This window comes from Lissotriton vulgaris, chromosome 4_1, assembly GCF_964263255.1.
Source record: "Lissotriton vulgaris chromosome 4_1, aLisVul1.2, whole genome shotgun sequence".
Classification (NCBI taxonomy): domain Eukaryota; kingdom Metazoa; phylum Chordata; class Amphibia; order Caudata; family Salamandridae; genus Lissotriton; species Lissotriton vulgaris.
In genome coordinates, this window is record NC_141691.1 from 1,562,680,425 (window position 1) to 1,562,824,603 (window position 144,179).

Below are 144,179 nucleotides of genomic sequence, written 5' to 3' on the forward strand. Positions count from 1 at the left end.
ATGTCGTTCACAGGTTGCCGCAGCCTTCTCTGACAACACTGATGTAAAGCCGCATGATGTCCGTCCAGGCGACCTGATTCTAATAAGAAATTTTGACAGGAAAAGTCCGCTGGAGCCCCGCTGGAAATCGCCGAAGACCGTTCTACTTACTACGAGGACAGCGGTGAAAGTAGAGGGCAGGAAGGGGTGGATCCACATGAGCCATGTTAAACTGTGCAATGAACTGAAATCCGACCCAGGCTCATCCACCCCTTCCAAAGACTGTATCGAGCCCAGTGACTTTAAAGTTTCCGAACGAGAGAAAACTCCCCAAGAGGAGTACCGACTCAAGCTTCGATCTAGCAAGTCAGACAGTTTAATTGTTTAAGTCCTCCCCTAGGTGAATCGGTTAAATAGTTTCTGACATGTATCCCCAAGATCGAGATAGAGAGAGAGAGAGACAATTCAAGAAACGTACATACTGCAAATCACTGCGTAGTCACTGTATAGTGACATTGTTAATAATGTTTTTTCTAAGTCTTCTAATTATCGTTGCAAGTATTCTTCTTCCTATCTATTGTCCTATTTTCAAGCGTGAACAATCTGCTTACAATGTCTCTGCTGAACACACTTTTAGCGAGTTACCTCCACATGAACTCTCCTACAGACTTGCGCTGCGCAACAACACATTCATTAGTATGCTACATCATTCCCATCAGATTAACAATGCTACAAACTGCTGGATATGTGGCCGACTCCCTCCCTACCAGAATTACAAGGGAGCTCTGCCCCTCTTTCCGTACCCGTTCACTCACAATGGCTCCTGTGGTGCATGGTTTAAAATAATTAATTCCTTAGATCCTGATATTGCTGTTTTCGACGGGGGCTGGGTTTGGGGAAACTTGAACTTGGTCCTGCTCGACGTCTGTTACCCTGATAAAGAGGGACTCCCCACTCGAATAGGAACTGATCTAGAAAATGAAGTGTATGGATTAGGTAATTACACAATTAACCTTATGATTCTTACTGTTGAGTCCGAAGCTGCACCAGTTCTGCCCGTTATGTCAGTACTACCAGTCACTGGTGAATTATGTGTCAGGAAGAAAGGTTCAGTACACTTAGGTCATAGTAAATGTACTACTGTGGTCGAATTCAGTGATCATGGTAAATCGTCCTTTAAAGCTATCCGTCATTCCTATTTTGTTTGTGGTCATACCGCATACATACGCCTACCTCCAGACTGGGATGGTACCTGTTATATTGCATTCCTTCTGCCACCTGTTTTTCTAGCTCCTCCTGATTACCACAGAAATACAAATCTAGTAAAGAATAGACTCAGAAGAGATATCCCACTTGTCGACTACACAGAAACGGCATGGGAACAGTACACCGATTTTAATAAAGGATTCTTTTTCTTTTTAGGACCTGTTCAAAATAGTAAACTAATACGCAGATTAACTAGAACACTTGAAGCAGTAGTGAATGAAACTGCCTCCGCCCTAGGTAACTTAACCGAAGAGCAGTCCGCCATGCGGGTTGTTGTCCTTCAGAATCGTCTTGTTATTGACGTCATCTTGGCAGATAGAGGTGGAGCCTGTAAGGTCATCGGGTCAAGTTGCTGTGTTTTCATTCCAGAAAACGCGCCATCTGTATACAAAGCTATTACACGTCTTCATAAAATTGCTAATCTGATACATCAGAATCCAGGCACCTGGACTTGGTCCGGTTGGTTCTGGACAACGTTAACCGCTTGGGGATGGAAGATCCTATCCTTCCTAGGCATTGGCCTAGTCCTAGTATTCAGTTGCTGCCTGTGCCTGCAGTGTGGGCCAGCGATTTGTGGACTGTGTGCCACGTCATGCATTGAACATTCCAGTTTCCTTTCAAAACGCAAAAGAAAGAAAGAGGAGCAAATGATGTTACAAGAACAAACTGATCGGTTCATGAGGATCGATATATCATGAAGGGTCCGTAGGGAACAAGGAGGGAATGAGGAAATATAAATTTTATGGTCAAGTTGTGTTCCCTAGCGCGTACCCCACCGTCTCCATGTACCAGCTTAAAGTGCATGTAACTTCCCTCCTGTGCCAGCTATGAAGACGCAAATACATTTGCGTCCAACGTCAACATGTCCTCTTTCAGACCCACATTGAATGGGTTAATTAGTCCGTTCCTAAGTATGCTATGCCAACGTCTTTTTGTAGTGTACCTTACACGTTTTTCTGCTCTGGCAAAGTAGGCCCTGAATTTCTGCCATCGAGCCTTTTTTCTGGCTTCTGACTCTGAAAGCCTCAGCCCAGGCTGCCTCTGTACCCGTGAACTCTGACTTACTTCCAGCGCGGCCCACCGCGCTCAGCTCAGCCTGCTGCCTGCCAAGACTGACTATAACCTTCGAGTTATCTGTTCCGCTCCTCGAAAATACATTCCTGCCTACTAGCTTCAGTAAACATCCCCCTCAGCTACAGAGCCAAAGGGCCGACCTGTCTCAGTGCAAGTAATTCATAGCCTCTGTCACCATGCTCCCATGGAAGGCCCCATGCCCCACGCTTCTCATGCAGACATTCAGGCGCTCATACACGCATCCATAGTCAGTATAGAATAGCTTCTGCCCCAGAGACCTTTCCGTCCAGATAATATGGTTCCCAAACATCAGATATCAGATATGATAGAAGTACGAGTTGATCTGACATGCCAGACTTCTGTCTCTTTCCGTCAGTGTAAATGTCAAGTCCCCTGCACCCTCCAGTTTCACGTCAATCACACGTCATGCAGCTGCGCGCGCATCCAAGCTTCTGATTTCTGCTGACATTGCAACTTTCTGCTTAGTGCCAACCCCTTTGTGACACCTACCTGTGACGTTTCTAGCACACACCTCCAGTTCACGCCTAGTCCACGCCTTCTGATTACGTACTAGTAACACGTGGATATTGTTATCTTGTCTTCTCTCAGCTGTTACTCCTACTGTATTGCTTTCTATGACATGAATTAAGTATATAAGCTATGTACTGTCAATAAAATGTAGCGCTCTATCCCTTCTTCCACCCCTGTGGTGGGAAGAACATGATATCCTGGTCTTGACCATTCCTTTTTGAGGAATAAAACCCCTAAGAACTCTAACACCACGGACTCTGGTTTTTTTCTTTCCGATTTGAGTTATTATTGATTAAGTACTTACCTGCATAGAAATTAAGACGGTAAATTATATATTTACATCAACAGTATGTTTTTGTTTCTTCATGTAGATGCTCTTTCCAAACTGACTCGGAAGGAGCTGGCTAGACGGGCCCGGCAAAGGAGCTGGAGGCGATTGTCGCCGAATATCGGCGGCTGGTGGCCCAGGAGGAGGAGGACACACAGTTGCAGTCCACAACAACATCCACCGCGACAGCTGCATCCTCCTCCGCGCTCCCTGTGTCAGTCAGTCAGCGCAAGCCTCCAGTGGTACGGACACGTGGTACTGCAGCCACCCGCCAAGCAGCCAAAAAATCAGCTGCCACCCACAGCAGGTGCAAGGCCCGCATCCACCGCCTAACCCTCAGGGTGTCGAACTTCGAGCAGGAGATGGAGAGAATGAAGAGCCTGCTCAAGAACCTCCGCAGGGAGCAACAGGCCAACCTGGCCAAAGGACACCGCCGGCGGCAGTAGAGGAGGAGAGACTGTCCCTTGCCCCTTTTTCAAAGACTTTTGGGGGGGTGAGAATTGGGAGTTGGGTTTTTTCTTGGACTATGGGGACTTTTTCATGGACATTCTTTGGGGTTAGGGAGGGGGGTGGGTCGGGTCATGCGGGATAGTTTATTTTTGTTATGGATTTAAATAATTATTTACTTGCATACACATTTTTACTGTTTTGCCGGGGAGGCGGGGGGTTAACTGTTCGTTTGTTTACCTGAAACCTAACTGGCTGCTTGATTTAAATTGTCTAATTAATCGCCCAAATGTTTACAAAAGTAAGTGCCACTCACATAGTTAGTCCATTCAATTGTCCTACTACTTTAGTAGTACTACCGTCAGTCTCTCCTCTCTCCTCCTACTCCATTATTCTTCCTCCCCCAAACGCTTATCTTACTTTTATTCGTGTTTGAGAATAGGGCTAGGCACAGGGCTGGCTGCATGGCAACTGGCGATGAAGGTTGGCAATCCTGGGCGGATGAAATGGTATTGTTGTGGTGGTAGTAGTGGTGGTACACAGTGGCAGTAGCAGCATATGAAAAAAAAGAAAATGAAACCTTGAGTGGCCTGAGCGGATCATTACAACAGTACGATAGATAGCATAGTACACAAGAACAGTGCCATAATTTAGCCTAACAAATGCTAACGTTTCCAAAGTATACTAGTTGTGTGGAGTTTGGCTTTGGCTCCTACAAGAAATAGTACTGAAGGTGAAGGACACAGCAGCGTAATCATTCACCACGTGTAGGAGGAGGATGTTCTTGATGATCGATACAGTTGATGGCGCCCATGAAAATCAGATTTGAGTTTCAAATAGTCCTGGGTCTGTGTAAAGCTGAGTATGAATATCTCCTCGGATTCCTTCACCAGCCTTGAAATTGATTTTCTGTTGCTTTGACCTTATCCTCCCCAGTAAGTGTGTGGAATTATTGTTGTAATTTACTCACACCTCAATGAAAACTACACAGCCTGGGGGAAGAGGGTTAGGGTTTGAAACTTGGATGGGAATGGGGTTTGTGGGGAAAGCTTTGTGGAGAGAGGAAAAAAAACACAGCATGGACAAACAACAAATGAATTTAAACAAACCTTTGAATAAGAAGCTATTCATAAATCTTTTAAGGGACATAAAGGAAGTGCATGCACTACTGCATGCATGAAGTTGTTTGCTAAATGGATAGGTTACTGTAAAGTAAGTAATACTTTCTACAATGTACTAACTATGAAGAAACAATGTGACAACTCAGGGCTGCAGAAATTACGCAATTTCACTTGCCTATCTGCCCTCAGAAAGAAGAACCACTTAGTACATTAAATTAGTTTAAAAAATAGCAAAGAAAAAAGTATGCAATGGCTAGAGGGATGAATTGAAGCAGAGAGCAAACAAATGCACTGTGTCTCACTCACAGCAATAACATTACTTAAAAAATAAGTCGAAATGAAGATGGATACTGTAACTGTATGTTGTTGTAGTTGTCCTGTTGAATTTGGGAAGTTGCATGCATCCAGCCATTCCTCTTTCGCTGCACTCCTCCATTCCATCTGACGCTCCGTCGATCAATGTTGGGGACCAGAAGTCCACTGCCTGCCTGGCAGATGCTGAATTACGGGTCGCTAAGCCTGAGTTCATTCTTTTTGCCATTGCACAGGGTAAAAGCCGACCTGTAATTGTTGATGGAAAAACAGGAAGTGATATTAAAACACCAAAGAGAAAAGAAATATAAGGTAGTGCAAAAATAACACTTTCACTTTCAGAGTCAACAGTATTACAAAACATACAAGCATCATTTCGAAAGTGCGTACTCTGATTCTCCTTTTCAAGGATAAATAAGTGTGGGCAAAATTTGCGGATCTTTCCCCTCAAGCTGGGTGTAAAGTGTAAACTGAGATTTTAGAACCCTAACCCTACCCCTAGGCCCTAACCCCCCTTTTTCACCATGGATTTTCTACAAACCACTTGCGCACCATATTGGACCTTCCCAGCAATGCCCCCAGACCTGTAAACCCACCAGTAAAAAAGTAGAACAATCCCAAACAGGCAGAAAGCAAAAATGACAAATCCCACACTAAGAAAATGTAGGGCCTTCCTTCGATTCAGTCTAAACGCGCTCTGCAGCTAGGCCCTAACTCCCCTTTTCCACCATGTATTTTCTTAAAAACAAATGCAATCAAAATTAGACTGTGCCAGCAATGCTCCCAGACCCTAAAACCAACCCCCAAAACCCTAGAACCCCCCCAAAACAGCCCCCAAAAACAGGCAAGAGAGCAAAAACGGAAAAACATTTTGACCATGGATTTTCTCCAAACCACTTGCGCCCGATATTAGACCTTCCCAGCAATGCCCTCAGACCCCCCAACCCACCCGCAAAAAAGTAGAACACCCCCAAATAGGCAAAAAGCAAAAATGCAAAATCTCACACTTAGAAAATTTAGAGCGTTCCTTCAATTCAGTCCAAACGCGCTCTGCAGCTAGGCCTTAACTCCCCTTTTCCACCATGGATTTTCTTAAAAACAAATGCAATCAAAATTAGACTTGCCAGCAGTACCCTCAGTCCCCAAAGCCGACCCCAAAAACCTAGAACCCGTCCAAACAGCCCCCCAAAAACAGGCAAGTGAACAAAAACGGAAAAAACTTTTGCACCATGGATTTTCTCCAAACCACTTGCGCCCGATATTAGACCTTCCCAGCAATGCCCCCAGACCCGCCAACCCACCCGCAAAATAAAGTAGAACACCCCCAAACAGGCAAAAAGCAAAAATTCAAAATCTCACACTTGTGTAGGGCCTTCCATGTAGTCAGTCCAAACGCACTCTGCAGCTAGGCCCTAACTCCCCTTTCCCACCATGGATTTCCTTCAAACCACTTGCAATCAAAATTAGACCTTCCCAGCAGTGCTCCAAGACCCACCGACTCACCCCCACAAATCTAGAACACCCCCAAAGAGCCCCCCAAAAATATGCAATACTGGTATTTTCAAAACATGGCAAAGTGCGCTGTTCACAAAAAATTGCTTTTTTCAGCACTTCCACTACTTCGATACTCATGAAACTTACCCGGACACTTGTTCCAGCGATTCCCAAGAATCTCAGCAAGGCAGAACAAAATCGAACCACTGCGCTCTTTGGAGACGACGAAGAAGAAGAAGAAGAAGAAGGTCTACGACTAGTTTTCACTTAGTTTTCACCCAAACACACACGCACGCAAAACACCAGAAAAAAACAAAATTCTGCCAATTCTGGACCAAAGAACGCCAAACCCCCCTAAAACCTTGCCAACATCATTATGAATGAGCCTGCATTGGGCCCTGTGCCCTAGACTCTGCGGGAACCCTACCAACTTAAACCCAAAAACCCTAGTAAATCGCACTGAACCCTAAACCCTAGATATGCTTTGTCTGTCTGTGTCAAAGAGCCTAGGTATGCTACATCAGGATGCTTCACTCAGTGTCGCCTGCCTTCACCGTCTGCATGGCCCCGCCGCAAGCCGGGGCGAAAAATACACAGTTGTATCATGCACCCATGACTAACTCTGGGCCTACTGGATACTGTGGCTAGCTACCCACCACAATATATATTTTGTTAAAGTTGTGAAGAAAGTTTTAGAACTGGAGTTGCCTCAACTGTAATGCCCCAAACAAACAACACCAACTTACTTGTAAAATCTCAAGTCCAAAAGTGATCCGAACTCCAAAGTCCAAAAAGTCCTCAAATACAAAAATCCACCAGCAGCAAGAAAAAATAATCGTTCCAGCTCAACACCCAAATGAAAAGTGGCCAGTACATGGACAAAGCACTGGGAGGAGCCTGCTGGACAGGAACAGGAAGTTGGAGACTCTGAGGCACTTCCTTCCTCCCACCCCACCCCAAAAAATGGACTCCTGCACCACAAAAGTGCAGCCAAATGTCAATCTGAGGAGTTATTCTGATCAAAATCATCATTTTCACAAGGTTTATGCTTCCTGCGGTGGATTTCTTGTGCAGAATTGCAATTTTTCCAATTTCGGGAACTCGAGCTGTTCAAACCTCCTACCAGAGGTCAGCTGCACACCGTCGCGGGCATTCATGATGTACTCGCGTTGTCAAACTCTCGCCGTGCAAGATGGCAAGCCTCAATGACGTAATTGCATTCGAAAAACTCTCGCGCGATCACGCAGCAAGATCGAAAATGGCGCAGCACGTGCAAAACCGGGAGAAAAACAACTCGGCAGGCTCAGAATCAACGCCACGCACGCAATATTGTATTTTTCAAGCGCGACCAAGCAAAATAATTCGTAGCTTGCGAATTTGCGAATTATTGGGTAATTTTGCGTGATTCGCGAATCGCGAAAATCGTCAATAATTCGCAAATTCGCCCGCGAAACGGATTTTACGCCCACGCTTAGTTCAGATGCTCCACCCATCACCACCCCCTTTTGTACTGCTTTGTTCACCATAAGTTTGGCAGGGTATGCTCAGACGTGAGTCCCTTGCTCACTTTGCCACTGGATTCAAGCAAGCCTGGCTGAAGACGGCTGGAATGCCAGAAACCGGTCCTAGGAAGCTTGTTTCCCGTCCAGAGAAGGCATGGCTTGGCAGTTTGGGCTGGACTGTTCCCATGAGGCACAGGGTCAGACTGATTTGCATATGGCCATGTCTGAACTGGGGTGGCAGAGTAGGCTAAAGAACGTGATGGTTAAACCCAGATCTTTTGACTGGGTGTGAGTGTTTGATTGGTTCAGATGCTCCGTCCATCACCACCCCCTTTTGTACCTCTTTGTACGCCATAAGTTTGGCAGGGTATTCTCAGACGTGACTCCCTTGCTCACTTTGCCACTGGATTCAAGCAAGCCTGGCTGAAGACGGCTGGAATGCCAGAAACCGGTCCTAGGAAGCTTGTCTCCAGTCCAGAGAAGGCATGGCTTGGCAGTTTGGGCTGGACTGTTCCCATGAGGCACAGGGTCAGACTGATTTGCATATGGCCGTCACCACCCCCTTTTGTACCGCTAATATTAAACACAGCACAATCTACATTTTTTAAAAGACTGTTTTTACATACCGTTACACATCTCACAGGAACAGATTCGATTAGAATTTGGACTCAAGAATCAGATCTTGGCCAGACAAGGTGCCTTAGTAAATTATTATTGGAGGATGAGGGAGTCAGAAGACAATACCCTAGCCCACCACTGTTGGGTTGAGATAGAAAACCAAGCAAGACTAGCAAATTTAACCATGACAATCCTGAAGCAATCTCTGTCTGCATTACAACTAGAGGAGGCCTGGTTAACCCCAGCACACATCCCGGATTCAGAAGCGTGGTGAACAATGCTATTAAGCGGATCTCTACTAACAGACAAAATGATTTTCGCAAAAAAACATCATGCCTGGGCCGTCATACAGGGCTACCAGAGGCTGAAGCCGCAATAGTATCTGTTTGATCACTTTTCCCACCATAAAAAGCATCACCTGATGATGCTATGTATGGGATCATTCCCCTCAAAGGATTTGACCCCAAAATGGAAATGCACATGGCCATCTAAGGAATGCCACCTCTGCGGTCTAGGGGAGGAGTCATTACAACATCTACTATGTACTTGCCCTTTCCTGCTGGAAACTCGAAAATCCATCCTTCGGGAAATTCTCAAGAAGGAACAGATAAGAACATGCAGAGCCGCAGTCATCAGGTGTCTCGACGGGCTTGCAATCCCCCTGTCCAGTTGCGCCATAAAATTCTGGAAAATAGCAGCAAAGTAACTGGACACAATTAATTCAAGCCAAATAGCTACTAAATAATCTGCTGGCCCATATCATCATTATTTTTAATGTATTGTTATACCCTCCAGCCTTTTAACTGTGGTCACGATTTTTAGACATTTTTTGTCTCCTTATGTTTTTAAAATGTTCATTGAAAGCACTGTTTAATGATGGTTGTATCTCACCTTACAGATTGGTATGTGGGAAACAACGAGGGAGGGATTTCCACAAGGAATCTAAGTTATTTCTACCCCGAAACTTTGATTAACACTAACAGTCAACCTCCTGGTAGAGCTAACAAAAACACCAAAAGCCTCCTTAAATGGTCCAACTTCACACCAAGTTTCCATGTTCCCCACTTTAACCCTGAGGCGCTATATCGCTCTTATATCCAATCCACTTACAACTGCCCAGTACAAACGCCGGGACGGGCAAAGCCATATATCCAGCCCTCTGGTCCCCCATCACTTCTGGGACCGCCATTTGCAAATAATCCCCCGTTTCCCTTGGCTCCCCCAACGCCTGCCTTTACACAGTTACAGCAGCCTCCCAGTTTATTCTCAGTGAATCCTTACACTATTAGGCCCTCCCACCCCAAAGACCTTTGGAACATCCCACTGAGAAACTTGTATGATCCTCTCTCTGGGCTGTCGTCTATTGATTGACAAACAAGAGAGAGTAGTAACGAAGATCTGTATAATTCGTATGTGGGAGGTGTTCCGGGTTTCCTCCCACGTATTGTTGCAAGCTCTAAAGGCTCACTGCGCTGTTGTGAGGAGGGAAACTTAGTTCAACTAAGTGAGCTGGTCTCACCAACACAGTCTCTTGCCACACTGCAACCCCAGGTTGCTTCTTCCCTAGGCTCTTCTGCAGTGTTAGCAACACAGGATGGGTTAATAAGCACGAAAAGGAAAGGGGTGTTCAATGAGGTATCCCCATTCGTTGAATCTTCCCTGCAACCCTGTGAACCCCACCCTACTGATACAATAGTCCCGTGTGTTCAAGCTTGTGTTAAGGGTACTACTTTGGGATGTTGGAATGTGGCGGGTATAGAATCTTGCATAGGTATACCTGACTGGGCTGACTTCATCAGTCATGGTGATATTTGGTCTTTTCAGGAGACCTGGTCAACCCATCCAGTTTTTCTTCCAGGTTTTCTGAGCTTCAACAAACCCGCAGTTAGAGGCCAAAGAGGCAGGGCTATGGGGGGCCTCACTGTTTGGGTTCGTCAAACTGTAGGGGTCTCTGTGAAGGAAATTTATATTGACTGTCCTGATATCCTTATAGTAAACATGAAATTTAATAGTGGGCTGGATATTTTGTTGTTTAATGTATATGCCAGAGGAACCCCGGGTGGTCGTGTATCATCCACCCTAACATGTCTAGATGAATTCCTTGGCTCTACCAATTCAGTCGGTCAGGTGGTTGTAATGGGTGATTTTAATACTTGCTTCGAACCTCTAAGCAGGGAGGATGGGATGCTAACTGATGCAGAGGACATGATGTGGGGTATTCCTCAACTCGAGCTTCCTCCCATTACTAAGTGGTCCCAATGTGCTACTTTTATCAAAGGCCTATGTCTGAACTGGGGGTTGCGTGCCCTAAACGGTCGTACAAGATCGGATAGATTGGGCAGCCCAATATTCTTCAATGGCAGGCATAGTAGTCGCATCGATTATATCCTAGTCGATACATCCCTGTGGCCCTTGGTGACGGACATGGCAATCAGACCACGTCCTGAAAGTGATCACGAACCACTCATCGCAGAACTAAAGGACTTTAGTTTTGCCAGGCCGATTGTGCGACATTCTAATCTCGTTCAAGAGGCCGTGGCACTAACTAATGATATGAGGAGGGTTCGATGGCCAAAGGTTGCTGTAGACGGGAGTGCACGTAGTAAAATAAGAACCCTGGTTTCCAGTTCCCTACCGGAACTAGAGAATTGTGACGACCCGAACCGGACAAATCCCAAAATCTTAGACATTCATGCCAGCCTGTTTGCATCCCTTAAGACACTATTTGTTAAAATTGTAGCCAAAAAGGGCTTAGGAAAGACGAGGAAATCTGCGAACTGGTTTGATGAAGATTGTGTCAATTCCCATTCAAACTTGTTTAAAGCCCTAAAAGCTAGGAACCCAGCCCTTATCAAAACCTGCAGGAAGGCTTACAATGAAGCTAAACGGAGGGCCAAAGCCGCATGGGATGATGAGCGCTGGGCTCTCCTTGTTGAAGCCTGCGGCTCTGGGAACCTCACGCAATTTTGGCATCTCCTCAAATGGGGACAGTCCCAGGACGATCGACCTAGCCCTGCTTCTGTTGATCAACTTACTTGGGTATCCCACTTTGAGGAACAGTTTAGGTGTGTTAGGGAGGGGGATGCTCCCATTAGCTGGCCATTGACCTGTGATACCCTTGTGTTCTCTGCCAAAGAGGTTGAAAACGTTCTGAATGCCATCCCTAGGGGCAAAGCGCCCGGTCCGGACTGCATCCCAGCAGATATCTTCCAGCAGGACCAAGATTTATGGGTACCTTATCTACTGTATTTGGCAAACTCGTTGGCTAGGGGTGCAAAGGTACCTGATTCATGGGCTGGTGCCGAGATTTTGCCCATCTTCAAGAAGGGTGATCGGTCGGTTCCCTCCAACTACCGGCCGATCAGCCTTATTGACGCGGTACAAAAGATAGTTTCTCGTCTTGTCCTTTCCAGGGTCCAGGCATGGATTGAGGAATTTAATGTACTCACTCCTCTCCAAGCAGGGTTTAGACCCCACGTAAGTACCCTGGATCAGGCTTTCCGCTTTATGCTTCTACACTGGAAGACGGTCACCCTTGGTAAAGGAAACTTATTTGCGGCATTCGTAGACCTTCGGTCTGCGTTTGACCTTGTCCCGAGGGCTGGGCTCTGGAATAGCCTTCTAGAAATGGGTATGCCTCCCACTTTGGTCCGCATTATAGCTAATCTCCATGCAGAGACCTATGCCTTTGTAAGATGGGGCAAACCTGGTGAGGTGACTAAGAAATTCCCTGTGTCGAAAGGTGTCAGACAGGGATGCGTTTTGGCACCAACCTTGTTTTCTCTATATATTAATAGAGTTACCAAGTACTTCGACGGATTTCCCACCGATGCTCCGAGTTTGGCTGGCATGAAAATCCCCCTGCTCATGTTCGCAGACGACACTCTCCTGATTTCACGAACCAGACAGGGCCTCCAGCTTGCACTGTCGAGGTTTGAGAGTTTCTGCAGCGAACATGAGCTGGAGGTGAACGTAGCCAAAACCAAATTTATGGTGATGAGGGGGCACAAACAGGTCAAGGCTAGGGTTACAATGGGGGACACCCCCCTGGAGCAGACCAAGCACTTCACCTATCTGGGCGTTACCTTCAGTGACACCCTTAGCTGGACCCATCAGATTGAGCTCATGACCCTGAAACATCAACAGTTGGGCGGAGCCTTGATTAAGGAACATATAGGGTCATTCACGAAGCCCATGTCACCGCTGATGAAGATCTATGGAGGGAAGGTATTGTCAGCGGTGTTATATGGAGCAGAGCTATGGGGTGGAAGTAATCTGGAATCCCTGAAACATGCCCAAAACAAGTTTCTAAGGATGGCAACAGGTTTGCCCCAGTCAACTCCTCTAATCCCTCTATTATTTGATCTGGGCTGCCACTCGGTGGTCAACTATGCTAAATTTCGACCCTTATCATTCTGGCGACGCCTGTGGACAACGCCAGAACTACACCACTACGCGGAAGCTTGTCTGGAGGTAAAAAATAGTCCTGGAGCCACTAAAATTGGATGGCTAAAAGATCTTAGGGCCACTCTACTATCTTTGGGCCTCATTGAGTTGTGGTCTTCGCCCGAGACAGCCAAATTCCCATCAAAAAATGAGCTTAAAAAATGCTACTGGGATTGGGTGACGCACAACATTTTCTCAAATACGAGCTCGAGCAGTCTCTCTGGACTATTTATGGTTCACAAAGATTCACCCAGGTTAGAAAGGTACTGGGAAACCATTACCAAACCTTTGGACCGTAAACTTTTTTTTCAATTTAGATGTGGTTCTCTTCCCCTGGGGGACTTCACCAAAAAGTGGGGAAAGGGCAGTATGGGGCTTTGTGCTAACTGTCAGGGCACTGGGGAAAGTCTTTCTCACTTTTTGTACGTGTGCCCACTATATTCAGCCCCCAGAACCAAGTGGCTTAAACCAATATGTAGACTACTAGGTACCAGATCGGCTGTTGAAGCCTTGAGACTGTTAAAAACTAATCTGGATCCACTTATTGTTGTGGGGGTTGCTAAGTTCCTTGGGTGGGCATGGGTGATCAGATGTAGGTTTATCAAACACATAACAGCGGAGATTGCCTAAACTTTTTGTAGGTACTGTGATAATATGGTCATGCACGATACTTTTTAAAATTTTTGTATAGTTCTGTATGAAGTCAACTCGATGCCGAATATTTAATACTGGTTTTATATGTTCTTGTGTATTTGTATTTATGTCTTTTATGATGAATTAATCGAATAAAGACTTCTTGAACTGATGGTTTGACTTCCTTTTATGATTTTTAAATGAATCAATAAAAGTATATTTTACTGACTGAGTGGGGCAAGAGAGCAGACAATAAGTGTCCTAGGTGTGGGGAAGGCCCAGCCACACTGATCCATATGTTTTATAACTGCTTCAGGCTACTCCTTCTAAAGTATGGTCTGGAGCTCTTTTGGCAAGGATTGTTAGGGCGCAGAATCAACCTTAGCCCAACCTCGAAGATTTTGGGTCATGATAGCAACAGCGGCTTGGAACATACCCAGATGTATTTTGTATTTATATCAGTAGCTGTTGCCAGGCTATTTATTGCCGCCAGGTGTAAGGACCCGGATCACCCCTCCTTCCAGATCTGGCTAGCTTGGTTGTTGGGTATTTACATTTGAGAGATATCCCTCTATGAATTCAGGGGCAGACAAGGCAGGAAGCTGGGGAAAAAATCTGGGGTCCAATTACTGACTGGAAGAATAATACTGATCGTGCATCAATGTAACATGCTGGCTGTCTATAACTGCTGTAGTGGTGATCCATTAACCTAGAATATCCTATAATCAGGACAGCTAGCAGGTGCAGGAAGGGTTGTTTTGGTTAGTTAAGTTTAATTTCCTCGTAGGTTTATCCTTAGGGGGGCCCAGCCCAGCTCTTTGTAAGAAGTCACCATTATTTAACATATTGTAAATAAGAATGACATTTATTAATTTTGTTGTTCTTATCACCTTTATTTTCTGGTTTGGTTTTATATATATTGGCACATCACTATATATGTGATGCATGAATTTTGTATATGACCTTTTTCCATTTTGTACAATCTATAATATTTAATTCTCTGGATAATCATTAAAAAAAGAATTTAGCTAAATTGATACAGTCGTGAGAATTAGGCTGTCTCTGCAATAACATTTCTTGTATTTTGGACTTGTTGGTGCACCTTACAAGCTGAGCTCTTATGAGCCCCAGATTCACATAGTTCACTTAACACCCTTAAAACAGCCACGTGACCGGATATACTTTCTTGTTTTCCCTGGATCTTACTGGAAAATTGTGGCGTTCCAGGACTATATTAACCATGTTTCCAAAGTGCCCGTAAGGCAGGTTATCCCTCAGGCTTCTGGGGTGTGCATATGGACAGCCCATGGCCATGGGCTGTCCATATGCGCCGGAGATGGCCATACTCTACATGGCGGAGTATGAGAACAGATTCATCTACTCCAACAATCCCTTCAACAAACACATTAAACAATGGTTGAGATACATCGACGACGTGTGGCTCCTGTGGCAGGGGAGCCACACGGAGTTGGTGGACTTCCATTTGTGGATCAATAGTAGACACCGTGACATCAAGTTCTCATTGGAGTCCAGTAATGAGAAGATGACATTTCTAGACCTTGAAATAAAGTGCATGGATGGGGAGTTGAAGTCTTCCCTTTTTCGAAAAAAGACGGATAAAAATACGATCCTTCACCATCGAAGTGCACACCCCAGAAGCCTGAGGGATAACCTGCCTTACGGGCAATTGCTTCGGATTCGAAGGAATTGTTCGGAGGTAACGGAATACGAGAAACACGCAACCAGGTTTTGCGAAGAGATGAAGAATCGAGGGTACCCCAAAAAACTGCTAAGTAATTCTAAGAAGAGGGCACACCACACCCCTCGGGAGTGCTTACTTGAGAGAAAGGTGAAACAAGATATGGACAGGTTAGTATGTGTGACAACGTCTGGACCAGACACACACAGAGTAAGACAAATGGTCTTGAAAAACTGGCACCTGTTAGAGGAACTTGAATGCTCATTTCCGCGACCGTTGTTCGCCTATAAGAAAAATAAGAGCATTGGCCAAAGTGTAATCAGAGCGGATGTACTAACTCCCAAGCCAAAAAGTGATCTACTCTCAATATGAGGCATGAAGCCAATTGAAGGGCACCGCAAGTGTGGAAATTGCATATTGTGTGATTCCACAATTGAAGCGTCTGAGTTTGAACACAGGGGAGTAAAATGCAAAAACACCAGTTTCTCGAATTGCAAGACACGAAACGTGGTCTATGCCATCATTTGTGCCTGCCAGAAGATGTACATAGGTAAAACGACACAACAGGTCAACAGCCGGATCACCCAGCATAGGTCAAGAATTAAAAAGAGGGTTGTGAGCGCTCCAATGGTCCAACATTTCTTGGACTCCAACCACAGTGAAATGGACTTTAAATGGACTGTACTGTGCACAATCGTACCAACAGGTAACAAAGGTCCGATTGACATTGAAGACACACTACTTAGAAAAGAGGCATACCTGATTCTGAAATTTAAAAGCACGCAAAACGGATTAAACACTCTCTCTGAGGTGTCTAGACTGTAGTGGAAGAATTGTGTGGGGCTCCACGGGGGTGTGATAGTCCCCCCTGACTGAAGGGTACAGCATTGGGGAGGCCAAGTAGAACAGCGATGTAACCGAAACGTGTAGGGCTAATCCACAGGTACCCGTGTAATCCCTTAACCAATGAACTAAAAATCCCAGAAATCCCACGGTCATGAGACCGTCATAAGTAACTAGGCAACCTGGCAGCCGCCCTCCACAGTGAACGAAGCATTAGTGAAAGCAAGCTGTACAGAGCAAGGTGGGCCGTAAGAGGGTTTGAGTTATGCACGTAGGACCAGTCCATGTAATGGGAAACTAACTCGCACTCCGGTCTATCTTTTAAACAGTGTATGATACCGGAGAACAATAAGATAGAATCACGCGGTACACTCAACCAGAGCCCGGAGGACCGTGTGCAAAAAGTTGATCATGGAGTGAGTCGCTCCCGAAGCCCGCGGTGCACCAAACAAGGTAGGAATGTTACAACCTTCTACCTAACATGACTGAGATATGACATGAGCCCAATAGTAGTAACCCCCTCCTTGCCCTCCCCCAGGTCCAAAAAAGCATCACCGTGCCATAGGGAGACGCCCATACACGGACCTAAAAGACAGTTTAAGGTACGTCCTGCAGTGTTTTTGCAAGAAGTGACCGTAGGGCGAGTATTGAGTTTGGCTCTAAATGGGATTTTTTAATGTCCTTTAGACTGCAGCTCAAAAGACCCAGAACCAGACATAGGATAACCACGGCTACAATTAAGGTAACATGAACTTGAAATGTAGGAGATTATAAGCGGAATAATAAAATGAGGCTCTAGGAATCGACACTGAAACAGTGTTCTTTCTTTCCCTTACACACATGCAGATAAAAGTGACAAGGCCCTGAGGAGAACCCATAACTGTTGTATGGAGTTTGAAACGCGTCGGCAAGAAAGGAGATAAAAACGTAATAATACCAATAATCACTGACTCGTAGAATTAATGTGTCGTGATATCTCCTGTTTAACTGTGACTTTGTCTACTACTGTTCCTGAGATTCCAAATCACTGATGGTTAAAGAGGCTAGAAAATTGTAACTCGCCTTTTGGAACAGTCTGAAATAGATATAGATGCTTTGTTGTGTATAGTGAATGTAATTTGATGTAATGATGTTTTCTTTTCTTGGTAAATGTTGTGTTTAAGTTGATGTACATATATGTTATATTTGTTGTGTTCTCTCTCTGACATGTAATCTAAGATTTTTTCTAAAGAAGATTTGAAAGAAAAGGTAAAAATAAATATACCTAACATATCTAACTAAGGTTGATGTGTTGCTTATAACTAAGAGCTAACAAAAAAGTGGGGTGGCATTTTGTGTGAAAAAGGCATTACACTTTGGGCAGGATGTATAAGGGATTTCGTGAATTGCTAAGTTAAAGGGTTTACAACTTCTAAAGCACTTTTTCTTATGTTAAAAACCCATTTTACAATTCAGAGACGTTTTTCCAAACAGCAAAATGGGCATAGACATCCTTACTGAAACACAGTTTAGAAGGAGCGTTGAAAAGGCGCTCCCATCCATATTGTAATTTGATGGTTTGCCACTGCATTTCTGGCTGCAAACCATTGATCAGTAGCCGACTTCCTAGTTGTGGTGGTAACTGGTTCAGAAACAGAAAGCATTCCAATGCTGACAATGCCTAAACAGCCCTCCTAGAACACAAACATGTGATATTCATTTGTCATAATCATCACTCAATAAACACTGGAGTAGTGCCATGTAGTGGCTCAAATGCCCCCGTGTACCATGGAGGCTCAGCAAAATGCAGTGCACACATCGGCATAGATGAGCAAAACCGAGCGAGGCGGCTGCCCTTACCGCCGTATGGAACTTTGGCTGCAATTGTGGGCAAGGAAGCATTGTCCTGGCGGTACCAAATCTGCAGTGAATGCACATCATGAAAATTGACAACGTGAAAATTGCTCCGACAACAAATAAAATATACCCATTCGACCATAACTACCACAAAGTCATATACATTCGCTTGAGTTGCCGCCAAGCATCGCTGCCGATTCCTCCTAATTTCACCCCGCTTGTGAGGCGGCCACCATAACTGCAAACAAGCACATCACGTTGAATTGCACACACAAGAAGTTAAAACATTAAGATTTAAAACTCAGACAATAAAATAAATGCTTACAATAATAAACCGCCCAAAGCAATAATGACCATTTGCTTGTGTTCAACCATTACCACCACGCGCTGCAATTGACCACTCGTACACTGTCCTGAACAGGCTCGGAGCCCGTGCATGAAACCAGGCCAATGCTAACCAGATGGCGGTGTGTTCCGTGCTCTCAACATGCGATTTTTTATAATTTTAGAACATCAGATTAAAACCTAGCGCTGCGGGTAGCTGCATGGAAACGCTGCCCTTAACTGATTCAGGACTCGTGCATGAAACCAGAACAATATTTGCCAACTTGTGGTGTGTTTGTGCTTCCGCTATGCAACATTTAAACATAGTTAAACCTTTAAGACCTCTTTGAAACCTGGAAATGCAGCCAGAGCCCTGCAAGTAAACTCGCAAACATTGCCTTGCCTTACTCGTGGCAGAAGTAACACAAGCATTAGCCGTGAGGCAGTAAAGCCACGCGCATCTCGCAATCTGAATGGGAAGAATCTACGACGGGTGCCAAGAGGGCTAGCAGGGGCGGCTGGTGACATTTGACAGTGGTGGTGCGTAAACTAATTTGCATATTGTGAGCCCGAAACTCCTTAAGAGGGGTTTGGGGGGGTTCTCCCCCCGAGAAAATGTTGAAAAAAGAGAAGAAAAATCGTGCATTTCCAAGCAAATTTGAGAAAGAAGGAAGGTTAATAAAGCAATTGTGAAAGTGCAGTTATTACATTAATAGTTGTCCTACCATAGGTACCTGCTTATTCAGTATAACCACCTAGCTTCTTACATTCTGTCCTATTACGCTGTTGAATTCAGACTATAAGACTTTAATGGAAATCTCAGCTCTAAGAGTAGAAGAAGTTGCACAGCAGTTGGGAAACAGCCTTTACAAAGCATTGGGAACCATGCATTATGTTACCACGTTTCCATTAGAACGCATGTGACTTTATCACGCATGTCTTTCCACACAGTTTATAGTGTTTAGGTGCTACAGAATGTACTTAATATGCCATTTGATCAGTAAAATCTGTTTAGTCCCCTAGTAAAACAAATACTAGAAAACTTTTAAAAACAGAGATAACAATGCATTTCTAAGTACCTCACTCACAGTATTTTTTTTCTTTAACAAACAAGTAGCAGCATTCACTTTTTGTAAAGTAAATCAGCACGTCTCTCATTCAGTGTAGCAAACTTGTCAATCACTTTATTGTTGAAGTTCGGTATTTTTTGGACTAGCTTGCTCTCTACAGAGAGCATTGCCAAAGCTTTGAGTCTTTCCTCTTGCATGGTGTTCCTGAGGAATGTCTTAATGCACTTTAAGGCTGAAAAACATCGTTCAGCTTCGGCTGTTGTCATTGGAGTGGTAATGACAATTTTTAGTAAAGTCACTGTCTCTGTAAGTGACTTTTCCATATGCAGTTTGTGTATTAAAGCCAGCAAAGTCAAGGCACTTGTGGCCTTCCGGTACACAGGCATTCCGTACAGTACAGTCAATTCAGTTCTCAGCTGCTCTTTTTTGAGCATAGGATATGCTTCCACAGCCTCATTCAGACCACGCCCTGGGAAGGATTCATCATATTTTGCAAACTCTTTACTTTACAATAATGTGGCACTCTCCAAATGTTTAGTGAATGAAAAAAGTTCATGTGCCTGCACAATTACAATTTCACATATCTCCTTTGCAATTCGAACCAGAGTGGTGATGTTTTGCCTGCAGTTTGCAAATGCAGAATGCTCCGGCAGTTTGCTCTCTAAATTGTCAACCCTATCTCTCACTTTCCTTATGCTTTGTACAAATGTAGTGGTAGATTGTTTCACAAAGACAGTATCTACGTCTTTTCCTTGTAACTAATTGTATAACACGTCGACAGCTTGCATTATTTTATGAAATAAAAACAGAAAAACTGAAACTCTCTGTCTTGTAATGTTCTAATAAAGCCTCGAGCTTCATTTTGACTTGTGTAATCAAACTCTTCATTGGCTTCTATAGCGACAAAACCTTTCTCAATGCCCTCCCTATTTTCAAAGATTATGTTGACTGTACTAATGTTAAAGTTCCTACGAGTTGAAGATCCCCTTGGAACGCTTTTGTCCACAATCTTAAGAAGGGCTTCTGTTCTTTTGGGGGAACGTGAGAAGAATGCTGCTATGCCTCCTATATCCTGAAAGAAAATTTGTGTCTCTCTGATCTTTGATACTGCCTGTTGCATAATAAGATTGAGTTGGTGGGCGTAACAGTGCACATAATGAGCATTAGGGTACACATCTGAAATTCGTTTCTGTACTCCACAAAGGCTTCCACTCATTACAGACGAACCATCATAGCTTTGTGCGATAATTTTTTGTTTTTGAGGCAGGTCCATAAAAATGGTGTAGAGCGGGAATATCGACGGGAAAATATCGACTTACCTTAATATCGCTGCAGAAATATCTACAAGAAGAAATATCGATGTCAAAAATATAGTTTGACACGAATTTCGACAGACAGGTAAGAAATATCGATAACAATAATATAGTTGTCATAAATATCGTTTACAAAAACATAGTTTACAAAAATATTGTTATTTAAATAATTATAAGTAATTTAGTTGTTTTAATGAGTATTGTTAGTTAAAATAGTATATTTTTTAGCATTTTATTAGTGAATAATGTATTTTATGTTGAATTTAGTGTTAAAAGTTCAGTAGCGGGATGTGGGTTTATAGGGGAATAGGGTGGGAAGTAATTTAAATATAATTAATTAATTAAAGTGTTAAATTATTATAAATATTTTAATAATTATTAGTTAATTAATTTCAATTAGTTAATAGATAATTAATTATGGTAAATAATTATGTTAATTTTTTAATTAATTTTAGGTGTGTGTACCAGAATTTTAAATAGAAAATGTAGTGAAGTAATTACATTTTATTTGAATAATCAATTAATTAATGATTAATTAATTATAATTAAATACATTTTCATTTTTAAACGAGTAAATAAATTTTAGTTTGTGTTGTGGTGTTTATAAGTGTATATGGTGTGAAAGCTGTCAAATAATTATTTATGTAAATATTTTGAAAATACAATACTAATCTATAATTAATTAGTAAATATTTAATGTAATTGAGTAATTAATTTTAGGTGTGTAGGTGTTTGTTAATAATAATATATTTTAATGTATGTATATATTAAATAAGTTTATAATCTACATTAAATGTAATACTAAATTTTTTTTTTTATTATTATTTTTTTTTGAAAACCTTTATTTTCGTGAACACAGTACACAGCGTCAGCCTACAACCACTGCGGGCCGGCCGCTATGACAACATACAACCATTCCGGGGAACCTTGCGCTGCAACAAATAAAAGGTAAGAACACTACGATGGATTTGCAAGGAGTCACAGGAAAAGGATAAAGAGGGTTTCATTTTATGTTTTTGACGAATCATCCTAAAGTCAGACAGGGTAGCTGAGTGGGCAAGCCACATGAAGGAGATCTACAAGTTATACATCGCTAACAAAAGATTGGCGTGAATCTTTTACAGTAAGGACACACAAGCACAGGAGTAGATGTTGCCCCAATTGGCGCCCGCCCAATCAATATATCACATCAGGAGTTACAATCTAGGTTGTCTGCAGTATGATAGGATATGGAAGGGTTCATTATATAGCAACAAGAAAGGATCCAACGACACATAAGAAGGACACTTGTTACATGGGAAAAGTCATGACAGGATATGCGCCCTCAAACGATAATGGAAAAAGGAAGGAAAAGCAAGTTCTGTAAGCATTCAATGAATATGTAGTAAAATCAAAATCTTAATAATGGAATCAATAAACCATGTGATACAGACTTAGACGCAAACCACAAAGAAACGTCCCGTGAAGAACCAAACCCAACCTCCCGTCTGACCCGAGATATATAGGAAGAGAGAGAAAATAAGAATGAAGATAAGAAGAAGGCCATGGAAACAAAAAGAGAGAGTAAAGACCCAAACCCCCCACCCTGCACGTCGAAGAGGCTACGGCCCACCCCCCCCTACTAACGTGCCTGTCGCCCCAAGAGTACCCACATAAGGAAATAGAGAGTAAGAAAAGACTAATCTAATCTAAGACTCTCATAGAGAAAGAAAAAGGGAAGGGAAAGTGGGGAGGAGCCCACCAAATACCAAGTCTCCCGAACTCCGCCAGCCGAAGAACATCTCCCTCCCCATACACAGTAGCAAGGATAGATGTATGATTACCGGAGGAGGGCCAAATCCAATGTCCCCAAAACTCCCCAACCAACATTGCACTCTTCCACCCCATACATGAATAATCACAGTAAGCTTGAATCACAAATCGAGATGGGAAGGGATATTACTGTAGCACGTGCAGAGGAAGCGCCAAAGTCCGAGACTCCACCAGACAGTCCAACACAGTGCAGAATATAGAGACTCCTAGCCCTGGCCCGATCGTAAATGCCCGCCCAGCCATGGTTCCCGGCCAGAGCCCACCGCAGATAAAACAAAGGAGCAAGATGGCCGCCCTCGGCAGAATCGAGTTATCAAAGGGCAAAATGGATTCCGCCAAGCACATTCAGTCTCACTGTCCCAAGAGAGTAGCAAATTCAGGGCAGACAGGCATTCCAGAGTGAGATACAAAAGTAACGGAGCCTGCGGGTAACAAATCTGCAGGAAAGACAGTCGCTGCACTGACGGCTCTGTAAACAATGGTTGCACTGCCCCGGTTGAAATCTTGATATCCAGCAAGGAGGGAAACAGTGTAGCGTCGCCAAAAGAAACATCTCCCATGTGTTTGGGCGGTAACATCGTAGCACAGTTGGAGCCCAATGAAAGCAGATCAGTACTGCGTGGGGAAGAAGTCGGTGGTATAAGCGCCATTGATAGTAACACATCGTCAAGCCTCCTGCCCAGCAAATAGGAGCTTTCACACCACGCAGCCCTCAGGTCGGCAAGCGCTAACATAACAGAGCCGCGGGTCGGCTCAGGCGAAGGTTCCACTTCATCCACAGCGTAATGTGCGGCTCGCGCCCCGGCACACCGATCAAAAGCCCCCCCGACGGCACATTTGTGGGTCATAGCAGAGCCTTCCCGCGCTACAACAGCGCCATCCATTTCCATCCCTCTGCTGGGAAAGCACGGGGTTAAGTCGGCAAGGTCCGCAAAACGAAACAGGGTCTCAGGTCACCGATACAGTGCAGGGCAGCCGGTAACGGAGGCACAGCAGGATGAGACACCCTCGATCGACCCAGAGCGAGGACGGGTCAGAGGCAGGCACCGTCAGCTGGCCACAGCCCAATGCGGGGAGTGCGCGGCGTATCTCACCTGAGCATCCTCCACAGCAGATCGGCGGGGTAAATTCCAGGCAGCCAAAGGAAAGCCCTGTGAGAGGGGCCGATGATTAAAGGCATTTGTGTGTTGCAAGGCAGGTCGTCAGCATTGCCCCGTCTCGATCGGGTCCCGGAGCTCCAGCAGGCGCCATCTTAGCGGGTCAGCCCGGGTCTCAGCTCAATGTCCAGGAGCGGCCGCCGAAGCAGCTCGGCGATATCTCCAGTTGGGGGGCTGGCAGGGACCTCGGAGAAACGGCAACAGCCTCCGTTTACTTTCGCCGTTCCCCCGCAGCAACTCAGTGACAGGATGGATGGCAAAATTTACCTGCGGGAGACAAAGGCTCGCGGAGCCGGGAGACTACACGTCTGTCTCCTCCGCCATCTTGGCTCCTCCCCCTGTAATACTAAATTTGACAGATGGTTTAATTTTCTTTTTTGAGTTCCTGCACTTTCCCTACTGTTGTACTCACTGGAGTGGGAATAGTAATTTTTACCCCTACGCTATCCAATGCTTTCCCTACTGTAGGCCCCTTTGGAGTGGGAATAGTATTTTTTACCCCTACGCTATCCAACGTTTTCCCCACTGTTGCACCCGATGGAGTGGGAATAGTAAATGTTACCCCTACGCTATCCAAGGCTTTCCCTACTGTTGCACCCTTTGGAGTGGGAATACTAATTTGTACCCCTACGCTATCAAACGTTTTCCCTACTGTTGCACCCTCTGGAGTGGGAATAGTAATGTTTACCCCTACGCTATCCAGCGCTTTCCCTACTGTTGCACCCTCTGGAGTGGGAATAGTAATTTTTACCCCTACGCTATCCAGCGCTTTCCCTACTGTTGCACCCTTTGGAGTGGGAATAGTAATTTTTACCACTATGCTATCCAATGCTTTCCCTACTGTTGCACCCTCTGGAGTGGGAATAGTAATTTTTACCCCTACGCTATCCAATCCTTTCCCTACTGTTGCACCCTTTGGAGTGGGAATCGTAATGTTTACCACTACGCTATCCAACGCTTTCCCTACTGTTGCACCCTCTGGAGTGGGAATAGTAATTTTTACCCCTACGCTATCCAGCGCTTTCCCTACTGTTGCACCCTTTGGAGTGCGAATAGTAATTTTTACCCCTACGCTATCCAACGCTTACCCTACTGTTGCACCCTCTGGAGTGGGAATAGTAATTTTTACCCCTACGCTATCCAGCGCTTTCCCTACTGTTGCACCCTCTGGAGGGGGAATAGTAATTTTTACCCCTACGCTATCCAGCCCTTTCCCTACTGTTGCACCCTTTGGAGTGGGAATAGTAATTTTTACCCCTACGCTATCCAACGCTTTCCCTACTGTTGCACCCTTTGGAGTGGGAATAGTAATTTTTACCCCTAGGCTATACAGCTATTTTGTTAATAGTACTTATATTTATTAATTATTTAATGTAATTTTAATTAATTTTAAAAGTCTATGGGGCAGATTTATGAGGCCGTTGCGCCTCTTTGCGCCGCAATTGCGTCACTTTATTTGACGCAACTGCGGCGCAAAAAATTCACCCTATTTACAACGTGACGCATCTAGGAGATTTGTCACGTTGTAAAGCACTGCGCCATAAGGAGGCATTCCTGCGCAGGGGGGGCGTTCCTGCGCAGGAACGCCTCCTGAAAGTGGCTGAGTGAAATCTATGAGATTTCACTCAGTCACTTTCAGGGCAATGCTGCGTCAAAACCCTGCGCCTGCTTGAAGCAGCATTGTGCACATGGTGTACCCCCGAGCCTTGCTGGAGCTGCGTCGCGCTTGCGACGCAACTCGAGCAATGCGCCACATTTCCAGCACAGATGCGTCACGCATCTGTGCCGTTTTTGCACCATGGTGCGCCGCATTATAAATGCGGTGCACCATGGGTGGCGGAGCTGTGGCGCACTGTGGCGCATGTTAACTGGCGCATCCCTGGGGATGCGCCAGTTAACATAAATCTGCCCCTATATTTTTAACATCTATATTTATTACATCGATATTTTTGAGTCGATATTTATGTACTTACCTGTTTAGGTATAGGGTGTCGATATTTATGTAAACAATATTTATACAACTATATTTTTGTCAACGATATTTGTGTTATCTATATTTAAACACCCTACCCATAAAAATTAAGATCAGTTGACACAGTATAGATTCAGTAATGGTTGCTGTACTAGAGTCTCTTAAATGTGTGAAACCATAGAACCTCTCCACAACGTTTCTGTCACTATCAAGGTACCGAAACACTGATACGGACTGTGCCTTAGTGGCCACATCAGTGGTGTCATCAGCCTGAATAGCCACAAAGTCTGTGTTTTGCAACTCTTGCACAATATGGCTTCTTATAATTTCGAGCATACACTCAAGGAGTTCATTTTGTATTGTTTTAGAGGTGCCCTTAAAGACTGTAGCACTCGCTAAATATGTTTCCAAATCCTTGTCTATGCTTGCTATTAAATCCACTAGGCCTCTGAAGATCCCATGTTTTGAGGAACTTTCGGATTCATCATGGCCTCGCAATGCCAGTTCAAAAGCACCACAGAAACGAATGCAATCAATTATCTTGGATAGAATTTGTCTGTTCCTATCAACGGCTTCATTGTGTTTCTGTATGGTTTTTCGGTATGCCTCATTTAGTTGCTGCTCAGTTGGTGCGTCTTCCCTCAACATTCCCAGCCTCGTCAGGTTTTCCATATGCTTTTTTGTGTATGCATGCTTCTTTATTTTTTCCGACAAATGCTTCAAGTCTGTGATTCATTGACATGTCCAAGAAAAGTCACCACCAATTAGCAAGCAGGGGAAGCAGAACAGAGAATTTCTTATAGGACACCCTGTTAGACAATCAGCTTTTGTGTACCAGGCATTTGAGAATGTACGTTTTGACATTTTTCCTCTGTCCTGGGAAGTTTTCGCTAGGTTTATGTCAGGCTGAAGAGGTCCTAATTGCTTCAAATGTAGTTTTTCTTCAAGTGGCCGTGCCTGGAATGACCTTGTAATCAGCTCCTGTCCTGTATTCATGATCGTGCTGCCAGCCTTACCAATATAAATTTCAAAGGAACCTGCCAATAATCAAAGTACAACGTATAAGGTGCAGTGCAAAAATATCAAATTTCAGTATAAATACATATATCTTGTGCAGTACCGTAAATACATCTCCAACACCTCCCCTTTCCACAAAATGACTGCTAATAATACAGCCTTACTGCCTCTCTGTGCCATAGTGAAAAGATAACAATTTATTTTTGAAACACTAGGGTAATCAAACAAAGACTGTGGGGAAAAAAACATAACGCTCCAATTTTTTCCTTGCACTTTGCATGCAGCTCTTAGATGACAGTTATTAGCTCGCTGTTGTATGTTACGATTTTAACTTAGAAACTGCAAGAAACAAAAGGATCTCTCTGACAAAAGCTGTGACTCACTGACCTATTTACATCATATGGAGTTTGTGATCTGCATGTTCTTTGCAGCAGGCACATTAAGCTTCTGCGCTGCCACCAGCTGCTACTTCACTACTCGGACCACAAACATTGGCTAGCTCTGCCAGACTTCCAACGCACCTCTATATTTAGGCCAACAACTGATTTTTCTATTTTTTGTTGTATATAACGCAAACTAGACCCGAGACATCAGGTATCACATTGCTTTACATGAGCACCAGTTTCGTTTCATTCCCATTAATGGCCAAACCTTAAAATAAAGCTTAAAATCCATGCCGGGGTAATTTGCAACAACATTGTCAGGGACGTGAAAAACATTTCCACAGACCGACCAGTGCAAAAACAACATTTTTGCCAGTTGGTCAATATTGATGCAAAGTCAGAACAGGAAGGTATGAACATGCTGGCATATTTGGAGTTATATTTAAACAACAAGAGAGTGAGGGTATCAAGGTCAGGCCTTTTCCCCTAAGACATATGTAACAACAACATAAGAGTGACTCAAGGTGCTTTAAAAGTAATTACCCACAAGCAACCACAACTATAATCAAAAAGAAGGTGAACTAACAAAGTGCTAAAAGTAAAAACCATAATTTTCAGATATCCAGGGAGAAGAGAACTGGGAGTTAGAGAATGAGTTGGTGGAAGGGAACAGCAAATCAGTACAGGATAAGAAAACAGAGTTAAACAAGCATTTGCAATGCAATAGGTCTCGCATTAGGAAAGTTAGAGCTATTGGTCTTGTAAATGACATTTTATATTTATGTGTTGTCATTTACAATGCCAATAATTTTAACTTTTACAAATGTGAAACTTGTAGCATTTGTAATGCAACATGTTTTGTATTTACGTGACTTAGATGTATTGATATTACTAATAACAAGCATTTGCAATGCAATAGGTCTCGCATTAGGAACGTTTGAGCTATTGGTATTGTAAATGACAAACTTTATATTTATGTGTTGGTTTTGAAAATAGCTACATTAATACTTTGTCATTTACAATGCCAATAGTTTTAACTTTCGCAAATGTGACACCTATATCATTTGTAATGCAATATGTGTTGTATTTACGTGACTTAGATGTATTGATATTACAAATAACAATGGCTTTTTATTTTTTTAATAATTAATACATGAATAAAAGTTATTGTAATTTATAATGGCAATAGCTTAAACTTTTGTAAATAACTTTTGTGAAGATTGTGTTCAGTGTATTTTAAAGAATAGAAGTGAAATATTAACATATTTTTCAGACATTTGTAATAAAGCTTTAAACATTGAGAGAACATGTTTGAACCAGTTGTGTTTGAATGGTTGCACAGTTTTATGCTGTGGTGGCGCTTAGTGATGTTGTGGTGGCGACGAGTGAAGCTGTGGCGTTCAGTGATGCTGTGGTAGCACATAGTGATGTTGTGGTGCCCCTGAGTGATGCTGTGGTGGTGCTGAGTGATGCTGTGGTGATGCGATAGATAGATAGAGTGAGGGCGATAGATAGATAGAGTGAGGGCGATAGATAGATAGAGTTAGGGCAATAGGTAGATAGAGAGATAGATAGATAGATAGGTAGATAGATAGATAGATAGATAGATAGATAGATAGATAGATAGATAGATAGATAGATAGATAGATAGATAGATAGATAGATAGATAGATAGATAGATAGATAGATAGATAGATAGATAGATAGATAGATAGATAGATAGATAGATAGATAGATAGATAGATGGCAATAGATATATAGAGTGAAGGCGATAGATAAATTAGGGTGATAGGTAGATAGAGTGAGATAGATAGATAGAGAGATAGATAGAGAGATAGATAGGAAGAGATATAGAGAAATAGAGAGATAGAGAGATAGAGAGATAGAGAGAGTCGGGCCAAATTTACAACGTGCTCTAGGAGAAATACATTACAAAAATGGTGCCCCTGCTAAAATATTAAGCGTGGCGCCCATGTTATTGTTATTGCTCACAGATTAGTGCGACGCCTGGGAGCAGTACAGCAATGAGGAGAAGAGAGTACAAAAGCGGGTGCCGCAGTGGAAGCAAAATACAAATGGCAATGGTTTATTTTATTCAAAACATATATGATTGCGAAGAGGTTCATCGAGCTCATATTACACGCGGGTGTGCATAGAGCAAATAACTTGGCATGGCTGCCAAGACACTATTATGAGAATATTTAATGCAGAGACGTTCATGACTAACTAGGATAAACTAGTCAAAGAACATTTTCTGATAGTAAAACGGAATTGGGTGGTCATAGTAAATTTCCCACAATGCTCGGTAATGGCAAAGGTGATCGTTAGTGAGCGACGGGATTGGTTCATGACAATAAGGCTCACACTCACTGAGTTATAACTTTGTAGTTGTTACCAAACGTGTGCAGTACCTTTTACAAGTTCTCTCTGTATTTCTAAATTAATGAGTGGGACAGGGAGATTAAGTGATTTTAACAGGCGGGCGGGTGTTGATGGTGAAGGGGGTGCGGCTGGGAGCTAAAGCTGAACAAATCGGAGGTAGAAAGGAGGAGGAGGGACTTGGAGCTGCAGCCCGAGGACAGGGAGTGGGCATGGACGCGAGCGAGTTTAAGATATCCCCAATTAACACGTTAAGCAGTTTAACAGAGTAGCAAAATGTTACTTGTTTGTAAATCCCACTCTCAGTAGGCCAAAAGTATTACTAGTAAACTAGCCAATGCTTGTCCCCACACAACCTGAAAGAAGTGGGCCCAAGTAAAAGTTATCCCCCCTGAGTATACAGTGCCTCCTCATAGATTCCAGTTGTTGCAATCTACACTGACACAGATGAATTCTCGGCTCCCTTCGAGTCCGAGGAAGGAGAGCAGAGGGAGAAGCATGACAAGGCATTGGAAGGCGAAAGATGTTGCTCATTCAAGAGGCACGGCCACGCTAATTAACAAGTATTCATCCAATCTGCAATCTGCTTCTTTCGGGAAAAAGCCATTTTATAAGTAGCAAAAGTACATTTAAACATTGTAAGTACATTTAAAAATAATGTCGATGTTGCCTTGTTTTTTAAGCAGCATGGCCGTGCTTTAAATGCAGTCCCCAAAAATGTTCAGCCACTTTAAAATAAATATATGGGAAGGGAACTTTCTTTTTTAAACATTTTATTTGAGGGGCTAACTACCTTCATTGACATTGTGAATTATATCAAGCCAAACTCATTTTTAGTTACCTGGAAAGACACTAAGCAAACCACACCTTTCAAAAGAAGCTTACATTTGATCCACACGCACATGTTGACACTGACACCAGCTCTTATTACGATTTTTACCTCCGACCTCAGAGGTAGTTTGCAAATCAAGTTAAATAAAACAAATATATAATGTCATACATGAGGTCACGTTGAGAGTGCAAAACCTTAATCATGGCAGCTGCTTTCCCCCTGGGATAAAATCGTCTTGAAGCCAGGCCTCAAATCTAAAACACACAACAAAGCTCCTTGTATCTCATCAAAACAGGGTCTCTTGTCTTCGGCATCTGAAGGGGGCAGATTTCTCCACTCATTTTCTGGCACACCCCTGGTGAAACAACCAACCAAATGTATAGAGAGCAAGATGAAAGGGGGTAGTTGTTTATCCTCCCTGATGCAAAGAGCTCCAAGTCATAAAAGCTCAGTCAGAAAACATTCCACAGCCCCACCATGCTGGTTTCAGGACAGATGATAAACTCACCAAGACAGAGATGCTAGGAAACATCCCCAACGACAAATTTACTTTCATCAGCAATGCTGTTAATCCAAATTAAAAAAAAATAGGAGTTAGGGGGCAATGTGCATAAAGAATTCTATGCTTTGGATGTTTTTCTACAACGAGACATGTTGATAAAATAATGTGGCACAGGGCTGCAAAGTTGGGGGGCGCCTTGCTGCAAATAAAAGACAAGTTAAAACAAGATGAAAGGGGGTTGTGGTTTACCCTCCCTGACGCAAAGAGCTCCAAGTCATAAAAGCTCAGCGAGAAAACATTCCCCAGCCCCACCATGCTGGTTTCAGGACAGATGATAAACTCACCAAGACAGAGACCGCAATGCTGTTAATCCAAATTAAAACAAAAAGGCACAAAAAGCGAATCTAAAAGAGGGCAGAAGGGCACCAAAACGAGTCTAACAGAGGGCAGAAGGGCAGCAAAATGAGTCTCAGAAGGGCACCAAAATGAGTCTAACAGGGGTCAAAAAGGCACAAAAAGCGGATCTAACAGAGGGCAGAAGGGCACCAAAACGAGTCTAACAGGGGTCAAAAAGGCACAAAAAGCGGATCTAACAGAGGGCAGAAAGGCACCAAAACAAGTCTAACAGAGGGCAGAAGAACAGCAAAACGAGTCTCAGAAGGGCACCAAAACGGGTCTAACAGGGGTCAAAAAGGTACAAAAAGCGGATCTAACAGAGGGCAGAAGGTCACCAAAACGAGTCTAACAGGGGTCAAAAACGCACAAAAAACGGATCTAACAGAGGGCAGAAGGGCACCGAAACGAATCATTAGAACACTAAGAACAGTTAGACGGCCGACAAAGCTACACTCATTTGTTAGCAGCACGCCAAAAACCGCCATTCCAAGCGCCATTCCAAGCGCGTGCATAACGTTACTTCCAATAAGGGCAAGTACATAGTTTATTTAATGAGTTAATCACATATTTACTTTTGTTTCTCCACATTTCATGAGCAAACCTGTGCTGCCTAACAGGTGATTGCTACAGCGGCATAATAAATACAAACCAGCTTTATTTCTCAGCATGTTGATTAAGTGTTGAGGCGATTCTACCGTCGATAACAGAATCAGTCTCGAAGGAATGCCTTCACTTTGACTGGAAACAGTTTTATCAAATCCAGTGGTTACTTGGACCCTCAACAACGGCCCTTAAGGTGGAAAGGATTATACTGCCCAAGATGACTTGGAGGGTGTTTTTAAACATTTTTGAAGGTATAAAAACAGAAAATACAACTCGAGAAGCAGGCATTTGATACTCGTTACACACATTCACCTGCTCGGTCCCACTCTCCCTAGCGGTTAAGAGAATTGAGCATCCGTTCAGGAAAGCAGGAATCATTTCAGTCAATTTGATGGATTTCATTGCAAGTTACTACAGTGAAACCGTTTAGTAAACAGTGTTCCTAGCACTCTTCTGATCATACCGGATTGTGAACGGGTCTCTCTGGCTGAGCTGTTCCTTCTGGACTTGACTGTCACCCTCTTATTGATTCCTGGGTCCGGTCAGGTCAGGTCTTCAAACACCATAAACAGAGGCTGCAGCACGAGGGAGGGAGAGGGCTCTGCCTCCCCAGACAGGGGGTTATGTACCCGGGCTATAGTATTGACCAGCCAATCCTGGCCAAAAATCCACTTGCGCAGCTGCAGCAGGCCCATCCTCCCCCTCCCCCACCCCCCCAACCCCCTGCGCACTCCGGAAAAGTCAGGTGTCTCCCGGATTCCCGGCCGGCGGGTAGCACGATTATTTAAATATTTTTATTTGTATTTTAGTGACGACGCAGTGGGTCCATAGTGGGGCTCGCCCCTATGCCCCAGTGGACGCACCGCGCCTGAGTGCAAGGTCAGCTGGTGCAGCTGGATGTCCTGCACCTCAAGAACAACCGAATCACCGAGCTACCAGAAGAAATCGCGGAGCTTTGCAGGGCAAGTATCCGTGTCCTGAGAAAGATGCTTGGTTGGGCGTGTTCTGCATAGTACAGCGTGTGACGTATGATCTGACGGCGACAGTTGGCGAGCAAGTTGCAATGGGGTGGAGGTGTGCGCGGTGGGAGGGATGGGGGGGAAGGCGCGATTCACTTGCGGAACACTAATTGCTGCCAGATGGTGGCACGCGCTCCTGCGAGTGAAGAATCTCTTGACGTGCCTGCGTTGCCATTGAAGGCAATAAGAACGCAAGCACGTGCTTGGCTGAAAAGCCTTTGCGCTCGGAAAAGGTATTTTTCCTTTGCAACAAATGCGCGTTGCGAAGGCTGAGACCTAAAAATGTGGAGGGATGGGCAGCTCCACTGCACCTCCAGGAGGTGTGTGAATGCAAAGCAGGAAGCAAAGGAATATCAACAGGCTCACAGGAACGCCTCTGACAGGGATGCCTACTGCTGGGAGGGAACGCCTCCTAAGGTGGGCCATCAGTGGGCTAAATGGAAGCACATGATGAGCTTGCACACCAGGCCCTGTCAAATAGAAGAGCATTGGTGATAGAGCGCAGGAACCACTGGGTCACCAAGGAGAATAGCAAAAGCAGAAATGCCCGCAGTGGAGCTCTAGATAAGTCTCAGGAGGCCAGGTGGCAAAGGAGGCCAAGGGAACAATCTCCTCGGGTAGTGGATGTATGGAGGCAACAAAACAGATAGAGGGGAAAGTCTGTGAAAGGATATAGTCATTAGATGTGCAGATTATCCACTAAAATCTCTTAGAAATGCTATGAATGTCTCTGGATTTACCGTGTCTCCACAAAAATGTCACTGCAAAATTGTGAAAGAGATCCCTGGATTGAAGACACCAGGAGATTACTGGAACAGTGTAGGAGAGAGTACCTTAACATTGTGGGCCACAAGGTGAATCAATGAAAATGAAGACAAAGCTGATGTGGTGGAAGCAACCGGAAGGGAAGGATAACCGTCCTGCTCCCTTATGCAGACCAGTCTTCGCTAGTGTTACAAAGAAGGGCACCAGACGAAGGTAAGTTCAGGTGTTTATTTCCGTCTCCACAGTTCCACCTTCCTCTGCAGCTACCGGTTCACACAGCCCTAACGTTCTCTCTCTAGCTTCTCATCTGAGGCTCCACAGCCAACATTCTAAGGCAGACTCTCTACCAACTGAAGGACAGTACCACCAGGGAAAAGGAGGAGGGGGAAGAGGGGCACCAGGGAAATAGGGATCCACCTAGAATAGTGGCGAGGGTTACCTAGGGTGGTAGGGAGAACTCAGTGCTTGTAAAATACCCCTCATGCACCAAAAGGATCCTTGGTGTCATGTTTCATCATTGGGGTCTTCGCACCCCTCTACGGGATGCGGTGTGCTACTACCTACAACTACACGGGAGCACTTACCTAATGACTATGTGTGGTGCATGTGAGAGTTTTATCTGTGCGTGAGTTGTGAGGTTTTAAAGTGAGTGAAAAGTTAAAAAGGAACTGGCTCGTGGGGTAGGCAAAAAAATGTTTTAATGAGTCCCAGGGCTGCTCCTATTAAAAGGTGTCGTCGGAGGTACTCAAGCAGTACCTCCTGTGTGTGTCAACATGTTTCGGAGTAGTAACTCCTTCTTCAGGACAGGGTACACAAATCCCCACCTTACTCACGTATTACTAAACAAAACATTTTTAAGTCTAAGAAGTGAAATGTGCAGGCTACAATGTTCCTACAAATTTTTGGAGAAAAAACGTTTCTGCAATTAGCGAAACCTGTAATGGAAGAGGGCAAAAAATGTTTTTCTGTAATCCGCTCCTTATACATTATGAGGTGTAGTGACCTGTAGAAAAATACATGAATATGTATATATAGTGAGGTCTGCGATCACTATAAACATGATGTCATCCTATTTGTGATATCGAGCCCTGTGAAAAAAGGAAAAAACGAGGACAGGACACACCTGTCCATGTGGTCTCGAATATATAAGGATGACCACCAGGGCAGTAAAAGTCCAAATTAGTGAACATAAAAGAAACGTGAGGTGCAAGAAGAGCACCACCAAGATGCTCACCCATTTTGTGGACACATAACATTGTGTCAATGACCTGTCATGGACCATAATAGAACAACTGCCAACTGAGACCGGCCTTTAAACAATGGGTTTTCCGTCTGGGTACCCATATTTCAGGCCTCAATAATGACATACCATGGGGGCAGCTAACATGACACAATAATGCAAAAATACCATGGGGCCAGCTAACCTGACACAAAAATGCAACAACAACTAGAACTGAGTGTCACCGCTGGTGAGACATTACAAGGGAAACCACTGTTCCCCCTAGCTTAATCTCCATCTTATTCTGTCTCTTCTTAGTATGTCGTTATCGCATATATTAATACACAAAGTATTACTTTGACCAAACATTGTCTCTTTGCTTGGGTCCCCTCAAATAGAATACATCAGTATCACCCATATTAACACACGTAGTGTTTCATTTACCAAGTCTTGTTTGCTTGGTTTTCCTTAAAAAGCAGACATCAGCAACACGCATGCACCGGGACACAAAACGTCCCGTTTCCGGCACACGCGCAGTAGACTCAGCAGTCTATGTTTTTCATGTTTTCGTAATTTGAGATGGATGTAGGTTTTTAGCATTAAGCCCTGTGGCACTCCCATGCCCAAGGCTATGGTTTGAGAGCAGAAGGACTCCAACTGTACTGCATAGGTGCGCTCACTCAGGAAATTCCTAAGCCACTTCTGGGCCTTTATACCGACACCTATCTCCTTCATTCTTTGAATTAAGATCGAGTGGAAGATGATGATTGCTGCAGAAAGATCTAATAACACTAGTATCGCTGAGGGCCCGTTATCTAAGGAAAGTTTTATGTTGTCTAGGACTCCCACCAGTGCTGTTTCCATATCAGTGATGCAGTTATTCTTTGCATTTCACGTTTTACTTCATCATGCATTCCATAAGAGTATTTGTTTTTTTAATAAGATGTGGGTTTGCAACTGTTTTCATGCAACATACAACTCTTGTATACACTACATTATGTAATAAGCCACCTTGAGATGTCTGAGTGAGTTGAGGTTGGAAGTTATTTATGCGAGGGGCACGATTGATATTTCTGATGTTAAGACAAAATCCATTGCAAGTTTCTGACTGAGCCTTTCAGTGGATCATAGAGGTGTGCAAATCAGCAGTGGCTCCTCCTCTATGGTCCCCCTCCCCCGCTGAGTACCAGGCGGCAGACAGAAATGGGAAAAATAAAATGATAGTCAAACCTATTTATTATCATTTTATTTTTCTTTCTGCAAAAAACAGACAAGTTTAGAGGGATGGGCCATGACGAGAACAGGGGGAGTAGTAGTGCACATTGTAAGTGCACATGGCAGTTAGCCGGTTGTCTATGGCTGTCCAAACCATCATGCGCACTTTGAACACTTTCCACCCAAGCTGTGTTGTACAGCCGGGTACAGTAGAGGCACAATCTCCTAGGACATGAACACGCGTTAAACTAACCCACTCAGGTGAATCACAGTGCTGCTCTTATGAGAGCAGCATATTGATTGCAGTGGTGGCGGAGTGTCACCCCACTGCTTTAAAGCAGTGCAAAGAAGAAACATAAAAAGATAATAACTTTGAGTTATAGTGCTACTTTGCAGGCAGGTGGGTGGGTGGGCCTTCTCTGCTCTCAGAACAGGGTAGGAGTGGTTTGCCCACTGCTAAGTGCACATGACTGTGAAGGTCCACCCAAAGTAGTCATGCACACTTTCCCTGTTCCAATGCAGGCTGCATTACAGCCTGTGTGGAGAACATGCCCATGACCCCATTTCCTGGCTGAGCATCGAACCAAGATGCTCACACCACTGCAGCGCTGTGATCGGTCAGGGTATCCTGGGTGCTTACCAATCTCAACGCTGCATTGCAACATTGTGATTAGTCAGTGAGGCCTGCTTCCTGTTCCTCGAGTTCCACGTGGAGAGCAAGAGCAGAGAAGTATCACCCGGCAGCAAAGTATGTTTATTTTTTAAAATGTTGTTTTTATATGTGTGACCCCCTCTCCCCACTGCCGTGGGAACCTACTGTCCTTGTGCAATCCTGCCACACCTGCCTCACCACCCACGAGCCATGCTGGTCACCACTGGTTGATAGGTATCTAGTAGCCTGCAGTGTGCAGGAATGATTGCAGAAGGACCTGGAGACGTCGACTGAAAATTTATTACATGGGAGAAAAAAAATAGTTTTTACCAAAGTAAAAGAGAAGTTGATGTTACTATTCCATTTGCATCCATGTTGTAGAGAAAAGCTAGACTCCATCAGGTGCACATGGACACTGTTTTTTTTACCAATTCATATCAAATACATCCCTCACGAAACATAATATTATTCTTAAAATCAGTGGCGGCTGGTGACATTTGAAAGTGGTTGGGCGTAAAATTATTGTCATGCTGCACCGTAGCGAGCATGGGTGCTGGTAACCCGTAAGCGAGGGCCGCGGGAGGACCAGAGACTCATTGGACAGGCCACCCAGAGAGCAGTAGAATACTATAGTGCTGTGGGAGCCTGAATACCAGATTTGCCCCTCTGAAGAATGAAAAAGGAGCAAGCCAATACCTTCGCTCAGGAGGTGGCAGGCCCTACTTGCCTTACGTGAAGGAGAGACCTGTGATGAGACCTGGCCCCTACACCAGAGCACCCTCGCACTCCACAGACTCAATGGATTCAGTTGAGAAGCAATGAGTGCGTCCTCCCAACATGCAACCTGGACCACCCCGGGGGCACCCCTTGCGCATTCTGACAATAAAGGCAGGACAAAGCATAACTCAACAAAAATCACCAAAGGTGACCATTGCACAAACAGCTGAGACCTTAATGCCATTGAGGACCCAGGCTGTAACTTGCAGTATTCTGCGAATTCCTCATTGCAGAAGGACTGCACCAGCATCAGATATGAGAGCTGTGCCTTACTTTCTAATCCTTGGTCAAAGTGGCATTTCAAGCTATAGACAAGACCAAGCAAACAAGCCCCAGCATGGAGAGCTGCACATGGAAGGGTGGGAATCACTTCAACAACAAGACGTGCTGCTTACCACATGGAGTCCCTCTGGACGCGCACACCAGCAGGTTTGTCAACGTCCTAAGTACCATACAGGATGCCAAACTGTCTTTAGGCAAAAATATCCACCATGGTGTGCAACGTAAACCTATTATCAGCGGATCACAGTTAGACTAGAGAATCGATGTTCCAGCCATGAAAAAAAACCCTCAAAATCTGCAAATTCAGCTCCAGGGCGAGGGGCATGCTACTTAAATACCAAGAAATGTAAGCTGGCTGCCCTCCCCTTTCTTCCACCAAATGCATAGTTTGGAAGAAGCGAAGGTTAGTCAGTGCCAGCGAAATAGGCCATCGTTTTAATTGAGTTCTTTGACAGTGATAAGTGGGGCATCATGATGTAGAAAAATGCAGCTTTAGAATCAGAGCTTGTACGATGCGGCGCAGCGAAAAATAAAGCTGTGTCTATTTACATTTCTAAACGAAACGCTTGCTGCTAAAATAGATAACATACTGTGTTTCTAAATCATTTTATGAGGAATCTGATTTCTAGTCAATAGGGAGGTGTGTCTCAGATAACCCCAGAAGCAGCCATCGAGGTTTTGCCATTTGAAAAGCTAAGGAGGGTGTCACTCTGGATGGAACCTCGCGGCCGGCATGACTCGGGGGTACGCGCGGGAGGGGGGTTGGGGAGGGAAATAAACTTACAAGGATAAGGCATGACTCCGGGGTAGGCGCGAGAGGGGGGATTGTCCACTTTTGTTAATACTGTCTGTTTGGGCGGCCTCAGGCTGCCCAGGCAGACAGTATGAACAACAGTGGGAAATCCACTCCCCCAAGCCGCTCCCCCCTGCCCTCAAGAAACTCCGCCCACCCACAACCAGGAACTTCTGCTTTCTCACCGGTGCGAGAAGGCAGAAACAAATGGTAGTTATTAAAGTAATAACTACCATTTGTTTCTGCCTTTTCGCATGGCGAGAAATCAGGGGGGCGGTGCCCAAACGCCCCCATAGAGGAGCCGGCACTGCTTAAAATAATGATTCATGAAAGACTTCCTATAAAAACTAAGCATACATAAGGGATCATTCAAAAAAAATCTTACATTTACTTTAGGGAACAGCAGAAATAAAAGAAGAGAGATGGCTGTGTGTTCAGTGTTTTTATTGAACTCTGGAATGTTAATGAGTTTTTCGGTCTTGAAAGGAGATTCTGTGAGTGATAGCAATAAAGAAGATATTGTTTAATACTAGCCTATAGGCTATCTATCACATTACCAAGCTAGACACACTTACTAAATAGGTAAGCAGTGAGAAACACATTGTAGGTCAACATTAGCTGCGCTTTTTAGGAAGCCCTTTTGGAGAATTATGGAATTATTACCATTCAGGAATATTAGTGTGCTTTATAAAATGTGACTGTTAAAAACTGGGGGATTGATATGGAGAGATAACCAATCCAGATGCTTATTTTGGGACATAAACTGACTTCCTAGATGTACCAATTGTTGTCATAATGCGGTCTCATCCCTCTTTTAGACTTGTTGTGAAAATGGAATTGACAGTATCTCTCACATTAAGGTCTGTTTTAAAATGTATTTGTAATTATGTCATGTTATGTTTTTTTTTCATTCATAGTGCATCCAGATACTCACGAGTGTCCTGGCACGAAACCAACAAAAGGTGAAAGTGTCTGTCTAGGCGAAGAGATGTGTTTTTAAGTTTTTCTTGAATACTGCTGGGTCCTGAATGTTGCGTAGGGCAAGGGGTAGTGCGTTCCAAGCAACAGTGACCTTCCTTGTCAATAAGCTGCCTCCAAGCCTCTGATGTTTAAATCAAGGAACCTGTGCAAGACGGAGAAACGTAGAGAGCAACTGTCTAAATGGAACATAGAAAAGTATTATTTTTGTAAATAGAGTGGGTCGAAACCATGTAAAGCTCGGTGAGAAAAAACCAATGATTTGAACTTCACCCAATCAGCAACCGGGAGCCAATTTAGTGAGTGAAGCTGGTATTGCATGATGTTCCTAGCAGAGATACAGGCTGCCGTATTTTGGCCCACCTGCAGGTTTTTCAGAAGGTAGCACGGAATGCTGATGTAAATTATTTTAGGATGATCTGTTACATCCTGGTTGTAGGTGTGTAGAAGAGTGCCTATTGTGTTTTATGTTGTACCCCTGCCTTTGCCCTCCCTGACCAACTAGATATATTGTAATGGGTGCCCATATTTCAGCATGATCTCTACTGAGAAATCATGTCCCTGTTTCTGCCAGCCCTTCCCAACAGGCAAGGTAGTGGCCTTGCCATCCCTCTATGCATCAGGAACATTGGGAGAGACTTTGTGGTTCCACAAGAAGTTTTGCAAGATTGGATGAAACTGCTCACAATCAAATGGCTCAGGCAGCCATCTTGGGTGCTGTGTGTATAAGGGGGCGCACAAAACCTACAAAATGCATTTTGTATCAACTTGCAAGTCCCTATTCTTTATGTTCTATGGGAGGATGTTGCAGTGCCAGCAGTTGGCCAAGTTTAGTACTGGATTTACTGCAAAGGTGTAAGTTACTACAAAAGAGCAGCTGGTGGATACTGAAAAATAGTAAACTTGTGCAAAAGTGTAAGTTATCTTTCTGAATAAGGCCCCATGTGTTGCCAGGTTTTGCAACCCATGTGGAAACAGGATCTTACCATATTTCTCTTGATAGAGCGTTTACACCACTCTAAATTGTATGGGTGCATTATACTCATGGTTTAAGCGCACTTACATATATTTTATTGTTTGCAGTGTTTCATGAATATTCAAGTTATATAAGCATTAAAATGTAGAATGCACATTTAAGTATGACTTTGTATGTATTAGAAAAACGTATAATTCCTGTATGGATAATGTGCAGGATGAAATTATACTCATACAAATGTAACTGTGTGTCGTTTAAGTTGCCTGCACTGTAGGCCCAAACTGCAAATTGTTTTTAGTTTCGTTTCTCTTTGGTTGCCAAAGTCGGTATGTTCTCATCCTACTGCAGATGCAGGAATTCAACCTCATTATTCTTAGATTTAAGGAGATACCCAGAATGTCTTTGAAGAAGACTGAAAGGCGAAAAGGGAGGACACCATTCATGTCTGGCTGATCTGGGAACCAAGGCCACTGGAAAGGAGCTGAATAATCAAGGGTCCTGTGAAAACTAAAAATGTTGAAAATGAAAAAGTTCATCATGTGACGTATTGAGGGTTGAACATTGTCTGTTTGTATGTTGCACAGGGATAGATTCGAGAGTCTTCTGCTTTTTCGGTGGAGAGGAGCATCTTAGAGCGAGCTCCATAGCCTTAAGCTATCAGACCCATTTGACGTGAGTACTTCTTAGGAAGTCAACAAATCCTGACACCTTTGGGGTATGATATAAGGGAGATAGGCAAGACCCTTATTTAGAGCAGTGTATGGAAAGATCCTTTCATTTTTCCTGCTCAATGAAAAGAGAATTGGACTCAGCTTCTATTCTGTGTTGCATTTTGATTTTGGAGTTCATCACATCATGCCTTTTATGCCGAATGAATTAAATTCAGAGACTCAGCTCTGTATTGAATTTTATGTACCTATATACTCTGATATTAAGGTGTGTTTATATTCAATTATATTTTGCCTCATAATAAATCCACAAAATTGAAGCCCAAAGTCTGTGGTCCTTTAAAGCATGATTAATTTGTAAGTGTAATCTTGAATTGTTTTGCTCCCCACTACCACTTTTAGCAGGCAAATAAAAGACCACCTGTATTGACGTTAGTAGGGAAGGTAAGGAGTAAATATAGCGTAATCAAAAGGTAGCAGATGATGGTTTGCCTCTAAAGAGAGGGGAGAAAGAGAAATTAGAATATAATCGGAACAAAATTGGGCTCCGGATACGGAGAAGGCGGCTGCAAATGCGAATACTGATGGAGGTTGGCGGACGCTGATGGTGCGGCGGAAACGATTGTAGCGTGAGTATGAAACCGTGTGGTGTGTTAGATTGCAGTGATGAATTAATTGTGTGATGTCTTGCAAAGTTGTGATGCAAGTTGAGTGATTGTGGGTTTATCGGTTTACTGGTTCGGACACCTGCGAATCAGGAAGTTTGGTGAGCAGACTCAAGAGAAGTCAAAGTTCCCGGGATAGTTTTGTATTTGTAATTGTCTGATCAATATAGTGGGTGTCGTGAAGCGCTATCGATGATTCACTTGTGATAGGGAACTTTGTGTGACTGCAGGTGTACATCACGGTAAACAGCCTCAGGTACCGGGGTGGACTACGGCGATTGAGTGACCAATAAAGATCGGGAGCCACAGCGGATGAATGTTCTTGTAAGAGTGTTCTATTGATCTTTTAACGGACAGACAAATACTCGTTTTATGTAACTGTAAGTTATTGTGACTGTGTTAAGAAGCAGATACTTGGTTCAATAGTTTTTGGATATACAGGTACTTGTAGTAAGAATGTGTGAGTGACTGTACGAGGTACAATTGTAAAGGGGGGTGAGCCGCTGCGAAGAGGGAGCAGTGATGTCAGTGCATGCCACGCTGGGATAAGTCTGTTGGTGTAACGCCGCGCTGGGATGGTGGAATTTCGCCTGAAGTTCAATATTGCTATTTGGGTTGCTAATAATTGATTTTCATGAGGAGATGTTATAAAGTGTTGAGATTTTTGTAGAGGTGACACAGGGTTGGTGACTCGGGTAGGAGAAGAAGCTCCACCAGATGATAACCCAGCACATTATATGGCAACAAATGTAGGACTCCATACTATAGTGTGGCTGCAAAAGTGGGATAAAATCACATAGAAAGAGGGTGAATTGGCTTTCACTCATTATGGGTCATTTCGAATGGAGGTGCTGTACCAGCTGAGGGGAGTTATGTCTTCTCTGCAACCCCCGCCTAGACCAATGCAATTTGAGGCATTAGATGCATGGATGAGAGCAGCAATAGCGAAGAGAAGAGAAGCCTCACAGGGAAGGATGAAGTAGGCAATGAAGACATATCAGGACTCCAGGTGGGATACGCAGCTGAAGAGATGGAGAGTAGACACCATAAAGAGAAAACAATTATATCCATTCTGGTTGCTAGAAGAAGGGTCTGGAGCAAAGTGTAAGACAGAAGAGGACATTGACACTGATAACAGTTTTCTTGAAAGGCTGCTAGTAGAACGTCCTCCAACTTATGACTCCAGGTCGAAACTGGAGAAAACGCAGCAAACGGAAGAAGCTTCAGGAGTGGGACAAACAGGTTCAGAGGATCAGACAACAGAAGTAAAAGGGAGAATGTCAGTGGGAATAAGAATTCCAGGAGGATCTGGAGGGATGGGGTACGCAGCTCCTGAGCCAGATGGAACTGCATGTACTATGCGATTACTCAAAGCTTTAACGGTACCAGTTATTTTTGGACCTGTGGTTTCAATATATGACCCTAGAGAGAGAGCAGGTGGAAGTCAACGGCAAACAGAAGGAGGGCAAGAGACTATGTCTGGAGGGAGTCTTACAATGCGTAGAACAGGTATGGCTCAGATGCCAGTGGAAGCTAGTACTCCACTGCCAGGTACGGCTGATCCGTCAAGATTGGACAGTGGGTTTGAAAAAAGACGAACAGGAGCTTTGGCAAATTTTAGGTCAGACATCAGAATGTGGGTTCCACCAGTGAGGGAGTCAATGATACAGAGAGAGGAAATGTAGATTGGATGAGACGAGAAGCACCTAGGGTACTGTTCGAACCACAGAATTTGTGTGAGGGTAACCTTTGGAGAAGTCGAAGTTGTGAGAAAGTCGCACAGTTGTGAGAATGAAGGAGGGTGTAGGTCGAAGAGAGCACAAAGTTGTGGCAGGGAGGAAACAGGAAGTGAAAGAGGTCAGAGAGTTATACAAGTTGCAATGAAGGCACCGTTGTTAGATATGGTAAGACTAAAAGCAGAAATAGATGAGGAGATTAAACGGAATCAGCCATTGGACAGATTTAAAACATGTGACCCAAGCGAGTTGCTATTTGTAGCTAAGGATGTTACTAAAAATGCAAAGCGAGCTCACGAAGCATTGATACAGTTGGCACGGAGGTATGAGGTGGATTTGACAAAGACAAAATTGATGCAGGGAAGCTGCAGATTGAACTATACTGATAAGGACTTGGAAGAAAAGCGAACAACTTGATTTAAGGTACTAATTAGAAAGTTGGTGATAGGGATGTGACCGTCGAGAGAATTAGCCAAATGGGAAGAAAGGTGGTCTAAAAAGAAAAGTGCCAAAAAACTGATAGGAGATACTCCGCCTCTGGGTGGAGGGACGAGAACAGCAGGAAATTTCCCTCTGTGAGAAGTACAAAATGAGGGGTATGAACATGTGCCATGGAGCAGAGGTTATTTGGCAGCATTCACTAATGTTTTTCCTTGGCTGACAGAAAAACCTGCTGACTGGTATAAACAGATTGACCACTTTGCCAAGGTTTCAAAGGTGTTATGGATTGATTTGTATGCCTTGTTTGATTTAGTGGTCCTGGGTGATTTGTGGACAGCATGTCAGTTTGCCATCGATTAGCCTGCGACAGAACCAGCTAGAGATGCAGTGAATCATGGTCTTTTGCCAGAGGTATTGAAGAAATATGAACAAGTGATTACATGGTTACAATCTAAAGTAGCACCTCAAACTGTTGTTTGGCTTAAAATTGATCGTACTAATCAAGATCCCAAGGAATCGGTACATGTCTCTTATGAGAGACTTTTAGGGGCTTTTAAACAACATAGTGGATTGGACACCACTGAGCAAAATGTAAACACACAGTATGTTTCAAGGTTTGTGTTGGGATTGAAATCTGATTTTAGTTTGATGAGACAGCATAACTTGATATGTTGGCAGAATAAGTAAGAGGACGAAATTCTGCGATATGTAAAATACTGCAGGGAGCAGGTACTGGCAGCACAAAAGAAAACAAAAGAAAAATTGATTTTGGTACAGTTGAGGAATGCTGAAAGGCCTGATTGGATGAAAGGGGTTGGAGGAGCGATGGGTCGAGGAAGAGTAAGTGGTAGAGGAATGAATCAACAGACAGTAGCTCAACCTGGACAGGGATGATTAAGAGGTATGGATACAGGTACAGGAGGTGATTAGGTGGTGAATCAAAGGAAGGTCACTGCTTGTCATTATTGTCACAAAATTGGGCATTGGAAGTATGAGTGTTAATTAAATCCAGCAAATCTAATGCAATATGAGGCAGAAGGACAGATGTTTGAGGGTCTGAATACTGTGACAAGACGTAGGTCCATGTATGGGGGAGGTTGTGAGTCGCATACGGAGATTCCTCAGCCTCCAGGAATACCCACAGGTAATCAGGTGTACCATCAGATGCCTTATTTTGAAATACAAGACTGATTTTACCAATTTGAAGGTCCCCATAAGTGTCAGAGGGGGGTGCAGGGAGTGTGCACTTTGGGTGCTGCCCTGGAAATAGATCAGAGTGGACCATTTGTAGATGCAGAGGTAAATGGACATCCTGTTACCTTTTTGTTAGACACCGGAGCTGCGCACTCCACAGTAAGGACGAAGTGGTCCCAAATATATCCGTTTCAGGACAATGATGACTATCCCATTGGCAAACAAGTTACCTGTGAGAATAGGACCATTCAGAGACAAGCATCAATTTGTGATGTGCGATTTAAGCCCAGTCTGTCTTTTGGGACGAGATATTTTGTGTAAGCTAAAGTGTACCATATCTTGCACTCCCAGGCGTGTAGAGTTGCAAACCTATGATGACAATATTAAAATGCCAATAAGAGCTTTTGCCCAGAAATGCTTGTGGTTCTTACAACAGGGGACTTACCACATGATTTGAGAGATTGTGTTTCTTTGTAAGTGTGGAATTACACAGGTGAGGGGATAGGATTGATCCGAGCGATTGAACCTGTTAAAATACAGGTCAAACCAAATGCTGAATTCCCACGAATGCTTCAGTATAAATTGACTCCAGGAACTTTGGCTGGAATAAGACCTATAATCTAGTCTATGATTGCACAAGGCATTCTGATAGAGATAAGAGAAAGTCCCTGCAACTCACCTATTATGGGACTACAGAAGCCCAGTGGCAAGTACATAGTAGTGCAGTACTTACGCTGGGTCAATGAAATAGTGATCCCATGTTGTCCTGTGATACTGAATCCAACTGTTATATTATTTCAGATACCATGTGAGGCAGAATGGTTTACCGTTATCAATTTATGTCATGCATTTTTCTCCATACCACTTCACGAAGATTGTAAATATTTATTTGCATTTAGGATGGGTGACCGTGTATTAACATGGTGTCGCATCCCTCAAGGGAATACAGAAAGCCCCTCTATCTTTAGTCAATGTTTGAAAAAGAATCTTGAAGGGCTGGTGATGCCCAAGAGCTCAGTCCTGGTTCAGTATATCGACGACCTTTCGGTCGCTTCAGAGACTGACGATGCTTGCAGGATCGACACAGTGGCTTTGCAGAATCATTTGGCTGAGAACAGACACAAAGTGTCCCCAAACAAACTTCAGTATTGTCAAATAGAAGTGCATTATCTGGGTCATCGGATTGAGAAGGGAAAACGAAGAGTGTCACCAGATCGCATAGAGACGATTATGCAAATGGGATCTCCGAAAACACAGAAAGAGGTCTGCATGTTTTTGGGAATGGTCGTCTATTGACGACAGTGGATCCCAAATTCTTACTTGCGAGCAAAGCCACTATTGAGGTTGACTCAAAAGGACATTAGTGATCCGGTACCATGGGACAACGACTGCTTGAGAGGTTTGCACGAGCTGAAAGAGAGCTTATGTCGCACTCCAGCTTTCGGAATGCCAGATTATAACAAAGCGTTTTCGCTCTTCTGCTGTGAGAAGGAAGGATGTGCGTTAGAGGTTCTTGTACAGACACATGGAGGTGCCCATAGACCAGTGGCTTATTTTTCAGCTACATTAGCTCCAATAGCTTCTGCGTTGCCCGGTTGTCTCAAACCATTGCTGCAACAGGTATCAGCATTGAGAGATGTGAAAGTATAGTGATCAGTCATCCACTTATTGTTTATATGTCACATTCAGTAGAACTGTTAACGACAAGAACCAAGACACAGTATTTAACGAATAACAGACTTATTAAGTATGAGCAGGTTATATTGGCTTCTGAAAATGTTACTCTGAAATGCTGTACCACTTTAAATCCTGCCACATTGTTGCCTCTTCCGCAAGAGGAAGGAGAGGACTGTGAAGAGCATGAATGCCTAGCTATTACTGAGCTGTCTACCAAACCCAGACCTGATTTTGTTGATAAACTTTTGCCTGTATCTGATTTGATCCTTTTTGTTGATGGCTCATGCTTAAGAGACAATGAAGTGTGTTTGACAGCAGCGTTTGCTGTGTGCACCATCTTGAGAAGCTGCCTGTTTAAAAAGAGTATACTCTGCTCAGATAGCCGAGATTATTGCTTGATACGTGCCTGTACCATCTCGAATGGAGTCCGAGTGACTATATGGACAGCCAATATGGTTTTGCAGTGGTTCATGACTTTGAACAGTTATGGTCACAGAGGGGATTTTTGACGTCCTCAGGACCCCCTATCCGTAATGGAGGATTAGTGAGCCAATTACTGGAGGTTTTGCAGAGACCTAAAGAGATTGCGGTGGTAAAATGCGCAGCCCATGGGAAGGTAGAGGACTTTGTTACTAAAGGACATAACTAGGCTGATGAAGTAGCTAGTTTTTGAGCTATACATGCTTGTGATTTCATTGAAGAATATGTAGGAGAGAGCACAGAAAAGACTGAGCTCAGCATGATGTTAGCTGTAGCCTATACTTGGGATGAGGTGAAGTGGCTGCAGGATGAGGTCTCAGAGGAGAAAGCTGCATCATGAGTTAGAGCAGGCTGTGAAAAGAGAGAAGATGGCATTTGGGCACCAATGGATGACAGAGCAGTACTTCCCAACTGTCTATTGAGTCCAATGGCAAGGCAGATACAGTGAACAGTTCATCTTTGGAGGGGTGACATGGTGCAACTGTTTAGGCAAACATGGTTTAACCCACAATTTCTTGTGTATTCTGAAGCAGTGTGTCACAGGTGTGTTACATCTCAACAAATGAATGTTGGTAAAAGCCACATTGGAAGATCAGGACATGATACAATTGAACTTTATTGAGATGCCGAGGTGCAATAGGCTGGGATAAGTTTTGGTGGGGGTGTGTATCTTTTCTTGTTGGGTTGAGGCATATCCAACTAGATGATGTGACAGTCTCACAATGGCAAAACTATTCTTAAGGGAACTGATACCGCGATTCTGATTTCCGATCTCAGTGGAGACAGATAGAGGAAAAACAAACAGGAGTTACCTGGTCCAATTGATTGCCTAAGTGTTGTGTTGCGCCAAAAGACCGCTAGACCAACAAGTCATCACAATGATAATGCTGGGTTGGAAAAAATTCCCATCAGCCCACCATTGTTGGCGGAGTATCGTCATATGGGATGCAAATCATAAACCCGAATCTCTCCCAACGCACCTACTGATGATGCGGAGATGGGTTTTGAAGAGTACTATTCCAAACCACAGTATTTCAAAGGTAGGACTGATGGAGTGCAGTGCTCGTGAAAAAGAAAATAAAGTGTGAGTAAAATTGGCTCCTGTGACAAAAAATATGTTTATTAAGTATTGTCTCAGGGTCAAAAGTAAAAACAGCGCCTTATAGTCTTAAAGAATGACTATATCATGGCGTAGTGCATGGAGGTCGACATGTTTCAGCTTGTGTGGACAGGTCGTCCAAGCTTTCTTCAGGACCAATTGATGTTACGCATCTGCATTATGTGAAAATTAAGTATATTAACATTTTGGATCAATCCTACCAGAACTTTGAGCCCAAATGTTCTCTGGTGTTTATCCAACTAGTCGTGATTCTCCTAAGGAAGAAAACAACAGAGTGTAAGAGACGCTTGTGGTATATTGGTGATTAAAAACACAACACAACAAAAATAGACAAGGCGACAGAAGACTGTTCTTCGCCCATCAGAACCTGTATAGTTCTCCTGATTTGAGTCCCGTTGATTTTCAGGATTTTTGAAACATTAATTTGTCAGTTATCACTCACCCAGCATTCTGTGGGAGAACACCTCACCTCACCCGGCACCCACTCGGGAAGAAGGAGGCCCCGCTCTGTTAGAAATGGAAAAGTATAAAAAGACCTCAAAAAAACTATATTGAGGTACAGAGTATACATACTCAACTAATCCATACATATGTACTAACAAATACCAGTTGATTGAGAAGGAGACTCAACCTTAAAGAGGACATGGTAATGACCAAGCATGGAAATGGCAGTGATTGTCATGTGACTGTAAAAGTTCAATTCTAGAAAGGTAACCAGGAAAGGCATTTCCTATACCTAACTGAAACAGTGTGTTTATCAAGAGCATGGTGATGGTATAACCAGTAGGTTAATTAATCCAGATGGGTAAATTCATACAGGCCAACCAAGTATCCAGTCTACAAACAATGGAGAGAAAGAGAGCTCTAAGCATATATCCCTTATTGTTAGATCTTAAATGTCCAGGGAGCCATACCTGTCCGTCGGTACCTCTAGGGCCAGCGTCCGAGCGGGAGTGGAGGTAGTTTGAACTGTGCCTGCCTGCTCATTATATACCTGCTATAATTGGTTAATTAATGACAGCTGGCCGTTAAGCGCGAATGCGGCGCTTTATTGGGAGATATGTAGTGGTTAGCGAGCATGCGCCGACAGACTCTTGTAAAAGGAGGCAGTGGATCAGTGACTCGACATCTAATGCGCATGTGTCAGTAAAACTCGCAATGCGCCTGCGTTTGTATTCTGGCGCGTTGTATACAAGGCTGGAAGTTGGTGTCAAGGGGCTCGCGCATGCGCGAGTGCACCGTAGTAGATCGGGGTGCGCATGCGCGAAGCAGAAACAGCGCTCGCGTGTGCTTACTCGCTGTTCTAGCGGTACTAATGTTTACATGGTGAAGCACATTACCAAGTTATACAGTGACCCTCAGACAGGTGTAGCGGTGGTCAAAGATAGACCGGATCCGATTGCTAAGATATGAAAATTAGGCAGATCAGGTCTATAAAAATGAGATTTGTAGAGCTCAAAACGGTCTTGTGTTTAACATGATACATTTAGGCACTGACTTCACTCTAAAAGAATGTAGAGATTAGAGCTCATAAGTTGTGTGGACGGTGATCCTAGTTTGCACTAATACGACTGTGTATACTGATAAATATTTGGGATATGGTTGAAAATGTTAAAACACTATGTGATGGAACTTCAGATTAGTCGTTTAGTGCCCATAAGGGGAGACCACCTAGGGTTCAGGCAATTGAAATGAAGTGGGGTAGTTATAAGGATGCCCATGGTATATCGTCATTGAGCCCCTTAGAATCACTTTGTAGTTGAAAAACCCACTTCTGTTCTTTTTTGAAAAGGAATTTCGACACATCACTTATATGAGAGGGAATATAAGGATGTTCTAGAACAACCCATCTCATTTCATCTGCTGTGTGTTTGCAATTTAGAAAGTGACTCGTGAGTTTTGTTGCCTGTTTGTGACACGTGATGGTGCTCTTATGTTCCCTAATTCTTAATTTAATTTTACGAGTCGTGTATCCAATGTATCTGAGAGAACACGGGCAAGTGATCATGTAAATGACATTTTCTGTATTACAGTTTGTGTGTGTTTTTGAGGACCCAAGTCCTCCCTGTCCCTAGATCAATCGAGTTGGTTTTACTGGTCTGGGGGCAAACGCTACATGATCCGCATGGATGATGGCCAGTGACCGGAGGTAGGTCCCATAGAGTCGTCAATCTATCAATATTCTGTATCCTGGGTCTCGTGTGGACCAATGTGTCACGTAAGCTGGGTGCTCTTTTAAATGAAAAGAGGGGTAAAGGGATATTAGCATCCGTGGTGTTGAGAATACCCCAATGTTCACGCACAGTTTTTTGGAGTCTGTTGGATTGTGCATTGAAGGTGCTAACGAATGTTAGTCTCTCAAGAGGTGGTTTTGGTGGACGTCTATCCAGCAGAGCCTCACGATTGTTGTTCGAGGCCCGTTTCCACGCTCTTTTCACAAGGTGTGCAGGATACTCACGTTCCTGCAGTTGGTTGGAGAGGGTGGTCGCATGTTTGTTGAATAGTGTCTGAGATGAACAATTCCTCCTTACTCTGAGGAATTGCCCTACAGGAAGGTTCTCCTTTAAGGAGCGCGGGTGGTGGCTGTTAAAAAGCAGCAGGGAATTTCTCGCCATAGGCTTGGTGAATAATTCACTCTGCAAACCACCTGCTTCTGGAAAAATGGACAGGTCTAGAAAGGAAAGTCTGACACGGCTGTGCTCCAGCGTAAAGTTGAGATACTGGTTGCGTTCATTCAGCCATTGGTGAAAGGACTCAATCTCTCTCTCAGAGCCTCGCCACACCATCAGAATGTCATCTATATATCTCTTCCATAGTACCACTTGATGGAAGAATGGGTTACTATGGTTGAGAATGAGATCTTGTTCGAATTGATGGACAGATAGAGGAACCCAATTCCATAATGAAATCATAAAATTGTTGTGTACAGCTACAGGCCTGAGGCTTCTTGTCTTGTGGAGCAGATAAATGGCACAATCATAATGAGGGTGTCAAAGGTACAGTTTGTCAACTTCATTGAAATGGCCATATGCATTGCCATTGGTATTGATGAGTCTGCATAGTACTCCTGATAGGAGGTCAGGGCTCTCTCTCCTCGAGATACTGATGGGAAGAGCTATGCGATTGCATATGGTGCCAGCTATAGCATTGATAAATATCACAGATGATTTGATTATGGATTATTGTGGAGGATTGGATGATGTTTTTAATTCTGTGTCTCACCATGTCGAGGCTGTGACTGCATCCACCTCGAGAGACCTGCTGCCTGGTGACTGGGTGCTTGTCCGAAAGCATGTGAGGAAGAGCTGCCTTGATGCTCGCTGGCGAGGACCATATTAGGTGATTTTCGTCACAAGCACAGCTGCTAATTGTGAAGGATTGCCAAACTAGATTCACGTTTCACATACTCGCAGAGTTCCCGAGCATGTTTACGAAATGACTCCCCTTGTTCCGAGAAGTGCAACTGAGAATGCAACGGAAACGGAAGGAACAGGTCAGATTATGAGAACCCTTGATGAGGCTGACCAATCAACTGAGCAAGAATGGATAGATCAAACTCCTGTAGAGTTGAATTCAGATTCTGAGATAGACGAGATTTCAAAAGTTAACTTTGAACCAGATCAAAGTGAACAGCTTAATGCAAAAGGATCAGATCAAGAGGAAGAGAGGTGAGCAGATGCTGCAGCAGCAAAGTGGCCAACAAAGAAAGAAAGGCTGAACATAAGGCTTGCATGAGAGAAAAATCTCGCTCCCATTCCTGAAACATCTGAATCAGATCAAAGTGAAACCGAAGAAAGACCGGATGGTCTAAAATGATCTAGAAGAGAGAGGGTACAGCCTCAAAAGTACGCATCTCCTGAGTGGACGTACCTGGCTGCAGATGCAGAGTCAGGGTAGATCTGGGAGGTTGGGGACCGGTACAGTGAGTTACAGAGGGAACACTCTGATGATTGATATTCAGTTACTGGTCCTTGGATTTGAAGCCTTCGGAACCCTAACTCTGACAGTTCTTGATCCACCAAGGCTAAGTGGTTTGCGATTTCTGATCCTTAACCAGGTTGCTTTTACTACCTATGGTGGTCAGCCCATTGCACAGGAAATAGGAGAGATTCATGCAGAGATTCTGCAGCTTGTTATTACCATACTTGGATCTAATATCATTAATGATGAAGCTTGAACTGTGAAAGAAGAACTTATTAGCCTTAGAATGAAGATAACCTAGGCCCAAGTGGAAGAAGATTTAAAGTAGGGACTTTCAATAGAAAGAGAACTGAGGACTAGGGCTGAGTACATCTCTATAATAGGTTTAGTATTATTGGACTGAATATTGAAATAATCGAATGGAAAAATGAAAATAAAAGACATTGTACATAACAAAATCAAGCAAAGAAAAGAAGAAAGGAGACTTTATTGAGCTAATTTACGCCTCAGCTAAATAGAAGTTCAAAAATGGAATCTGGAAAGTCAGGATGCAAACAGAAATGCATAATTGGTACCCTTATTGTTGTTGGTCTCATTGTCATAACTGTGGTGATTGTTACATCTTTGGTTGGGTCTCACAATGATAAAAAGAATTGGGAGCAGGCAACACTTACCCCACCTGCCTCAGATATAGAAGAGGGTGCATCTGCAAAAGATAGAGATAGGATCCGGGAAAATAGTCAGATGTTGCACGTATATTTGTCAAAAGGTGACCACGATGAATGCAGATGCTTGTTTGTTGTATAAGTATTTTGATACAATGGAAGCGAAAGATTGCTATGTATGTATGCAACTGCCAGCATCAGTAGAAGAAGGCATCCAATATCATCACTTACCTTTGACGTATGGCATTACATGTATTGTGTTGTTAAGCATGTTTTATTGTGATGCCCATATTGAGTTTTACTTCTCAAATTATGATGTGGTACTCTCAGAAGTTTCAGTTTTTAAGTACATGAATATATATGATTACTATAAGGAGGTAGAGAGGATGTATACTTATTTTGTGCCTACTATTACTTTAGATACATCGTATGCCCATCGACACAATCTGACCTGTATGTTCTCTGACATTGAAAAGAAGTTTGTGGATCAGATAGGAGATCGACATAGGCAGACTTTATTTACATCTGATCCGAAGCATAAGGCTATTCCATGGTCACAGGAAGAATTAGATCATAAGGCAAAGGGAAGTTCTGGTCCAACAGCTTTGGACTTTCAGCAAAAAGGAAAATTGCATTAGACACCTGTCAACATATTATGACAAAATATTTGTGGGTGAGAGTGATTGTGAACACATTTTTATAATTGAGGAGTCAATAAGAAAGGCGCTATTGGATACATTAACCATAGTGCCAAATGTGTATTTTGTGTATAGAAAAAGTGCTTATGTGAAATTGCCTAAGAATTTATATGTTACATATTATTTGGCTGTGGTATTTCCCAAAATCTTTCATGTAGATGATTTATGGCATTTGGAAGGAAAAAGATCTCACAGAGGAAAACGTGGTGAAAGTGCTGGAAAGATTGTTGGAGATGTATGTGGAGCTGTGATATCTAGTGTGGGTGTGATTCTGAATGATGTGAACATTAGAAAATTGGCAACAATAGTGGATAAGCTCTTGTGAATACAGCTCAAATTTTATTACTTGTTGATGGGGAGATGGTTTCGATAAGGGCTATGGGTCTTCAAAATCGTCTTGCTTTAGACGTGTTATTCGCAAAAACCGGAGGAGTCTGTAAATTATTGAAAGTCCAACAGTGCTGTACATATATTCCTGACAATAGCCGGAATATACGAAAGTATATTAGTAACATTTCAGAGATACATCAAGATTTATGTGATCTGGCTGTAGACAGCCTTCGGGAACAAAGTGGCCAGGGATTTGGAAAGATTGGGAGCTGGTTTGGAAGCTAGGGACAAGGAATAATGGGATACATCTTGAAACTTGTCATAATACCTGTCATTTTTATAATTGTACTACTGGGAGCTATCAAGGCTTTGCAAATGGCTAAAGGCACATCATAAGGAAAACTCCTTGAAGAAACGAGAGCAGCAGTTAGAACGACTGCAGGACAGTCGATATATGCACCTTAAAGGGTTAGAAAGATTTAGACAGGGGCGGCAAACTACAACTTCTGTTTAGGTCGGTCTTTTCTACACGGAGAAACTGTGAGAAGGTAAATTGTTTGTGTTATGACACTAGTCATAAGAGGGGAACTAATAGAGCGCTTACAGCACTCTAAATTGTATGGGTGCATTATAATCATGGTTCAAACGCCCTTACACATATATTTTATTGTTTGCACTTTTTCATGAATATTAAGATGCATTTATTCAAGTTATATAATCATTGAAATGTAATATGCACATTTAAGTAGGACTTTGTATGTATTAGAAAAACGTATAATTCCTGTATGTATAATGTGCAGGATGAAATTATACTTGTACAAATGTAACTGTGTATCATTTAAGTTGCCCGCACTGTAGGCCCAAACTGCAGGTTGTTTTGAGTTTCGTTTCTCCTTGGTTGCTCATGAAATAATTAAATGAATCCTTTTTGTGTTCAAAGACAGTATGTTCTCATCCTACTGCAGGTGCAGGAATTCCACCTTGTTACTCTTAGATTTAAGGAGATACCCAGAATATCTTTGAAGAAGACTGAAAGGTGAAAAGGGAGGACGCCTTTCATGAATGGCCGATATGGGAACCAAGGCCACTGGAAAGGAGCTGAATAATCAAGGCTCCTGTGAAAACTTACTGAAAATGTTGCAAATGAAAAAGTTAATTGTGACGTATTGTGGGTTGAACATTGTCTGTTGGTATGATGCGCAGGGACAGATTCAAGAGGCTTCTGCTTTTTTGCAGGAGAAGGAGTATCCTAGAGTGAGCTCCATAGCCTTAAGCTATCAGACCCATTTGACGTGAGTACTTCTTAGGAAGTCAACACGTGCTGACACCTTTGGGGGTATAATATATGGGAGATAGGCAGAACCCTCATTTAGAGCAGTGTAGATAAAGATCCTTTTCGTTTTTTCTTCTCAATGAAAAGAGAATTGGACTCAGCTTCTATTCTGTGTTGCGTTTTGATTTTGAAGTTCATCACATTATGCCTTTTATGCTGAATAAATTATATTTGTAAACTATGCTCTGTATTGATTTTTATCTACCTATATACTCTGATATTAAGGTGTGTTTATATTAAATTATTTTTTACCTTATGATAAATTCACAAAATTGAAGTCTGTGGGTGCTTTAAAGCATGATTCATTTGTAAGTACAATCTTGAATTGTTTTGCTCCCCTCTACCACTTTTAGCAGGCAAAGAAAAGACCAACTGTATTGACGTTACTAGGGAAGGCAAGTAGTACATTTAGGGTAATCACTCTCATCGCATGAGATCATATCTCTGGATTGCTGGTTCCAGTTTCCTGATATTTTGGTTTCTCTGTGAATACCTTTACCCTGTTTCTTGCAGGGACAACCGTTTCAGATGATATGTGGATAAATGACAGATACATTTCCAAATTCAAGAGAAACAGGTTACACATTTACTCAAATAACAATACTGTTTCTTCAGAATCCAGCTTGTCAAAGGAGCCCCTACTCATTTTGTCAGCTTCCCAGGGCTCTTTCAACAAGAAAGACAAGACAAGAAGGCAAGAACAGAAAAGATTTCTTTAGAGCCACTCATAAATGTAACAGAGACTATTCACATAGGTTTGTAAAATAATATTCCAAAGTGTGTCACTGAGCTGCATATGGTGGAACTGAATAAGGTGGAAAGTCATAGAAAGAAGTTTAATTAATAACTAAAGTTGTGTTTCAGATTTTCAGGATAATTAGTATCTTTAGAAGATCTCTTGGTTGGCATATATACATTCTTTGTTTAGCACTCTACCCCCTGCAAGTGTCATCCCAATCCAAGAAAAGCATTAAGGGTGATTTTTAACAACATAGAACAAAATTGGGTGGGCATTGAGAAGTTGAAGTCAACAGTAGCACTTTATCGCGTCTCTTGAGTTGAGGAAGGACTCCAAAACTATTTACCTCATGTTACCAGCACTCAGCACTGCTTCGTCTTATCCAGCAAAAAACTTGGAATTGTGAACTATTGGGTTACTTTCCCTATCATGAGGTCCTGACATACGAGACCACTTGTCTATGAGACGGTATTTGTAAACATAGCACATTGCACTTTATGCTTTTTTGAAAATTATACTCCCAGTTTAGACGCTACTATTTGAAGCCATTGTTTTTTGCGAGGAATATTTAAACTCGTAAAAAAAGCCTTCAAGCTCTTGCTCGCACTAAATAACCTTCAGGCATGTTTTAACATTGTTATTTTTGTTTTGAAAGCTATAAACTGAAGGAAAAGTGCTACGTATTAGATAACTTTGTGATCATGAATTTATTCGGATGTTCGCTTTTCAGTATGTTTCAATGTCGTCTTTTTTATTCAGAAAGCAATGAATTGTAGAATAATCATTATGTAGTAAAAATAACTAGGTTTTGTACCCTACCAGATACATGATTTTATTTTGAGAATATTATAAGGATTCAATGGAATGGTCTTCTGGACTGTAATATTTTCTTTATTAATTTGTACAATTATGGCTAGTTTTTTTTAACTACCAAATAAAGTTTATTAAACTGAACAGAATTGAGTAGCAGACACACTCTATCTCGCTCTATTCTCTTCTAATGCTTCTTTCCCCAACTCAGTGTCATGGTATTCTGAATTCATTTCGGAGCGGCTAGTTTAGAGTACGGGCGTGGTGCGGTATTCATAGATCCTGACATAATTTCTTTACGCCCAGGTGAGGACGCGTGGGAGTTTTGATATCTTGATTTCATTCTGTGCTCCTTCTTTGTCCAGTTAGTCCCCACCTGTTAAAAACATCCCTTTTGATGCAGTCCTCATGCACTCTCATAAAAACATTAACAACTTGGTGAGTGGTACTCATGTACTGCAAAGACTTGGTACTTTTTTTAATAGGACAGACACCCACACACACACACAGTGCAGTAGAACAAGAGGTAATAATTTTTAAAGATTCAGATGAAAATAACACCAAGCAGCACAACGCATCATTCATGGGTATCTGGTAGCACGTGACTGGGTCATAGTCACAAGTTCAGGCTGACTCTGATGAAGCACATGTAAGACATAGGGACCAAGTCCTTCCTGTTGAAGATTTTACCTTCTCAAAGTCCAAGTCCATGCATGGAGCTTCAGCTTGAGCTTCACATTGTCAGGCACCACAAGGGAGTCATTGTTGGCGCAAGGTGCAGGTCATCGTTCAAGCTTAACATTAGTGGGAGATGAGGGAGGTCGCTATTTGGCAAGAAAAGCAGATTGTCATCAGAACTTTGCGTTGGAGGGAGATACCCCGATTTAGGTGCTGATGCAGGGAGATAGCTCACAGTCGCGAAGACCCCAAAGTTCTGGATTATCACTTGGGTGTAGTTTTCAAGCGGGAGGTGTGCACTCTGGCATTAGCCAAGTATCCAGGACATGGGGACCTGGGGATCACCCTTTGTGGCTCATGACTCACTCCATCAGAAGTCAGAAGTAAGGCTCAGTCAGAACCAGTTGGTGCTGGTCAGCTGGGTAGTTGTAGGAATTATCCCATGAAGCTTGGTATGTGCCTGAGGCTCAACAGGAGGTTAGCTAACTGACCAATGGAGTCACTTCTGAGCATCCTGGGTTCAAGGCATGCAAGAGCGCAGGGCAGTCCTTCTCCTTAGTCTTCCCAAGACCCAGAGGTCCATTAGTGTTCTATTGAGAGGCTCTGATGGTGCCACTTTTATACCCAGTGTCGGCTTGTGTATTGGGGTCCCTCTTGTCTGCCCCAAACTGGTTTGGTCAGTGTTGTCCTTTCCAATGGGTTATACCACAACAACAGAACAAACTTCCACATACCCGAAAGAAACCTCCAATTTTCAAACCTCGCACTAGCTGAAGTCCGTGCATCCACAGAGCTAGAGCAGGCGGAAGATCATTCTCGCACATTGCAGCCAAGACCTGGAACAAGCTACCTGCATACATCAGATTTGTCTCCTCCCTGAACACCTTCAGGAAAAGTCTCAAGACCTGGCTCTTCAGCTGAGCGGACCTGCGGACCCCCTCTCCCCCTCAGCGAATTGAGGCCCTCATGGGTATGTATTGTGCTTACAATTCCGAGATTGATTTATTTATTTATTGATAGGGTAAAAAAGGGCAGGCAGGCCAAGACGTCAGCTGCATTTGCCAGTGACAGAGCAGGTAGCCTCATAAGTCAAGAAGGTGATAGCCACAGCTTTCAGGATACTCTTTGAAGCTAAAGAAGGACTAAATACACTACTAGGAAATCCTGCTCAAGAGAGGAACACCATGCCCCACACCCATGCCCTTTTGTCCACCTGCCTGGTAGGAATACACAACACACAAGAGGAGAGCCATTCACAGCCATGTGACCATTGGACACTAGCAGAAAGCGACATTTGGTGCCTGATGTAGATTTTGGCAGGACTTCTGTCATCCCACTGCACTGGCGGTTCCAAGTACTCCGTCGAGCTGACACCATTCTGTCTGCTGTATTTAGATGTGGCATCAGCAGAGTGTTTCCCGACGTATCGGTGGCCTTCCCTGCTGACTAACAGTCTCCATTGCCAACAAGCCAGCAGATTTGCACCAAGGTGATTTAGAGGTCCCCTTTGTGCAGGTGGTGTCCTGGCGGCTTATTCCTGACAGAGTGAATCCCTGGTGTTGTGGAGACGGCTAAGAAATACTCATTGTTGAATCACTACACACATATGTTGTGAATGGGTTAACATGTATATGTAGGTACAGTGTAATGCCCTTTTTTTAATAAATAGCACACCATTGTATGTAAACCCACAGGCATCATAAGCATAACACCCAAAACCACCACCACCAAATATTTAAAGAAAATAAGTGTTAATGCAGGTTTGTACATTGTACCACAATTTGTTTTAAGAAGAAAACTTATACAGGACACATTAAAAAAATAGCATGGTAAATCAATGTAAAAATGCACAATGCTAAAGCAAATGTTAACACAGGGTTGATAGTGAGACAAGTGACACAGAAGACTACCATAGATTCCAGGGACAATGGGGTTGCTTACCGTCGTGGTTCAGCAGCATCAGCACAGGAAGAGCCTGGACAACGGTAAACAAGATGGAAACAGAAGTGGGAAACTGAAAAAGGTATGTTTTCACTTCTTTTTCTTCGATTATGCCTACTCCAGTTTGGAGGTTATCCCTCCACTGTCACCTCAACAGAAATGCACATCATAATTGGCACTTAGGTAATGTTGGTGAGACTCCTTCCAAAAGTAGCTGTTGACTATGGCGCAGTCAACGCTGGAGGAAGATTCTGCCAAAGATGGCATTACCCAGACGGTCTTACCACCATAGACCCACCAACATATAGCGGGGAACCACCAAGGCAGCGGGCGGGAAAACTGCTGGAAAAGTGACTGCGGGACCAAATCCACCAACTTCAAATTTAGACCCTTGGTTTAAGCAAGAAATGGGCACTTTCCTAAAAGAGGTATTTTCAGGACAGTTGTTTTTGGCACAAATTTACCATTAAAGAGCATTTTAAATTTCAATTCAAAAGAGTGTAAGGAGCATATCTCTGTCTGTACCCAAAGTAAATTTATCACTTATTAAATATGATAAGGTAAACTAGTGTTAGTCTATGGGAGAAATAGTATCACTGAAGTGAAATACTATGCAAACTGTCCTATGAACCTTTAGAGCCTATATTAGGAGTGAATTATAAGTACTGCAAAGGAAAAGCTAGGCCTGGCAAAATTTTGCCAGGTCGACATAGCAGTTTACGACTGTACTATAGGCTGCAGTTGCAAGCCCGAAGCGTGCTTTACTGGGCTAATCAAGTGGGTGTCTGAATGAGGGCTGCAACTCTGTTTACTTTGATTATATTGTTCACCTATTTTACGCAAGCTTCTTCCATCTTATGACAGTAACATTTAATGTATTAATGTTTTACTATGCATATAACCAGTATATAGAACAAAACGATTAAAAATGTTTTGAAAGAAAATAGATTCCACTCCTCAATCAACCATCATTGCTCGGCACAAAATTCTACATGCAGTCTATAGAACAAATGTTACAGAGAAGTCAATAGGCAACCTGTAATCATGGTGCTTACCATTGAATGCGTCTACAACGGTGCTGATTTTGTTCTTCATAGGGCAGCAGGAATTGGAACATCAGATCCAGAGTGGAACAGATAGTGTGAAAGTGAGAAAAGGTAATTTTCTGCTTTATATTCCTCATTTTCGGCTAACTCAGCTGTGGAAGTTTTACTGCCACAGTCACGTCGGAGGAAAGGCACATTGTGATTGACCCAGTGGGAGGATTGGTGGTTCTCCCTCTGACATCTGCTTTTGCCTATCCAGCCGTCTATGTGCTTGAGATTTCCTTGAAGTGACGTCGGGACCATGGCGGTCTTTCATCTATGGACTAGCTAACATCCATAGGGCCAAGCCTTCAGGGAGGAAGAATGCCAAAAAAGCCACAGTCGGAATTAATCCACCAAAATCTAAATCAGGCCCTCATACTTATTGAATAAATGATGAAAACTTGAGAAATCAATAAATAAAACATTTTAATACACATAAATTCTCTTTATTGACAGTACTAAAGGTTTTTAGGGATTTTGTTGCTTATATGGTTTGATGTAGATGATTACTCATTTTCACTTCTTGTTGTCGACAAGCAAAGATCAATACTACCAGTGGTGGGGTTGTTTAATGATTACATCCAATGATTAAGATACAGAAAACTCCACCCTGTAAGCACTATATGTCACAAGACACATTCAGAAATTAACACAATACTGGAAGTTAATTGTCATAACTGGACACATTACTAGAAGCTAAAACGTTTGGTGAATGTAACATTAATTAAGACACAGTTCTCTAAATAACAGTCACAACTGATCATAACACTCAATGTGAGCAATTCAACACAGGATTTAACACTACACATCTGACCTCCATATATGCTTACAAAATGAGTGCAAAGGTAGAGGGCATGGGGCCCAGCAGCTTGAGACAATATCTCTCCCCTGAATAGTAGAGCTCAATATTTAATGAGCATTTATTTCACAGTCTCTTAGATTCCTATGACTTTGTAATGCTAATTATCTTTCAAGACCCATTTTCACCTTACACTGGTCAGAGATATGACTCCCAGAGTTTCCAGCATTCCTAGTTTTCTGTTTGTACTGATTCTTGCATATAAATATGGTGTGGAATAGGGACTGCTTTCTTGTCTCGGAGAATTTAATATCAAAGGCGACACAGGAGAAGGTTCATGCACCCCTTTATAGTCCAAAAGATAGCACTAACATGGACCAACGGTAAGCAAGGTATAAGAAGGGCGTTGACCTCCTCTCAACTGACTCTTTTACAGAAAGCACCCTTACATTCCACATTTACCCACATCATCTACCTTCACTTCACAACATGTTCTACAGCCTTTGCGGCCAGATGACTTCAGTAGGAATACCACACAGTGTGTATTTTGTGTTAAATGTGTACATACAAAAAAGTTATTTTGACTGACCCTCATACTGTCAGCAATGACTTTAAGTATAATATCTATGCAGATTAAGTACAGGGAGTTAAAACAGGAATGTAATTTCCACACACAGATGTCAAAGCACACCTTCTTTTTTATCTCTCTTAGGATACTATGCATTCTAAGAATTGAGAATATACTCGTTGCAATGCATTGTATCTTAAAAAACAAAATTATGGGTAAATACTGTTAAGATGACTAAAAATAGTTGTAAATATATAACAATTAAATGTTAAAACATAAATACGATAAAACCTGGACCATTAGTTTCCAACTTGATATCTGTGAACCTGCAAAAAGAAGTATTGACTGTTAAAGTAATGAGGGAGTCTTTATATATAATGGAGTCACAAAAGAAAATCTGTAGGTAAGATCTCTGCATACATAGATTCACATTTACATATTCTCATAAATCTCTGCCATGGTGCAATTCAGCCACTCAGGCCATGGATTTATAACTTTATTTGTCTAAGTTTGTGTCTCCACTCTTTCCATGAGGGGTAATGACATGTATGACTTAATATTTGACAGTAAAGTTACTAGAAGTTACAATTAAATGCAACTTGTGTTAGTAAATTCACCAAATGTAGACTACTTAACATAGGTGGAGATCTACTCTTAATTTATGTAGAACAATGAATTGACCTAACACCCATTACTGTGCAGAGAATGTGAACTGGGTTCAGCCTTATTCCCATTGTGTTGTGAGATATTTTGGAGCTAAACACCATCTATTTATTTTATTTATTTATTAATCTTATAGAGCGCGACAGCTACCCGTAAGGGTTTCCCGGCGCTAATTGACAGTGACAACATGATTGATCCTGAAAAGAAAGGATTTATTGGGCAAACAGCCAGGTCTTTAAGGCTTTTCGAAAACGGAGATGGCACTGCTCCATTCGTAAATCCATAGGAAGAGAGTTCCACAGTTTGGGTCCCAGTACAGCAAAGGAACGGCCTCCCACTCTGGAAAGCCTGAACCTAGGTACGCAGAACAAATGTTGGGAAGAAGAACGGAGTGAGCGTGTGGGTAAATAAGGCTTGACGAGTGCTCGAAGGTAAATGGGAGCAACATCAATTTTAATCTTATGCATAAAGCACAATGCCTTAAATTTTACACGATTTTCAATATTAAGCCAATAAAGTTGCTTAATGCGTTTCGTGATTGGATCATATTTCCGGCATCCACACAGGAGCCGGGCAGCAGCATTCTGAACCAGTTGGAGACGACGCAAGATCGCCTTGGTAACCCCCAGATAGAGCACATTACTGTAATCTAATCTAGAGGTCACTAATGCCGTCACAACAGATCTTTGGGTGTCAGATGGCAGAATCCAGAAGATCTTTCTCAGCCATCTGAGAATAGTAAAACAGGTGGCTGAGACTTTATTGACTTGGTCTTTCATCGTCAGATCCCTGTCAATGAGAACACCGAGATTTCTAGCACGTTCAGATGGAATCGGTAGAACGCCCATAGTTGACGGCCAGTGTCTCGGACTCCAAAGGTCAGGCTTGTTGCCGAAGACAAGTACCTCCGTCTTTTCGCTGTTAAGCTTTAGAAAGTTACGGCTCATCCAGCGGGAAATGTCACTAAGACCGGATTGCAGAGAGGATGGTGAAGAAGGGTCAGCTTGAGATAGGGAAAATACAATCTGAGAGTCATCAGCATAAGTGAAAAGATTAAGACCAGAAAGCTGAGCAACACGAGCTAACGGAACAACATAAAGATAAAGAGGAGAGGGCTAAGGATAGAACCCTGGGGAACACCGTGAGGGGAATTGTGGATGTTCGAAGTGGAAGTATTAGAAAAGATTTGGAAAGTCCTATCAGAAAGAAAGGACGAAAACCAGAGTAAGGCTTTGTCACAAATGCCAAAAGAGGCAAGGCTATCGAGAAGAATACTGTGGGAGACAGTATCGAAAGCTGCACTGAGATCTAGCAAAATCAGTGCAGCTGTTTGACCCTGATCCAGTAATTGGCGAATGTTTTCAGTAACACCTAATAGGGTGGTTTCTGTGGAGAAGCCTTGGCGAAAGCCAGATTGGGATGAGTGAAGAAGATTATTGGAAGTGACAAAACGTGAGATATGAAGATGAATGTGTCTTTCCAAAATTTTTGAAAAGGCTGGCAGCAATGAAATAGGCCGGAAATTAGCAGCAACATTAGGATCTGCAGTGGGTTTTTTAAGTAGTGGGGTAACCATTGCATGCTTCCAGCAATGGGGGACCGTGGCTGAAGCAAGGGAAGCGTTGAGTAAAGAACAGATCACTTCAAGTTGGGAAGATTCAAGCTGGCGTAAAACCGAAATAGGTACGGGATCCATGGGTGAGCCAGATTTGATATTGTTTAGAATTTCTAAGAGAGTGGCCGGTACAAGGTCAGGCCAAGTCTGCAGAGAAGCCAGGGGAGGGCAAGTGGTGATAGGGGGTGACCAAGGGCAGGCAGTGGATTCCTCAAGAGATTTGATATCTCTATAGATTGTATCAATTTTAGATGTGAAGTACTGAGCAAGTTCGTCACATTTCTTACTCGAAAGAGGAGGGGGTATAGCAACGGTCTGTGAGCCAGCAAGGTATTTTACCACTTTAAATAAAACATTTGATTTATTCATAGCTTCTGTAATCAGATTTGTGGCATAGGTGGCTCTGGTATGGACACAGGCCTTGTGGTATAGTTTCAATTCGGCTTTATACGAAAGCCCGGCTGCAGTAGAGTAATCTTTTCTCCAGGCCCGTTCTAGTCTCTTACATTGGGCTTTGTGTAGACGAAGAGTTTCATTATACCATGGGGCGGGAGAATTATGGACAACATTTTTTTTGTCTGTAAGAGGAAGACAGATATTTATAGCATCAGAGAGCCAAGAGTTCACCGAATCTGAGTTCATGTTATCTAAGTTAAGTTGATATTTAGGCAGAAGATCAAGCAGTTTTGAGTTGAGAGCTGTAGTATCCAAATTCTTCCAGATTCTCCTTTTAAAATTGAGAGAGGAATTGGATGTGGTCTGAGTCTTATTAATAGCTACAGTGAATTTAACTAAATAATGATCTGACCAAGGGACAGGTAGGGCAGGAAAACATGTTATTAGTGAGGAGTTTGAGAAAATGGGATCTAAAAGATGTCCATCCCTATGGGTGGGGCCCATATTATGTAAAGTTAAGTTCATAGCAGTGAGATCGGTGATGCAGCTATCAGCAGCCTTATCATTGGGGTTGTCCAAATGTATATTTAAATCACCAATGACAAAAAAGTTACTGGAAGATACAAGCACAGAAGCTATGTAGTCCAAAAATTGGGTGTACCAAGAATTAATAGTGCCAGGGGGACAATACATTAAAAGTCCAGTAATAGTAGAATTGGGGTTTAGAGTGAGCTTAAAGTGAAGAGCATCACATTTGCTCAGAGTAATGGAATCAGCATGGCATTGGTATTTTTTATTGAAAATTATTGCCACACCGCCTCCTGTCCTTACAGGACGGTCACATCGAACAATGGAATAGTCACTGGGCAGTGCTTCGGCGATATCAGGACCGGAGTTGTCGTTGAGCCAAGATTCAGTAATGAATAGTGCATCAGGCGCCTCATCAGTAAGCAAGTCAAAAAGATTGCGTTTGTGTTTGGGTAGAGAGCGACAGTTATGGCTGATAAAGGTAAAGCCAGGGGGAGAAGAATTAGTGACTAAATGTTGTTGACTTTTACATAAATCAGGAGTATTCAATAGGAAAGGGCAATCAGGGCAGTGCAAAGGAAAATTTCCCAGCAGATCAAAGGAGTGCGTTATATGCGCATTGACAGGTCTTAAATCAAGTAATTGTTTTCTGGAGTATGGGCGCGAGGCTGAAGGAAAAGAACCAGGGGTTATGGCCCCGGGGCCCGGTTGGGCGCGGACGGGCGCAGACGGGCATGCCTTTGGCGCGCCTTCGGCGCGCCATCGGCGCGCCCGCTGCGCCCGCCCGCTGCGCCCGCCCGCTGCGCGGACGGGAAATGATACACATTTATACAGGAGGAGGGTGGGAGGGTCTGAAAGCCTAGACCGCGATCCCTGCACCTCCCTAAGATGGCGGCTGACCCCCGGTTCGAGCCGCCACAGCGTTCAATCTGCTGTGCGGTCCGAGGTGGGAGTGAAAACAGTGTGAAAGTATCACGATTTAAGTATGTGCAAATTGGCAACATTTAAAAGTTTAAAAATAAGAACAACAGTTAGAAAATAAAGTCACACTTTCAACACGCAAATACGATGTGCAAATAGAATGTTTCCCGGCTTTTCGCCTCAGGAAAATAACACGCTGGTGTCAACCACCAGACAGTGCAAACAGAGCGTTTTAAATACCCTGGGAGGGCGGGAGGGTCTGAAAGCCTAGACCGCGATCCCTGCACCTCCCTAAGATGGCGGCTGACCCCCGGTTCGAGCCGCCACAGCGTTCAATCTGCTGTGCGGTCCGAGGTGGGAGTGAAAACAGTGTGAAAGTATCACGATTTAAGTATGTGCAAATTGGCAAAATTTAAAAGTTTAAAAATAAGAACAACAGTTAGAAAATAAAGTCACACTTTCAACACGCAAATACGATGTGCAAATAGAATGTTTCCCGGCTTTTCGCCTCAGGAAAATAACACGCTACCATGGAGTAGACCAAACTACTCAACTGGAATAGGAGCATAACAGAGCATGAGTCTAAAATTGTGGTACATTATTTATTGAGCCACCACAGGTATCTGCATGGTTTGGGTCTGCAGGCCCTCAGTGGAGTAAATGAGGGCAACCATGTGGCACAAGGTTAGAAACAGGGTGAATAATTTGGGAGGTGCAGGTATGCACTGCAGTGGATATCAAAATAATATGAGAGGATGTTAGAATAAAAATTGTTTATGCTTAAGCAGTGCTCCATGTAAGTTAGCATTCGCTAAGCCATTTTCAATATGGACACCATTTTAGGCTGTTTGAAACTGATTTAATTCAATTCCGAGAAATGCTCCTCCATGAGTTTTCATTTTTGCCACATAAGATTTTGTTTCAGTAATGAGAACACTGTTGTATGTAAGCACATATCTTTCTCACTAGATAGAGGCCCTCTCCCCCTTGTCTGGTGGTGGGCTCATGATGGAACAACCTTGACTATGTTACTATGTGTAGGATATTATTGCTGAAACCGTTTTTTCTGTATTTTGCTGGTTAACTGCACCTGCTTGGAAAATTCCACTGTGTGCAAGTTTTAGCCTGGTTTCAAAACGTACATAATGTATCTTTCTGTTTTTTAATTTCAGTACTCTCTGGAGCCCTCATAGCATCTGGGCAGATGGGGCTCCGCTCTGAATATATATGAACAAACAGTTTTTGGTTTGTATTCTCTGCTGTCTGATTGACTCTTCATTAAAGTACAGAAGGCTGAGAGGTGGTCATTAGTGACCCAGGTAGCCTTAAATGGGTTACTTCTTTCAGTTGGCGCCCAAACAGGTACTCCTTCGGGTGATTGATCCATCCCATTTCCGCAGACGGGGGGAGGACGAGGACATCATTGGATTGGACTGATGGTTCAGGGATCCCAGCACGAAGAGTTTTTGTTGCTGGCAGGTGCTCCTTCTATCCTGCCAGATGGTGCCTCACCCAGTGGTCATCCCGACTGGAGTCCTGAATAGCGAAAGCCTTGGATCTGACTGTTTGGTCTGTGTAGTTGGCAGTGGAGAACTGGTTCATATGGTACCGTTGGGTTTGAGTTTGGTATGGTCTAGGGACTATCTTGATAAAAAGTACTTGCAAATAGTTTGTCAGGTAAAAACTAGCAATTTGTTTATTTTTCGAAATGCCTGGCCTGAGCAAACTTTGGAATTTGTGTTGTTGTTGTTCTGCAGATGCTCGATTGGAAGAAGCTCAGCCTGCGCCTCCTGAAGGCATCCCTAATTTTGATATGTATGTGAAACATGGTCTAGGCCCAATTATGTTTAGTACATTATGGCACAAATATATTTATTTATTTATTTATTTAAGGTTTTTATAGAGCGCGTAGTCACCCGTGAGTATCCCAGCGCTATGCCTCGTAATCCAGAGGGGAAGGAGTGCAGAAGAGATGGAGGGCTTATGGGAAAAGGAGAGTTTTGAGCGATTTCCTGAAGCGGAGGAGGTTCGGTTCTGTTCTTAATTTCAGAGGGAGCGCATTCCATTGCTTCGCTGTGTGAACCGAAAACCGGCGACCTCCTGAGCGGGCTTTTTTCACTCTAGGTACCACTAGAAGGTTTTCGTGGTCCGATCGGAGTGCTCTGGTGGGTCTATAGGGGGTAATACAGTTTTTGAGAATTGGTGGGCCTTCATTGTGGAGCAATTTGTGGGCCAGGCAGAGGGCCTTGAAAACCACCCTTTCCCTGACCGGCAGCCAGTGCAGTTTACTCAGGGCGGGTTTCGCGGATGTTCTGGCCGGGGTGTTCGTGAGCATCCGGGCAGCGGCATTCTGGATTTTCTGTAGGGTCTGAAAGGTGGCTTCGGGGGCTCCCAAATAGATGGCGTTACTGTAGTCCAGCCTGGCAACAATCAGGCCTTGGATCAGCAGTTTCCGGGAGTTAAAAGGAAGTAGGGGGAGCACCTTCCCACATGACCTTAGAAGGCCGAAACAGACGCCGGCCGTCTTCCTTGCCTGTGTTCTAAAGGTGAGATCTTTTTCTAACCATATTCCCAAGCTCTTGACCTCCGCCTTGGGGGCAGGAGGTTCCCCAAGGCAGGCGGGCCAGATGTTCGGGGGTAGAGAGGGCCCTTTTTGTCCTAGGAGCAGAATCTCTGTTTTTGACCCGTTGAGCTTGAGGGCTGAGTCGTTCATCCATTGATGTATCTTAGAGAGGCAGCCATGTAGGTTGGAGGGTTCTTGTTTGGGGTGAGATAGCGTTACCACCAGCTGAGTATCATCAGCATAACTGATGATAGTGACTCCAAATGGGGTGACCACCTCCTCCAGTGGGGCCATGTACACGTTAAATAACGTGGGACTTAATGACGAGCCCTGTGGCACCCCACACTGGAGGGGGATGGCAGGGGAGCGGCTGTCACTTTCCCATACTTGGAAGGAGCGTTGGCAGAGAAATGATGCGAGCCATTTCAGTGCTTTGTCCTTCACTCCGATGTTTCCCAGGCGATGAGTTAAGACCTGGTCGAAGGCCGCACTCAGGTCTAGGAGGATCACTGCCACTGATCCTCCTGTGTCCAGAATGTCTCTGGCCTTCTCCACTGCTGCCAGGAGTGCGGTGTCAGTGCCCTGACCTGGTCGGAAGCCCGTTTGGGAGTTCTTGAGAAGGTGATTAGTTTCCAAGAACTGTGACAGTTTTTTATTTACTAGTTTCTCAGTGACCTTACCAATACAGGGGAAAAGCGAGATGGGTCTATAATTTGACAGGTCCTCTGGGTCTAGGGAAGGCTTCTTAAGAAGTCCTTTAACGACCGCCTCTTTCCAGCTAGGAGGGACTTCACCTTGGGATAATGAGGTGTTAATCAGAGCGGTCAGCGGGGGTACTATGGTGTGGGTGACTTTTTTGAGGAACCGTATGGGCACTGGGTCACTGGGGGCGCCATTCTTGATTGAGACAAATGTGGCGGTTACCTCCTCCATGGTAACCGGGCCAAAGGAGACCAGGTGAGGGGCAGAAGATTTCAGGGGGGAATTCATTCGCAGGGGAGGGTTGTCCTTATCTCCTTCAATGAAATCGGAATCGGTAGCGGGAAGAGATGCGAGAATCTTTTTTATTTTTTCATCGAAGAAGGTAGCTAGTTTGACACATTTGTCTTCCGCTGCTTTGGGGTCTAGAGGTTTTTCTGGGGGGGCGGGTACATGGAGGAGCTCTTTAAGGATAAGGAAGGTTTCCCTAGCGGAGCAGGAAGAGTTCTCTATTTTTTCCTCATAAAAGGCACTTTTGGCGTTGCGGAGTGCTAGTTTATATGTTCTCATGGATGTCTGGAATGCAACTTTTTTATTCACAGATTTATCCTTCCTCCAAATGCGTTCCGACTTTTTGCATTCCTTCCGTAAGGCGTTCAATGCAGGGGTGTACCATGGAGCGGGACTGATCCTCTTAGTATGTTTTAGAATGCTAGTGTGCGGAATGAGATTGTCTAGGGAGTGGGTGAGCCAATCATTAAATTCTTTATCCGCCGTTTTTGGATCCAGGGAGGGGAGAGGGGTGGACTCTCTTAGCTTAGCTTCCCAGTCCTCCGGCACCAGCTTGTGCCACCGTCTAACGAGGGTCCTGGCTTTGGGTGGTTGGGTCGGAGCGGTTTTAAGGTGCCAGTGCATGGGGACCAGTAAGTGGTCTGTCCAAGGAAAGGGAATTGGTTCCTGAGTTTTAAAATTTAGAATATTCGTAAAAATCGGATCCAAAAGCTGGCCTTTTTCATGGGTGGCCTGTGAGTTCATGAGCTGCAGGTCGACTGACGCGAGATCTGTCAATAGATTGGCTGCGGAGTTATCCGTGGGGTCAAGGAAATGGAGATTGAGATCCCCTAAGAGAAGGAAGTTAGAGGCAGTGGTTGCTGATAGTGTAACGTGATCCATCAATGTACTGGAGAATTCCCCAAGTGGGCCAGGCGGCCGATAGACTAAGAGTCCGGAGAGAGAGATTGCAGGAGAGATCTGTAGAGTAAAGTTACAGCTTTCACAATCTTTGACATTGCCATTGTCAATCCTACAGGTGAGGTGGTCCTTGTAGAGGATGGCTAGCCCACCGCCTCTACCGACCGGTCTGTTTAGGAAGCGTATTTGATAGCCTGGGGGGACGGCATTGACAGTGTCAAAGTCGTTATTCGGCGTCAGCCATGTTTCTGTAAGAAACATTATATCTAGCATGGAGTTTTGCAGGAAAATATTTATTTCGTGAGCATGTCTAACAAGAGACCTGCAGTTGAGAAGGCCAAGTCGGCGGGCTTGTGCCTGTTCCTGTTCCTCTGGCGGGTTGCAGAGGGCACAGCCCGTGAATGGCTTGTCTTCCATGACAATATATTTACAAGAGGGACAATGTTGAGTTGTAAGGACCTTTGACGGGCAAAAGATAGAACAGTTATTCAAGAGACGAGATAGACAGTCGATGTTTGACTCCGTCAGGACTTGGCAGTTGGAGGCCAGACAAAGACAGTTTAAGATGTAAAGGGATGCACGGAAAGGAAAAATGCAAACATTAACACAGAAAGCTGTGCCATATGATAGAGATAAACAGGAGACAGGAATTGAATGTGAAGATAGTAGATTTTGGCTGCATATTGACAAGTCTTATTTGACAAAGAAGATAATTATGTTTTTGTAGAGAAGCTGTTAGATACTTGACCCTGCCTCCTTATGTTCCGCAGAGAATATATCCCACTGTTCCTTTACAGTCACAGCGGCCTGTTTCATCTGCCTTGACTGCTCCCGTATCTACGGCTGTTACTTCGACAGCCTTGACTACTGCAACCCCTGCTCCTTCTTTGTTCTTGCCATCTTTGATGACTCTTACCTCTAGAATATATACTGTTTCACCTCCTGTATACTCTGTTCTATCTCCTCCAGTTCAACAATTAACAACAGTTGTACCCACTACTTCTTTTATTTCTCCCCCTATGGTTATTCATCCTCCCACATTCTTGATGCTGATACGCCAGTACAGGCTTTGAGGACAGGGATTGGGTGAAGTTTAGGGAGCGGGTGGGTCCGCTGGTGCACTCTAGAGTAGGTGAGGATGAGAAGGATATGTTATCATGACAGGAATGATGTGGGCTAGTAATCTGGTTTATGGTACCAAGGACATTTGGCAAGCTGTGCGTCAGTTGGAGCCTTTTCTACAGCAGCACTTTCATCAGCACTTCTGCTACATTGATTGACCTTTGGTGCATACACATTAAATTTAAGGCCCCACAAGTGTTATTTGATGTTAAGGACCGTGTTTATGTAGCTGATTTAGCCCTAGGACAGGAGCTCTCAAATACTGCTACTATAGTTTCTTACAGAATTCAATTTTATGAAAAGAGTCCCACTAAAATTACTCAGTTCCCTATGCATGAGGTTCATCCAATGTATCATCCAGAAATACCTCAGTTAATGGTCCAGCTCGGTAATGTCACTAGACCAGCCATAGTTGCCCATTTGTAGAAGCAATGAGTTTATAATCCGTGGAAAGGAAGTGAGATGTTAGCCCTTAAGGATACATTACCTGACCCTACGAAAAATCCTACAGCTTATTATAAGGAATTAACAGAGGCTTCCTCTTCTACAGTAATGACTCTGGCTAATATTGAAATATTTTTTAGTCTACTTGTTCCGGTTGATATTTGGAGCCAGGTCTATACTCAAGATCATGTTGCAGAATTGGGTGGTACATGGTATGTAATTAAAGGATGAGATCAGGAAAGTAAGCCAGGTGATAAACTCCATGCTGAGATACTTGTTTTGCCTGGTCGTATCATCACGTACATGCACACACTTATTCCACCAAAGAAGGTAAGCTGGGATAGGTTGACAACTTGTCGCCAGAAGAAGGATGAGAGTGTGTCTTATTTCTTTACTCAATTTGATGACTCGTTTTTGGATTATAGTGGACAGGATATGTCCCCTGACGGAGAAGTTCAATTGTTTGTTGACAGGTTTGTCACTAACCTTCTTCCTGAAATAATGACTCATTTGCAGGTGTCTGTGAGTACGTGGTCTACATCTTCTCCCTCTGTTATTTTGAATATGGCCAAATATTATGAACATTGCGATCAGGAGGAGAAAGATAAAACTGATAAAAAACATAAGGATTTAAAGACAATGGTGTTGTTGCAGCCAGCGTTTAGGGGAAATAGTAGGGGAAAAGGAGGTCCTTCTAGACAACTTCCTCGTACTAGGCAGCGTTCAAGGACACCTTTGGGGCAGAATCAGTGTGCATATTATAAGGGGGAAGGACATTGGCGCAGCCAGAGCTCTGTGCTTTTACGAGAGGTAGCGTCCCCCAGGGGACGAGGTGGTAGAGGTCGTGGGACCGACAGAAATCAGAATAATGCGACTTCTGTGGGTCTTTCTGATAATAATTATTTTGATGACCCATGAGATGGACAGAATTATCATGATGATTATGACATGGATGATGTGACAGGTATGTCTTACAGTTGGGACATTCTTCAGCAATTGAAACTAATGGGATGTATACAGTCTCTAATTTGAAAGAATTTTTTTAATTAAATTATGGATTTTATCATGGATAAATCTTTGATTGAATTAAAGTGAAATATCAAATTAATTTAAGTTCGCAGGAATTCTTATTTTGCTGTGAGATGTAAATATGGAACGCTAAATTCACTCCTTTGGTTGGAAAGTTATAGTTAGGACAGCCAGGAACAGTTGTGTGTTTGGACTCACGGAGCTGCCGGTTGACGCTGTTGGATTCTCGAAGGATGCCGTACTCGGCAATCCACATTTGGACTGTAATATTAGTCGAATACGAAGCAAGGATACTTTAGAACTTTGAATATTATGGTGGATAAATCACAGAGATATCAGGCACATTACTTGGGAATATCGATATAAACTTACACAAAGAACGGTATTGTATACCCAGCCACTCTTAGGTTGGGTCGGAAGTATAACCAGCCAGAAGGCATACAGAGAGGTACGGAGCAACACTAGCCCTGAGGAAGTCGTGGGTTTTGACCCCATACGACGAAACACGTGTTGGCTGGACTTAGAGAAAGATACTACTGTGCCTGCCTACTTTGTAATATGATATTAACCTAACTGGATATAAATATCGATGTTGGTGTGATAGGGCTAGACTCATATGTTGGTGATCCACGGATCCATTTCAGAGGTTTTGGATGATTACCTCTCCCTAAGCACACAACCATCAATACTTGAAAAGCAACCACATACTTGCCGTTATATCAGCGCCATTTACATTCAGGGCTAATCATTCCCTTTCTCTCGCATTTAGGACAGCCAAGAACAGTGTGAGGGACCGGTTCAAATACCTGTAGATCAGCGTGGTCCTTATGTCACAGTGGATTTGCAAAGCTACACTAAGGAATGTTTGGTGGATACAGGTACGACAAAGAGTATTGTTTCTCGAAATATGGTCCCTGAGGCGGCTCTGTCTGACCACAATAATGTTTTGGTAGGTTTTTCAGGCATACCGATTGTAAGTTCCATTTCACGACCCCTTGAATTGACTTTTGGCCCTCTCACTGTGGAGTCTCCGTTCCTGTTAACATCTGATTGTGGTGAAAATTTGATGGGTTTGGATCTGTTGAAGAAATTGCATTCTACTATGTATTGCTACCCTGCAGGTGTTTATATCACTATGGGTCCGGATATGAGTACTAGACAGTGTTTGTCTCAGGATGCGCCCCTTCTATCTGAATTTGCTCAGGTACTACCCACACTATGGGCCACAGGTGATACAGATGTGGGTGTATTACATATACCACCAGTTTCTATATAAGGTCATGATAATGCTGTTCTACCCCGCATTCCTCAGTATAAGATATTGCAGCCAGGGGAACAGGCCCTTCTTCAGATTATTCATGATTTGATATGAAAGGGAGTAGTTGAAGAAACGCCTGCCAACATTTGTAATAGTCCTATTCTATTGGTCTTTAAGAGGACACATTCGGGTTCCCCTGATGCTGTTGATGATGTTTACCGTCTTGTGATTGATTTGCGAGAGGTTAATACAATTGTAGATCCACAATTTCTGGTGGTTTATGATATCACTACTTTCTTAACAATGATTCCACCTACTTCTAAGTTCTTTTCTGTAATTGATTTGTAAAATTCATTTTTTAGGATTCCTATCCACCCAGACACTAGGTATTTGTTTGGATTTACACTAGCCGGCAGAAGTTTTAAATGCTGTTGCGCTCCTCAAGGCTATACGGAGAGTCATAGTATCTATAGTCAGGTATTAAAAAGCCAGTTGGATTCACTATTGCTTCCTCCAGTTAAAGTAGTGGTGCAATATGTCAATGACCTATTGTTTGCTTCTGATACGGAAAAGGGTTGCTAAGAGTACAGTGAATTTCCTGCAGCATTTGGCACGTCTTGAACATAAGGTCTTTCTTTCAAAATGTCAATATTGCTGACAGGAGATCACCTATCTTGGTCACCTACTGTCGAAGGAGGGTAGGAGGTTGACCCCTGAGCGTATCAGTACTATTGTTAAAATGCCCATTCTTTAAAATCAGAAAGACGTATTTGCTTTTATAGGTATTACTTCCTACTGTCGCAGTGGATCCCAAATTACTCACTACTAATCAAACCTTTGCTTGTATTAACAAAGAAAGCAGTGCATGAGCCTTTGCCTTGGATGCCCGAATATCAGCAGTCTTTTGTGCAATTGAAAACTGCACTTTGTTCGGCTCTGGTACTTGGCACACTGAATTATAACAGTTTGTGCTCTATGTCCTTGAGATGGTTGGCGGCGCAATTTACGTCCTAACACAGAAGTTTGGGAATAAACAGAGGCCTTGCGCTTATTTTTCCACAGTGCTTGATCATGAAGCCAGGGCCTTTCCGAGTTGCCTGAGAGTGGTTGCGGCGGTGGCCACTTCAATTAGGTAATCGGCTGGGCTCGTACATGATACAGACCTCACAGAAAGGGTACTACATGCTGTGAATACACTTTTGAAGAAGACAAAGACACAGCCAGACACATTACTATCTAGAGATGTGCCACTTTACTACCCTTTACTTCTGAGAATGATGCAGTCAACAAACATGACTGTATTTTCCAGGCAGAGGGAGAGACGAGAGAATGGGTAGACCTGACTGATGTTCCCTTATCTGACCCACAAGGAGAACTAAATGTTGATGGCTCTTGTTTTCAATTACCAGGTTGCACCACTACTGCAGCTTATGCTATCACTAAATAGCCTACATGGTAGAGACATCACAAGTTCTCTATCAGTCGGCTCAAGCTGCTGAGCTTGCTGCTTTTTTCGAGCTTGTGAATTAAGTGAAGGTTTGGTGGTCAATTATTATACTGATAGACAGTACGCATTCGGGATCGCACAAAATTTTGCGCAGAAAGAGGGTTTCTTACCTCCCATGGTACCAAGATTAAGCATGGGCACCTTATAATATGGCTTTTGTCTGCTTTAACAAGTCCCAAAAAATTGGCAATGATGAAGTGCAGCGCCCATAGAACGGATACAGATGATGTGGGTAGAGGAAATGCTTTTGCAGCTCAAGTAGCTAAGGAAAAGCCCAAACTAAAATGAAATGTATGTTTGTTATAGGTCCAGCTAGGTGGGTTCCTGAGGTTATTATGTTTGAAAAAACCCTTGAGAGTGTCAAAGAGATACAAAGCGAGGCCACGGTAGAGGATTTGGCGAAATGGCAGGAGAGTACAGTACAGTTGAATGAGGATGAGTGTATGATTAATAAATCAGGCAACAGAAATGGATGTTGCTGGATGCATATGTTCTTCCCTTGGTTAGCATGGCACATAGTCTAGCTCATATTAGTGCAAAAGGCATTTGTAAATTGTTAGCTCCTGTGTGGCATAATGATAACATCTCCAAGACGGCTGCGCATTTGGTGAAATTCTGCATGTCTGTATGATGCATAATCCAGGGAAGGGCACCCCTACACCACCTGGTAATTTTATACTACCCACTTTCGTTTTGAAGTCCTTCAAATGAACCACATCAAATTAGAGAAATGCAGTAATCTTAAGGGAGTTTTGGTGGTGGTATGTGCTTTCAGCAAATGGGTTGAGGCCTACCCCACTAAAGATAATACAGCCATTACGACTGCGAAGGTACTCCTTAAAGAGTACTTTCCTTGTTTCAGCTTGCCCCAAGTTATCTGGAGTGACAATGGAAGTCATATTAATGGGAAAGTGATTACATTAATTTGTGAAGGGTTACACATTAAGCAGAAATTACATGCTGCCAATCACCCCCAGTCAGCTGGCCTTGTTGAGAAGTACAATGGTTTTCTCAAATTGAATTTAAAATGGCCAAATGTTCCACTGTTAGCTCTTCTGGCAACAAGAGCAACAGCTCGTTCAAGAACAGGATTGTCACCGTATGAGTTTGTGTTTGGGTGCCCGGCAAATGTCAGTGGTGTCCCACGTCCTTGTAAATACTCAGATATTGATTATTCTGTGTTCATTGATTATCTTGGACAGTTAACAGAAAGTTAGCTTTCTATTCACCAGCAGGTGCAGGAGTCCCTACCTTTTGTACAAGAGGGGCCGGCCACGACATTCAGCCCGGGGACTTTGCGCTAATCAGGAATTTCCAGCCAAAGAAAAGTTTGGAGCAGCACTGGAAGGGTCCTGAGCAGGTTGTGTTAGTGACACAGATGACTGAAAAGGTTGCTGGCCGAAAGAACTGGGTTCATGCTACACATTGCCGGAGGATTCCTTGGCTGTTGCCATACGATCAGTGGGTGCAAGAGGGTGTTAGCGATACTGAGTGTGAGCAGGTACCCATGTTTGTTTCCTTCAGTCCACCCAGCTGATCTGGACCCAGACACTTAAGGAGAATGTTGATGTTTTGAATGAGGCCATTCCCCTTGAAATTTCAGCTATTCAGCACCCTTAATTTATTGACCATACGGTGCCTGATGCTACCAAATAAAATATGTGCCCTTGGCTGAGGGATACTGAGTCCAAGGAGAAGAAAGGTTAGGGATGGACTGCACAAGATAGGTGGTACTGAATCATAGTAACAATGAAATTAACTGAAATTAGTGGAGAATTATTTTGTACTCACTATGCCTTTTGCTTCTGAACCTTAGCTGAGGAGAGCAGGAGTATAACTTGCAGGTACACCATCTTTATCAACGTGGGATAGATTTAAAGAGCTTAGGACAGAGCACGCTCCATCACCGGGGCTCAAGAGCACCAACTTATTGATGGACGATAGGAGCTTGTACCAGTGAGGCTCTGACAGACACTGGGAACTTGTATATTTTCTTTGCATTCTTGCCCCTTTGCAATCCATTATGCATTCCTTTGGTAGAAAGGTTGCTGAGGAGGAGCAGCCAATGGTTCGTATTGCACAGCATAATATGATATGGACATAGAAAAACAAACTGATATGTGTTGTTCTTTTGCTTTTGCTGATAATAATATTGTGTGGGTTGTCATGGGTTTTGGATTATGATCAAAGTGTACCTTTACATAGCAAGGGTAAGATTACCTCCTCGAAACGAAACAAAAGTTCAGCCCGAGTAAATTATTTTTGAAGACACATAGGAGGTTCTTTGGAGAAGGGACAGCTTACTACCCCACCCAATCTGTCACTAGTCTGTGGACTGCATATCCATTGTCACTTGTTAACTATACTTACATTCGGCCATCCCAATTCACAGAAGTGAAAGGAGTATTTGGTTTTGGATATCCGGAACCATGTCTATACCATAGAAAGTCACTCAGGATGGGTTATCCAGGTTGGTATAACAACACATATTGTGACAATTTCTATATGGAAAAATAGAATGTTACATTGGTGGGTTGGCATTACAAGGAACTGATAGTTACCCGGGAGGCTGGTTATTATCCCGCTTGTTGCCCTATTGTGAATCGCACTGGTACTGTATATCGATTCGATTCGAATAATCTTTATTTCGATCACAAGATCATAAAAGATATACATTACATTCTATATGAAATTTAAAACGTATTAAACAGCATTAGTGATCAAAGTAAAACTAAAAGTGGAAAATTTACCACAGATTTAAAATCATCTTAAATCTTCAAAGCTTTTACACAAGCATTTTTACACAACGACTTCGAGAGAGCCATATAGAGGTTAAAAATTTGGATAGTGCAAAAACTACAATAGGGGACAAATCAGTCTTTAGGACTCTGTAAGCGGGTGAAAAAGTTCTGAATCCAAGATTCCTGAGCAAGGGGACTAGCCAGTATTTCCTGCTCCTCTCGTAGCCCCTGCAAAAGAAGACAACATGAACGTTGTTCTCCTTCGGGTGTGCGCATACCGGGCAAGGTTGATAGGAGTCTTCTGTTTTTGTGAACTGGTTGGCCAATGATCCATCCCAGGTACCTTCTATAGCTCTAAAGAGCATGTGTTCATAATAAGCTCTCGCCAGTACCTTTTTCGGGATCTTTGGACAGGTGTTTAATGGGTCCAGCCATAGTTCAGGGAGTCCGATTGCCTCCAGCGTTCCCTTGATGTATATTAGCCATGAAATTCTTTTGGCGTTGGGTAACTCTAAAAATTCCTGCAACTCAGCTCTGTAATTTGAAAGGTCTGGACTACTCCATAGACGCCGCCAGAATGTCAAAGGCTTGAGACCCAGCTCCTCCGTTATTGGTCCAATACCCAAGTCCTGTCTGAGTGCGAGTAATGGAGTACTCTGCGGAAGAGCAACTATCTGCCTCAGGAATTTATTCTCAGTTGTTAATAATTTGGATGATGGAATGTGACCCTACAATTCACCCCCATATGTAACACCCCCCCCCCCGGGCTTGGGCTTTGTAAAAATGGATAATGGGGCTAAGTGGCCGGTAGGGGGATTTGTTCACCAGTCTCATAGTGCCACAAGCCAACTGTGCCAGTTTGATGTTCACTTTCGACTGGTGGGACGACCACGTTAAGTTTTCATTGAGGGTGATCCCCAGATATTCAATTATGTGTACCCGTTCCAATTGGACTGTTCCCAACCTAGGTGGTGCACGGTTATGGGGCTTGGGGTTAAGAATCATATATTTAGTCTTTTGTGGGTTGATTTCAAGTCCCCGGTCTAGGCAAAACTGTAAGAACCCGTCCAAAACACGTTGAATGCCCATAGGGGATTTGGACAGCAGCAGGGTGTCATCTGCAAACATAATTGCAGGCACCCTGCTGCCAGTCGGTTTTGGGGCATCGGTGTTGGGGATCCTGGTCAGGTGGGCAACTACCCCGTTCACAAAGAGGCAGAACAGGGTCGGTGCGAGCACGCAACCCTGTCTTACCCCTCTGCGAATGGGGAACCTTTCGGTTAACTTATAACCTCTGCCACACCTAACACGGGCATAGTTGTTATGATGCAATCGCATCAGGATAGCCAAGATATCTCCAGGGACATTTAACTTCTCCATGACTTTCCATAGTTTTGCTCTCGGTACCAAATGAAAGGCGGCACGCAAGTCTACAAAGACTGTATACAAGGTACCGCCCTCGATTACAGCTGTTCTCCAATATAGGAGATTCAGCCAACAAATTTGATCTATTGTAGACACCCCCTGTCTGAATCCCGCCTGATAGGGGGTCAGGACACCCGCCTCCTCTACCCAATCCTGTAACCGGTCCAAAATCAGTCTCCCAAAGAGCTTTTGGGATATGTCAATAAGACTGATTGGACGATAGTTGTCCGGGAGCAGAGGGGACCCCTTTTTATAAATTGGAACCACCTCTGCACCCAGCCAAGTATCCGGGACCTCCATACCCTCCAGAATAGCATTAAATATCAATGTGAGGTATGGGGCCCATATCCCCGGTTCCTGCTTAAACAGGTCCCCAGGTACCCCATCAAGACCAGGTGCTTTCCCTGCGGACAGCCCTGCTATAGCCGCCCTCACCTCTTTTTCTGTGAAACGGTCACCAATTGGACCTCGAACTGTCATACTGTTTGGAATGTTGGGCGACCCTTCTTCTGCTGAGTATAAAGACTCAAAATGACTCTGCCATAAACTAGGAGCTATATTAGGCTCAATTGCTAGGGATAAATCTTCTGTGCCGTTGGAGACTAAACGCCAGAATTTGCACGAGTCTTTAATGGTTAGGGATTTTGAGAGGTTTTCTCAATATTCTTGATCCCATTCAGCCCTCGCATCCACCAGGAGCTTTCTATAGGATCTTCTCCTGTCTTGAATTTCCTCCCTGCTTTTGCCTCCCTTAATAGCAAGTAGCAGTTTGGCCTTAGATTCCCTGCAGGTAGCATTATACCAGGTCTTCTTGGCTGGGGGTCCTGTTCTTTTCCCAGGCTTTGAAAACAGATCTAGCTCCAGGGTACTAATTAGATCTGCATGTGTCTGAACAAGCTTTTCTCTATTGGCTACACCTTCCACCTCCTTCACTATCTGAAACACCTTCTCCAAGAGCGGGATGATTCTAGCGTATCATTTTGGTATTCTGTCTTCGCTAGTAGCCAATTTTTCCCACCTGACTTTTCTCCTATTATTTTCTAATAGGAGTCCTGACTTGTCTTTGTCCATGCCAGGCGAGATATCCTCATTCCCTGGTGAGATATAAGAAAGTTCCAGGGCATTGTGGTCACTGTCCCTCCTCTCAATGACTTTAAAGTTGACTACTTGTGACCACATTGCTAATTTGACAAGGATATAATCTAGTCTCGATTCTCTGCCGGTTTTGTTGTAGGTACAGATACTTGGTGTGTTCGATTTACAACGACCATTACAGGCCCTTAGACCTTGGTTTAGAGTGAGGGCAGTTAACTGCAAGGCCAGTGGGGTCCAGGCTCTGGGTCACGGCGCCACCGTCGCAGGAACCAGCCAACGTGAGTCTTCCTCAAAAGAGGAACCATCACGTAGGCCTGATAGTGGTTCATACTGTGAGTTTAAATCACCTCCCACCAGGCATGGAAGTTCCCAGGGAATACCATCAAGGAACACGGAGAGTTGCTCTATGGTGCTAGATTCTTTTGACATGGGTACAGGCCTTGAGTATATATTTACTACCAGTTTCGAGGAATTTGGCCACTCTAGTAGGATCGCCAGAATATCGTCGGAATCAGTTTCCAAACAGGTAGCCTGGCAGCCTAGATCCGTTGCTACCCATGTCGCGAGTCCTCCTGATGGCCTGCCCCTTCCCCCCCACTTAGCGGGTTTGGAAAAGACTGCATATCCCTGGAATAAGAGTTCCTCACGCGCCCAGGTCTCCAGAAAAAGTAAAATATTTTTTGATCCAATAAAAGAAACCCAGTCTGTGGAGTCAATTTTACTGGCTAATCCTGCGACATTCCATGAAGTCATAGTTAGTGGTAATGGTTTGGTAGTAGATGGGCCTATGGTGGTGGTATTAACAATACTAATCTCCGAGGTGTCTATATGAGTTAGGGGTGAATGGAACAGAGCCAATCTTTGATTAGTATGGATCACAATTGGGTCCTCTAAGATAGGCTCTGGGGCTAGATTTGGTTCCAATGCATTTTGCACCCTTGTATGTGATGTGGGTACCGGTAGTGAACTATTCCCCATCTGTTCTGATGCGGGAAATTCACACCCCTCATTATCCAAGTGTCAATCCACCATTTCTAAGCTGCTGTATCTATTGTAGGTAGGGAAATGGGCTGGATAATGCATTCTATGGGGCCTTGGAATTCCTCTCATAAATCCTCCCCCACCCCCCCTCCTCCTTGAGATTGTTTCCCAACCTCCCTCCTCCCCATATGGTAGAAAGGGGTCTGTGGGTCTTCCCCTATAGTTAAGTGGAGCGCTTCTCTCCCTGCGGCAGTTTTCCCAGTCATCCAAAAACTCTTGATGGTGCCCCCATCTCTGATCCTCCAAGTTGTATAAGCTTGAAGGGTAGAAGAAAGAGAGGGGGAGGGGTTGGATGTTGCTGCCCAGGTCGTCAGGGGCCCAGGCACAGATGTAAGCAGCGGTGCCTGGCTCTCTGAACATGACCAAAACGCAGTCTCCCCTTAATGATTTTCTAGAATATCCCACCCACGTAGCCCGCCTGACCATGGAAATGTCACTGGTTATTCCTCTCGGGAGCGGTCTGTATGTGGATAACCAGCTAATAACCTTATTCCTGAGTGAGGATGTTGATTCAGATGTCAGGGGTTTTAATTCCGGAACCCCTGCCAAGACTAAGGTATAAGGGGCAGCCTCTGGGGGAAGATTAACAGGTTTTGGTTTGCGGATATTGTTGGATTTGTCTCCCATAAGTGTTGAATCTCCCTTGGTGTTAGTCTGGGTAGGAGCAGTATCTTTTGGCGGGGGGATGGTAATGGGAGTGGCAGTTAGTGTTTGTGGAGTTAATGGAGAAGCGTTGTTGGTATTGAGGTTAGGCGGGGGTTGGAGTGACTTATTAGGGATGGCTATTGGGTTGTGGGAGTCAGTGGAGGTTAACTTATTCTTTGCAACTATTGAGGATTCGTTACCCTTTTTAGCCTTTGGACCGGGCCCCCTTTTACTACTTTAGCTACATTAAGATCAAGTTTCTTCGAATCAGCTAGCTGTACAGTGGATTTTTCGATATTAACTAGCCTTGCTTCGATCTTGATTAGTCGAGCTTCAAGGGGGCTCAATAGCGGCCTAAGAAGTGTACCAATGTCCTCCAGTGTGATGTCATCGCTGGAGTTATCCACTAGAGTCATGTTTGTGGCCGGTGGTGGTACCATTGTACAATGGATTATGGGGGTGGTTGTTGTACCCTGCTTCTCTAAATTGATAACTGTAGTGCCTCCCTTCGCCCCTTTTCCCCTTGGTGGTTTAGATTTTGGGGACTTTAGCCTATTAGCTTCCTTAGTTTCCTTATTTTGACCCGCCCTCTTTTTTTGTAAGGCACCTTCCCTGACCCCCCTATCTCTATTGGGGCTAGACTCTTTGTCATTAATTACCACTATTTTCTGCTCGAGAGTTGGGAGAAAAGTTCCTGGTGAGGTATGGGGCAATTGGGTGTTTGGGAGAGCCATTAGACTCATGTCCTCAATTTCACTTGGAGCCTCAATTGTAAAATCGGGATCATTAGTAGTTGCATTAGGTGATTAATGTATTACCTGGTCAGTCAATTAGTTGATTATGAGTTCAGGCCTCCTCCCGGAGTTCTGGCTTGAGCCATTGGCCCCATTGAAGATCTTCTAACCCAGTCAATTTCCTGGGAAATTCTTCTTTCCAAAACCTCAATGTCCTCAATCAGAAGAGATCCGGCTTTGACAAAGTAATTGTCAATGGGGCCCTTTGCGGCGACAGCCGCAGCTAGAGTCGATTTGCTTCTGGTTTCTCTAGTGCTCATTGCTCCGTGGATTGTGAAACCAGATGTGGCAATAGAAAGGGGGGGGGGGCCGGACCGGACTCTCCCGTACTCGAACGGCCTCAAACGGCCCGCTCTTTGCCCGATCTTCGCCCCGAGCTCCGTCCCGCGTCGCGGTGGCGATTACGCCTGTAAAGTACGAGGAGGCTGGGGGCGTGGCCGCTGGGGGAAGAGGCACCAGCTGTGTGGAATGGAGGATGCTGGTCCTCGCAGTCCCCGGGTAGGCTCCATGCGCTGAGTTCTCACCAAAGGGCTCAACCTGGGCCGTTCTCTACTGGGAGCGAGTGTGCTCTCCGCCAACTGCGGAGCCGCTCACACCAGGTGAAAACAGCCTCAGGGAGCAGATGAGCGGCACCCACAAAGCGGGTGTCGCGAAAGGTGGCGGAAGGACTGGCAGCCTCAAAGTGCAGGCAGAAGTCTAGTCTATCCTCGTTGCAGAAGGTGATTTCCTGGATAAGGCACCCAAGCAGCCGGTGTTCGCAAAAGCAGTTATTGCTGGAGGCTGGGGGCGTGGCCGCCGGGGGAAGAGGCACCAGCTGTGTGGAATGGAGGATGCTGGTCCTCGCAGTCCCCCGGTAGGATCCACGCGCTGAGTTCTCACCAAAGGGCTCAACCTGGGCCGTTCTCTACTGGGAGCGAGTGTGCTCTCCACCGACTGCGGAGCCGCTCACACCAGGTGAAAACAGCCTCAGGGAGCAGATGAGCGGCACCCGCGAAGCGGGTGTCGCGAAAGGTGGCGGAAGGACTGGCAGCCTCAAAGTGCAGGCAGAAGTCTGGTCTATCCTCGTGGCAGAAGGTGATTTCCTGGATAAGGCACCCCATATCAATTGTTCAGATATATTACTATATAAAAATACAATCCCCTTGGTGTATGACGAGGATCTAAGTACTTTTGGAATGAACTCCATGTATGCAGCAGCGGATTATGAAGGACCGATTTATGCACACCCATGGTTTTTCTTTTTGTCTAATGGGACGTATTCTAATGTCCACAATGGTACCAATGATATAGCTCCTGGAATGGGATTGCCCTTGGGTGTACTTGAAAATATGCTAATGATGGGTTAAAAGGACTCTAAAAAAAAATTGTGAGGGGGTGAACGATATCGAGGTCAATAATTACAGAAATTGGATTTCTTTTGGATACGTCCTTTCTTCTACTTTCACTTTGGGTAGTACCTCTATGGCCAGGGGTGAGAAGGCTAGAGAATATTTTGGGTGTAAGCTGCAAATTTGATCTAACTCCACAGTAGTCACTTTGCGCGACATTACCAATCAGTTGGAGAGTAAGCGGATATATTCAGAACAGACCAGATATGAAGCTGATTATATTTCAGCTAAGAGCAGGGCCGGACTGGCTACCGGGCGTTTTGGAATGCTGCTGAGCTGGGGGCTGATTTCGTTAAAGGGGACCTGCGTGTGCTTAACAAAATTAGTTTTGCTTTGTTTATTTCAAAGCACACGCAGGTCTCCATTAACGAAATCAGCCCCCACCGCAGTGAACTCAGTATCCAGCTCGACAGGATTCCAAAACACCCGGTAGTCAGTCCGGCCCTGGCTAAGAGTGGTGGTGAATGCGGAGTAGTGGGCTATCAGTGTGTGGTCGGAATCAAGAATATGGAAAAGAATACTACTAAACATATTCTAGATATCCCTGAAAATGTAAAAGGATTGGAAAGTGTGAATTGGAGTTGGTCTCTTTTTGGTAGCTGGGGCTGGATTCTTGAAAAAATGATTCATTTGATTGTGATATTGGTGCTCTGCTGATCCCTTACTCAGTGTCTTCCTTTCTGCTGCTCATATCGTACTACTATTCTAACCCCAAAAAAGAAGATATTGATTCATGGAACAAATGTTGCTATAATGATTCAAAAAGATATTGAGAATCTGATGAAAATCAATGAAGGGATTTTCGCGAAATCCTCCCTCCTTACTGTTTCACTTCCTAATGTTGATATTATGGAGTGCTTATTACTGTTCATTAATGAGATTTCTTATTACTCTTTGTAGTTTTGCTTCTTCTTATTGCTGTTAGAAAATGTTCTAGTCCATGCTAAAAGGAGGGTCTATTAGAATGTTTATGCTTACGCAGTGCTCCATGTAAGTTAGCATTCGATAGCACTATTTTCTATTTGAGCGCCATTTTAGGTTGTTCAAAACTGATCTAGTTTGATTCCGAGAATTGCTCCTTCATTAGTTTTGTTTCTGTCACGTTAGTTTTTGTTTCAGTAATGAGCACATTATTCATGTCAGCACATACATTTCTCACTAGATAGTGGGCATCTCCCCCTTGTCAAATCTTCATTTTAACACAGAAGGCTGAGAGGTGGTCATTATTGACCCGGGTGATCTTAAACGGGTTACTTCCTTCAAGGGTGGGTGGAATATGGTGCAAGAGAAATTTGTTTTCAAGAATGGAGGTGGCATCATTTGTAGATTAAGGGTGCATAAGGCAATGTGGGTGTATTACCACCTTCTACCTTCTACCATATCATTTGGGACTGTTGGGAAGCAGTAGTCAGATGCGTAAAGGATGCTAATGGTGGGGTTATTCGGGTGTCCCCTCACCTGTGCCTACTGAATATATGGGAGGCGACTGACATGAATTGTGCTGAGCAGCTCCGGAGCACCATGGGTCTCGTGATCGCAAAACCTAATATTGCTCGGAAGTGGGGAGAGGCGGAAACACCATCCCTAGTTGAGTCGGAAAGGAATATGAAGTAGTGCAAGTAGAGGTCTTTGAAAACAGAGGATGCCCTCGGAAATATGACCGGGTTTGGGGGAAGTGGAACACGCACAGAGGCAATTCATGTACCCCCCCCCCCCCCCATTACAGGTGGGACGTGATTCACTTGGGAGGTACATGATGAGGAAATGTGAGTTTGTCTTAATGTCTGAGCCTGCATGGAGAACTAGTATCTGTAATCAAGTACTATGTCTTTAATGGTTTGGGTCAAGGTCTGTTGCTGTTATTGCTTGTTTGTTTATGCAATAACAAATATATATCCCTTTCACCATGTGCCTTCACTTTTTGTATGGCCTGCCAATGTCAGGTAATCCCAATGTCAGGCTGGGTAAAAGTAACATATGCCTATCTTTCAACTAACCTCTCACTCCTGACTCTGACTCCAGACTCATTTCACCCTGTTCATTGTCAGCATACAGCTCACCCTTCAAGTATCCACACATATCCCTTAAATGTCGCTGACCAACATATCACTGACACCCAGGATGTCCCATCATACACATATTGAGTGAAGACTGTATAAACGAATGCAGAGACCTACTACTCTTCCTTTCTATTGTCTCCATGCCTGCTGCACTGTAGGCAACAGTAGCAGCAGTACCACCTCATCATGTGGCAGGCCCTAATCAGGACTGGGATCATATCACTTTCCTATTATCAACCCAGGTAAGTCTCACTGCAGTGGCTGTAACACGTTGACCTGGGAAATGTCCACCTTATATCAACTAAACTCGCAACTGCCTTAAATGTTTAAGTCTGTATATTAGTCTCATAAATTTATATCAGCATTGTCACTTTGGCAGGTCTAGTTCAGTCAGCCTCCTCGCACTCTACCACTGCTTCTAATGCTGTTACACAGCATGCGCTGCATGTGGGGTAGACTCTATGTATCGCTCCCTCTGCACAAATATGAGAAGTGTAAGAGCCTTATTCACAATAGTAAACGTACCCATTTGGTGTAAGTTTACATTTTTTTTTACTATTCACAATCAACAAGTATAGTTTTGCGTGTATTATCTTTATGACTGCAGAGAACTCTGCTCATAAAAAGATAGGACAGTTGTTAAGATACGACACATAAACTACACTTGTAGTTTGTGAATAACAAAACAATAGTAAACTAACTCTGGAAGTGTAAGTTTACCTTTGATGATGAAGCCCTATCTCTTTGACACACAAATTAGTATATCATGGCAAGGAGCTAGCGACAAATGCAATAGGTGAAATAACAGGCTTGATGTCTATATTTTTAGCGCACAACATGCACCTTTGGCTTTTGCAACATGATGGGCAAGTATATGTATATTTTTCTTGTCACCCTCTCAATGTACTCATCTTCCTAATACAGTGATATGTCTTTTGTCACCATACCTACCACTGTCTCACATCACGTGAATAGATGTTAGCCAAGAAACATCTATGCAGATTGTAAATACTGCATAGCTGCATAATATCCACATACTGTTAGTGTTACTCTGAATTTTTCTTTTATATTATCAATTTGTCTAGGTGCAAAGAATATGCTATGATCTTGTTTGATATCTACCAGCATTGACACAAGTTGTCATACCTGTCAGGGCTGTTCTCTGTCATATCTTAAGAACTATGACATTTCTTTTTGTTTATTGATACATATTCTACATCAACTGACAAATATCCACAGACACCTTCAAGCAGAATTCGTCAAGAACTGGCATACCAGGCTCATCTCAGACCGCAAGAAAGCGACACTAACAGGTAGGACACAATTCTGTCTTAGGTCGGGATTCGTGGCGGCGCAGGCTTGTACTGCCGGAGCGGCTGAGGCACACCGGGGAGCTGGTCGAATGCAGCCGTAAGCAAAAAGGTCCACGGAAGGTGTGTGACTTTGTGCGGGTGAGCGGGGGCTGGAGCGGTGGCTGAGAGGAGGCCCTGAGTGGAGAACTAGAGCGCCACAAGCGTCCGGCTCTGGAGCTGTGAGTGGGCCGCGCTTGAGTCTCCCCCCCCCCCTTGACAGAGCTATTGAGGGTGGACCCCTCCCGATTTTTTGCTGGGACACAGCGCCTAGTCCTTGCCTCCCCCACCCCTGGCCCGCGAACTGCTCAGTGAGAGGGCTGGTGATTGGGAGGTTGACCACGTGCGTGATGGCGATCGCCGTTGTTTGGCGTGCTGCTTGCTGCTGGTGCTTCTGAGGCGGCGAATCCTGTCATCCTTGCTACCGTGGAAGATTAATCGTCACGGGTCCGAGGCTGAACCTGAGCCTGTCTCACGGGGGGATGTGAGACGTGATGTGCGGCTCTGTATTCTTGAGTCGGACTTTGATGTAAGGGCAGACTTTGTAACAATCATTTCTGGCAACAACACTGAGATTAAAAGTATCTCTGCCCCTGTTTTCACTGACTTTTGCTGGGAACCTTTCTTGGCGGCATTTGTTAAACGCTCACAGGACACTTTGTGCAGCAGCCGTTTTTCTGATGAGTAGCAAGCAATGAATACGGGCCACGGATCAAGCACATACCGTTGAATCCCGAGGACGATACTTTACTTCATATTGTTCATTGCGTGATTCTCTCGAACCAAGGGACTCAGGCTTTATTATTTAAATTACAACGATGTCCCTGAGCAAGAAACTCTGCCTTTTCTACAAATGCCGATTTCTCTAGCTGTTTTGCCCAGGATTAAATAAAACAGGCGATTGCAGACTGGACTACAGCTCCCATCCTGCATTGCTGCATTGCTATTTGGCCTTATTTTCCCTCTTCTGTGGCTGAAGTGTCGGGAAAAAAGAAGTTTGCTGGTGAGTGGGCATTGAAGTTTCATTGTGCTGCCTTGCATGGATTGGTCTCTTTGAGTGGCATCTTGTCTTGGTTACTTCTCGACTTTGAAGAAGAAAAAGCATTTTGCGCAAACGGAGGGGCCGCTGCACTGACCTACCAGGTCACTGGGTCACCGCAGCACCGCTGGGTTCTTGACACTGTGGATGCCCCGCCGCCGAGCAGTCCACATCGCCCGGCCGCTGAGCGGGCGGACCACAGTTCCCAGCCTGCCCCGGGACAAAGACATCGCCCACTTCCTGGCCACAGCGCCTGGAGGCGCACAAAAGGCAGCAGCTCCATCCGCGTCGCGGGCGGCACTGGGCTGAGCCCGGGCAGAGGGCGGGCCGTCTACGGCCATCTGCGGACGACAGAGGACAGGACAGGCCACCTCCCTAAGAACTACCATCATGGGTAAGCGTAAACAAACATGTAATGGGAGTCTCAACAGTAAAAAACCCAAGATACCTAGAAATGCTGATTCCATACTTTCTTACCTAACTTCTGCAGTGGGGGCTATTACTAAAGAAATCGCTAATGCTGAAAAAGAACTGGCCATTTCTCATACATTAGATCTCATACCTGGCCCAGTCCCTGAAGGGCAAAAAACTGTGATCAACCTAGTCTCCCAGCCTGATGTGCTTGTGGCTGTAAATTCAAATTTGGATCTGGATCCTGGTATTTCAAACATCACACCCACAATTGGAAAGGGACCGGCCACATCTCCACCCCATGTTATAACACAGGGGGAAGGACAAAAATCCAAAAAATGCTCCAGAAAGACTAAGCACACAGATACACTGAATGAACTCTGGGAAGACGATTTGATCAATAGACTCAGTAATAAAATCGAAGGACTTGTAAACTTCCATATAGAGCCTATTCTAACAGGTATAGCGAAGGACATTATTGATGTTTTGAACACTTGTGTGGCTGGTTTGTTAAAAAAATGCAACTTGATAGAGTCCTTCTTACAAGAACAACGTGAACTTGCTAAAGGAGGTCAGATACAAGTGCCCTTGCCTGCAGAGGCACACACTGCAGATGGTAAACGCGGCCCTTTAACAGATAGCCTTATACCCACTGTTACTCCAGGGATTAGTAGCCTGGCATCGGGGGAACATATGAGGAAACCTTGCACAAGAATAAGCGTCTCTGACACTAAAAGGAGTTGTGACTTACCAATTAAATCAGATAACGACAAAGATAAGAACACACTACCATGTAAATCTAGGTTACAACTTCCCCCACAAGCAGCCCCCCTAGTAGTCGTGTTAACAGGGGTTCCTCCCCTGAAAACTAAAGTCTATGAGAGCTCTAAATATTTAATGGAAAAAACTAAAAATTGGTGTCAGGACTATTGTAGTGGTGACATGGACATTGCCCGCCACATAAACATGGTGAGAAGGGTGGGATGGGTAGGCCCTAAAACAAAGTCAATTGAGGGGGATAGTGTGGTGATACATTTTAAAACCCAGAACGTGGCAGAGCGTTTACTTTGGGATGGCTCTGGTATCACAAAATCAGGTATCAGACCTCTACCCTTAGGATTTTTTTATCCCCCCCCCCCAGATAAGAACAGGATTACTTCCCGTCCCAATTGTTTTAGATGGGAACATAACATCAGCCCCTACCCAACATGCTCACACTACCACTCAGTATATAAAAGACGCAAATATCCCTTCTTGTAGTACAAACTATAACACCAGTTTAACATATCCACCTCCTTGCACACTTGCAAATCGTTTTACCCCACTCTCTAATTTAGAAGAAAATGACTGACTAATACAAAATGAGACATCTGTAACTGCTAAGGTCGCTGTTAAATCTAATCAAATATGTAGAATAGTGAGTTGGAACACGGCAGGTGTAAAAGGAAAAACGGCTAATGATATTTGGATTAGCTATTTAAAAACATTCCATATAATAGCCTTACAAGAAACCTGGGATCATCAAAACAGTTTTTCCCTGGATGGTTATTCTCATTTCCATGTTCCAGCTAGGAAAAATGGGGCCGGAAGAGCCAGAGGGGGATTAATTAGCCTGTTCTCCCTAGAAATAAAAGGTTCGCTCACAAAATTAGACATGGGAGGTCATAATTGTTTGGCGGTAGAACTCCGGGCACTTGACTCCGGTAATATCTTATTTTTAAATTTTTATAACTCCCAAGACACAGATAATAACCTTGGCTTACTAGAGGAGTTATTATTATTATATAGCAGTAAGTCTAAATCCTTTGAAGTGATTCTAATGGGGGATCTGAACATACATCCATGCGAAAATAAATGTGGGAATGATTTATATGAAGGACCACTGCTTTCAGCAAACCGTCACTTCGAACACACAAAACAAGGGGAGAATCTAGAAACATTTCTAGCAAACCAGAACCTTTATGAATCAGGGTGTAGCGAGGTAGGACAAAGGATCCCCACTTTTAAAGGGAGGGATGGAGACACGGGCACAGTCATTGATTATATTTTTTTAACTTCCTTTATGTTAGGTTTGGTTTTTAGGTACTTTATAGAGGTCTCTACCTTCAGCGACCATAATCCCGTGATAATCGAACTAGCAGCGGTGGGTGCATTGACTTTAAGATCTGACCCCAAAAGGTCAACAAGAGAGGTCACATCAACGGACCAAGGTAGGAAATTAAAATGGGGAAAAGTTGTCCCTGAGGCCTTTACAACAGAAATTTTAACGTACGCAGGGGCCGAGATAAATATATGTTTAGATGATTCAGGACTTGGACCAACCATAATAAATGCTTTTGATGTTATTTGTGCACATATAAACCAATAGTTGACAGTTAGGGATAAACGCAAACCTCATAGGGAGCACAGATGGTTTGACAAAAAGTGTTCTTCTGCTCATGCCGCACTCCTGAAATCCCTGAAGATAACTCCACGGGATAAGGGACTGGTAGCCCAAAATAGAGCTGAATACAAACAAGTTGTACTTAACAGAAAAAGGGAACTACAGGATGAGGCTTGGACTGATTTGCTGTCACCTGAAGTCTTGAAAAATAGCTCCAGATTTTGGGAAGTTATAAATCAGCCACTATTTGAAAACAATGTTAACACTGTGTTAGACTGTAACATCACTGATGAGGCCTGGATCGCCCACTTTGAGCAAATATATAGTGTCCCTCAGAGTGGATATAATACCAGGAATTATGCCCCTAATTATGCTATACAGCTCCTGAGGTTTGAGACTAAAGAAATTGAAAGGTCCATTGGGGAAATGACTAAAAATAAGGCCCCCGGCTCGGATGGGGTACCTGCGGACCTGTTCAGAGCCGCCCCCAAATTATGGGCTAAAGTCCTAACAAACGTTTTTAGTTCTATAGGATAGTATCCCCTCTACATGGACCACATCAATTATTGTGCCATTTTTTAAGAAGGGGACTAGACAGGACCCTACATGTTACAGGCCGATTTCATTGATCGACTCCTCTGTAAAAATCTTGGGTCGGGTCTTATTGCATAGATTAAATGATAGTCTAGCTGATAGAGGTGTCCTGTCAAAAACTCAGTACGGTTTTAAAGCTAAACATAGTACTATAGATCAATGTTTGAATTTACATCTTTTAATCAACAAGGACACTGTGGCAAGGGAGGGGTCCATGTACATGGCGTTCATGGACCTCTCCTCTGCATTTGACTATGTAAATAGATCCAAACTCTAGAATATTCTGCTCGAATTGGGGGTAGATGCACCACTAGTGCAATTCATAGCAGAACTGCATACAGACCTCATGGCCAAAATCAGAGTAAACTCAGATGGCAGATGCACTAAGCAATTCAGGTCAGACACGGGCGTCAGGCAGGGGTGCATTATGGCACCCTTGCTGTTTCCACTTTATATAAACGCCTTAGAACAAACTCTAGGGGGGGTTCTCGCAGATAGTCCGCGTGTGGGGGAAATGGTTTTACCTGTTCTACTATACGCGGACGACGCGGTCCCTATATCACAAACCGGGGTAGGTCTACCAAAACTGTTAAATAGCTTTGGCTCCTTCATGCAGAACCTGGATTTAAAAGTAAATGCCAAGAAATCTCAGGTCCTCATTATAGGAAGAAGTAAACCAAAAAACAAAGCAAAAACCTTCTTTTGTAATGGCGAAATGGTTTCTAGGGTCCCTACATTTCCCTACCTGGGGGTGGTCTTTGATCAGAATGGCACCTCGCAGGCACAAAATCACAGCCGCTCGGTGGCATTCACAAGAACAGTCTCAGGGCTTATGGGGTTTAGTAAAAAATTGGGAGCTAAACGGATAAAGGCAATCTTAAAAGTATATGAATCTAAATGCCTGTCGGTTGCAACGTATGGGTGCGAAATTTGGGGTTATACTAGAGAAGAGAAACTCCAATTAGCGGAGAACCAGTTTCTACGAAGTATACTCTCAGTTCCCCAATCCACCCCTACTTTCTCAACCCACACAGAATTGGGACTTGGGTATATTTCTGATCAGATCAAAATCGCACCCTTGATTTACTGGCTAAAAATATGGGTGAATGATGAGATCCCTCTAAATCACTCAATAATCAAGGACTGTCAGACACTGGATAACGCACATAAAATCCCCTGGTTGGCATATATAAGAACTGGATTCCAGAGAATAGGGCGCATTGGCTTATTTACATCCCCAGAAACTATAACTAAAAAAGATATTGGCTTAACGAAGAAAGCCCTTTTGGATCTTTTCTCCTTAGAGCGGGAAGGGATAGAGATGGGAAAAATAAGGTTAAGAGAAAAATATGCACTGGTCACCTGCACAGGGCCAGAACCGTATCTGGTCACAGTAAATAAACCCTATCATCGGTTTCTTTTGACCAGATTCCGCCTCAACCTTTTTCATTATAAGCTGGGTGTATATCATAAATGGTGCTCCCCTGAACAAGCAGCCCCTTGCTCTTGCGACAATTTCTCACCTCAAAATACCCTACATTTCCTGATGTTCTGTGAACATTTTATTGAGTGTAGGAGGAAATATTTGTTGCCAATCCTCCGAGAGGCAGGATTTTTACAAGTTAGACCGGCATTAGTGTACCTAAAACAACTTGGTTCACCAAAAATAATGTTTCATGTTGCATGTTTTTTAATTGCAGCAAATCGAATAAGGAGGAGAAATGTCACACTTCCACCACTCTTAAATATATGTGACAAATAGTTGTCTTGATATGTATATTTTATTTTATTTTATATGTCATGAAATGAGTTTTAAGTTAAACATTGCTCTATTTCTATGAAATTCTTAATCTTAATGAGTTTTATTGTAACTGTAACTGACTGTACATTTTTAATTCAATTTCGCCGTAATTGTTTGTATATATGACTGTGCTATTTTGTCTTTATATGATATTAATTTATTGAGAATAAAGGAATTGACTGACTGACTGTCTTAGGTCCTGGATATATTTCAAGCATCTGTTTTTGTACCAGCTCAGGACAAAGAGCCAGTCCACGATCCGCCCATGAGAAGAAGACAGTTGCAGGGGACAGTGTACAAACCTGACAGAAAACCCATTGCATCTGGAGATCGCCATCTTGGCTAACCCAATACTGCATAGGGTGAGTGCATTGTCGGGTTGCAGGACCTAATTGAGTTGCACTTGGATAATATTCAGGTTTAGAGGGAAGAGGATGCCTAAGGCCATGCTGAAGTAATGATTCTTGTATAGGCCCTCTCTCACTGGGACTTATCTCAATCTGCAATCTGCAGTACCATGTCAGGTACACCAGGCAACTTGTGGTCAACAATTACCTGCAGGGCCCGTCCCATAACTAAGCTGCCTCTATAGACAACCTGACCTCATCAACACATGGACAACCTATGTGGACAGCTACCATTATGAACAATCAAATCAAAATCGACTACAGCATGTTTAAAAATCATACTTCTGCATATGTCTCAAACTATCCAACTGTTATCTGTCATCCCATCATCCCATGTGTACATCCATCCATCTAAATATGTGAATAATTTACAACTGGGAAGTAATGTGTGGGCTATTGTGGTCTCTACTTTCAGATAAACTCATGCTTGCATCAACAGGCATGTTCATAGGGAATACAGAAAGCACAAATTAAGAAATTGAACATCAAGGTGCATGTGGATCAAATATTGAGATTAGAGTATTCAGGAAAAATTTCTGTAAGGTGGGAAATACCAAGACAGAATTTTTCCGAAGGCCTGGGAAAACCTAAAAAGACATAAATGTAGGGAAAGTCAGGAAAAAGTAAATAGTATATTTGCATTATCTGAAAGTGGAAAGTATTCAAACAAATGTCAGACATCCATATGAAAAGTCCCAAAGTCAATCAAAAACAAAAGTCCAAAATGGTCCAGTCTCCAACTTAGGCATGGTCTTCTCATTCATGTTCTGGACTGGAGGAAGGAGCTCTTTACCATGTTCAATGTCATAAATGAAGGTCACATGTATCACCTAGTCAGTGTGGTGTGGTTGCCAGAGCTGAAACCCAATACCGCCTGACCATTAGGGCACACTGGGTGAGATGGAGGGGTATTGGTGATAGGCAAGAAGGACCTGACAATGGCAGAGGGTGAGGAGTAGCATGTTGGACAAGTGAGAGACAGGGTAGAAATCCAGAAAGGCCTCAAGCAAGTTTGTAGTGCTGTGCTGCCCGGACATCTTGACGGGCTTTGAGTGTAGCAATGTTTCCAACAATATGCTCAAGGTGATGTAAGATGGCTGGAAGAGAAACAGATGTATAAGTCTTACGAAAAAGAAAGGTGTTTGGTGACAGGGAGTTGCAGGTTTTTAAAAGACGCAACCAAACCTGCACTAAAATCCCTGTGAGTCTCTGGCAGACCAGCCTATGGAACACTATATTGAGTCTCCTGAAGTTTGAGACATATACCAGATGGGACTTTGTCATTATGGCTGTCTCTTTTCTCTCTCATTTCCATTCCCTCTTCCTTGCAGACTTTAGTCCTACCATCCATGCTTTTTCATGTACAGACAGAACTGTATCATGGGGAGTAGGGAAGATTGTCATCGGACCATGCTATTCAAGTCAGGTAAATCCTGACAATCTGGCAGGCTGTAACATTCTTCAACATGAGTTCTGATCCCAAACAGCTGCAAGTTGTGGTGCAGGCCATTACTGATATTTAAGAGGACTTAAAGATCACTCATGATAAATAAGCATATTTACTAAATTGCTTGAACCAAATATCTCTCACTATTTCTTACTCCGAAGTTTTGTGAAATATGTAAACCGGCACTGGCTGTGGGTAGTTTTTTTCAGTCTTTCTATGAATTGGATCTGCATTTTAGTGTGACCTACCTAGTTTCCCTCCGATGCTGCTTCAGTTGCCTTTATTTGATCATATTTGATCATATTTGTCCAAGGGCGCTCTAATCTTGGCTACGCCCTTAATCCTAAATGAAAGTCATGAACCTAAACAATACAACCCTCTTAGAACAGATTATAGTATTCTTCAGTCAGTAACAGATAATGCAAGCAACACACTCTGGCTTACTAATATTACATTAAGATGGTGAAGATATTATTACCTGCATTGGTCAATTCATGCTATTTAAATTTTAAGCAGGGAGAAAATTACAAAAAACAATTTGATGGACAGAATGTAGATCAATGTCTTACATTCACCCCAGTACAAGGATCTGGGCCTAAATCCATCGTTTTTTGCACTCCACACCACCCTGGGTCAGATAATGGCTTTATGCAAATCAGCTCTGACCCTGTGCCCCATGGGAACAGTCCAGTCCGAACTACAACAGCCATATCTTTCCCAGACCGGAATCAAGCATCCGAGGACCGGACCGGTTTCGAGGTAACACCTCTCATCAGCCCGGCTAGCTTGACTCCAGTGGTGTGGAGGCTCTGGGACCCACGTCTGAGCTACCCCAGTACACTCAGGGAGAAAATTACAAAAAACAATTTGATGGACAGAATGTAGATCAATGTCTTACATTCACCCCAGTACAAGGATCTGGGCCTAAATCCATCGTTTTTTGCACTCCACACCACCCTGGGTCAGATAATGGCTTTATGCAAATCAGCTCTGACCCTGTGTCCCATGGGAACAGTCCAGTCCGAACTACAACAGCCATATCTTTCCCAGACCGGAATCAAGCATCCGAGGACCGGACCGGTTTCGAGGTAACACCTCTCATCAGCCCGGCTAGCTTGACTCCAGTGGTGTGGAGGCTCTGGGACCCACGTCTGAGCTACCCCAGTACACTCAGGGAGAAAATTACAAAAAACAATTTGATGGACAGAATGTAGATCAATGTCTTACATTCACCCCAGTACAAGGATCTGGGCCTAAATCCATCGTTTTTTGCACTCCACACCACCCTGGGTCAGATAATGGCTTTATGCAAATCAGCTCTGACCCTGTGCCCCATGGGAACAGTCCAGTCCGAACTACAACAGCCATATCTTTCCCAGACCGGAATCAAGCATCCGAGGACCGGACCGGTTTCGAGGTAACACCTCTCATCAGCCCGCCTAGCTTGACTCCAGTGGTGTGGAGGCTCTGGGACCCACGTCTGAGCTACCCCAGTACACTCAGGGAGAAAATTACAAAAAACAATTTGATGGACAGAATGTAGATCAATGTCTTACATTCACCCCAGTACAAGGATTTGGGCCTAAATCCATCGTTTTTTGCACTCCACACCACCCTGGGTCAGATAATGGCTTTATGCAAATCAGCTCTGACCCTGTGCCCCATGGGAACAGTCCAGTCCGAACTACACCAGCCATATCTTTCCCAGACCGGAATCAAGCATCCGAGGACCGGACCGGTTTCGAGGTAACACCTCTCATCAGCCCGGCTAGCTTGACTCCAGTGGTGTGGAGGCTCTGGGACCCACGTCTGAGCTACCCCAGTACACTCAGGGAGAAAATTACAAAAAACAATTTGATGGATAGAATGTAGATCAATGTCTTACATTCACCCCAGTACAAGGATCTGGGCCTAAATCCATCGTTTTTTGCACTCCACACCACCCTGGGTCAGATAATGGCTTTATGCAAATCAGCTCTGACCCTGTGCCCTATGGGAACTGTCCAGTCCGAACTACAACAGCCATATCTTTCCCAGACCGGAATCAAGCATCCGAGGACCGGACCGGTTTTGAGGTAACACCTCTCATCAGCCCGGCTAGCTTGACTCCAGTGGTGTGGAGGCTCTGGGACCCACGTCTGAGCTACCCCAGTACACTCAGGGAGAAAATTACAAAAAACAATTTGATGGACAGAATGTAGATCAATGTCTTACATTCACCCCAGTACAAGGATCTGGGCCTAAATCCATCGTTTTTTGCACTCCACACCACCCTGGGTCAGATAATGGCTTTATGCAAATCAGCTCTGACCCTGTTCCCCATGGGAACAGTCCAGTCCGAACTACAACAGCCATATCTTTCCCAGACCGGAATCAAGCATCCGAGGACCGGACCGGTTTCGAGGTAACACCTCTCATCAGCCCGGCTAGCTTGACTCCAGTGTTGTGGAGGCTCTGGGACCCACGTCTGAGCTACCCCAGTACACTCAGGGAGAAAATTACAAAAAACTATTTGATGGACAGAATGTAGATCAATGTCTTACATTCACCCCAGTACAAGGATCTGGGCCTAAATCCATCGTTTTTTGCACTCCACACCACCCTGGGTCAGATAATGGCTTTATGCAAATCAGCTCTGACCCTGTGCCCCATGGGAACAGTCCAGTCCGAACTACAACAGCCATATCTTTCCCAGACCGGAATCAAGCATCCGAGGACCGGACCGGTTTCGAGGTAACACCTCTCATCAGCCCGGCTAGCTTGACTCCAGTGGTGTGGAGGCTCTGGGACCCACGTCTGAGCTACCCCAGTACACTCAGGGAGAAAATTACAAAAAACAATTTGATGGACAGAATGTAGATCAATGTCTTACATTCACCCCAGTACAAGGATCTGGGCCTAAATCCATCGTTTTTTGCACTCCACACCACCCTGGGTCAGATAATGGCTTTATGCAAATCAGCTCTGACCCTGTGCCCCATGGGAACAGTCCAGTCCGAACTACAACAGCCATATCTTTCCCAGACCGGAATCAAGCATCCGAGGACCGGACCGGTTTCGAGGTAACACCTCTCATCAGCCCGGCTAGCTTGACTCCAGTGGTGTGGAGGCTCTGGGACCCACGTCTGAGCTACCCCAGTACACTCAGGGAGAAAATTACAAAAAACAATTTGATGGACAGAATGTAGATCAATGTCTTACATTCACCCCAGTACAAGGATCTGGGCCTAAATCCATCGTTTTTTGCACTCCACACCACCCTGGGTCAGATAATGGCTTTATGCAAATCAGCTCTGACCCTGTGCCCCATGGGAACAGTCCAGTCCGAACTACAACAGCCATATCTTTCCCAGACCGGAATCAAGCATCCGAGGACCGGACCGGTTTCGAGGTAACACCTCTCATCAGCCCGGCTAGCTTGACTCCAGTGGAGTCAAGTGGGAAGGACATGGCTTTTGTAGTTCGGACTGGACTGTTCCCATGAGGCTCAGGGTCAGAGCTGATTTGCATATCGCCATTGTCTAACCCAGGGTGGTGTGGAGTGCAAAATAACGATGGATTTAGGCCCAGATCCTTGGACTGGGGCGAGTGTGTGACATTGATCCACATTCGGTCCATCACTTGTTGTGTTTGCAATTTCCGCCATAAGTGCGCTGGGGATGCCCAGACGTGGGTCCCAGGCACTCCAAACCACTGGAATCAAGCTAGCCGGGCTGATGAGAGGTGTTACCTCGAAACCGGTCCGGTCCTCGGATGCTTGATTCCGTTCTGGGAAGGACATGGCTTTTGTAGTTCGGACTGGACTGTTCCCATGAGGCTCAGGGTCAGAGCTGATTTGCATATCGCCATTGTCTAACCCAGGGTGGTGTGGAGTGCAAAATAACGATGGATTTAGGCCCAGATCCTTGGACTGGGGCGAGTGTGTGACATTGATCCACATTCGGTCCATCACTTGTTGTGTTTGCAATTTCCGCCATAAGTGCGCTGGGGATGCCCAGACGTGGGTCCCAGGCACTCCACACCACTGGAGTCAAGCTAGCCGGGCTGATGAGAGGTGTTACCTTGAAACCGGTCCGGTCCTCGGATGCTTGATTCCGTTCTGGGAAGGACATGGCTTTTGTAGTTCGGACTGGACTGTTCCCATGAGACTCAGGGTCAGACTGATTTGCATATCGCCATTGTCTAACCCAGGGTGGTGTGGAGTGCAAAATAACGATGGATTTAGGCCCAGATCCTTGGACTGGGGCGAGTGTGTGACATTGATCCACATTCGGTCCATCACTTGTTGTGTTTGCAATTTCCGCCATAAGTGCGCTGGGGATGCCCAGACGTGGGTCCCAGGCACTCCACACCACTGGAGTCAAGCTAGCCGGGCTGATGAGAGGTGTTACCTCGAAACCGGTCCGGTCCTCGGATGCTTGATTCCGTTCTGGGAAGGACATGGCTTTTGTAGTTCGGACTGGACTGTTCCCATGAGGCTCAGGGTCAGAGCTGATTTGCATATCGCCATTGTCTAACCCAGGGTGGTGTGGAGTGCAAAATAACGATGGATTTAGGCCCAGATCCTTGGACTGGGGCGAGTGTGTGACATTGATCCACATTCGGTCCATCACTTGTTGTGTTTGCAATTTCCGCCATAAGTGCGCTGGGGATGCCCAGACGTGGGTCCCAGGCACTCCACACCACTGGAGTCAAGCTAGCCGGGCTGATGAGAGGTGTTACCTCGAAACCGGTCCGGACCTCGGATGCTTGATTCCGTTCTGGGAAGGACATGGCTTTTGTAGTTCGGACTGGACTGTTCCCATGAGGCTCAGGCTCAGAGCTGATTTGCATATCGCCATTGTCTAACCCAGGGTGGTGTGGAGTGCAAAATAACGATGGATTTAGGCCCAGATCCTTGGACTGGGGCGAGTGTGTGACATTGATCCACATTCGGTCCATCACTTGTTGTGTTTGCAATTTCCGCCATAAGTGCGCTGGGGATGCCCAGACGTGGGTCCCAGGCACTCCACACCACTGGAGTCAAGCTAGCCGGGCTGATGAGAGGTGTTACCTCGAAACCGGTCCGGTCCTCGGATGCTTGATTCCGTTCTGGGAAGGACATGGCTTTTGTAGTTCGGACTGGACTGTTCCCATGAGGCTCAGGGTCAGAGCTGATTTGCATATCGCCATTGTATAACCCAGGGTGGTGTGGAGTGCAAAATAACGATGGATTTAGGCCTAGATCCTTGGACTGGGGCGAGTGTGTGACATTGATCCACATTCGGTCCATCACTTGTTGTGTTTGCAATTTCCGCCATAAGTGCGCTGGGGATGCCCAGACGTGGGTCCCAGGCACTCCACACCACTGGAGTCAAGCTAGCCGGGCTGATGAGAGGTGTTACCTCGAAACCGGTTCGGTCCTCGGATGCTTGATTCCGTTCTGGGAAGGACATGGCTTTTGTAGTTCGGACTGGACTGTTCCCATGAGGCTCAGGGTCAGAGCTGATTTGCATATCGCCATTGTCTAACCCAGGGTGGTGTGGAGTGCAAAATAACGATGGATTTAGGCCCAGATCCTTGGACTGGGGCGAGTGTGTGACATTGATCCACATTCGGTCCATCACTTGTTGTGTTTGCAATTTCCGCCATAAGTGCGCTGGGGATGCCCAGACGTGGGTCCCAGGCACTCCACACCACTGGAGTCAAGCTAGCCGGGCTGATGAGAGGTGTTACCTCGAAACCGGTCCGGTCCTCGGATGCTTGATTCCGTTCTGGGAAGGACATGGCTTTTGTAGTTCGGACTGGACTGTTCCCATGAGGCTCAGGGTCAGAGCTGATTTGCATATCGCCATTGTCTAACCCAGGGTGGTGTGGAGTGCAAAATAACGATGGATTTAGGCCCAGATCCTTGGACTGGGGCGAGTGTGTGACATTGATCCACATTCGGTCCATCACTTGTTGTGTTTGCAATTTCCGCCATAAGTGCGCTGGGGATGCCCAGACATGGGTCCCAGGCACTCCACACCACTGGAGTCAAGCTAGCCGGGCTGATGAGAGGTGTTACCTCGAAACCGGTCCGGTCCTCGGATGCTTGATTCCGTTCTGGGAAGGACATGGCTTTTGTAGTTCGGACTGGACTGTTCCCATGAGGCTCAGGGTCAGAGCTGATTTGCATATCGCCATTGTCTAACCCAGGGTGGTGTGGAGTGCAAAATAACGATGGATTTAGGCCCAGATCCTTGGACTGGGGCGAGTGTGTGACATTGATCCACATTCGGTCCATCACTTGTTGTGTTTGCAATTTCCGCCATAAGTGCGCTGGGGATGCCCAGACGTGGGTCCCAGGCACTCCACACCACTGGAGTCAAGCTAGCCGGGCTGATGAGAGGTGTTACCTCGAAACCGGTCCGGTCCTCGGATGCTTGATTCCGTTCTGGGAAGGACATGGCTTTTGTAGTTCGGACTGGACTGTTCTTATGAGGCTCAGGGTCAGAGCTGATTTGCATATCGCCATTGTCTAACCCAGGGTGGTGTGGAGTGCAAAATAACGATGGATTTAGGCCCAGATCCTTGGACTGGGGCGAGTGTGTGACATTGATCCACATTCGGTCCATCACTTGTTGTGTTTGCAATTTCCGCCATAAGTGCGCTGGGGATGCCCAGACGTGGGTCCCAGGCACTCCACACCACTGGAGTCAAGCTAGCCGGGCTGATGAGAGGTGTTACCTCGAAACCGGTCCGGTCCTCGGATGCTTGATTCCGTTCTGGGAAGGACATGGCTTTTGTAGTTCGGACTGGACTGTTCCCATGAGGCTCAGGGTCAGAGCTGATTTGCATATCGCCATTGTCTAACCCAGGGTGGTGTGGAGTGCAAAATAACGATGGATTTAGGCCCAGATCCTTGGACTGGGGCGAGTGTGTGACATTGATCCACATTCGGTCCATCACTTGTTGTGTTTGCAATTTAAATTGTAAGCGGCATGGACTAATCGAACTTTAGTTGCTGCTTTCTGGTTTACAAATCATGTCTAATAAATTAATTAATTTAGGGGCATATTCACAAGGAGCTATCACCGAATTAACAGCACTTCATCGCAGCCAAAGTCGTGATCAATTTACCACCCCATTCACAAGCTGGTGCTAACAGCCCACAGCACCAATTTACCAGCGATAGCAGCCGCAAAAAACATCGCCACAGAGGACCCCGCAACTATTGCTAATGAGATGCAGAGTGGGCGTTCCCGTGCCAAAAGTAGCAACAACGTCACACCTCAACATTATCAATGACCAGGCCGAACGGTGATAAGAACGCAAAACAGGCAATAAGGTGTGTTAGCACCAGAAAATCTACACCTGCTCTGACCAGGTGTAAAGTCGGACGGCGGCCAGCACCACAAGAGGGTGCCCAGCCCAGGGCCACAATGGAAGGGACACAGATGCCATGTATGTATAGGCATTTATATAGCGCACTACTTACCCGTAGGGTCCCAAGGCGCTTCGACCGCTGCGAAACCCTTCCTGGCTTCCCTGAGAGATGGTCCCTTAATGGGTATCTCCAGGGTGAGACCAGGCATCCCCGGCGGTCTGGTGGGGCCGTTAGTGAAGATGAGGCAAGCTAATGCCCAGAGTTGCCGAGTGTGATCGCTGATCAGAGTGGGCACCGAGGTGAGAGAATTATCGAGTCCGCTGACCCTGGTCCAGAAACCTGCCGCGCCGGGAATCGAACCCTGGTCCCGGGCCGTCCTCTGCTCACGGGTCTGCCGCCTCTAACCAGTGAGCCACACTACTTCACCATGGAGCCACCCATCATGCGGTCCGGACACCCAAGAGGGCCACAACACCCACCGCCACCACCCCAGGACCCCAACCCACACCCGGAACACTCCACAGACCACCACAGATGCAGCGCAGACAAAGACTGCGGGCCAGACACAAAGACCCAATTCCTGACAATGTCACCGTCTACCACTGGGTGAAAAGGACAATCATCCCACGCATCCCGGCCATCATCGCCCAATAGGCCTATGGCACCTACACAGAAGACAACCAACATATTGAACCCTCGAACACCCTCCAACCGACACCCGCCAGAGTCAGAGGAGACTCACAGCCAGTCACATCCAAGTCACCCACACCTGTCATGGACATAACCATCACCCTGATACCGCAAGCAAGGATCATACACCCTAGCAGGATGCACGCACGTGTTGGGGGCACTCCACAGCACACCTGTCCCACCTGTGCCCCCTGGTGACACAGCACTCAATCACCGTAAAAGGAAGCACACGTCTCACCCCAATATGCAGGCAACAACAGAACACTGTGGAAGCTCCAACAATGTCACCTTCAAATACACAGCCGGTATGCATGATTCCTCCATCCTCCGACATCCCAACATCAACCAGCCTATCCAGCATAAAAACAAGGGTGGCAGAGATGTGCTGGACAGACCGCAGTATGCAGTACGCACCCAGGTCGATGACGACATACACCTCTGGTGTATGGAGTGTAGTGGACAGTGGACACAACCATGTAACCCCAGCCAGTGGGGGACCGCATGCAAATGTTGCCCGTTATGCCTCCCACTAAGCGTGACTGGAGTGGGATGGCCCTGCATTTGCCATGCCAGCGTGGGGGTGTGAATAAAAAGCATGTAGCCCTGGGCGTGGCCCTCTTCTGGAAAGACCAACATCTCTTTCAGGGCGGCGCCTCTAACCCCGCCATGATTCGGACGCCTTCCTCTTGAGTGGGGCCCCTGCTTATGCAAATACATTTATAGCCCAATTCGAGGCACAGAATTTGATGAGCTCAGAACACTGGAATCACGTGAAAATGCATTGTCGATTTATCGATGATATTTTCCTTATCTGGGATGACACACCTGAATTACTGGAACAACTCATCAGGTCGATGAATCAGATAGATTCGAGAATACAATTTACACATAAAATTGACAGATACAACATGGATTTTTTGGATGTGAGGATCATCAAAACAGCGAGTGGATTTATCACAGAATTATACTCTAAGCCTACAGATCGGAATAATGCTCTAAGTTACACCAGCTTTCATCCCAAGAGTTTAGTCAAAAATCTTCCAGCCTCACAATTCATAAGGATAAAACGCATCTGTTCTGATTCTCGAACGTGCCATACTACAATCCGGAAACAGGCACAAAAATACGAAGAAAGAGGATACCCACCATTGGAATTAGAAGAGCACATAGAAAAAGGTTATGAAAATGGACAGATTGGAATTACTTAAACCAAGAGGTAAAACATTAAAAGAAAGAATGGTATTCATAACCAAATACACGACCCAATCGAGAGCAATCAAGAGAATTATTAACACAAGGTGGGAGTTGTTATCATCAGAATCTGATTTTAAAGATTTATTCAAGGAACCACCTTTACATGCCTACACAAGAGGACCAAATCTGAGGGCGAGACTAAAACGGACACAATTGGCACCACCAACAACGACACATAAAGGGACAATTAGATGTCACAATTGTACGAACTGTAATAACGTAATCGTTGGAAATATATGCACTCACCCAACTACTGGAAAACAAATACATTTGAGACATACCAGTGACTGTAATACACAAAACGTGGTATATGGCATTAAATGCCCATGCGGCAGAATGTATGTTGGTAAAACAGAGAGTAAGGTGAAAATAAGAATAACGGAGCATAAGAGCAGGATCCGAAATGTGAATTTAACATCACCATTAGCCACCCATTGGAGAGATGCAAATCACACTATTTCTCAATTACGTTTTCTTATAATATAATAGAACAAGTACCAATCAGGCCAGGCATTGACAATTACCAAAAACTGTTACAGTGTGAACTATACTCGATCAAGTATCTCAACACGATGTCCCCCACGGGGCTTAATGACAAATATGATTTATCATGTTACTTGTAATACTCAGGAAGAAGCAGGAATAATCAGAGCAGCAGCCAGTTAATAATGCCAAGGGCATTAGCAGGGATCACTAAGAATCAGTCGGGGAGAAACTTAGATGCCGGCATTAGGTAGGGTTATATATACCCTAGAATCTACTAGCAGGAAACATAAGGACTGAATTAATATTTGTATGGCAATTGACACCTTATGATGTTTCTGATGTATCTACATTTGTATATTTGCATGGTTTATATAATAACATCGTGAACATTTTACTAATGTACAATACATTGCACACAGTACCTAGCACACAGTAGCATATGCACTTCAACACTTATGTAGTACAGCAATGCAGTGGTGCCAATGGACAATGGCATAAGTAGTTCAGGACTTGAAAATGGCGGTTGTGAATTCCTATTGTGATATTTTTAAGACAGTACAAATTGGCACGTTTTGTAATTACTAATGGGTTAGCCGTGGCTGAATTTTTAAGACGACTGGTTTACTTCTATGATTTTGAGGTACCCTGCGAAGGATTAGGCAAAGCGGTACGGGCTCGCGAGCATGTGTTTACCACAATTTACCACATTAAGATGGCGCCCGACATAATGAAGATTATCTGAAGAAGTACCATTGGCGATAGTCCTATGTTTATTTCTCACCTCCTCGTTGGGTTTAACATCGCGTGTATTGAGGGCGGCGTATGGCGGAGATCGGTAGCGTCTGACACTGAGCAGCGGTTTCTCTTTCAACGAGCAACTTTCGTGAAAACAGATACAGAAAGCGTTGTGTGTTGTTCTATATAGTGGTGATAACGATGTATTACGGCTGTCTGAGATAATAACACAAATCTCTCTGGTGTATTTTCAGATGAGATTCAGTGCAAGAGAACGAGGTATGTACACAATTTAGCTGTGTTCCGGTGGCAACATAGCAGTGAAGGAGACGTTAACTAAGCGCATGTAATTTGTTTTTGCAGTGGCATAATTTCGGGAATCAGAGTCAGGTATGTCTTATTATTGTGCATTTGGCAGTGAATAGTCATAACGAGATGTTATCATTTGATTAAGCAAGGAATTGTTACAAATTAGTTCCTACCATTTTCTTTTGACAGAAAAATAGCGGTTACTGTGACATTGACGTGGTTACATCATTTTGAGAGGTTGTTTCACTCAGGTATGAACATAACATAAAACATATTAGCAAAGCACCCATGGGCAATAATACACAAACACTTACATTTTGAAATTTTCATTTTTTTACAGATTGGCCCCTGAAGAAGGTACCAGTAAGGTGCCGAAATGCGTTGGGCTCATCAAAAAAGTTCTATGGTCACATTATAATGTTACGCTGAAACGAATAATGTTACACTAGAAATGTAATTGTTGTAAATGTATATTGTTTGAACATTGAATGCATTATGAGAAATGGTAAAAATTACTTGTTGGATTAAAAATAATTAGCAGCAACAGTAAAGCGTGGTGATTAGATTGTACAAGCAAGTAAGTGTGAACAAGGTGCAGAGCACCAAGTGCACAGTGCGTGATTAGATGGGCCAGCATACCCATCATAACTGATGATTTAACAAAAAGGAGTGCCTATCCTTATTAATCACAGCACCGGTTGATTAGCACAGTTGAATATGAATACAACAGAGTGCTCCTCACACACCCAATAATTGAACTGGCATTTGCATGCCAGCGTGGGGGTGTGAATAAAAAGCACGTAGCCCTGGGCGTGGCCCTCATCTGGAAAGACCAACATCTCTTCCAGGGCGGCGCCTCTAACCTCGCCAAGATTCGGTGAGTGGATTTGCCTGTGACGCTTTTTGCTTGCCGGACACTGGACTGCGGACCAGTCATGCATGCCCCTGTGCAGCCAGGCCACACTGATCACCTGCTGACACTGGTGTGTGTCAAGGAGGGCCCCCCATGTGCCGGCGCAAGCTCCAAGCCCGCGACCTTGGCAGCCACCTCAGACCATCTCGGCCACCACGACACCGGCCTGCTTTACTCCTTCCTCGTTGACGTACTCTACTGCTGCATACGGCTTACTCTTTGGCCTAGACGGTCACATATGTGAAACTGTGTCCTGAGTCATGAATGGCAGTGAACCCAAATCCGGGCCAGCGGTAACAGCACCAGACCCCACCCGATCAGTGAAGCAAAGTTTCATATGGGTTTCTTGCGACACTTGATGCCACTAACCCTGTTCAACGCCTGCCTGCGACATGTGGTGCCACTAACCCTGTTCAACGCCAGCCGGTGACACGTGGTGCCACTGAACCTGAACTATGCAGGCTGGTGGGGCCATCCAACCTATGCCGGTGACACTCAGTGAATGGGCCGTGCTGACCGCTGCCTCAGGCCTACACCACGGTCAGGTAGGTCACACATTTGGAACTGAGTCCTGATTATACCATGGCAGTGAACATCATTTAAGGCACAGTTCAAGTCAAGATACTCCCATCAATGTGGCGCCAACAAGTCTTGCATGGCATCACAACCACACGTGTCTGTGGGCCCACTACCCTTGGCCTACTCTGTGCACGATTGGGTCACAGATTTGGAACTGAACATTGGTAACTCAAAAGGTAAAATACATTCCAATACATGCACGGAGACACGTATGAGGATGACACGTTGCAGTCCAGAGGGGACAGGATCATCGTTACATAGGTGATCAAACGCTACTGACAACGGCCCTTGTGCCTTTTTCTCTGTGTCTTGCCGTGGCCCACTGCTGAACGATGCCTCCGGTCTACACAGCGGTCCAGTAGGTCAAAGTCTTGATTTGGGAATGGTGGAGTTCAAGTCAGTGTACCAGCATCATCGCAGACTACATCCCCGCTCAGCACCTGTGCCACTAAGTCTATTCCCCAACAATGATGGACACTCGCTGGTCATACCTTGGTGTCGTTCAAATCCATGGACTAGTGGCTAGTATTCCTCATGTGGCTGATCCCGAATTGTTGGTAAAAACAAGGGTTGTGCATTCCACTCCCACATTTGCTGCTTCTGGATAACATCATACCTCTGTATCATGCCCTGGAGGACACCTTGAACTGTCCCCGCAACCCTCCACCACATCCACCTTGGACATCAATGAGGACCCGTTCCGGTCACATGGCCCATCTGACTGCACCGCAAGTCACCGCCCCTTGGATGGGTGCCTGTGCCGGCCGCAGTGCATCCAGGGCCTCTAACTCTGTGCTAGCCATGTCTGGGACCCCTTCTGCTGAGACATTAAATGGCCCCTGGAGCAAGGGTTTTGTGCTCATCAATGCCATGTGTCTATTGCCCTGTGCTGTCCGCAGCCTCTGGCCTTTGCTGCGGGCCACCAGATGTTGCATCACCACAGGAGGCACATGCCACCACAGCAAGGACCAAATCCAAATGCCATCTGCCAGTGTTGAAACGGTGGTACTGACATACCTACAGAGTTGCCAACATCTGTCACGGATGGCATCATCAGCCTGTAACCCTGCTCAGCACTCCAGTTGCCAGTGACTCAGTGCACTGTAAGCCATTGTCCGTTGCTGATTGTTTTTTGTGCTGTGGACATGTTGCGCAGAAATGTCACCTCATGCAGTGGGGGGGCCTGGGACTATAATGAGGAGGATGTGTCAAGTGTGCGGACGGGAGAAGGCACAGACAATGGTTGGGCAGGAGGCAACATCCCCAGGGCAGGAATGCACGCTGGTGGTGGTAGTCAAGCTACTCACCCGGTTCGATTACTGGGTAGTGCGCTATGGACTGCGGACGCAACTGTCACCTCAGGCAGTGTGGTGGACTAGTGAGGTTGATGGGGTAGTTGTTGCAGGTGTGACACACTCCACTAGATCTGCATCAGGACTGACCCGAAGGGACACAATCCTAGCAATTTCTTCACATGAGTGTGCTCATCGCTAGTGCCCCTACCTCAGTGCACTGCAATTCACGGAACCTCCTGACTAACTATTGGGTGACGTCTGTCCTTCCTCCGGCTCCCTCCATATTGCTCAGCAGTTGACTCTGTCATGCTGGTGTTTTTTGTTTACATACTGGTGCCCACTGTTCATTTCATTGCCATCACTGGTCACTCCGTGCGGGCTGACTTGTACTCACCCCACACACATCCAGCACAGGTACCACTGTACATGTGGCCCTGCCAATAAAGGGGCCGGGCGCACGTGACCAAAGACAGTCTAACATGATATATGCGTGAGTCCCTGTGGTCCTGTTGTATGCATGCGGGCCCTGGACCCTACGACTAAGTATGGGCAAAATTTGCGAATTCGCGGTCCGCGAAATTGTGCGAAAGCGAACCCGCGATCCGCAGAATTTGCAAATTCGTGTGAATTTGCGGTTTTTTTTGTGTGTTCGCGACGATTTTTGACATATTGCGAGGTTTTTTTACAAGTTCGGGAATGCAAACTTACTTCTGTGGTCGCAACGGTCGAGACCATAATGTTTCTACGTGTCCAGCCTGTTTGCGACCCTGTGGTTCATCGCGGCCACCCTCTGGTTCATCACTGCCACCCTCTGGTTCACCCCTGCCACCCTCTGGTTCATCACAGCACCCTCTGGTTCACCACTGTCAACCTCTGGTTCACCCCTGTCACTCTCTGGTTCATCACAGCACCCTCTGGTTCACCACTGACACCCTCGGGTTCACCCCTGCCACCCTCTGGTTCATCACAGCACCCTCTGGTTCACCACTGTCACACTCTGGTTCACCCCTGTCACTCTCTGGTTCATCACAGCACCCTCTGGTTCACCACTGCCACCCTCTGGTTCACCCCTGCCACCCAATGGTTCATCACAGCACCCTCTGGTTCACCCCTGTCACTCTCTGGTTCATCACAGCACCCTCTGGTTCCCCACTGACACCCTCTGGTTCACCCCTGCCACCCTCTGGTTCATCACAGCACCCTCTGGTCCACCACTGTCAACCTCTGGTTCACCCCTGTCACTCTCTGGTTCATCACAGCACCCTCTGGTTCACCACTGCCACCCTCTGGTTCACCCCTGCCACCCTCTGGTTCAGCACTGTCACCCTCTGGTTCACCACTGCCACCCTCTGGTTCACCACTGCCACTCTCTGGTTCATCACAGCACTCTCTGGTTCGCTACTGCCACCCTCTGGTTCACCCCTGCCACCCTCTGGTTCATCACAGCACCCTCTGGTTCACCACTGTCACCCTCTGGTTCACCCCTGTCATTCTCTGGTTCATCACAGCACCCTCTGGTTCACCACTGACACCCTCTGGTTCACCACTGCCACCCTCTGGTTCATCCCTGTCACCATCTGGTTCATCACAGCACTCTCTGGTGCACTACTGCCATCCTCTGGTTCACCCCTGCTACCCTCTGGTTAACCCCTGTCACCCTCTGGTTCATCACAGCACTCTCTGGTTCACCACTGACACCCTCTAGTGCACCCCTGCTACCCTCTGGTTCAGCACTCACCACTGCCACCCTCTGGTTCTCCACAGCACCTTCTGGTTCACCACGGTCACCCTCTGGTTCACCCCTGTCACCCTCTGGTTTATCACAGCACTCTCTGGTTCACCACTGCCACCCTTTGGTTCACCCCTGCCACCCTCTGGTTCACCCCTGCCACCCTCTGGTTCAGCACTGTCACCCTCTGGTTCACCACTGCCACCCTCTGGTTCACCACTGCCACTCTCTGGTTCATCACAGCACTCTCTGGTTCGCTACTGCCACCCTCTGGTTCACCCCTGCCACCCTCTGGTTCATCACAGCACCCTCTGGTTCACCACTGTCACCCTCTGGTTCACCCCTGTCATTCTCTGGTTCATCACAGCACCCTCTGGTTCACCACTGACACCCTCTGGTTCACCACTGCCACCCTCTGGTTCACCCCTGTCACCATCTGGTTCATCACAGCACTCTCTGGTGCACTACTGCCATCCTCTGGTTCACCCCTGCTACCCTCTGGTTAACCCCTGTCACCCTCTGGTTCATCACAGCACTCTCTGGTTCACCACTGACACCCTCTAGTGCACCCCTGCTACCCTCTGGTTCAGCACTCACCACTGCCACCCTCTGGTTCTCCACAGCACCTTCTGGTTCACCACGGTCACCCTCTGGTTCACCCCTGTCACCCTCTGGTTTATCACAGCACTCTCTGGTTCACCACTGCCACCCTTTGGTTCACCCCTGCCACCCTCTGGTTCACCACTGCCACCCTGTGGTTCACCACTGCCACTCGCTGATTCACCACTGCCACCCTCTGGTTCAAACTGCCACCCTGTGGTTCATCACTGCACCCTCTGGTTCACCACTGCCACCCTCTGGTTCACCCCTGTCACCCTCTGGTTCAGCACTGTCACCCTCTGGTTCACCACTGCCACCCTGTGGTTCACCACTGCAACTCTCTGGTTCACCACTTTCACCCTCTGGTTCACCACTGTCACGCTCTAGTTCACCTTGGTCACTCTCTGGTTCATCACAGCACCCTCTGATTCACCACTGCCACCCTCTTGTTCACCCCTGCCACCCTCTGGTTCACCCCTGTCACCCTCTGGTTCATCACAGCACTCTCTGGTTCACTACTGCCACCCTCTGGTTCACCCCTGCCACCCTCTGGTTTATCACAGCACTCTCTGGTTCACTACTGCCACCCTTTTCTTCACCCCTGCCACCCTCTGGTTCACCACTGCCACCCTCTGGTTCATCACAGCACCCTCTGGTTCACCACTCTAGATTTTGGGGGGAAAGCACACCTGCCCAGCCTCAACTGAGATGAATTAATTTGGGGCTGATTAATGTGTCACTGAATTTGCACTTCAAGTCTGGCCCCTGCTTCCTTAGCTGTAAGTGCTTCCTGTTGCAGTTAAAAAAAAATTCCAGGAGCATTGTGCCTACTTTGAGGGTCAGCGCAGGGTCAGAGAATAGTTGCAAGTAGGCAACTGAACTCTGGAGGGGTTCCTCAGGAAGCACTACAGGGAATAGTTTCAAATTAGCTTGAACTTTTGCACCTGCTAAGTGCTTTCAGTTTTGAAAAATGTGTTTTTTTGCAATTTTGAACTCGCAATCCACAAATTCGTGCAGATTTGCGGATTACTTTTTTTTGCGTGTTCGCTGAGCTTTTTGCTTGTTCGCGGGTCGCTTGCAGCGCACCGACCGTGAGGTCCATGCGGTCGTACATGGGCGCTGCCATCTTGTGTGCGTTGCGTATTTTCATTTCCAGGCACTATTGGCAATGTTGCATTGTGTGCGGGGTGCTATTACGAGTTCGCACGTGTTTTTGCGTACTCACAGGGGAAATATCGCCCAAACTTACCCACGTGGTCCTCAATGGGCGCAGCCATCTTGTTTTTTATTCATTGCTATGGTTCTGTGCATGCTTTCTAATCCTCCTTTCATGTATGCAATCTTTTGTTTCTTTGGACTTTTAATTTATCTTTTCTACTCTATATCTATCCCTCTTTTTTTCTAGATCTATATTTTGTGTTTTTTTCAACTTTTCGTTACTTTTAAAGCTACTTTTAAAAAAAAAATGTCTTTACTTTTTCCCTATTCTTTCCTTTCTGCTGTACAGGACCATGGCAAAAGGAGCCGGGAAGGAAAAGGGGAAGGGGAAGGATCCCGCACCCCGTACCCGGCTCCTTTGCGGGTGGTTACGAGGGGAGGAAGTGATGGCCAGGGAGACATTCAGCGCGGCGGAGGTGACCGCAGTGATCTTTTATGTGCAGGGCCACCTCCCCAATAGTGTGGTAGCAGGGGGCAGGATCGCAGCAGGGTATGGCCTCCGGGAGCATTGCCAGCTGTGGGGAAAGGTGTGCCAGGCCATGCGGAGGGAGTCAGGGGTCCGGCGCACATACCAGCAAGCGACGCACCGGTGGTCGGACCTACTTGACCGCGAGCAGGACCTGCTCCACCTGCTCGGTGTGGAGATCCCTGGCCTTGGTGAATAGCTATTTAATAACTACTTTGTTTTCTTCTGCTCTGTGTTATATTGCTAATATATGTTTTTCCCAAAGAGCAAGAATGCTGCCAATTCGCTTACATTGCAGGTAAATTAATGTTTAAATAGCTTTTGTGATTGCAGGTGCTCACCTGCTCAGTGGCGTTGCTACTATGCTTACTTGTTTGCATCTTTGTGCTCATTTGGTAGTAGTAGTAGTAGGACATTTTTTAGTGCTCTGCAATCATGATGACGGACTGTGTCTGTCACGTTGCGTGCTTCTGAGTGCTGGCAGTCGTAGTAGAACCTTTTTGTTGTTGGTTTAGTTAGTGATTTACATAACTTTCCAAGTAGACGGTCTGCGAATCCAGCAATACTGTACTATTATCCTCCTAGTTGACCAGATCAGATAGGCCAATCCATGTAGTGCAATTCTTGCTAATTTGTTTCCCCGAGATAAGTTAGGATTGTGGTTAAAGAAATCAAATATTTCCCAAAAACAATCATCCATGTTTGTGTTTATTTCATGATCATCAGCACCTCCCAGGGGCAAGAGGACAGCACCAACCTAGACTCCGGCGGAACAGAGTGTGCAGGAGGAACGGTCTACTGCAGGCTCTTCTGCTGGCCCCAGTAAGTAGTTCTGTTGTTAATATAATTATACTTCCCTAACTCTATTTTTTACACAGTAGTCTTTGATCTTCTTGTAGAGTGTTTCTACATTCTAATCCTGCCTCTCTACCATCACTCTCTGTGCCACTACTATTAACTGTTATTTTTGAGTCGGTCTGTGTAGGTAGCTAAGCTTACCTAGTCGGCAAACGGTGTTAAACAAAACTCTGATCCAGAAATAGCTCTGGAGTCACTGAGTGCAGTCCTCTGGGTTGCCCTTGCTGTCTATTCCAGTCTTCTTAATGTTAGTGCTTTGACAATTTCCAACAACAAAATGTCAATGTCCACCAAAAATAAGCTAGTAGTTGGCTTTTTGATTTCATAGTAGCACATACCATTCCGCTAGTGTTTCAGGGACTATTCTGCACATACAGAAACATGGACAATAGAAATAGGACATTGTGGTTGATAGGTGCAGTTCGACTTTCCACATACCTCAGTCAGCAGTAACTGTGCGGGACTCGGGAGCCCTCACCTTGTTGAAACTTCAAGTCCTCCTAGTGGTGATGAGGAGTAGTTGGTTTTGTCTGTAATTATAAAAATGTTGCACGTTAAAGAGCAAGCATTCATCAGTTGTGCCAAAAAGAGTTGCATGTTATGGCTAAGCATATAAGGCAACACCCTCCCCAACACCGGGTCTTCTTTTCACTCCCAATAATTAAAAATTGTTTAACATTTTCTCTTCCATTACGAGACGAAGTAGGGGGTGGTGTATGGCATCTAAACAAAATATGACATGTTTTTTCTAGGCGTCACAACATCTGATGCAGCACTTGCCACCACCAGTGCCGGGGCCAACAGCGCGGAGGGGTCCACTCAAGCGGCGGCGGCGCCACCCAGATGAGCTGAGGGGGAGGGCTCAGCAGAAGCGGATGGTGGTAAGTTATTATTATACTCCTTCCTTTTGACATTTTAGAGTAGGCTCGCAAAGGAGTGTATGATGTACTGTACAGTAGACAGTACACTACTACAAGTACACTGTACTGTTAAGAACAGTTACTGATTTAGAACGACAATTTTTTTTTAGCCAATCACGGAGAAGACAGTCACCCTTGACTTTGCAATAGCATTAGCGGCGGTAGTTCTCGAGTAAGCAATGGCCCCCTCTATTTGACTTCAAATCAGATGGGAAACTTTTATCGTGAAGCCAAGTCATATCAGATGAACTTGAGGATGTGATGAACGAAAAAGGAAAGAACGTAGGGTCAATGGAAGGACGAGCGAGTCCTAACATTTATGACTAAAGAATGATGCGTATTTTTGAATGCAGTCAGAGGTGGCTGATAGGAAGGAATTAGATGCATGGCTGCTTGAAGCAAGGATGGTTGGAGGAGAAAGAAAAAATTACTGCCTGTGTGGGTCAATCAGAAAATTCATGTGTGGTGTGCATTGCAATATATCATTTGGGTGAAACTCAAATGCAAGTAAAGACGGTGGTTTACCAAATAAAATGAAAAGGGTGTTATTTTGATTGTTGAGAAAAAGTAAAATTGTTACAGTTGAGGCATTAAGAAGAATGATAGAAGTTTACTTTGGAAGGCTGGATGGTATCTTCCTCCTCATTCATAGCAGAGGTGTATGTAGAGCAGACGCTCAATGCATGAAGAGTGTTACTTTGTTCGAACAGCATGACCGTGCCAGAGTAGCAAGGCGTAGTAAATCCAAATACTACAATTTGTGATTGTTCTGAAACTCTCCCTTGCCTAAAGTAACAGTACAGTAGTTTACTTTGCAAGCACAGCATATATTGTGTATGTATTGTATAGTTGACAATTATATCAAGTCAAGTCCCCTCCTCCGGCAATTATGGTTACCACACTCACTCACGTCCCTATGTTCATAATTTTCTTTCTGCTGTGTTAATCATGGGTGGACTATATCTGTTGTTCACTCAATCTATCAGAAGAAAGCACCTAAAGTCATGCATCACATAAGCAAAGAGATCATATGATCCCCTGGAGACATGATCAGAAATGAATAAACTTCATTTTCCTTTTGTGGTACTGAAGGCCCGGGGGGCACTGCAAAATATAAATTACATTGAGCAGTAGCCATTGATGTAACCGAGTATGGCAGTGCCACCCCTATACAAAAGTAAGAGCTTCCCTATCCCCACCTGCATATACTGCTTAAAGTAATGCATGCAAGTCTGCGTCATCATGGCTTGTGTCTCTTTTTCTTGGGTACAAGCTGACTGAGCTGGCATTATGCCGGCTACCACAAGTTCACGTACAAGTAATTTCTTTCACAAAAGTAGAGAAAAAAAGACGAATACTGGTGTACTCTCTGACTATGTTTTGAGTCCATAGTGCTGCCAGGTAGTAGAATTCCTGAAACTCCAACTGTTACAGGCCTTCAAAGACGGCGGAAAGATACATGCCAAAGTGTTATACTGTGCTTGGAAATTGCTAGTGTTACTGTGAGACAACTTTCTGTTGAAATATTTTGTGTTATTGTTAAAAAGTATTGGTTACATTATTTTTCTTTCGTTCTTCATATAGATGCTACCAAAAAGCTCACCAGAGGGGAGATGGCTGTCCGGGCCAGGGCCCGGACGATGGAGGCCATTTGAGTTGAATATTGCCGTCTGTGGGCTCGGGAAAACAAGGAGGGAACGTCAACAACCTCCTCCAGCACTGACCCCGTGTCCAGGACCAGCATCAAGCAGCCTCCATCCCACCGCCGTGCTCGGACAGCCCCCCGCCGCCGCTCAGCTGCAAGACCATCAGCAGCTGACCCCCGCAGAGCCTGTAAGGCACGCATGCGCCGCCTAAGACTAAGAGTGGACTACCTGAAGCGCAAGGTGGACGACCTTGGAAAGCAGCTCCGGGACCTCCGCAAGGACTGCCTGGACAAACACCGCCGGAAGTGACTGTGTCCCTTGCCCCTTTTTTAAAGACTGTTGGGGGGGGTTGGGAATCGGGAGTTGGGGATTATTTATTTTTGGACTACTTGAAATGGGCAATTGTTTGGGTTAGGGAGGGGTGGGACTACTTTATTTTTGCTAGGGGAAATACATTATTCATTTTACATACTTCAACATAGTGTACACTTTGATCTTATTTTGTGGGGTGGTGGGCGGGAGTTACGGCACGTTTGGTTTTCCTCAAACTTACCAGCATGAATTATCTAAAACATCAAAAAATGCCAGTAACAGAGTTAGTGAATTCAATTGGCCTACTAGTACTTTACTTGTACTACTATCAGTCTCTCCTCCGCATCCTCGCCCATCTTTCTACCTCCCCAAAATGCTTATCTTACCTGTGATTCTTGTTTGGGAATAGAGCTAGGCACAGCGCTGGCTGCATGGCAAATGGCGATTACACCATCCTGGACCGAAATTCCGTTGTTGTGGTGTTAGTAGTAGGATTGGTACCACACTAGCAGTAGCAGCATATGAAAAACAAAGTAAAAAAATGAGACATTGAGTGGCCTGAGAGGAGTATTGGAAGGAACAGTAGCCTAAGCAATGCTGAAGATAAGTATGGGGAAAAAAGAATTGCATGGATGATTATGGCTACAACAAGAACAGTGACACAGCAGCGTAACACAACAAGTCTTCTTGACATGTAGGAGGATGATGTTGACGATGGATCCAATCGATGGTGGGCATGAAATTCTGAATTTATTTTAAAATACTCATTGTTGTTTTTTTACCCAGAATTACAATATCCTAGGATTCATCTAGCTGCGTTAAAATTGAGTTGAGGAGGTTTCTTGCACCTTATCCTCTCCAGCAGGTGTGTGGAATTATTGTTGTAATTTACTCACACCTCAATGAAAACCACACAGCCCGGGGGAAGAGGGTTAGGGTTTGAAACTTGGATTGGAATGGGCTTTGTGGGTAAAGTTTTGTGGAGAAAAAGAAAACAGCATGGACAAACAACAAATGAAAATAAAAAAAATCTTTGGATACGAAGCTATTCATAAATCTTTTAAGGGACATAAAGGAAGGGAATACACTACTGCATGCATGAAGTTGTTTGCTAAATGGATAGGTTTTTGTAAAGTAAGTAGTACTTTCTACAATGTACTATGAAGAATCAACAATGTGACAGTACAAGGCTGCAGTAAATACGCAATTACACTTGCCTATCTGCCCTCAGAGAGAAGAACCACTTTGTACATTAAATTAGTTTAAAAAATACCAAAGAAAAAAGTATACAATGGCTGGAGGGATGAATTGAAGCAGAGAGCAAACAAATGCACAGTGTCACACTCACAGTAGTTCACAGCAATAACATTACTTAAAAGATAGGTCGAAATGAAGATGGATACTGTAACTGTATGCTGTTGTAGTTGTCCTGTTGAATTTGGTAAGTTGCATGCATCCAGCCATTCCTCTTATTTGTGGTACTCCTCCATTCCATCTGACGCTCCGTCGATCAATGTTGGTGACCAGAAGACACCCTGTCCACTGCCTGCCTGGCGGATGCTGAATTGCGGCTCACTAATGTGAAGCCGAACTTCATCCTTTTTACGATTGCACAGGGTAAAAGCTGCCCTGTAAATGTTGATGGAAAAACAGGAAGTGCTATTAAAACACCACTGAGAAAAAAACATAAGGTACGTATGCGGTGTAGTGCAAAAAGTAACACTTTCAGTTTTAGAATCGACAGTACAATAGTTTCGATAGAGCGTACTCTGTGTCTCCTTTGAAGGATGAATAAGTATGGGTGAATTTTGCGGATGTTTCCCCTCAAGCCAGGTGTACTGTAAACTGCGATTTTAGAACAAAATTAGAACTTCCCAGACCCTTATACCCAGTCTCAAAAATGTAGAAGACCCCAATCAGACCCCAAAAAACGTGTGAAACTGCTACCTGTCTGAGGCCTAGCGGAAAATGGTGACAAAACATACTTTGAAAGTAAAGTAGGCACAAATCCTCCATTTTCCACCATGGATTTTCTTCAAACCACTTGCAACCAAAATTAGACATTCCTCGACAAGTGCTCCAAGAGTGGACCCCAGAACTCAGTTGCCAAAATCTCAAACACCCCAAACACATGCAATACTGCGAACCCTAACGAGCCCTAAGTTAAAAATAGTGTCAAACGCTTTCTTCAACTAGGCCAAATTGCCCCTTTCCCACCATAGACTTTCTTCAAACCACTTGCAGCCAAAACTAGGCATGCCCAGCATTGCTCCAAGACCCCCCCAAACACCAGGACCCCCCCAAGCAGGCCCCCGAAAACACAAAAGTGAGCTAAAACTCAGAAAAGTGAAAAACAATTGTTTTTGGATTTTGTCCAAACCATTTTTATCCGATATTAGACCTTCCCAGCAATGCCCCCAGACCCATCAACCCAGGCGAAAACAAGTTTATCCCCCCCAAAAGCCAAAAAGCAAAAACAGAAAAACTCTCACTTAGAAATATTTTGGCCTCATTCCAAAATCACTCCAAGCGCGCTCTGCAGCTAGGCCATAACTCCCCTTTTCCACCATGGATTTCCTGAAAAACAAATGCAATCAAAATTAGACTGTGCCAGTAGTGCTCCCAGACCCCACAACCCCCCAAACACCAAGAACCCCCCCAGCAGGCCCCCAAAAACACGAAAGTGAGCGACAACTCTGAAAAGTGAAAAGCTTTTTCACCATGGATTTTGTCCAAACCACTTTTATCCGGTATTAGACCTTCCCAGCAATGCCCCCAGACCCGTCAACCCAGGCGAAAAAAGTAGAAGACCCCCAAAACAGGCAAAAAGACAAAAACTGACACTTAGAAATATTTTGGCCCAGTTCCAAAATCACTCCATGCACGCTCTGCAGCTAGGCCCTAACTCCCCATTTCCACCATGGATTTTCTCCAAACCATGTGCAATCTAAAGTATCAATACCCAGCATTGCTCCAAGACCCCGCAACCCCCCCCCCAAACACCAGGAACCCCCCCAAACAGCCCCCCTGAAAACAGATATGTGAGCAAAAACTGAAAAAAAATTCAACAGGAATTTTGTCCAAAACACTTTTATCCGGTATTAGACCTTCCCAGCAATGCCCCAAGACCCGCCAACCCACCAGCAAAAAAGCAGAACGCCCCCAAGCAGACAAAAAGCAAAAATGGAAAATCTCATACTTAGAAATATTTTCGCCCTTCTTTCAATTCTGTCCAAACTCGCCCTGCAGTTAGGCCATAACTCCCCTTTACCACCATGGATTTCCTGAAAAACAAATGCAATCAAAATTAGACTGTGCCAGCAGTGCTCCCAGACCCCACAACCCCCCCAAACACCAGGAACCCCCCAAGCAGGCCCGAAAACAAGAAAGTGAGCGAAAACTCTGAAAAGTGAAAAACTTTTTCACCATGGATTTCGTCCAAACCACTTTTATCCGGTATTAGACCTTCCCAGCAATGCCCCAAGACCCGTCAACCCAGGCGAAAAAAAGTAGAAGACCCCCAAACAGGCAAAATGCAAAAAGACAAAAACGGGCACAGAAATATTTAGGCCTCATTCCAAATCACTCCATGAGCGCTCTGCAGCTAGGCCCTAACTCCCTCTTTCCACCATGGAATTTCTCCGCACCACTTGCAACCAAAAGTATCCATACCCAGTGTTGCTCCAAGACCCCACAACACCCCCCGAAACACCAGGAACTCCCCCAAACAGCCCCCCGAAAACAGGCAAGTGAGCAAAAACGGATAAAAAAAAATGTCACCATGGATTTTGTTTAAAACACTTTTATCCGGTATTAGACCTTCCCAGCAATGCCCCAAGACCCTCCAACCCACCCGCAAAAAAGTAGAAGACTCCCAAACAGGCAAAAAGCAAAAATGGAAAAGCGGGGACTTGGAAATATTTAGGCCTATTTCCCAAATCACTCCATGCGCGCTCTGCAGCTAGGCCCTAAGTCCCCTTTTCCACCATGGATTTTCTCCAAACCACTTGTAACCAAAATTAGGCATGCCCAGCATTGCTCCAAGACCCCCATCCCCCCAAACACCATGAACACCCCCAAAGAGCCCCCCAAAAACCTGCAATACTGGTATATTTAAAACATGGCAAACTGCGCTGTTCAAACAAAAAAACGAAAAACAAACAGCAATTGGTTTCAACAGAGAGACAGCCATTGCTGTCCACTGCATGCCATCTTCTCATTATTCATTACCTGTTCTACTTTTTGTCTGCATCTTCTCCGGAAAGGGCAGCCTCTCCTGTCAATTTCAGAAGTAAGTCTGTCAACAATCAGCAAGCATGTAGTCAGTCAGTAATTTCAGTCCCACTTGAGGGGACTCGTCTACAAAGACAACGTTTCTTTATTATCCATAATCCATCCATCTGCCTTGAGGGAAATGGATAGGGGGTGTAGGGAGGAGGAGGATAGGATCATGATTGAGTTGTGAACTTGTGCACTTCAGGAATGCAGAGTGTGGCACATTGAAATCAATCAGGAAAATAAGATGAAGACAGTGCTGATGATGGACTTGTTGTGATTAGGTGATTTCAGTTTTGTTGTGGTGAAAGTTGAAAAACAAGGAAAGACACACAGGGATGAAAGTGAATAGGGACGGAAAAAAGGAAGTAATTTTCAGGCCTCGGTGTCAGGGAAGTAGAGCTCGTCCTCAAAGTTAATGAATTGAGATGGGAGTAGGTCAGGTAACCGAGAAGAACTTCCGTCGGCGTCACCTAAGTTGTTGTCCTCTTCTTCCTGCGTGCATTCACGTATTTTGTAATTGGGTGGTATGAAGTGCTGATTCATCTTGATTATTGTTAACCTTTCCACATTTTTGGGCGAGAGGCGGCTCGTTTTTGAAGTTACAATGGCACCAGCAGCACTGAAAACCCGTTCAGAAGACACACTTGCGAGTGGGCAAGACAAATAATTTACAGCCAGGTTGCTGATCAGTCGCCATAGAGGACTTTAATACACCAATACTGCAATGGGTTCTCATTAAAACAGACCTCTGTTGGGTCATCCAGATAGGCCTGCACCATCGACTCAAGGTTCTCCACGGTTGTTCAACCTTGCGTAATATCTGTGGCCTTTGCAGCAGTGGACCAAGCAAACCCTTTATGAGTTAGCCAATCCGCTTCCGACAATATTTTCTTTCAGCCTGGTGCAGCTGTGGATGATGAAACGGTTGTTGGTGTCGTGAACGGCTGTGAGGGAAAGTGACTCCCTTCGGCCACGGATCCAGAAGTGGAACTTGAAGCCGGGTAGCCTTCTGATTCCGTTGTACTTGTGCTGCCTCCTTGAATGTTCTGCCGATCATTTTCGAACCGAGTGGCTGACACAGCCAGCCAATGTTTGTACTTTGAAACATCTGCTTCATCGAAAGGAATAAATGCTTTGCTAGCCACTGCCCTTTTGTACCGTGGATCCAGAATAGTGGCACAAATGTAATGTTGTTCTGTATGTATGTTGTGAAGCCTTTCATTGCTAAGTAGGTACCTTAATAACTTCTCCGCCAAACCATATGCTTGTCGTTTTTCACCATCATCTCTGAACGTCGAAGATACGTCCTTCAGTTCGTGCTCTAGCATGCACAACAATGGGATAGCTTTGCCCAAAGAACAGTCCTCCCTGCTGACTTCATCAAAAGGACAAAGCATGTCTGTCAGGCTTGCAACAAGGTTCCAGTCCTCCACCTCTAGCCTCATGCCCTGGACGCCTCAGGGCAACTGTTGCGCTATATAAAACTGCTTTTCATTTCATTTAATTCATTTCATGTCTTTGTGAGTAAAACCCAGTTTATAGACATACCACCCACTGCTCAGACAGACGTTCAAGCATGTAAAAGGTTGAGTTCCAACGTGCTGCCACCTCCTGGAATAGTCCTTTGACTGGCAGTTTACGTTCATGTTGAATGCTCCTCAGCTGCTTCCGGGCCTTAAAAGAATGGCTGAAGTGTGTGCAGATTCTTCGGTAGGTGGTCAGTAACTTGCAGACTGGGTCTTCTTTTTTCAAGAATTCTTGCACCACGATGTTAATACTGTGCGCCAAACACGGCACTCTGAAATATTCACCATCAGCCATGGCCCTAACTATATTACTGCCATTATCCGAGGAAACATAATCAACTATGCGCTGTCTTGGACGCAGCCATTCATTGACATTCATGTTAAACTCCTCCAAAATGTTATGTGCATTGTGAGATTTCTCCATGGAAAACATGCCTATTGTTCAAAAACTGTATCCGAGTCAACACCTTTTTGTTTTAATTGTTTGTTGACCCCTGCAAAAGAGACCCAGTGTGCAGTGATGCACATGTAATCAAGGACTGGTCCACAAGTCTGTTGTCATGTGGATAGTGTGAACAGCACCATTCATAATAGCTGCGCCAATCACCTCCAGCACATCTTGATGTAGTGCTGGAACAGCAACCCTGGCAATATAGGACCGGCTAGGAACCTTCCTTTTAGGGCAGACTGTTGCCACAAATTCAAGAAAACCCACCCCTTCCACGAAAGAGAAAGGGAGAAGGTCCAGCGCTAGCATTTTAGCCAGCTTTGCATTATACAGACGTACCGTTGGGTGATTGCGTTCAAATGCCGCATCTGACCAAAACATGCTTGTAATGGTGGGCTGGACCGTTTTACGTGATGATGATGATGCAGACTTCAAACCAGTTAGGCTCATTGACGTAGTTTTTTGCATTGGTGTCTGTCCCACACAGTGTGCCTCATTCATGTTGCAGGGGTCGAGGGGGTGGACGCTACCGCTGCAGTGCTGCTGCCAGGGGTACTGGGTGTACCAGAAAAATTGTCGGTCGGTTCTTGACTTCCCCCTGCACGATCAGTCCCTCGTCGTCAGCATCAGATGCACTGTCAATGGATACATTTGGATCAGTTCGACTTTGGACTTCCTTGATCTTACTTAGGTGCGCATACCACTGGATAGCGTGGTGTTTTTTTAGATGACCTCTCTGGCCTCCGGTACCAGAGTTTGTACCAAGCTTACCCCGACTAACTGATGTTTTACAAATCGAACAAACTACCATGTTTTCTGCCTTTTGGCTAACAGTAAAGAAGTCCCAAACTGGGGACTTGTGAGGTCTGCTGGTAGTGGAGGTGCTACTTTGACTTTCAATGCCAGAAGAAGTGGAGGATGGCTGTGGATGAATTTGTTTCTATTGTTCACTTACAGCACCACTACTTGAGGTAATAGAGGTCGAGCTGGATAGAGGTCCCTGCCGGCCCTTCTGACTAAAAAATATGGCAGCTGTAGGTCGTTTTGGTGTTGTAGTTAACTGCGTTGGTGGTGTTACCAGTGCTAGGCTGCCCACATCCCACTCAGAAGCAATTCGGGATAGGTTGAAAATGTTAGTCTGCTGCATGCCCGCTGGGGATAGAGTGACGTCTTTGATGACTGGGTCATCGTCAGACTGTTCATCAGCAGCAGAAGACACCACTTCTTGTTCGTCATCATCACCCATAAGTCGAAGCCTTGCGGGAACCTTCCTTTTAGGCTTAGCTACCTTTGTCAGCTCATGGCGTGCCTCACTGTCAGACTGCATGGCTGGGTTCCAATTAAGATCAATGTCATCAGAATGAAGGGGGCTTGAAGAAGAACTTGTAGTAGTAGCAGCCCTCCATGACCTTTTTCTTGCTGGGGATCTTGAAGACAATGGATCATCCTCAGGAGGAGTGGATCCCTCGGATGATACCTCCACTTGAATATCAATTTTCTGATGTGCCCCTACTTCTGGAGGAACAAGCGTTGTAGGTAGTTGTGCCATTCCATGAACCTCTAGTTGCACCTCTCCATGCGCCTCTACTTGCACCTCTCCTTGCCCATGTACTTGCGCCTCTCCTTTCCCATGTACTTGCGCCTCTCCTTGCCCAGGTACTTGCGCTTGTACTACATGCACTTGTGGTTGTAGTTGCGGCTGTGATTATTGAACACTCTCCAGCTGAGTTACACCCGGCGTATATTGAATGGTACTTTCTTGTGATGAGCCAACATCACTGGTAGATGGTGATTGAGAAAGTAAAGTGGCTGCTGCAGCAGCACTCATGGGCTTGGACCTAACTTGGCTTGGTGGCACTGAGCCCAATGAGGCAGAGGTGCTGCTTTCAGCTTGGTCCCCGGCGGACACCGCTGCTGCTGCAGGCGTAGTTTTTTTTCTCCCAAAAAAGGTGTCAATGGGCACACCAGTCTCCTTGGTAAGTGGTGGCACTTGCTTCTTCTGCTCCTTCTTAGTGGCAGTGGCACTGGCAACTTTTTTCGCTGAGGAGCTACGGCCACCTCTCTTGGGGGCCATCTTCTTCAGATGTCAAAATAGCAGGCCGCAGTTGCACGAGTTGCAGAGTTGTCTTGTCTGTGGTCACACGTGACATTGTGCTGCACACACCGCTGCAGGACTTGTTCCTGGCACTGGTGGTTCTCTTGGGCACCTAAAAGCAATGGAAGCCAGAGGAACATCAGTTCAACACGCCGAAAAGTAATAAAACACACAAAAATCACCACAATCCAATGCCATCCATGCCCTCAATGATGTTTATATTCAAGACACCCCATAAAAAGACTCGGTCCATGGACCACTTACTACCCCTGGGCCTAATGGATGAAAGCCAGGCAAACTGGGTGCAGGCCTGAGCACATTGCTTGGCTTCAAAATGGCCCCTTGAGCCTTGACCCCCACCACATGGCCAGGCCCTGCCTGGACCAGGCCTCAAAATGGCCCCCACCCACATGGCCAGGCCCCAACACCACCCCAAAAAGTAATAAAACACACAAAAATCACCACAATCCAATGCCATCCATGCCCTCAATGATGATTAAATTCAAGACCCCCCATAAGAAGACTCGGTCCATGCAACACTAACTACCCACGGGCCTAATGGATGAAAGCAAGGCAAACTGGGTGCAAGCCCGAGCACACTGCCTGGCTTCAAAATGGCCCCTTGAGCCTTGACCCTCACCACATGGCCAGGCCCTGCCTGGACCAGGCCTCAAAATGGTCCCCACCTACATGGCCAGGCCCCAACACCACCCCAAAAAGTAATAAAACACACAAGAATCACCACAATCCAATGCCATCCATGCCCTCAATGATATTTAAACTCAAGACACCCCATAAGAAGACTCGGTCCATGCACCACTTACTACCCCTGGGACTAATGGATGAAAGCAATGCAAACTGGGTGCAGGCCTGAGCACACTGCCTGGCTTCAAGATGGGCCCTTGAGCCTTGACCCCCACCACATGGCCAGGCCCTGCCTGGACCAGGCCTCAAAATGGCCCCCACCCACATGGCCAGGCCCCACCACCACCCCGAAAAGTAATAAAACACACAAAAATCACCACAATCCAATGCCATCCATGCCCTCAATGATGTTTAAATTCAAGGCACCCCATAAGAAGACTTGGTCCTTGCACCACTTACTACCACTGGGCCTACTGGCTAGTGTGGCTTGACAGGCACCACAAAACTCACAGAAACAGTTGTATCATGCACCCATGACTAACCCTGGGCCTACTGGATACTGTGGCTACCCACAATATAATTTTTTTAAAGTTGTGAAAAAGTTTTTAAATTGTAGTTGCAGCAAATGCAATGCCCCAAACAAACAACACCAACTTACATGTAAAATCTCAAATCCAAAAGTGATCCAAAAACTCCAAAGTCCAAAAAGTCCTCAAATACAAATATCCAGCAGCAGCCACAAAAAGTAATCCTTCCAGCTCCAGATCCAAATGAAAAGTGACCAGGAGATGGACAAAGCACTGGGAGAAGCCTGCTGGACAGGAACAGGAAGTTGGAGACTCTGGGGCACTTACTTCCTCCCACCCCCCCCAAACAATGGAGTCCTTCCACAAAAAAGTGCAGCCAAATCTCAATCTGAGGAGTTATTCTGATCAAAATCATGATTTCCAGAAGGTTTATGCTGCTTGCGGTGGATTACTTGTGCAGAATTGCAAATTTTTGCAATTTCGGGAAAGCGAGCCGTTCAAATCTCCCGCCAGATGTCAGCTGCGTGCCGCATCTACGTGTTCCGCAATGTTTACTCCCGCAATCCGGGATTGCGGGCCCTTGTGACATACTCGCGTTGTCAAACTCTCGCTGTGCAAGATGGCGGACTGCGATGACGTAATTGCGGTCGAAAAACTCACGCGCGATCACGGAGCAAGGTTCAAAATGGCGCAGCACACACAAACCGGGAAAAAAACAAATCGGCGGACTCAGAATCATGGTAAGTCAACGCAGCGCGCGCGATATTGTATTTTTCAAGCGTGACCAAGCAAAATAATCTGCGGCTTGCAAATTCGTGGATTTTTGGACAAATTCGCGCGATTTGTGGACCGCAAAATTGCCAAAAATCTGCAAATTCGCTCGCGAAACGGATTTTACGCCCATGCTTACAGGAGAGTTTACAAAGGTTAATTCTGGAGGCACACCCATGCATCACACTATCAGCTCTATTCAAGATAGAGCGACGATGGGTGCACCGACTAGGGCTAAACCACCAGGAACTAAATGATAAAATGCCTTGGGGCTCTTTGTCTTAGATGGATAATCAACAATGGTCTTCCTTAATGCAAAGTTAGCGTTATCACTGAATGAATAATACCAGTATCTAAACCTGTCATGTAATATGTTAAGAGGGGGCGTTGAACATGATACATCTCCTTAGCCTTTCTCTCTTCAGAACCGAGACAGAGTGGATCCAATAGTTAACCTATAGCCACTAGCCATTTCAAGATGGCCGACATGTCACCACTGCTCCGGTGGGTCACATGAACTGCCATAATAGAACCCCCCTTTAATAAATATACATGCGAGTTCGGCTATCATTTAAATATACACAGAAATTCGGCTATTGTTATTATTTTTTAAGCAGGTTCACCATTTTTTAATGCGAACTGCATGACTGTTTACCCCATAGTTATCTTGGGAGTCTCCTTTCGTATCTTTCACCTCTAGCCACTCCAAGATGGCCGATACTCCAGCGTGATGTTCATTAACAGACATGAACAAGTCATATGACACACCGCAGCAACAGCTGGGGCCGATTAGCTTCCCGCCAGCCCTTAACGGCGCACCATTTGGTGCAATAAAACGGATCATCACCGACCGTTTGGCACCATCCCTGTTGCAGCACGAAGGGGTAGGTGGTTTTCGCGGCTTCCAATGGAGGCGGGTGAGTATTATCTAAGAGGCGTCGGCACTCAACAGCGACTTAATACAGGTAAGCGGCTGGATTTTTTGACAGTGGAATTTGCGGGCATTTAGTGACTGAGCCTGCCCCTTTCAGACTTGGAATGGACTCTTATCTTTGAGAGAACCGCTTGGGGCAGGGGTACGTGCAGGAATCTATCACATAGGAGATCAGTGACGGGACCGCATCACTTTTGGGAGATTTCTGTGTGGGACCTATGCCCGCACCGTTTCTGCACCCAGTGTTATTTTTCAGGAAGAGAGCCAGGGGTGCATTCTTTTGACTACACCGACATACTGCCATATTACCTACCCTACCCAGTATGACTGCAATGAGATGGGTTCGCCATTTTGTGTTTGGTCAATACCGTATTTTATGATGTATAACCCTCCCCATCTGTTGTATCCTTTCTCATGACTATCAGACATCTTAATACAGATGTCACTGTTGTATCGAGTCTCAGCAAGGTCTAGTTATGCCGCTAAAAGTCCCCAAACCTTAGAATTGAAGTTGGCACGGAAACTGGAATAGAAAAGACAAGTTTATTAAGACCTCATGAGGTGGAACCACATTCATACAGTACCCTTAGGCAATGCATGAAGTAGCACCCCGAATGGAAGGCACATGGTCCTTTTATACCCGCACAGGGGTTAAAAAAGTAGGCGGTACACACACAAGATGAATTTTATGTACATATAAGGACATTTTCAGCACACATTAAACAAGTGGGAGGAGCTAACGATGTGACCAGTTTGGGGTAAACACATCTCAACAGTGATTTATCAGAAACAGATGTGGCTCAACTGAGCATGCGCATAATTGGCAGAGGCTAAATATAACTTGTTTCTAGGCAGCATATACAAGCATCTAGCAGAGAGGTAGGACAAAGCACGTGGTGAGCACAAGGTAGCACATGGCATACAAAATGGCTAACAACAATACAAATTGGCTTCCAAGAAACAAGCAAGATAGCTTTGAAAAAGGGATTGGCTTCAGCAAATGCTAACCTATGCACTGTCAATTTACGACATCACTACATAGTGCTTTACCAGTTGGGGCGCAATCTTGAAGTTTGCAAGGTGAGTCTGAGATTGTATACTTCACCACTCCTCACCTAAGCACTAATGATAGCATACTTTGGGGACTACTATATCACCACCATACTTGATTTATTCTGCCATGTTTATTTCTGTTTGTATATTTCTGGGTGTATGCTACTAATCATGTAATTTTATTAACTTTAATATAACATTTTCTGGACCGCATGCATAGTGCTATGATTAATAAATAGTAAGGTGGTTCCCACCCGATTTGATCTAATAATGTGGTTGGCACCTTGCTGGGCTATTGACTGTTGGAAACATAACCAATTGCTGTTTTCATAATCTTTACAAGCAGATGCGTCCCAGGAATTGCGGGTAGCATCCCATACATCCTTATAGTGGTAGGTAATTTCCTCCAGACCACCCTTTCACGTTAGATTTTAGTTACTGGGCATGTTGCCCACCCTGTTCATTGTAGATAGTCACTTCTTACAGTCCTTAAGAAATGCCACCAGATGCTTAGGGCGAATTGGCGTGACACGTGTCAACCATCAAGGAGTAGAGCGCCTCTTGACCCTTGTTAGCTTGTTAGTCGCCTCTCCTCATTATTTTGATCAAGTATGTCTCCACCTAGAAAAAAAATTGCTCTTAGCATTCCCCACTTGTTTTACTTTTACTATTTCAGAACATCTACATGCACACTAGGTCCCTCACACCCACAACACCCATACCGCAGGAACAGAAGATCTCCGGCAAAGAGCCCTTATATGGGTGCCGACGGATATTGCTACGCCGACCCGACAAGGGTCAGACCCATATGATGAAGCATGACACCTAGCTTGCTAGGTGTGTGTGGCCTATGTTCCGAAAGGAGATTACCTCCTCCGCCTTGGGTGCCTGGGTCACTACCTGCATGTAGAGGAACTGCATACCTCTTTTTTGCATATATGTTCTAAATGAGCTCTTTTTATTTTGGTAACTTTAAACTGGACGAAAAGCACTACATATTAGATGCCTTTCTGATCATGAATTTATTCGGATGTATGATTTTAAGTATGTTTCAATGTGTTTTTCTTATTCAGAAAGCTATGAATTGGAGACTAAGCTTTATGTACTAAAAATTACTTGGTTTTGTACTCTTTTGTTTGAGTATATTACAAGGATTCAATGGAATGTTCTTTTGATCTGTTCTATTTTCATTATTAAATTGTACATTTATGGCTCGTTTTTGTAAACTGCAGAATTAAGTTTATTAAACTGAACTGAAGTTCTATATCGCATTTTCAGGATAATTAGTATCATTAGAAGATCTAGACTTGCAGCTTATGGGAGAGTTTGCTGTATTAATCTCAGAAAAGACACAGAAAAGACACAGATTCTGTGAGTGCTACGAGATTCATTAGTAAGGCTAGATGTAACGTCATTATCAGACTCAAGTAACATTAAGAAACTACAAACAATGTGACTGACTCTGACAAACTGTGAGACTTGGCAACAGTAGCAGAAACCCTCTCTCTCACTCTATTCTCTTCTCATCCCTCTTTCCCCAACTCAGTGTATTGGTATTCTGTATTTATTTCAGAGCGGCTATTTTAGGGTACTGGCCTGGTGCGGTATTCATAGATTCTGACGTCATTTCTGGACGCCCAGATGAGTGCGTGTGGGAGTTTTGATATCTTGATGTCATTCTATGCTCCTTCTTAGTCCAATTAGTCCCCCACCTGTTTAAAACATCCCTTGAGGTGCATTCCTCATGTAGTCTCACAGAAACATTAACATAATTTTGAATGGTGTTCATGCATTGCAAATACTTTTTACTTTTTGAATTTGACTGACACAGATTGAGTAAATATTTTTCTATGCTTATCAGATACTTCTTTTTTTCAAAAACAGGTGCACTTCCAGACATTTCTATTGATCTAGGATTTTGACTTTATGGCTTATGTTTTGGCCGCACACCAATGTACACTATAGTGATTACAGACTGTGGCAGTGTTCAGGATATGTCAGAGGCTAAATTTTAGCTTCCACCCCACATTTGAGATTTTCCCTACATCTACACTAGTGTATACATTGTTCTTTGACTATGGAGAACCCAGATAATGATAAGTCCAGGAGTGGAACACGTTATATCTGTTAACACCCCATTTGGTACTCCTATGAGGTTTTTCCAGTATTTGTATCTCCAGTAGTGAAGCTCCCCTACTGGTCTATTGAATTTTCCCAAGAAATATATTTTTCCTTTTATGACTGATTCTTCAACTGTGGTTAGAAACCACCCTACCTATATTAATGTGGGAATTCCTCCATTGTTGCATCCTATGTTTTTGTGTATGTTCTAGTAGACAGGAACAGGGAATCCCACATAAACATAGCAAAACTTACATAGCATAATAACATTGCTTGCAATTCTATGCCTAAGTACACATTAGAAAAGTTAATAGGATTAATTTCAGTTTCCTGAAAATCTCTAAGATTGAGATGCCATTTCTTGGACATTAGCACTCAGTTCCCCTCGCTTTGTGTGTGCACACACCGCTTGCACAACACAATCCTACATCTACTGGTCAACAGACATGATGGTCTAACTTGACACTGGTTTATTCATTGTGCCACTAATCAATAGCATGTTTAGGGTAGTATTCAGCCATGAGTCTTCTTCTCGTTACTCTTTTACTCCATTGATTCCTGACAGCATTACAATGACAGATGGTGTGGTGTGGAGTGCAAAAAAACGATGGATTTGGGCCCAGATCTTCGGACTGGGGTGAGTGTGTGACATTGATCCACATTCGGTCCATTACCTGTTTTGTTTGCATATTCCGCCCTAAGTGCGCTGGGGATGCCCAGACGTGGGTCCCAGGCACTCCACACCACTGGAGTCAAGCTAGCCGGGCTGATGAGAGGTGTTACCTCGAAACTGGTCCGGTCCTCGGATGCTTGATTCCGTTCTGGGAAGGACATGGCTTTTGTAGGTCGGACTGGACTGTTCCCATGGGGCACAGGGTCAGAGCTGATTTGCATATCGCCATTGTCTAACCCAGGGTGGTGTGGAGTGCAAAAAAACTATGGATTTGGGCCCAGATCTTCGGACTGGGGTGAGTGTGTGACATTGATCCACATTCGGTCCATCACCTGTTTTGTTTGCATATTCCGCCCTAAGTGCGCTGGGGATGCCCAGACGTGGGTCCCAGGCACTCCACACCACTGGAGTCAAGCTAGCCGGGCTGATGAGAGATGTTACCTCGAAACCGGTCCGGTCCTCGGATGCTTGATTCCGTTCTGGGAAGGACATGGCTTTTGTAGTTCGGACTGGACTGTTCCCATGGGGCACAGGGTCAGAGCTGATTTGCATATCGCCATTGTCTAACCCAGGGTGGTGTGGAGTGCAAAAAACCGATGGATTTGGGCCCAGATCTTCGGACTGGGGTGAGTGTGTGACATTGATCCACATTCGGTCCATCACCTGTTTTGTTTGCATATTCCGCCCTAAGTGCACTGGGGATGCCCAGACGTGGGTCCCAGGCACTCCACACCACTGGAGTCAAGCTAGCCGGGCTGATGAGAGGTGTTACCTCGAAACCGATCTGGTCCTCGGATGCTTGATTCCGTTCTGGGAAGGACATGGCTTTTGTAGTTCGGACTGGACTGTTCCCATGGGGCACAGGGTCAGAGCTGATTTGCATATCGCCATTGTCTAACCCAGGGTGGTGTGGAGTGCAAAAAAACGATGGATTTGGGCCCAGATCTTCGGACTGGGGTGAGTGTGTGACATTGATTCACATTCGGTCCATCACCTGTTTTGTTTGCATATTCCGCACTAAGTGTGCTGGGGATGCCCAGACGTGGGTCCCAGGCACTCCACACCACTGGAGTCAAGCTAGCCGGGCTGATGAGAGGTGTTACCTCGAAACCGGCCCGGTCCTCGGATGCTTGATTCCGTTCTGGGAAGGACATGGCTTTTGTAGTTCGGACTGGACTGTTCCCATGGGGCACAGGGTCGGAGCTGATTTGCATATCGCCATTGTCTAACCCAGGGTGGTGTGGAGTGCAAAAAAACGATTGATTTGGGCCCAGATCTTCGGACTGGGGTGAGTGTGTGACATTGATCCACATTCGGTCCATCACCTGTTTTGTGAGCATTACAATGACTGGCAAAGTAGTCATTTCCAGTTCATATTCACAACAGGCAACACTATGCAGGCCACAATCTGCCATACATTGCAGCACACAGAGAACCCATCTGTCCACCTCATATTTGGCTTTTAAAGTGAGATGTAGTTGACAATTGAACTTGCAATCTAACTCAAGACTTACAACAACCCCTCCATGGCCATAAGACCAACAACCACCGAAAGCTTCTCACATTCTAACAGCCAACCAGGCACGAATGCTTTGCTTCTCACAACCAAAAATAAACACGTGCTAAACACTCTAGAACCTTGGCACAAAAGAAGTCAGGTTTAATTTAGAGGCAATGGGGAAAGTATGTATACAGCACTGAATCAGTCATAAAGTGTAAACACAGCACCAGGAAAACCCCAAACCAATTAAGATAAATAGGATCAATATTAATATATAACATTATTCCAAAACAACAACAAAAATCAGCAGAACAAAAGTTAATAATTTTTAAAGTTTCAAATTAAAATAACACCAAATAGCACAAAGCATCTTTCATTTGTATCTGGTAGCACTTTACTGGGACACAGTCACAAGTTCGGGCTGACTGTGATGACGCATGGGTCAGACACAGGGACCAGGTTCTTCCCATTGAAGATTTTACCTTCATAAAGTCCAAGTCCAAGAATGGAGCTTCAGCTTAAACTTCACATTGCCAAGCACCACCAGGAGGCCATTGTCGGTGCGAGAAGCAGGTCGTCGCTCAAACTTAACATTGGTCAGTGATGCAGGAGGTAGCTGTTTGGAAGGAAAAGCAGGTTGTCATCAGAAATTTGAATTGGTGGGTGATGCACTGATTCAGGTGCGGAAGTAGGTAGCTAACTCACAGTCGCAAAGCCCCCCACATTTCTGGATTTTCACTTGGGCTGCAGTTTTCAAGCAGGAGGTGTGCACTCTGATTCTAGCCAAGGATCCAGGAACTGGGGAGCACACTTTGGGGATCATGACTCACTCCATCAGAAGTCCACACAAATGCTCAGGCGGGTCCAGTTGGTGCTGGTCGCCAGACAGTTGTAGGAAATGTCCATGGAAGCTTGGTGTGTGCCTGCAACTCAACAGGAGGTTAGCCAACTGACCTTTGGAGTCACTTCTGAGCATCCTGGGTTCAAGGCTTGCAGGAAAAAAGGATAGTCCTTCTCATGAGTCTTCCCCTGCCCCACAGGTCTGGAGTATTCTATAGACAGGCGTTAATGGTGCCACTTTTATATCTAGTACTGGCTTGTGTGTGTGGGGGTCCCAATCTTTGTCTACCCCAAACTGGTTTGGTCAGTTCTGTCCTTTGCCCTGGGTTTAGCTACAAACTGTCTGCAGTAAAAAAGGGCTGGCAGTCTCAGATATCAGCTGCATTTGTTGGTGACAGAGGAGGTAGCCTCATAAGTGAAGAATGTGATAGCCACAGTTTTCAGGCTACTCTTTGAAGCTCAGGAAGGGCTGAGTAAAAACCCAGGACATCCTACTCAAGAGAGAAACATCCAGCCCCACACACATGCCCTTTTGTCCACATGTCTGGAAGGAATACACAACATACCACAAGAGAGCCATTCACAGTCATGTGAGAGTTGGACACTGACATAAAGGGACATTTGGGGCCTAATATAGATCTTGGCAGGACTTCAGTCATCCCACCGGGTCAACGGTTCCAAGTACTCTATTGAGCTAACACATTTGCCGTCTGCTGTATTTAGATGTAGCATCAACAGACTGTTTACTGCTGTGCCGGTCACCTTTCCTGCTGGCTAGTAGTACTGCATTGCCATGAAACAGGCAGATTTGTGCCTAACTGATTTAGAGGTCCCCTCTGTGCAGACGATGCCCTGGCAGCAGATTCCTGAGAGAGTGAGTCCCTGGAGATCTGGAGATGGGTAAGTACTACTTATTCTTGAGTCAATACACATATATGTTGTTACTTGGTCAAAATGTATATGTAGGTAATGTGTAATGGCCTTTGTTTAATAAATAGCATAGTACACCAACACCATACACACACTATAGTATGTAAACCTTTAGGCACCACAAACACAACACCCACAACCCCCACATAAAAAAAAATGTAATGTCAATGCAGGTGTGTACATTTTACCAGGATTAATTTTAAGATCAACAATCATACAGATACACATACAATTGCATGTGACTGCAATGTAAAAATACACTAGGCTAAAGCAAATGTTAAAACATGGTTGATGGTGAGACAAGTGACACAAAAGCCTACCGTAGATTCCAGGGACAACGGGGTTGATTAGCATTGTGGTTCAGCAGCATCAGCACAGGAAGGACCTGGAGAATGGTATACAAGATGGAAACGGAAGCGGGAAACCGGAAAAGGAATGATTGCACCTCTTTTTTTTCAATTCTGCCAACTCAAGTTTGGAAGTTTCTCTCCACAGGTGCCTCAACAGAGAGGCACATCCTAATCTGCACATTGGTAATTGCCTATGAAGCAATCAACGCCGGAGGGAGTTCTATTGATCCATCAACATAGAGCGGAGGACTGCCAAGGCGGCAGGTGGGAGAACCACTGGAAAAGCCACTGTGAGCCCAAATCCACCAAAATCTAAATCAGACCCTTGGTTTAGGCAAAAAAATGGCACCTCTAAAAGAGGTATTTTCAGGATAGTCAATTTTCAGCCTAAATATGTCCAAGCCGTCAGCCAGGAATAACACCAAAAAAGCCACAGTGGGACTCATCCACCAAAATCTAAATCAAGCCCTCAAAATTATCAAATAAATAATGAAAACTTAAGAACTCAATAAATAAAACCTTCTAACACATACAAATTCTCTTTATTGTCAATACTAAAAGTCTTAAAGGATTTTATTGCTTATATGGTTTGATGTGGATGATTACTCCTTTTCGCTTCTCCTTGTTGACAAGCAAAGATCGATACTACCAGTGGCGGGGTTTTTAATGATTACACCCAAAGATTAAGATATAGAAACATCCACTCTGTCAGCCCTATCTTTCATTAGACACCTTCAGAAATGGACACAATACTGGAAGTAAGTTGTCATAACTGGACACATTACTAGAGGCCAAAGCATTGGCTGAATGTAACATTAAAGAAGTCACAATACTTTATTTAGCATTCAAAACAGAGCATAACACTCAAGGTGAGAAATTCAAGACTGTATTTCACACTACACATCTTACCTCCATATTAGCTCACAAAATGAGTTTAAAGGTAGAGGGCATGGGGCAGCAGCTTAAGACTATGTCTCTCCCCTAAATAGTAAAGCTTCATCTTTAATGAGCATTTATTTCACAGTCTTTTTGATTCCCAGGACTTTGTAATGCTAGTTATCTGTCAAGACCCATTTTAATCGTTAACTCGTCATGGTTACTGGTCCCAGTTTTCAGTTTTTACTGATTCTTGCACATAAATACAGTGGGGAATAGGGTCTGCTTTCTTGTTTCATGGAAATTAATAGGCAAAGGTGACACAGGAGAAGGTTCATGCAGCTCTTTATTGTCCAAAGGATAAAAAAAATAAAAATTGCACTAAAGTGGACCAACGGTAAGCAAAGTATAAGAAGGGCGCTGATCTCCTCTCAACTGAATATTCTACAGCAGGGGTACTCATAGTACGGCCCGCGGGCCGGTGGCGGCCCGGCAAGCTTTCCTGGGCGGCCTGCGGACATTGCAGACACCTGTGTTTAAAAATAAGTACATTAAATAGTGTTTGCAAATACAGCTGCAGCAGCGCGGACTCAGACTCTGCTCTGTGGGGGCCCGGGGGATTCCAGTGATTGTCAGAAGGGAGCTGAAGGGGCCTAAGAGGTGAAATTCAACAAAGTCTAATTAACATGTAAATGGTCTTTTAAAGACCCGTGAAGTACTTGGTGGGGCTGTGTGCGCGCGGCCGGGGAAGCTGTCTCAGCCCGGGCTGAGGGCTGACACACATACACATGTGAGAGGACAGAGGGAGGGAGGGGGACACAGAGGGAGAGTGGTAGACTGGGAGGGAGACACAGAGGGAGAGTGGGAGACAGGGAGGGAGACACAGAGGGCGGGTGGGAGACCTGGAGGGAGACACACTGGGAGGGAGGGAGGGAGACAAAGAGAGAGGGAGGGAGACAGGGAGGGAGGGAGACACAGAGAGAGGGAGAGAGACAGGGAGGGAGACACAGAGGGAGGGAGGGAGACAGGGAGGGAGGGAGACACAGAGGGAGGGAAACAGAGAGTGGGAGACAGGGAGGGAGACACAGAGGGAGGGAGGGAGACAAGGAGGAGACACAGAGGGAGGGAGGGAGACACAGAGGGAGACACAGAGGGAGCGAGGGAGACACAGTGGGAGACACAGAGGGAGGGAGGGAGGGAGGGAGACACAGAGGGAGGGAAACAGAGAGTGGGAGACAGGGAGGGAGACACAGAGGGAGAGTGGGAGACCGGAAGGGAGACAGAGGGAGAATGGGAGACAGGGAGGGAGACACAGAGGGAGAGTGGGAGACTGGGAGGGAGACACAGAAGGAGAGTGGGAGACAGGGAGGGAGACACAGAGGGAGAGTGGGAGACAGGGAGGGAGACACACCGGGACGGAGGGAGACACAGAGAGAGGGAGGGCGACAGGGAGGGAGGGAGACACAGAGAGAGGGAGGGAGACACAGAGGGAGGGAGGGAGACAGGGAGGTAGGGAGAAACAGAGGGAGGGAGAGAAACAGAGAGTGGGAGACAGGGAGGGAGACACAGATGGAGGGAGGGAGGGAGACACGGAGAGAGACACAGAGGGAGGGAGGGAGGGAGACACAGAGGGAGGGAGGGAGACACAGAGGGCGGGAAACAGAGAGTGGGAGACAGGGAGGGAGACACAGAGAGAGAGTGAGAGACTGGGAGGGAGACACAGAGGGAGAGTGGGAGACTGGAAGGGAGACACAGAGGGAGAGTGGGAGACTGGGAGAGAGACACAGAGGGAGAGTGGGAGACTGGGAGGGAGACACAGAGGGAGAGTGGGAGACAGGGAGGGAGACACAGATGGAGAGTGGGAGACAGGGAGGGAGATACACCGGGAGGGAGGGAGACACAGAGAGAGGGAGGGAGACAGGGAGGGAGGGAGACACAGAGAGAGGGAGGGATCCAGGAGGGAGACACAGAGGGAGGGAGGGGAGTCAGGGAGGGAGGGAGACACAGAGGGAGGGAGGGAAACAGAGAGTGGGAGACAGGGAGGGAGACACAGAGGGAGGGAGGGACACACGGAGGGAGACACAAAGGGAGGGTGGGAGGGAGACACTGAGGGAGGAAAACGGAGAGTGGGAGACAGGGAAGGAGACACAGAGGGAGAGTGGGAGACTGGGAGGGAGACACAGTGGGAGACTGGAAGGGAGACACAGAGGGAGAGTGGAAGACTGGGAGGGAGACACAGAGGGGGAGTGGGAGACGGGGAGGGAGACAGAGAGAGAGTGGGAGACAGGGAGGGAGACACACCAGGAGGGAGGGAGGGAGACACAGAGGGAGGGAGGGAGACAAAGAGGGAGGGAGAGGGAGGGAGAAAGAGGGAGGGAGACACAGAGGGAGAGGGAGGGAGGGAGAGAGAGAGAGAGGGAGAGAGAGAGAAGGAGGGAGAGAAGGAGGGAGAGAGAGAAAGATGTGTGTATGCTGGGTCTGGTGGCTCAGTGGACGAAGGTGTCTGCTGCAGGGACCTGAGTTTAACCTCATGGTCACAATTTTTGTTTGCTTTAGCCCCGCCCCCTCCCCCTTTGACCCCGTCCCCACCGGTGCGGCCCTCAGCCAAAACCACACTGTAAATTTGGCCCCCGAGAGAAAGTTTGTGAGTACACATGTCCTACAGCAAGCACCCTCACATTCCACATTTACCCACAGCGTCTACCTTCACTTCACAACATTCTCTACAACCTTTGCAGCCAAATAACTTCAGTAGGAATACCACACAGTGTGTTGTTTGTATTAAATGTGTACATACAAAAAAATGTGTTCTTTTGACTGACCCTCATACTGTCAGCAATGACTTCAAGTTTAATATCTATGCAGAATAACTACAGGGAGTTAAAACAGGAATGTGATTTCCGTAAACAGATGTTGATGCACACCTGTTTTTGTATATCCCTTTAGATACTATTCATCCTAAGAGTTGAAAATATACTGGCTGCAAAGCATTTTACCTTAGAGAACAAACGTATGGGTTAATACTGATCCAGCGAAGTGCTTGTGAATGTTTATACTCATTTACTATATCTCCATTATATTGTGAAACAAAATACTTCATTATAACTAAGAGTTTGCGCCCATAGAAACTCGATAACCACATACAAACATCTGGTCCTCGGATAGATCTTTGGTAGAGATGGTAGGGACTCAGATAATAAGAAATGGATGCTATTTCCTTTAAGAGTACCTATAATGAAAAGAAAACCTGACCAACAACAATAGTCACAATATGCATTATGTCAAATAGCTCATTAATAAAGACAGACTCTGAATACTTACCAAGTCGCTTTTATCTAATATTTCAAAAATATGAATGGTCATAATACTAAGTACATTTAAAATGTCAACTCTTGGGATATTTCAATGTTACAGGTAAAATCACAATAACATAATACTGTTCATGGCAAATACATCATAAAATCAATAACAAGTGTGAAAGGAGAGAGAGAGAGACAGACAAAGGGAATAAATCATTGCAATATCAGTATGTAATTCAGAAATTCATACAAACCTAAGCTCAACAGCTAATGTAAAGTGTGCATCAGAAGATATCTAACCTCTCAGCCAAAAAGGTATAGCTTGAATAACATCACCAGCCGATGATGTGCAAGGTAATCAGGATAGTTTGGACCGACAGCATGCCACGTCCAAGATTTGCAAGGAATTAAGCCAGCCAGAGTAGCAAGGAGAGTGCAACTGCAGAGCTCTCTTCTCAACAAATCTAAGTTCTACACCGTTCAATTAGTTACGTTAATGAGGTCATCATCTTCTAAGCCAGTTCATCTGAAATTCTATTATTCAGCCCTACAGCCCTTTGTTAAAATCGATGTAATTATTGCGCTTCGGAAGCAAGAAAGAATATTAAAACTTTTCTATATCCTTGAGCTCACTTTCACATCAGCTTGCAACATAGTCAACACAATTATTCATAGAAAGAAATATTCCAACGGTAGAAAGTAAATTCTAGTGATACACTATGCACAGCTTAAAGAAATAAATCATCATTTTAGAAATAATGAAAGATACAATGCATTATTCTGAGGCCTACATTAGGAAAAAGGAAATAACTCTGGCATGGTTTGAGGCCTTCATAGAGAAACAATACACTAGGGTTAAGAGAACAAAATAAATGCAAAGGAAAATTGATATTCAAATATGTATTATTCTAATTAAACTCACAAGAATGATCCAATTTCAAATGGAAGCTACTAATTGATCAGTCATTTTCTTTTTATAAAAAAAACATAAGCATAAAACATTTTACTCTAAGCATTTTCTCTATCGTTTTTTTCATCAGTGGTCTACTTGTAAGTTTGCTTAGCACTTAATCAAGTTTCTCTCTTATGATCTTTTATGGAATCACTTCACATGTTTTTTTTATGTTCTCTATTCTTTTTTGCAGTTTTCTCTATTATTAAATATTGCACATTTTTACATTGTAGTTTTAAAAGTTTCACATGTTAATAATATTTACACTATTAGTTACACTTATAAATAACAGACTAGTGAGTAGATTTGATCAAGCTAAATTATTCGCAGACAATCATGCTTCATCAATACTGTGACTAAATCAATTATAAATAAATACAAATTAAATGTTAAAACATAAATGCTATAAAATCTGGACCATTAATCAAAATCTGTTTCCAACTTGACACTTTCTGTAAACCTGCAAAAAAACTATTGAATGTTGTGGTCATGCTCTTTAAAGTAAAGCACGAGTCTTTATATATAATAGAATCACAAAGGAAAATCTGTGGGTGAAATCTCTACCTACAAAGATTCACATATGCATATTATCATACAACTCTGCCATTATGCAATTCAGCAACTCATGCCATAGATTTATGCTTATTTGTATGAGTACGTATCTCCACCCTTTCCATGAGGGGGAAAGGACGTGCATGACTTAAAAAATTAAAGTAAAGTTACTAGAAGTAGCATTTAAATGCAATAGTGTTAGTAAATTCACAAAATATAGTTTACATAGCATAGGTTAATATCTACTCTTGTTTTATGTAGAACAATGAACTGACCTAACACCCATTACTACACAGAGAATATAAACCAAACCCACACCCTAGGCTCAGCCTTATGCCTCTTGTGCTGTGAGATAATTTGGAGCTAAACACCGTAGACCAAACTACTCAAGAGGAATAGGAAACTAACTGAGCAGCAGTCTAAAATTGTGGTACATTATTTATTGGACCACCACAGTTACCTACATGGTTTGTCTCTGCAAACACTCAGTGGACTTAGGAGGGCAACCATGTGGCACAAGGTTTCAAACAAGGGGAATACATTTTGATGTGGCTATATGCACTGTGCAGGGGACATCAAAAGATGATGGGAGAATGAGTGGAATATGAAGAGAGAGAGGTTTTCAAGAATGGAGGTGGAAAAGATTCTGCTTGTTTGCGGGCCTTGATCCACATTTGTCTCACCCCTTTATGAGCATTTCCCTTTCACCATGTGCCTTGGCTTTTTGTATGGCCTGCCACTTTCAGGAAATCCCACATATCCACAGACATGCCACAAATGTCACTGTCCAACATAGCACTGACACCCAGGCTGTCCTCCTACACACATCTAGAGTGAAGACCGAATACACTTATGGAGACACCTACCATCTTTCCGTTCTACATTCTCCATGCCTGCTACATTGTAGGTAACATTTTCAGCAGCACCACCTTATCATGTGGCAATGCCCCAATCAGGACTGGGATCAACCCACATCCCTGTTATCAACCCAGGTACGTCCACCTTACATCCTATGTACTCACAACTGACTTAACTGTTTTATTCTTCATATTAGATTGATATATGTATATCCATATTGTCACCTTTGCAGGCCTTGTTTAGTCAGCCCTCCCTGCCATCTGCCACCACTTCTATTGCTGTTGCACTGCATACTCTGTTATTTGGGTAGACTCTCACACCAGTCAGATGACTGGCCTCTAAGCCAACGCCCATTTCAATCATTATTAGTCTATGCATCTCTCCCTTTGCACAAATGGAAGAACACTGTAAGAGCCTTGTACACAATTTTAAGCTTACACTTGTGGTGTAAGTTTACTACGTTTTTTACTATTCACAATTAACAAGTATAGTTTTGCATGCAGTATCTTTACGACTGCAGAGTACTCTGCACATAAAAAGATAGGACAAATACCACACATAAAACTACACTTATGGTTTGTGAATAACAAAAAGTAGAAAATTAACACTAGCAGTGTAAGTTTACCTTTGTGAATAAGGCCCAATCTCTTTGACATGAGAATGAGTACATCATCATAACATGCACCTTTGGCATTCACAACATGATTGGCAAGTATATGTATATTTTTCCATTCACCCTATCAATGTACTCATCTCCCCATTACAATCAATCATCGAGTGATATATCTTTATTCACAATACCCACCACTGTCTCACATTATGTGATTGAGGGTTTACAAATCGTCCCATTGTCCGAATAGCTGTTAGCCGGGAAACAGTTATGCAGATTTTAAATACTGCTTAAAAATGGCATACTCCTA